Here is a 144,179-nt window from a genome sequence, read left to right on the forward strand (position 1 = left end):
CAGCGGTGAAGTAACGGTCCTACTGGAGACGCAATAACTAACTCCCTTCGTCTGTCCGTGTCTGCCACAGGTGGGTCTCTCTTTGAGCCCGTTTAGAGGTCTCAGCCCTATTAAATGCTTAGTCCCTCCTCATGGGGCGGGCTCTGCTGCCTCCCTCCAACAAGCTCGGTCAATGACAGTCCTGAGTGTCCGCTCTGCCAATACCGGGAAAGTAGATAAGGTGAGTTGCGCACAAGACCTCGGCCTGTGGTATTTTTGGCATAGTCTGCCATTGGGGATTATTTTATGTGCTTTTATATTACAGTATTTGAACTATTCAACCAACACTCACTTTTGGACATTGTTTTCAAGTAAAACTTATATGATGACAAATCAAGTATAAAAACGTTTTATAAGACCTGCACTAATGTCCCCATCTGAAGGAAACGTTTTGATAAGTTGAAGCCTGCTACATTTTTCATAGAGGACTTGTTTATACAAACGGGCAATTACGCTGTAATAAATACACATTTGCGAGTCTTTATGAGCGTTAGCTATAACCTACTGTAGGATAATGTTCCGGTTGGGAGGATTTTATGGCTGTATCTGATCAGATAGCATTTCCATCACAACACGTGGCATTTGTTTGCATCTGGCAAGATCAACCCAATGTGTAAACATTTATATGGTTCCTGGACCATGGCATTTCTAACTTTATGCATTCAAATATATGTGAATGGTCCTCTTAGGCAAAATTTAGAGGCATTGTAATAGTCTACTGAATAGACAAAGGCAAATGATGGACAATACACAAAAGGTGCTATCTAGAGTGTTCTTCGGCTGTCCCCATAGGAGAAACCATTTGAATAATTATTTTTGGTTCCAGGTATAACCCGTTTGTGTTCCATGTAGAACCAACCCTCTGTGGAAAGGGTTCTACATGGACCTCAAAAGGGTTCTACCTGGAACCATAAGGGCTCTACCTGGAACCAAAAATAATTATTCAAAAAGGGTTCCCCTATGGGGACAGCTGAAGAACCGTGTTGGAACGCTTTTTTTCTGAGTGTACCTAACCTTTTCTATAATTGAATCAAATTAGCCTGAGGTGTTCTTGCTCTGCGGGTTTTATTGATCTGAAGACGTTGGGCATTTGACAGCACAAAAACTGTCTCAAGGGGTAACATATTCATTAATACGCACATATTTGATCTCAACACTAAACTTTCAGATGCGTCAAGTGCTTGCCTCTTATCTTCAGATATTTGAGGAGTGCCAAGGAAAACACACATCACACCTGCAGGCTAGCCTATGCAGTATCTCCAATAGATAAACGACAACCAGAGACGTCTTGCTTAATTCATGAAAGTCACTCCGTGATAGGTATATCTGTCTGACAATGCCATTTTAATCGTTCCTTAGAGTTAGGTGATTATTACAGGTGAATTAATTGAATCAATTTAATTGAATTGTATGGATTTTATTGTTTGTGACGGTGTTAAAACAAAATAATCTCCAATCAAAATCACCAATTGGGCCATTTATGTGCAGGCCTAGGCTAGCCTGCATAAAAATCATATCCAGTCGACCAGTTTTTTTTTTTTAACTCTCAAATTCAACATAAAGCTTGGGTTGTGTCTTATAAGGGGTTGCACGCTGGTCTCATAGACTAGACGTCAGCGGGGTTTATGTGGCTTAGGCTTTACAGTGATTCAAATCGCGGGCACCATCCGAGAGAGAACAAGAGACGGCATGCCATGCCACGGTGCACTTGACTGGCGGGCCTTGGGGTAATTACACACGCTTAGATATTCAAACAAATAAAGCAATATTGCACAACACTCTTCAGTGTTTTCCCTTAGTCAGTGACGGCCGGTATTATCACCGCGCGCATGTAAAGCAGCAATGAGATTCAGTCCCTTGGGTAACCTGGCAGAGGTCATGGTTGGTATGAGTACAACATTGCTAGACTGCTGGCGTCTCTTTGGGATTCTCTCTGTTGCCATCGATTTTCAGTCGTCTTCTCATCAGACTGTTGCATAATGGTGTTTTCTCTCCATGTGATAGCCTACAGGACTTGTTCTCGGATGTATGTTCCACTTCTATTTTCATCGGTGGTCTTAATGCAAGCATTGGTCCAGTCATAAATTGCATATTCTTTGTGATGAGTCAGCCTGGTCTCATGGACTAGAAGTAACATATTAAACATAAATACGAAATACAGAAATTAGTATGATAGTGTAACGACCCTGGGTTTATGAGCGCGGAAATCGACTCTGCCGCACGAGCGTGCTTTTGCGGCACACGCGCTGGAATTCGGGGTTCGAGACCTGCTCCCTGCCCTGTTTCATTACAATATGTTACATTTGGTATGGTTACATAAGACAGAAGGTTACTTCAAGTGGAACTGACAGCATTTTAACCACTTTGCAGATATGACACAAACAACAAAATTTTGACAATTTTGTCATAATATCAGTCAAAAATATAAAATTCCCAGTTTATGCTTCAAAACCAACTTGATAAGAGGTTTTAAAAATAGATTATATTTGACTCAAAATTCCATGACAAAAAATATTACTCTCAGGTTGTAAATCCCAGCTGGCCTGGATCATTGCTTGCTGCCGCCACCCATTCGGTTTCAATGACTCAATATTTTGAACAAAAACAGACCACTGTCTGTAACTAAGGCTGGAAATGTCAATACAATCAAACTAGCAAGGGGCAATGATCACAAGTCAGTCATAACGTGGCTAAAAGGCTTGCGCACGTGTCAAACAAGGCATGCGTGTTGAATAGGACACACAAGCGAGTATAAATGAGTCAACAGTTGAGTCAACGGCTTTATGAAATTACAGCCTGATGCGCTCGCATCGCTGAATTCAACTTCAATTGCGCTGCTTCCGTGTGGCCCGTTTACAGTGTGCAGCGGAGGGGAAGTGTATAGACACATGCCAAATTCCTAGCGACTAGGCTACTAAAATGTTGCAGTCTTGCTTCGGTTTTTAAAGCTTGACAATGAATAACCAAAAACAAACCCTGCAACAAAACACCATGCAAAGGAGAAACATGTAGGCCTATCAGAGCAACGTTTGGGCAGTAGCCTACGCTGGCTAATCAGCTACCGTACATTTTGAGTGCATCATACAGCAATGATGCGTTCAACTGCACCGGTGATCCATGCAGTGCAAAAAAATGAAATGGTCACACCATATTATGCACATCTGCAAGCATAGCAGCAAGGCTGGATAAATATCATTTATTTCTTCTGTTTTATTATGTTAAATTAAATTAAGTGGACATTATAAAGGGACATCTTTTTTTCTAATAAAACAACGGTCACTTTGGGTCGCAGTAGCGCGTAAAAAAATGACCTGAGAATTCTTGGTTTTTCAATACTGAGTTTTCCCCCTCTTTCATTGGCTACAACTAGAGATGCAGGTGTTATTCGGTTAGTTAGCAAGAAAAGTTAATCACTTTGCCAGCTATGCTGAACTTGAATGACTGTTATCCAGAGTTAGCACATATCTTAGTTGTCAATCAAATGCATTCAACTGAGGGAGAGAGCCTACCTTTTTATGGTTGTTTGATCAATACAATTGTGAAGTTCCAAAATGTAAGATGACTCCCATGGTATTTACATATTCACAGAAATCCATTCAGGTGTATTTTGTGTCTTTTGGCGAATGCGTTTTAATGATCTAAAGTTGTGCTACTGCCGGTAAACACACAGTCCAGTTCAAAGATAATGAGGACTGTCTGGCAGTAGAACACAGGCCCACTGTAGCTCTGACTGGCGATGGCGCCAGTCCTGGACAAGACAGATGTTTTTATTAGATTTTATTTACTGCACTGTTAATTCATTGTCCAAACACACGGCCGCTTTCCCACTATATATTGCTATAGAATTTGTTGGATCTTTTTGAACAGCTTTTAATTTCCTTAAAACCGGTCAAACTGATTGGTAATTTGGAAACCTTCCCTAGTCCGTAAACGTCCTCAATTACTGATGTCAACTATACTGAAAAGAAGGAAATAAATATATATATATATATATATATATATATATATATATATATATGCAACATGTAACAGTTTCCTACATTTTACTGAGTTATATTTCATATAAGGAAATCAGTCAATTTAAATAAATTCATTAGGCTCTAATTTATGGATTTCACATGACTGGGAAAGTGCGCAGCCATTGGTGGCACTGGGAGGATAGGGCCACCCACTGGGGAGCCAGCCAGGCCCAGCCAATCAGAATGATTTTTTTCCCCATAAAAGGGCATTATTACAGACAGAAATAGTCCTCAGCACCCCCCTCAGACGATCCCGCAGGTGAAGAAGCCAGATGTGGAGGTCCTGGGCTGAGGTTGTTACTGCAAAATTCTCCAAAAGGATATTGGAGGCGGCTTATGATAGAGAAATTAAAATTGAATTCTCAGACAACAGCTCTGGTGGGCATTCCTGCAGTCAGCATTCCATTTGCGTGCTCCCTCAAAACATGAGACATCAGTGGTATTGTGTTGTGTGACCAAACTGGACATTGTAGAGTGGCCTTTTATTGTCCTCATCGCAAGGTGCACATGTGTAAGCAATGATCATTCTGTTTAATCAGCTTCTTGATATGCCACACCTGTCAGGTGGATGGGATTATCTTGGCAAAGGAGAAATGCTCACTAACAGGAATGTAAACAAATTTGGGTACAAAATTAGAGAAAAATAAGCTTTTTGTGCATGTGTAACATTTCTGGAATATTTTATTTCAACTCATGACACATGGGACCAACACTTTACATGTTGTGTTTATATTTTTGTACAGTATAGATTATTGACGATGCATTGGTCCGTCTATAAATGTATGACATTCTTGTGAGCAAGGCTTTGTTTAGTATTCTAGACAATCATCTAGCACTGACAGAAGAGAAGCTGCATGCATCTAATTATAGACAGGTTTACTAACACACAGCCTTCAAATTGTTGAAAAAGATAAGCAGAAAAATATGTAAATGAGGCTTTAAACGTTTTTTTTCTTCCCCTGCACCACCTGTCTTTCCGCCGTCCCTGAGTAATGTACGCAGGTAGCCTACGTGAAAACACAATCACTAGTTGTGTTTATGCCACATTAAAAAGGTAGACTAATACATTTAAAAAAGTTAAATGACAAACCTTTACTATTAGGCCCATGGAGATCCTATTAAATGAACAGAGATTCACGTGGGTTCCCGTGTGGCTCAGTTGGTCGAGCATGGCACTTGTAATGCCAGGGTTGTGGTTTTGAATCCCAAGGGGGACCAATATTAAAATGTATGCACTCACTACTGTTAAGTCACTCTGAATAAGTGTGTCTGTTAAATGACTCAAATATAATTTTTTGTTTTTACATGATTAGGCCCATAAAAAAAGTGTGTGCAGACATCCAGTAGGAGGTCCCTGTACTGGGAATAAATTAACTCTACTTTCACCCATGTCCATACAAATGTAAAATATCATACTAATTTCAGTGTCCCGGATTTACATTTACTAGGTTACTTCTACCCCAGAGTCCAGGTTGGATGTGTCCCTTTCCATAAACAAGAGAGGCCTCTAATATATCCATATATGATGTCTCAAACTGATTGAGCAAACCTTCCCAGAACAATGGCGATTTTCAAATACGCTTGCCCGTTTTAAAATAAATTGGCTATGTTGAGTTGAAGAACAGAATGTACAATGAAAGCACAGACCTCAAAATGACCCAATCTCAAATTATTTGTGTAGCCAACTATAAAGTTAGTTAAAAACTATAAAGTTAGTAAAAAGATTGTAAACTGCTGTAAACTCTCAGATTACAAAACATTTCACGTAACTCATGACTAATTATCAAGGAAGTCATTACTCAGAAATGGGGTCAATAAAATGTACCACTATGTCATTGTGTTTTCCCAAGGAGTGGTCAATAGTTTCTTTTACATTTGTCATACTGAGATACCATAATGCACTGACTATTTGAAGAATACCCATTAGTTTGGCATCCAAGCCTTAAAGCTGACTGGTATGCATGAAACAACAAAACTCAACCCCTCAATACTTAGTTGAGGATAAGAATGACCTAGAGTATTTATTTTTTATTTAACTAGGCAAGTCAGTTAAGAACAAATTCTTATTTACAACGGCCTAGGAACAGCGGGTTAACTGCCTTGTTCAGGGGCAGAACAACAGATTTTTTTTTATCTTGTCAGCTCGGGGATTCAATCTAGCAACCTTTTGGTTATTGGCCCAACACTCTAACCAACTCGGCTACCCGAGTAGCCTGGTTTCCAGATCTGTTTGTGCTTTTGCCAACTCCTCGGCCGTATGGTGTGAAAACAATCTTCAGGAGTTATCTAAAGCACAACGAGGTCTGGCAACCAGACTAGAGCTAGACACAGATCTATCTATACTATAGGGGAACGTCTCACTGTTCTATATTTGGGAGGTGTGCTGCCCAAATTGCGGCCTTCCCGAGTTCCGACTAAGTGCTTGTGATAAAACAGTTATTTTTCGAAAGTTATTGATTCTCTGTAGCGAAGTTATGCTCTCTCGTGTAGTATTTGGACTTATTTTTATGTTGGTTCATTCAGGAGTAGTATCATTTTGGGGAAAATTGTAATATAATTCCGGCTAAATTATTTGGATTTATCAGGGGGTGCTGCAGCAACTCTACTTCACGCGGCCATGTTTGCCATATAGTACTTGTTTTCGGATGCACAGTATCACACGGCATGGATGACGGACATCCACAAATGAATACATACCATACGAAATGTAACATATCATACTAAATGAAGTATATCGGATTTACATCTATTCCTGGATGAGACCCCTTCCCTGAACAAGTCGGGCCTGTAATATAGAATACATCCATGCGTGATGTCTCAAACTGATTGCACAAAGCTTCCAATGGCAATTTTCTTTTGATGTTCTCTTTGGAGTTTCAAATTCGCGTGCCGATTTTAGAATCAATTGGCTGCGTTGAGTTGAAGAACAGAATGTACAATGAAAGTCCTCGAAATGAGCCAATACAAAAATGTTGTGTAGCCAAGCAACTGTAAAGGTAAATAAAAAAGATGGTCAATATAGCTGGCAGGACTGTTATTATTTGCTCTACGTGTGCTATTGAGATGATAAAGGATCGGTGTGGTCCATCAGGCAAATATAGTTGATGACCACAGGATAGCTATTTGAAGGTGGTCAGCTAACCATACTGTATCCAAGTCTTTCCACAGTAAATGACTGATAGTGTTACCATTTTGTTACACTTTCAGTAAGTGTAATGTGGAAAGACCCATCTGTGCTTACGCATCGTTTGGCTAGACAATAAGTTGGAAAAACAAATGTTCTGCCTGGCACCCAGGCTACAATACTGAAGAATCCATGATGCAAAACAAAAGCTGCCAACTTTTTCAGACATCTGCCATAATTAATATAGAACTGTCACAAAACAGACCAAAAATATATATATATTTGTTTTAAATGAGATAAATTGACTACTTAATGACACCCTCTTGATAGCTCATAACAAAGCACAAGGAACTGCTCTCTCAGTTTACAGCATTTACCATAACTCATGACTAATTACCAAGTCAGACTCCGAAATGGAGTCAATCAAATGTACTATTACGTCAGTGTGTTTTCCCAAGGAGTGCTAAATTGTTTTTTAAATTTGCGATACTGAGATACCATAATGTACTGACTATTTGAATAATACACATTAGTTTTGCGTCCAAGTCTTAAAGCCAACTGGTATGCATTAAACAACAAAACTCAACCCCTCAATACTTAGTTGAGGATAAGAATGAGCTAGAGTAGTCTGGTTTCCAGGTCGGTTTGTGCTTTTGCCAACTCCTCGGCCGTAGGGTGTGAAAACCATAATCAGGAGTTGTCTAAAGCACAACGAGATCTGGCCACCAGACGAGAGCTAGACACACCCACATGCATCCATAGGTGAACGTCTCATTGAAAAGATCCAAGATTTAGCAGGTCTGACCATCATGTATCTGGGATGTCTGTCAGTCAGTTTTAGGATGACAAATGGGGTCCAACCAGAGTCGAAGGTCTCAATCTACATTTGGGCAAAATGTCCTTGAATCTCACGTACTGTACCACCCCCAAACCAACACCAGTTCCAGTCCTGGCTGAGGAGCCTTCAGCCAGACAAGCTCAGCTCTGGCCTTGGTCAGTATGAACGGAGATCAACTCCCTCTCTCATTATTGTTTACTACTCAATATCTCCTATACATGTAGCCTTTCTCCAACACATCCCAGATGTTGAGGGATGTGTAGGAGAACTCTGCTGAGTTATCTAGTGCTTTGATGAGGAGAGAAACAAGTTGATGAAGCCTAAAAGAGAGAAAGAAAACTGGCAAAAACAGTGTTTAGAGGCCAAGGTTAAGTCCGTGCTTGGCCTCTTGATGACCAGCCAAGAACACCTCCTTGACATTTCTCTCGGCACAAGCTGGGAGTCAACCCCATTGATTTGAGCTTTAATACAAACATGTGTGTAAACTATATTTTCCCTTGTTGCTGCACCCCTATTGGGCATATGGTTGTCTTCCTGTACGTTTCCATTATGACATGAAATGGGTAACGCGACTGCTTCCACATATCAGTGGGAGTATGATAGGATGACAAAGCCCAGTGACTAAACCACGTATCATGTCTGATGTATTATACACTATTCATCCAAACGCGCTCACCTGATACAACTAACACAGACATACAGTAACATTGGGGAAATGAATTGACTAACCTGGATTCCTGGCCATAAATCAATGTCAATGAACAAGGCACTCCTTCATGTAGATATAAAGCAGATACCTTTTATCAAAATTGGCTACATATTCTTTCACGAGGGTGTAACGAAAGACAAACACATAGGCCAATGCAGCCTGGCAACATCAATAGATATGAAATTGATTACATTACTGCTAAACGCTGGTTTTGGCTAGTAATTCAATAGACAGAAGTAGGTCATTCACTCAGGTCATAAAAATTCATAAAAACACTCTACATCTGTAGGCTAATCAAAATGTCAATTATCAAATACATCACCACTACAATGGCAACATTAACAGAAATCAACACAAACTCCTACATGTAATGCATAGAAATCAACACAAACTCTTACATGTAAATGCATAGAAATGGAATACATGGCAATGTCTGATTTTAACCTGGGGAAGCACTTTAATTCCTCAAACAGTGCCCGAAGAGGAACTGACAAAGGTGTCAACTCACCAGTGCATAACCATGGGAGAGTGCAGAACTTTTGAAAGTAGGCTTCCTTGTGGGAACCTCTACTAACAACGCCAACATGATTGTTATTTTGTGTAGAGGACGATGCACAGTGTGGGTTGACTCATAACTAGCTATTTAGGGTCATGAAATATTGTGTGGATGAAGGGCGGGTGGGTGGCGGGTTCAATAAAGTAATATAAATCCCTAAATGTATAGCCTAATTATTGTGTGATTTATATCTATAGGCTACATTTGTTTTTATTGTATTATTTTTAGGCTGTCATAAAAATTAAAAAAAAGACTCTGCATGGTCAATCTGACATATGCAGTGGCCGTACAGCATTTACTGTGATGCAGCCTATGCAGAAGTCAGAGCATTAAGAGCCAATTTAAGCTTGATCTGAAAATGTGGTCGGAGACTCCGTATGGAGGGAGGGATGCAATTGCAGATCCTCCAGAGACATACAGAGGTCAAGATGAGCTCTGTACCGCATCACTGCGCCTCCCAAATTATGCAACAGCGCAGAGGGCTCTGTATAACTCCACGTTGACATGATTGGCTGACAGTAGGAGGGGGTGGGAGGTCCTGTAAAAACCTTCACAACAGCTCTGCGCTGCTCTGTGAAGTGCAAGAAGTAGGAATGCCCTGCCAATGCAGATGTTGGATTGACCATGCAGCGCCTTTAAACGAAGAGTTTGTGTTTATACAGGACCTCCTGCCCCGACCTACCATCAACCAATCATGCCAATGCAGAGCTATACGGAGCCCTCCCCATTGTTACAAAATTTGGGGGTGCATGGCAATGTGGTATGGAGCTCGCGTTGGCCTCAGAAAGCCTCCGGATGCTCCGCATCTGCGTGATACCCTCTGTATGGAGCTTCCGGAATGCATTTCCAGAGCAAGCATAAATTGGTATTAACTTCACATGAGCCAAATAGCCTACACGCCAATCGCCAAATGTTCTAGGAATGGCAGAAAAAAATTAAGGTTCATCCACTGAGGCAAAAAGGACAATGAGATGAATTCAATAACAGAAAAGCTGCGAAACGGAGAGTTGAAAAGAAAGAGAAAGGAGGGCCAGGAAAGTAATGTTTGAGAAAGATTTGGTGAAGTGGTAAAAGATGATAGCAGTACTGGCTAGCTAGAACAAAGTGTTAATAAGATAAATTCATTTAAAAAGATTAAAAGCAATACAAATAAGTTATTAGATTCAGATTAGTTGAAATCTGGACACCGACTGTAGGTCTACATAACCTTACTATTAACTCAGAATTAAGCACTTATTGCAGTAAAATGATACACCAAATGTACATTTTCTTTTTATTAGGAATCAAGGTAAGACCCAGATGCAGACTGTCGAAGTAACAATGTTTATTGTAGCAACCAGGCAGGCAAAGACAGGCAGGAGTCGAAAATCCAGGTTAAGGCTAAGGTACGGGATGGCAGGTGGATTCAGGGTCAGGGACGGGCAGAGTAGTCAGGCAGGCGTGTACAGGGTCAGGACAGTCAACGGTCAAAACCAGTAGGAAGAGGAAAGAGGCTGGGAAACGATAGGAGCTTTCAGGAAAACCGCTGGTTAACTTGAACGAAAAACTTGAACTGGCAACAAACAGACAGAGAACACAGGTATGAATACACAGGGGATAATAGGGAAGAGCGGCGACACCTGGAGGGTGGTGGAGACAAGCACAAAGACAAGTGAAACAGATCAGGGCGGGTCAATTTTGACTTGGGAACCGGAGTGGATAAATATTTAATTTCCTTCAGCATTTTGAGAGAATGCGAATGCAGTTAGTACCTCTACAGATGTCCCTATCTTGATCAGTATCATAAAAGCTGATAGTATTTGGTCAAACTGATGCAATTTGGAAATTTCACAGAAAATATTTCTATTTTATTTTTTGGGGGAGCATTTTCTCCCCTGTGCCTAAATGTCTTTGCTTCATGAAAGAAGCAGAGATGACAGAGAGAACCTTATCGAAGTCGACTAGGTTGAAGCATTCATTCTATCGATTTATGACATTCTGGTGAGCAAGGGTTTATTTCGTTTTCATGGGCAACTTCCACTGAGTGAACAAAACATTAAGCCCTTTCCATGACGGACTGATCAGGTGAAAGCTATGATCCCTTATTGATGTCACTTGTTAAATCCACTTCAAATCAGTGTAGATGAAGGGGAGGAGACAGGTTAAAGAAGGCAAGACAAAAGATTTAAGTGCCTTTGAATGGGGTATGGTAGTAAGTGCCAGGCGCAGTGGTTTGTGTCAAACAGTTTCCTGTTTGTATCAAGAATGATCCACCACCTGAAGGATGCCCTGCCAATTTGACACAACTGTGGGAAGCATTGGAGACATGGGTCAGTATCCCTGTGGAACACTTTCAACACATTGAGTCCACACCCCGACAAATTGAGGCTGTTCTGAGGGCAAAAGGGAAAAAGCGTTCTTAGTGTTTTGTACACTCAGTGTATAATGACAAGAGAAGCTGCATGTATCCAATTATAGACAGTTGACTAAGAAATCGATAGAACCTTGTATTCCCCAAGCTATATCTGCAAAAAGGTGGATTCTGAGAATTGGCTTTAATGTTCTGAACCGTGATCGGTTTGAATGGCATCAGCAATTTTCTTGTATTCTTTTGAACTTAACATGAATTGGGGTATTGAGTACTATATTTGGAGCACGTTGCACTGTGAATGAGGAAATATATGACTGTTTCTCCCTCGAGTTGTGTGAGAAACCACACGCTTGCTCCGTAAATGCACGTGAGAACTATGCACATTTATCCAAACAACATGGGAGAAATCGGACTCTTGCGCTGACATGTCAGGACTGTTCTCTTGGTACTTAACCATGTCTCTGGACTTCACACATCTACTGAAATATGGTGTTAAAGACTGGTGACTATGGATTGTCGTTCAAATGCAATCTATAAATTCAAAAATCGTAACCCTCGATCTAGACTGGCCAATATCTAGTTGCTTCTACTGTCTGGAAATGTGCAATCTAACCCAGGTCCTGACATTCTTACCCCTGTCGAATTAAGTAGTCAGAGAGGCCTAAAGTTTCTGCATTTGAATGTAAAAAGTCTTCTGCCGAAGCTTGATTTTGTGAATATATGGATAAAAACTGCCGACCCGGATGTATTTATGCTTTCTAAAATCTGTCTCGAAAAATCTATTACAGACAAAAATATTGGCAGAAATAGTTAATGTTTTTTGTACAGATCGTAAATCTAAAGGTGGTGGTGTTTCTGTATACGTAGATGACAAATTCTCGGCAGGCGTTCTGACTTGTTACTAAACCTAAGCTATTTGAATTATCTGTCTTTGAACCTAAACCTTGGCTCATCTTATTGTTGTATCTTGTTATCGACCATCTGCTACTGCTGGCTCTCTGGATTGTATTTTCAAATTGTTATCACAGAATGTCAATTCTGAGTTTGTCCTGATGGGTGATCTAAATCAGGACTGGTTAACATCTAGCTCTGATCAACTCAAAATTCTATGCAATACCTATAATCTCACTCAGATTGTCAACAGTGGAACGAGGTCCAATAAATCCTCTTTGATTGATTTGACCCAATACTCATCGTTTTAATGCTTATGGTATTTTTGCAAATGACATAAGTGATCACTGTGCTATTGCCTGTGTGAGAGATGGTAAAATTCTTAAGCATTCTCCATGTGTCATTACGAAAATAAACTGGAAGCGGTTTGATATTCAAGTTTTTTTATACATGATGTATCTAGCATTGAATTGAATGGAATTAATCCCTGATGTTAAACCAGACTTTTCTTACTTCCACAATGCATTCCAAAATGTATGCAAAAGGCATGCCCCAAATTCAGGATTAAGGGCAGAGAGAACCCTTGCTTTACTGAGGAATTTACTAAAATCATAAGGGAACGAAATGCTATGTGGGCTAAAGCAAGAGGGACTGGTTCGGTGGATGACTGGATGGCTTTTAAACGTCTTCGAAATATGGGTGTGGCTATGACCCGTAAATTGAAAGCAGACCACTACCTGAAAGGTTTGGAGTGCAAAAAGATGCACAGCTTCCCAAACAATTGTTGGTAGACACACAGATTGTCAGTTACAAACTCCATTCTGAAAGCCTTAAATCAGCATTTTCTAGATGAAGGCAGTTTATTTTAAAAAGGTCAAAAGGTATAATTGAGCCCCCTATAAATTTACCTGACACCCCTTTGCCAGGTTCTCCTTTTCATCCTTCTGTTTCAGATGTGTGTAAAGCCTTGAAATAAATTGATAGAAAAAAAATCCCCTGGCGATCTAGACCCCCGCTTCCTACACCTAGCTGCAGACATCATTGCTCCCCCTTAACATGTATTTTTAACCTCACACTTCATGTTAAGGAAATCCAAGTTATGGAAATCTGCTTATGTACAGTGGGGCAAAAAAAGTATTTAGTTAGCCACCAATTGTGCAAGTTCTCCAACTTAAAAAGATGAGAGAGGCCTGTAATTTTCATCATAGGTACACTTCAACTATGAAAGACAAAACGAGGGAAAAAAAATCCAGAAAATCACATTGTAGGATCTTTAATGAATTTATTTGCAAATGATGGTGGAAAATAAGTATTTGGTCACCTACAAACAAGCAAGATTTCTGGCTCTCACAGACCTGTAACTTCTTCTTTAAGAGGCTCCTCTGTCCTCCACTCGTTACCTGTATTAATGGCACCTGTTTGAACTTGTTATCAGTATAAAAGACACCTGTCCACAACCTTAAACAGTCACACTCCAAACTCCACTATGGCCAAGACCAAAGAGCTGTCAAAGGACACCAGAAACAAAATAGTAGAACTGCACCAGGCTGGGAAGACTGAATCTGCAATAGGTAAGCAGCTTGGTTTGAAGAAATCAACTGTGGGAGCAATTATTAGGAAATGGAAGACATACAAGACCACTGATAATCTCCCTCGATCTAGGACTCCATGCAAGATCTCACCCCATGGGGTCAAAATGATCACAAGAATGGTAAGCAAAAATCCCAGAACCACACGGGGGGACCTAGTGAATGACCTGCAGAGAGCTGGGACCAAAGTAACAAAGTCTACCATCAGTAACACACTACGCCGCCAGGAACTCAAATCCTGCAGTGCCAGACATGTCCCCCTGCTTAAGCCAGTACATGTCCAGGCCCGTCTGAAGTTTGCTAGAGAGCATTTGGATGATCCAGAAGATTGGGAGAATGTCATATGGTCAGATGAAACCAAAATAGAACTTCTTGGTAAAAACCCAACTCGTTGTGTTTGGAGGACAAAGAATGCTGAGTTGCATCCAAAGAACACCATACCTACTGTGAAGCATGGGGGTGGAAACATCATGCTTTGGGGCTGTTTTTCTGCAAAGGGACCAGGACGACTGATCCGTGTAAAGGAAAGAATGAATGGGGCCATGTATCGTGAGATTTTGAGTGAAAACCTCCTTCCATCAGCAAGGGCATTGAAGATAAAACGTGGCTGGGTCTTTCAGCATGACAATGATCCCAAACACACCGCCCGGGCAACGAAGGAGTGGCTTCGTAAGAAGCATTTCAAGGTCCTGGGGTGGCCTAGCCAGTCTCCAGATCTCAACCCCATAGAAAATCTTTGGAGGGAGTTGAAAGTCTGTGTTGCCCAGCAACAGCCCCAAAACATAACTGCTATAGAGGAGATCTGCATGGAGGAATGGGCCAAAATACCAGCAACAGTGTGTGAAAACCTTGTGAAGTCTTACAGAAAACATTTGACCTCTGTCATTGCCAACAAAGGGTATATAACAAAGTATTGAGATAAACTTTTGTTATTGACCAAATACTTATTTTCCACCATCATTTGCAAATAAATTCATTAAAAATCCGACAATGTGATTTTCTGGATTTTTTTCTTTTCATTTTGTCTGTCACAGTTGAAGTGTACCTATGATGAAAATTACAGCCCTCTCTCATCTTTTTAAGTGGGAGAACTTGCACAATTGGTGGCTGACCAAATACTTTTTTGCCCCACTGTACTGCCTCTCTTGAAAGGTCCTTCGCTACTTGACTATTGACACACATCAAAATTGTCTCTACTGTCTAAGGTATTGAAGTCCTTAGTTTGTAGGCAGCTGAAGGCCTACCTCCAAGAAAACATCTTAAATGGAATGCAATCAGGTTTTAGGTCTGGCCACCACTGTTTCAGCAACATTGAAGGTTTTAAATTACATCCACTGTGCTCTTGACAAGAAGTTACATTGTGTGTCTGTCTTCATTGAGTTGTCGAAGGCATTTGACACCGTGAAACATGCTGTGTTAGTGCAAAGCCTAAAATGTAGAATTACTGGGCATGCTCTAGATTGGTTTATAAATTACCTGTCAAATCGTACACAATGTGTAATGGCGGATGGTTAGAAATCTGAGTCCATAGAGTTGTGCTTAGGTGTTCCGCAAGGTTCTATTTTGGGCCCACTGTTGTTCATTTTGTATTTCAACAACATTGGGGAAAATATTGAAACGGCGCATGTTCATTTTATAACATAATACCACAGAATATGTATGATTTAAAGCTGGTTCTGAATTCAGGTAAAACAAAATGCATGGTATTTTCAAATGCCAGACATGTCATTGCGACATTGGCTGGACATACTACAGAGCAAGTCAAAGTGTACAAATATTTGGGTGTGTGGGTTGATAAGCTGAGCTTCACTGTGTATGTAGAGAACTTGATAAGGAAGCTCATTTTTATTACCGGCATAAGGCTGTTTTTTCTCTGGAGACCAGGAAGGAGCTGGTATGATGTACATTACTGGCGTTTTTAGATTTTAGTGATGTTATATACACTGCTCAAAAAAAATAAAGGGAACACTTAAACAACACAATGTAACTCCAAGTCAATCACACTTCTGTGAAATCAAACTGTCCACTTAGGAAGCAACACTGATTGACAATAAATTTCACATGCTGTTGCGCAAATGGAATAGACAACAGGTGGAAATTATAGGCAATTAGCAAGACACCCCCAATAAAGGAGTGGTTCTGCAGGTGGGGACCACAGACCACTTCTCAGTTCCTATGCTTCCTGGCTGATGTTTTGGTCACTTTTTGAATGCTGGCGGTGCTTTCACTCTAGTGGTAGCATGAGACGGAGTCTACAACCCACACAAGTGGCTCAGGTAGTACAGCTCATCCAGGATGGCACATCAATGCGAGCTGTGGCAAGAAGGTTTGCTCTGTCTGTCAGCGTAGTGTCCAGAGCATGGAGGCGCTACCAGGAGACAGACCAGTACACCAGGAGATGTGGAGGAGGCCGTAGGAGGGCAACAACCCAGCAGCAGGACCGCTACCTCCGCCTTTGTGTAAGGAGGAGCACTGCCAGAGCCCTGCAAAATGACCTCCAGCATTTTACATTTACATTTAACATTTACATTACATTTAAGTCATTTAGCAGACGCTCTTATCCAGAGCGACTTACAAATTGGTGCTTTCACCTTATGACATCCAGTGGAACAGCCACTTTACAATAGTGCATCTAGGTCTTTTAAGGGGGGGGGTGAGAAGGATTACTTTATCCTATCCTAGGTATTCCTTAAAGAGGTGGGGTTTCAGGTGTCTCCGGAAGGTGGTGATTGACTCCGCTGTCCTGGCGTCGTGAGGGAGTTTGTTCCACCATTGGGGGGCCAGAGCAGCGAACAGTTTTGACTGGGCTGAGCGGGAACTGTACTTCCTCAGTGGTAGGGAGGCGAGCAGGCCAGAGGTGGATGAACGCAGTGCCCTTGTTTGGGTGTAGGGCCTGATCAAAGCCTGGAGGTACTGAGGTGCCGTTCCCCTCACAGCTCCGTAGGCAAGCACCATGGTCTTGTAGCGGATGCGAGCTTCAACTGGAAGCCAGTGGAGAGAGCGGAGGAGCGGGGTGACGTGAGAGAACTTGGGAAGGTTGAACACCAGACGGGCTGCGGCGTTCTGGATGAGTTGTAGGGGTTTAATGGCACAGGCAGGGAGCCCAGCCAACAGCGAGTTGCAGTAATCCAGACGGGAGATGACAAGTGCCTGGATTAGGACCTGCGCCGCTTCCTGTGTGAGGCAGGGTCGTACTCTGCGGATGTTGTAGAGCATGAACCTACAGGAACGGGCCACCGCCTTGATGTTATTTGAGAACGACAGGGTGTTGTCCAGGATCACGCCAAGGTTCTTAGCGCTCTGGGACGAGGACACAATGGAGTTGTCAACCGTGATGGCGAGATCATGGAACGGGCAGTCCTTCCCGGGAGGAAGAGCAGCTCCGTCTTGCCGAGGTTCAGCTTGAGGTGATGATCCGTCATCCACACTGATATGTCTGCCAGACATGCAGAGATGCGATTCGCCACCTGGTCGTCAGAAGGGGGAAAGGAGAAGATTAATTGTGTGTCGTCTGCATAGCAATGATAGGAGAGACCATGTGAGGTTATGACAGAGCCAAGTGACTTGGTGTATAGCGAGAATAGGAGAGGGCCTAGAACAGAGCCCTGGGGGACACCAGTGGTGAGAGCACGTGGTGAAGAGACGGATTCTCGCCACGCCACCTGGTAGGAGCGACCTGTCAGGTAGGACGCAATCCAAGCGTGGGCCGCGCCGGAGATGCCCAACTCGGAGAGGGTGGAGAGGAGGATCTGATGGTTCACAGTATCGAAGGCAGCCGATAGGTCTAGAAGGATGAGAGCAGAGGAGAGAGAGTTAGCTTTAGCAGTGCGGAGCGCCTCCGTGATACAGAGAAGAGCAGTCTCAGTTGAATGACTAGTCTTGAAACCTGACTGATTTGGATCAAGAAGGTCATTCTGAGAGAGATAGCGGGAGAGCTGGCCAAGGACGGCACGTTCAAGAGTTTTGGAGAGAAAAGAAAGAAGGGATACTGGTCTGTAGTTGTTGACATCGGAGGGATCGAGTGTAGGTTTTTTCAGAAGGGGTGCAACTCTCGCTCTCTTGAAGACGGGAGGGACGTAGCCAGCGGTCAGGGATGAGTTGATGAGCGAGGTGAGGTAAGGGAGAAGGTCACCGGAGATGGTCTGGAGAAGAGAGGAGGGGATAGGGTCAAGCGGGCAGGTTGTTGGGCGGCCGGCCGTCACAAGACGCGAGATGTCATCTGGAGAGAGAGGGGAGAAAGAGGTCAGAGCACAGGGTAGGGCAGTGTGAGCAGAACCAGCGGTGTCGTTTGACTTAGCAAACGAGGATCGGATGTCGTCGACCTTCTTTTCAAAATGGTTGACGAAGTCATCTGCAGAGGAGGAGGGAGGGGGAGGGGGAGGAGGATTCAAGAGGGAGGAGAAGGTGGCAAAGAGCTTCCTAGGGTTAGAGGCAGATGCTTGGAATTTAGAGTGGTAGAAAGTGGCTTTAGCAGCAGAGACAGAGGAGGAAAATGTAGAGAGGAGGGAGTGAAAGGATGCCAGGTCCGCAGGGAGGCGAGTTTTCCTCCATTTCCGCTCGGCTGCCCGGAGCCCCAAATGTGCATGTGTCTGCTCAAACGGTCAGAAACAGACTCCATGAGGGTGGTATGAGGGCCCGACGTCCACAGGTGGGGGTTGTGCTTACAGCCCAACACCGTGCAGGATGTTTGGCATTTGCCAGAGAACACCAATATTGGCAAATTCGCCACTGGCGCCCTGTGCTCTTCACAGATGAAAGCAGGTTCACACTGAGCACGTGACAGACGTGACAGTCTGGAGACGCTGTGAAGAATGTTCTGCTGCCTGCAACATCCTCCAGCATGACCGGTTTGGCGGTGGGTCAGTCATGGTGTGGGGTGGCATTTCTTTGGGGGGCCGCACAGCCCTCCATGTGCTCGCCAGAGGTAGCCTGACTGCCATTAGGTAGGTACCGAGATGAGATCCTCAGACCCCTTGTGAGACCATATGCTGGTGCGGTTGGCCCTGGGTTCCTCTTAATGCAAGACAATGCTACACCTCATGTGGCTGGAGTGTGTCAGCAGTTCCTGCAAGAGGAAGGCATTGATGCTATGGACTGGCCTGCCCGTTCCCCAGACCTGAATCCAATTGAGCACATCTGGGACATCATGTCTCGCTCCATCCACCAACGCCACGTTGCACCACAGACTGTCCAGGAGTTGGCGGATGCTTTAGTCCAGGTCTGGGAGGAGATCCCTCAGGAGACCATCCGCCACCTCATCAGGAGCATGCCCAGGCGTTGTAGGGAGGTCATACAGGCACGTGGAGGCCACACACACTACTGAGCCTCATTTTAACTTGTTTTAAGGACATCACATCAAAGTTGGATCAGCCTGTAGTGTGGATTTCCACTTTAATTTTGAGCGGGACTCCAAATCCAGACCTCCATGGGTTGATAAATTTGATTTCCATTGATAATTTGTGTGATTTTGTTGTCAGCACATTCAACTATGTAAAGAAAAAAGTATTTAATAAGAATATTTCATTCATTCAGATCTAGGATGTGTTATTTTAGTGTTCCCTTTATTTTTTTGAGCAGTAACATTATATATATATATATATATATATATGCAGGCCTCACCCACTACAGAGAGCACTTGATTCAGAATATCATGTGGCCCTCAGGTTCATTATGAATTTATGTCTTAACATAATTGTGATCTCTACAGTGCTGTTTGCTGGTCGTCACTGGACTTGTGTAGGTTTCAACACGGGTATATACTGATTTAAAATGTTAATGTTATTTTTTAATCAGGTCAGTAAATACATATGAATTACAGTCCCATTCTCATTTGCTTTGAACAGTACCAAGAATTAGAACAAGTCATGGTAGAAATAGTTTTAGTTACTCAGCTCAGTGGTCCTGGAATTCTCTCTTGAACATTTAAAAACTTTGATCTAGTCTCATTGGTGGAGTTTAAACACTTGATCGATGTAAATATCATAGAATAGTGCAATTGTCTTTAGGACAGCTGTTTTTTAGTCAAGACGTGTTTAACGTAATATATAATTGTACTGTATGTGTGTCTATAGTTTTGTTTAATGTTGTTAGGTTATGTAAGTTGTTCTGAAATTTTGTTCCCCCTGCTGTTATTGGACCAGGTATTTTGTGAAAAAGAGATGTTCTCAATGAGAAAAACCTGTATAAATAAAGTTTAAATTTAAAAATATATATATTAGGTAGAGACCATTGCACAGAACAAGGCTGTCAATAACTCATTTAACAAAGATGCTGATAGAACCTTCTAGTCCCAAGTAAAAAAAAAAAATAGCCTACCAAAATGTCAGAAATAAACTTGGCAAAAAATTAAACGTCCTCTCACTGTCAACTGCGTTTATTTTCAGCAAACTTAACATGTGTAAATATTTGTATGACCATAACAAGATTCAACAACTGAGATGTAAATTGAACAAGTTCCACAGACATGTGACTAACATAAATTGAATGTGTCCCTGAACAAAAAGCGGCGGGGGGAGTTCAAAAGTAACCGTATCTGGTTAAGCGCTGCAGTGCATCTCCTCATGGACTGCACCAGATTTGCCAGTTCTTGCTGTGAGATGTACCCCACTCTTCCACAAAGGCACCTGCAATTTCCCAGACATTTCTGGGGGGAATAGCCCTAGCATTCACACTCTGATCCAACAGGTGAGATCCGGGCTCTTCGCTGGCAATGGCAGAACACTGACATTCCTGTCTTGCAGGAAATCACACACAGAACAAGCAGTATGGCTAGTGGCATTGTCATGCTGGAGGGTCATGTCAGGATGAGCCCGCACTGCGTTGAGATTGCTTGCAATGACAAGCTCAGTCCGATAATGTGGTGACTCACCGCCCCAGACCATGATGGACCCTCCACCTCCAAATCAATCCCGCTCCAGAGTACAGACCTCGGTGTAACGCTCATTCCTTCGACGATAAAACATGAATCCGAACATCACCCCTGGTGAGACAAAACCGCGACTCGTCAGTGAAGAGAACTTTTGCCAGTCCTGTCTGGTCCAGTAACGGTGGGTTTGTGCCCAGAAATCTCAATTAAAATTACTCAAACATACAAGTATTTTATACCATTTTAAAGATAATCTTGTTAATCCCACCAGTGTCCGATTTCAAATAGGCTTTACAGTGAAAGCACCACAAATGATTGTTAGGTCAGAGCCAAGCCACAGAAAAATACATTTTTCCAGCCAAAGAGGAGTCACAAAAAGCAGAAATAGAGATAATTAATCACTAACCTTTGATGATCTTAATCAGATGAGTCATAGGACTTCATGTTACACAATACATGTATGTTTTGTTCGGTAAAGTTCATATTTATATCAACAAATCTCAGTATACGTTGGCGCGTTACGTTCAGTAGTTCCAAAAACATCCGGTGACTTTGCAGAGAGCCACATCAATTTACAGAAATACTAATTATAAATGTTGAAAATATAAGTGTTATACAAGGAAATATTGATATACTTCTCCTTAATGCAACCGCTGTCAGATTTCAAAAAAGCTTTACGGAAAAAGCAAACCATGCAATAATCTGAATACAACGCTCAGACAAACAAATACATGTATCCGCCATGCTGGAGTCAGATGTCAGAAATAACAAATATTCACTTACCTTTGATGGTCTTGATCAGAATGCACTCCCAGGAATCCCATCTATAGGATGTTAACATAAATCTTCAACAATATTCCTACAGGAGAATTCCTTTGTCTTCAGAAAAGCAAAGGAACGGGAGATACCTCATGTGAAATGCGTGTGACCAGCGCGTGACTGCTGCCAGACCTCTGACTCAATCCCCTCTCATTCGGCCCCACTTCACAGTAGAAGCCTCAAACAAGTTTCTAAAGACGGTTGACATTAGTGGAAGCCGTAGGAAGTGCAAAATGATCAATATCCCACTGTATCTTCGATAGGGACGGAGTTAAAAATCGACCAACCTCAGATTTCCCAATTCCTGGTTGGATTTTTCTCTCAGGTTTTTGCCTGCTATACGAGTTCTGTTTTACTCACAGACATCATTCAAACAGTTTTAGAAACTTGAGTGTTTTCGATCCAAATAATATGCATATACTAGCAACTGGGACTGAGGAGCAGGCAGTTTACTCTGGGCACCTTATTCATCCAAGCTACTCAATACTGCCCCCCAGCCATAAGAAGTTAATATCGACCGTTCCACAGGTGCATGTTCATTAATTGTTTATGGTTAATTGAACAAGCATGGGAAACAAGTGTTTAAACCCTTTCCAATGAAGATCTGTGAAGTTATTTGGATTTTTACAAATTATCTTTGATAAACAGGGTCTTGAAAAAGGGCCTTTTTTTTGTTGTTGTCGAGTTTACATCTACATTAGGCAACAAACCAAAAAAATCCCGCACCCCCTCTCAAAAAAATAATTCCACCGTCTGACTGTAGCCTACAATATATTTTCTATATATGCAGGTTAGGGTCAGGGCATCAGATTTTAGCAATGGGTTATTAGCAGTTGCGGGCGGGTGAACAAACAGTTGACCCACACCTCATGGACTTCATGTAAAACACCATTAGAACAAACCACTTGTTTAAGTGTCAAACCAAAATCGTGATAACAGCATTTATTGTTTTTCCCTAATCAATTATAAATTCATTGGACAGGTACAGCCCTGCAAATCATTACAAGAATCTGGAACAAAATAAGAGGGAAGATAACCTCAGCTACAAATTTGGTGTGCTGACAAAAAATAATGAAAAAAAGAGCTGTACAAAAAAAGTTATGCGAATAATAATAATCCGGGGCAAGATTTAGATGTAGTGTTTTGTAAATTATTTTGTAAACAATAGGCATACAATATAGGAAGTAACAAATGTTACCTTGGAGACAATGAGTTGAACTGTAGACTGCAACACTGGCTGGCATGATTAGGCATTTACAGAACCCTAAAGCAATAATATACCCTCCTTGTCCAATAAATGTCATTAACACAATGTTTTAAAATAGCCACATACGACAGCATCTCTGCTCCATACATCCAACCTTTTGTCCTGTCCCTGCTTGTGTGTTTAGAGATAACAAGGTATAGAAAAAGGTCAATGTCCTTATTGTTCACCTCTCAGCCACCTATTCAATGAAAACAGAGCATGGTTGTAGTGGTCAGTCATTGTTCCCTATGATATTGCAACGTTACAGAATCATGAAACATGGCTGAATGACTGCAAGACAAAAAAGGGGCATAAGGAAATAAAAGGATAAATACAAATAGAATATATATATATTAAAAAAGAAAGAAAAAGTGTGACAGCATTTCTAGCACAAAAGGCCAGTTGATGCTATGGAAGAAAATGCAATTGTTTGATTTACAAAAGTACATCAAATAAATTAAAGATTCATTTTAGGACCGCAAGAATTTACATAAAACAATGCATTAGACACATGCACAGAGAAATGTACATTCCATTTAGACAATGTGTACATCCACAATGGCACCCTATTCTTCTATGGGCCCTGGTCAAAAGTAGTGCACTTTATAGAGTGCCATTTGGGACGCACTGAATTTATTTGTAGACAACATTTTCCAGGACTAGGCACCCCCATTCCCCATAAAATACCATTATGGTAGTGCCAGCACACCAGAAATGTCTAATGCTTTGGGTTTGTTATAGGTATATGGGTTATATTTAATCACATGATCACTTCCTTACATGGTTTCCAGGCTGTCTCAGTAACAGGGAAAGAAATATTCAGCCACTTTTATACACTTAACTTTAAATTTAAATAGTAAAGCAAAGATGCTAAACAGAGTGGTGAATTACTTAACACGTTCACTCTCAATTTCACCGTTAATACATTTCCTTAAAACACCCCCTCCCCTACACATGATAACATCCAGGAGATAATGCTAATAAAATAAAAACTCCCCAGGCCCAAACCACCCCCCCTCCCATAAGAGACCATGTCATCCAAACTTAGGGCATCCCAACCAAAGCCCCCCCTTCCCCTAACAACCCATTGCTCAAGATGCATTCAACCCCACATCTGCATATGGTAGTAACCCAAACCAAATAAACATCTCTTTAGAAAGCAAGTCAGTTTGTTTCAAAATGTCTTCCATGATCTTATGGGGTAGTTTAGTTTATTCAATGAATTAAATGGCTCAAAGTGCTAATCAGACTCTTTTAAGGAAAGAAAAGAATTGAAGAGGAAGAAGAGGGGAGAAATATGAGGAAGGCCATTCCACAGCTGTCCAACAGCAACCTCTATTGGCCAAGGAATAGAGTCACTATGTTCTCCTCAAACTAACAAGGACAACAATTTATACCCCCCCACCCCAATTCCTCTACCTCACCTGGCAGTTCCCCAGAATGATTATAGCTGTTATTATACATGTATATATTGTTATAAATATATATGGCCCTTATTGAAAGAAAACATGAGTTTCACATTAACAAGAAAGTACCATAATCTCTATATAGCTAAGTGGAAAGTGTTCTCAGTGTAAGTGAGCTGGCAGCAGCCTCCATTATTTGTTGCACTCATCAACCAAGGTATAAAACACAAGAAATAACCACACAAAGCATCCTCTTTGTAGTTGCAAATTTACACCTCTAAAATGAGTGCTCACTGCACTATACAATTTCCTCCGTTTACACTTTTTCCTGAGTAATACTTATCCTTGTAACAGACAATATCATTATTTATTTTTTGCTATTTCAGTTCTGGGCTATTTCCTGCCACCATCATTGTTATTCTCATTATTATGCTAGCTACAATTGTAAAGTTGATTGCTAAAACCCTTAAGCTCATGGGAGAAAAAAACAAGTTCATTGCTACTCTGTTTGCTTTTCAAAAAAAGGTACTTTTCATTCTAACGATTAACGAGCAGACCAAAAATGACACAAGAAAAACAGACTAAATACATAGATATTTACTTAAAAAATATATCTTAAAAAATTGCATTTGAATAGTCCTTGAAGACCAGTCCTGGGGAAAGGGTTGAGGCATACACATAGCGGCAGTGTAATAATAATAATAATTAAAACTTCACTTAATAAAAATAAGAATAAAATAGGAGCACTAATTCTTTTTTAGAAAATAAAATAAAAAAATGGACAAAACATGAAACTCCAACAGAATGCTGTCCCCTCCCAGGCCCTTATCTGTAGCTTTGGCTTGTTGGGGTTTTGGAACCTGTACTTACTGCCTCATTGACGTCGGCTAACAAACTAGTATACCCTGAGAATTCGGAGACTGGTGTCCTTATCCTGTGGTCCACCTCCCCGCAAGAGTCAGCGCCGTACGACAAGGTGCCGCGGCCGGCCGACTTGAACTGGGATCCAAAGGCCTGGGCAAAGTTCTCGATCGTGTAGGAGCCCTTGGAGGGGTCCAGAGAAGCCAGGTTCTGCGAGTCCTTCTGGCTGCCCAGGTCAGACGGGTTGATCTGGTAGGAGGAGGGGGAAGAGGAGGAGTGTTGCTTCTCCATCTGGTCGGTGAGCTCCTGAGAAGGGGTAAGCTGCTGGTGGGTGGCAGGCTCCAGGCTGTTTAGGTGGAAGCTGTGCTGCGGAGAGGAGTCTGACAGCATTGCAAAGTGGGACTTTGGCACGGAGGAGGGCAGGGTGGGAGAGGCCACCGGCTGGCCAAAGCCACACTCCAGAGGGGACGTAGTGTACATGTGCTTGTCTGTAAAGAGTGGGTTGCGTTGGTGGGTGCTGGTGAAGGGCCCTGTAGCTGGGGGCCCGGGGCCCAGGGGGAAGCCTGTGTTGTGGCTGGTGCGTTCCAGGGCCTGCAGCAAGAAGCGGGAGTACTCGTGCATAATGACCGTCTTGTCTCCAGACGGGCTGGGAGAGTCTGCATCGTGGCTCAGGTCAGAGCCATCTGTCGAGACAGGGTGCAGCACCACGTGCTGGTCACTGAGGTCAAAGTGCACGTCGTGGTGTGAGCTGTCTGGTTTCTGGGTGTAGTGGTCCAGCAGGCTCTGCAGTACCTCGTCAGGGATCCCCGACCTGTCGTGCTTGTCCACGCCCATGGGGGAGGAGTCTAGCAGACTCAGGGGCGAGTTGCTGTCCATCACACCTGAGACCACCCCCTGGATAACCGACTGCTGGGACGACAGGTGACCAACGTTGACCTCATAATCGTTGGTGCTGCTCCCTGCCACCCCGGCCCCTGATGCTGCACTGTTGGCCGCGTTAAGGTAGCGTCTCTTCTTGAGGAACTGCATGGCATCATCATAGTTGCTGCTGGTGGGACCCGATTTGGCCTCAGAGCCCTGCATGAGGCCCATCCCGACCATCCCCACACCCTCACCCTGCTCCATAGTGCCCTGCTTGGCCTGCCCCAAGCCCCCCTGGTCCAGGGCCTTACGGTTGGCCTTCTTGAAGGCCATCTTAGGGGCTCGGCCTTGATGCTCGTGGTGCATACTGGGCCCTGGCGGAGTGGACGAGGACACAGTGTGATTCTCCACGCTGTAGTCATGGAGACTGTAGCCTCCCGACGGCGCCCCGTGGATGTGTGCTCCGCCCAGCCCTCCTGCTTCAGCCGGTCCCGCCGCTTTCTTCCTCTTGCGCTCCCCTCCCTCAGAGTTTTTGGACTTGCCCCTCTTCCGGACCGAGGCCCCAGTGTTTCCCTGAGTGATTCCGTAGCTGCCCTGCCCCATGTCCTCACAGCCCAGGTCCAACATCCCGGGCTCCAGGCCCTTCTTTATGGCTTCTCCACAGGTTCGCTTGTGCTTGAGTAGTCGGTCTGTCCTAGAAAAAAACTGCAGGGCAGAGAGAGACCATAAGTAGGGTACAGATTGTAAACAGCAGAATGGGATAGACACAAAGACATTTCCATCCCGAGAAATATAACTTGTCAGGTCATGCCTCATGCCATAATGGAAGTGGGCATATTAGGATGCATTGTCCCAGAGGGGACATTTGTTTCGGCCATTCAAAAGTGCTGCTGCTTCCACAGGTTAAAAGCAGACATGCATCATAACCACTCCCCTCCCAACACACATCAACCTATTTCAGTAGATTTTTCATGTGGAGGTCACTACCTGTTGGCAGGTCTCACATCTGTATGGCTTTTCTCCACTGTGGGTCCTCTTGTGTCTCTCCATGTGGTATTTCTGAATGAAGCGCATGTTACACTGGTCACAGCAAAAAGGCTTCTCTCCTGTCATGGGAAACATCACAGAAGATCTAAAGAAAAATAACCATCTACAAAACATAGGTTTGCTCATTGTGTCATCCAACTATTGGTGCACAAAGGTAATTGACTGTTTGCCTCTCACACGTCATTAGTGTGCTTGACATGTGTGTGTGGGATGTATGACATGCCACTCACCGCTGTGGATCTTCTCGTGCCGCTGTAGTAGGTACTTCTGGATGAAACTCATGTTACACTGGCTGCACCTGAACGGCCTCTCACCTAAGGCAACACCACAGCCACACAGTCATGGTTACTAAGTTAAATCCTCTGTGTCTGCCTAGTCTATTCAAAACTAATACTGCACTGGTTTAATTTCAATGTTTCCTACAGTGACTTTGTGAAAAACTAGGTTTTTCTAACCACATGAACTATTCCAAAAATTTCTGGGGATATTTTTGCTTTTATACTTTAGTGAGAAACTAACCGAGACCACACTGAATGCTAGAAATGAACAGACATTTTGATCAGTGGCCTAGGTACCCCTGTGAATGAGGACCTCCCATAACAATCATCTCGTCTGTCTATTCAATTCAACACAAATACTGAACTTCTTTCATTTGTGAAAGTGAAAAATGTTCCCTCATGATATAATTTTTCATTAAAAAACAATGTGAAAGTGAAAAATGTTCCCTCGTGATATAATTTTTCATTAAAAAAACAAACAGATTAAAAATGAGCCTAATAGATCAGTCAGTAGGGTCCTGGGTACCTGTGTGGATGAGGACATGTCTGCGCAGGTGGTATGAGCTCCTGAAGGATGCGCTGCAGTGCTCACAGATGTGGAGCTTCCCGTTGGGCCACAGGCTGCCTCCATCTGCATCCAGCATCATTGATTGCTTTTGGACAAAAGAAGGTCAATTCAACTAACAAATGCAATTTAATTTATTTAATGCATGATCGTTTCACTGAAGATAGAAACTAAGTTCAGGAAAAAAAGTACTTTGATGTAATGGATCCTAAACTATTGAAAATGAATTATATCTAAATCAAGATAACTTAGGATGCATATCAAACACATACAACTTGAATAGAAAGGACAGTTCACACACCTTAGGCTCTCCACGTTTCCTCCGGGGCTTGCTCTCTTCACCATTTGACCTTCGACCTCTCTTTCCCGAGGACTCCTTTCCTAACCGACTCGGCAGCTGGACGACAAAAGGGAGGCGCAGAGTGAGCGAGAAGACTTAAATGAGCACTTGAGAGAATGGGAAGGGCCTAGTTCAGTCACATAGCCGACATATTGCATGTGTACACAAGACAAAAACAGACTCATGCAGCATTTAGTGAAAGCTCATTTCAGCCATTGCAGAAGACTGCCTTGGGGAAGCGCCAGAAGGTAGAGTAATAAACCACATATTTATGGCTCCCCCTGTGCATCTCTCCAGACAGTTAAGCAGTCCTTCAAATGGGAGAGCTGCTGTTAATTTAGGATGCATATCAAAATGGCCTATATAAAGGGAATAGGGTGTCATTTGAGACACACTTAGAATCCCATAGAAAAGGCCTATGCTTATTAACTAGCAACTCAAGTGTAAATACAGACTCATTAATATTCAGCATGTTCACCCACTATGAAGAGCAATCTTCAAACAAAAGGGTCTGTGGTTTAGGAAAGGGACACTGGGATTTCAATTACACTTCCCAACACCATATGGATACTAAGAACATGGCTGTCTGAAATGGCATCCTATTTCCTATATAGTGCACTAATTTTGACCAACGGCCTATGGGCCCTGGTCAAAAGTCGGACACAGCCTATGAGTGTGGATGGGTGCATGTGAAAGACGACGGAGCTCTCAAATATCAACCAATCATTGTATTAGATCAGGGGAAAGGCTAGCCAAAACAAACCCGGCTCATTTCCGCAACACAACGAGCGCAGGATCAGTGGGCTCAAAATGTCTGCAAGCTCACATGCATGTCATTATCCTGAAAATAATAGCACCATTTGGGTGCTCCGACTGCACTCCAAATGAAACTACTCATAACTTTAGTAGGGAATCGGCTTTTTGAGTGGAGAAAAATGATCGTCTCCTCAGTAATATAATCATACATGTGTATAGATAACGCAGTCAAATAAAAGGTTAAATAAATAAAACATCAAAGTTAATGTAATGTATTCTCTAAGATGTCCTTGGATAAACTAATAAACCATATTTAGTGAGCAGGAAATGATATGTCTAGCTTTTCAATGAGCATGCCAAGTGCTGCCTAGTAAACCTCTGGAGTCTGGCTATTGTTAGGCAGAGAGAGAGAGAGCATGTGTGTGTAAAGACAATGTGTGAGTGCAAGCTCAAACAAGACGACCGTGTCCTTGCCAAGACGTTTCCATTCACACGGAGAGGCCCAATCTCAATCATTTTGAGAGGGACATATTTTGCATTTGATGCCTTATATTTAGGTCACCATTACTAAATCCTCCCTCTCCGCTGCCCCCACCCTTTCACACATTCACTCAATCCATCAGTCTTTGGTGAGATTGGCCATGTTACAAGCCCACACCCCAAAAGACATTGTAATTGTAATGCTGCAGTAAATTAGACATTTCAATAGAGAACATCTTATTTTTTAACATAACAATAGAGGGAAATTTGGTGTGGGTCAAGGCCAGACACCATAGGCTGAAATTATATTTTTGCATTTACCTATCAATTTTGAGATTTGTTGGTATTTTGGGCCATTTAATTTGATTATTTTTCAGAAATGTACATGTCAAACTAAACTCAGCAAAAAAAGAAACATTCCTTTATCAGGATCCTGACTTTCAAAAATCCTATTAACTTCAGATATTCATTGTAAAGGGTTTAAACACTGTTTCCCATGCTTGTTCAATGAACCATAGACAATTAATGAACATGCACCTGTGGAACAGTCGTTAAAACACTAACAGCTTACAGATGGTAGGCAATTAAGGTCACCGTTATGAAAACTTAGGACACTAAAGAGGCCTTGCTACTGACTCTGAAAAACACCCAAAGAAAGATGCCCAGGGTCCCTGCTAATCTGTGTGAATGTGCCTTGGGCATGCTGCAAGGAGGCATGAGGATTGCAGATGTGGCCAGGGCAATAAATTGCAATGTCCGTACAGTGAGACACCTAAGACAGAGCTACAGGGAGACAGGACGGCCACTGATCATCCTTGCAGTGGCAGACCACGTGAAACAACACCTGAACAGGATCGGTTCATCCGAACATCACACCTGCGGGACAGGTACAGGATGGCAACAACAACTGCCCGGGTTACACCAGGAATGCACAATCCCTCCATCAGCACTCAGACTGTCCGCAATAGGCTGAGAGAGGCTGGACTGGGTGCTTGTAGGCCTGTTGTAAGGTAGGTCCTCACCACCAGACATCACCGGCAACAACGTTGCCTATGGGCAAAAACCCACCATCACTGGACCAGACAGGACTGGCAAAAAGTGAGTCGCGGCTTTGTCTCACCAGAAGTGATGGTCGGATTCGCATTTATCGTCGAAGGAATGAGCGTTACACCGAGGCCTGTACTCTGGAGCGGGATCGATTTGGAGGCGGAGGGTCCGTCATGGTCTGGGCCGGTGTGTCACAGCATCATCGGACTGAGCTTGTTGTCATTGCAGGCAATCTCAAAGCTGTGTGTTACAGGGAAGACATCCTCCTCCCTCATGTGGTACCCTTCCTGCAGGCTCATCCTGACATGACCCTCCAGCATGACAATGCCACCAGCCATACTGCTCAATCCGTGCATGATTTCCTGCAAGACAGAAATGTCAGTGTTCTGCCATGGCCAGTGAAGAGCCCGGATCTCAATCCCACAGAGCACGTCTGGGACCTGTTGGATTGGATGGTGAGGGCTAGGGCCATTCCCCCCAGAAATGTCCAGGAACTTGCAGGTGCCTTGGTGGAAGAGTGGGGTAACATCTCACAGCAAGAACTGGCAAATCTGGTACAGTCCATGAGGAGATGCACTGCAGTACGTAATGCAGCTGGTGGCCACACTAGATACTGTTACTTTTGAACCCCCCTTTTGTCTGTTGTTGAATCTTGTTATGTTCATACAAATATTTACACGTTAAGTTTGCTGAAAATAAACGCAGTTGACAGTGAGAGGACATTTCTTTTTTTGCTGAATTTAGATAAATGTAGATTTTCTTTAGTTTATCATACTAGTCATCAACAGAATTAATTTTAACCACTTTAAAATGCACATAATCATTTCAAAGCTCACTACATTGAATTACACAATTTAAAAGTACATTTCATAGAGAATGTTACAAACTGGTCTATTTAGTAACTTACTTTGGAGATGGTGATTGGGTCTAAATAGGCGTTTGACAGCCTAATTTCACTGTACTTTTCTTCAACTGCCATTTACTGAAAGTCAGACCCTTCCCACACGCCAATCAACTAATTTTCCTCAGCTTCAGAAGCATCTGGCTTCACCAAATTCTGTATGGTTATGCTTAGGTACAGACTTGCCCTGAGGAAATTGAGGATATCTTGTCAATTTTTTCTTCTGGGTAAGATCTTGTTGGGAAACATATGCCAAAAAAGCTTTTTACCTACATCTATGTCTTTAGTATTTTACAGATAGAAAGATGAAAAAACTATTTACCCACAATTTGCTCTGGACAAGTCCGGTCATGGAGTGTTAAAATGAAACCAAAATATTTAGGCTGACTTCATCCAGTGTCCAGAAAAATGTATTTGCGTGATATGCAATCATGTGCATATTTAATGATATATTGCCCAATTTGCATATTTAAATAAAATATGTATGAAAATGTGTAATACCAAAAAGTCATTTGTCTACATACAACCGGTAAAGGTTGACGATGATACAAATCAGATTTTTTAAATTTATTTTTTGGTGTGGTGCCTTGCCTTGAATTCTCTGGTTTAAAAGAACATTACAGTCAGGTTTCCCAGACACAGATTAAGTTTAGTCCTGGACTAAAAAGCTATTTCAATGGAGAATCTCTGTTGAGAAGGCTTTTTAATCCACAACTAGGCTTTGTGTGTGTGGGAAACCAGCCCTCTACGTATTGATGTGTCAGAAGGCCTTACGTTGCCTAGGCTAAGGTCATGCACCAGCAGATTCTGGTGGTTTCCCATGGACACCTCCAGGAGCTCTGTGCTCTTCCCCGGGCCTCCAGGGTACAGCGGCTGACGGTAGTCATGTTCTGTCATCTTCTCCTGCTTGATGTCCATGGCATGGACATAGTCCCCCACCCCGCCATACTCCACCAGGCCGCCCACCCCAGCCATGCTGCAGTCTGGAGAGTCCCGCTCCTTCTTCAGGATCATCTCGTGAGGGCCTGGCAGGTCCTGCATAACAGACTGGGTGGCCAGCCGGGTGAAGCTGGTCACTGGGGGCAGGTGACTGAACATGATCATGCCAGGGGAGAAGTTGGAGTCCATGCTCCCATTGGAGCGCAGGAAGTCATTACCTAGTTTGTCTTGAATGATGCTCATGATGAACTTGGTGGTGGGCAGGTTCAACTAAAGGGAGCCAACCGGAACCATCCTGGGAAAGAAAGAGCAGATGCTGAAGTACAATGCAACTTTATTGTCCATACGTTATAGCGAACGGAAATGTGTATTCTGCTCTAAAAATGTGTTTCTCCCCCCAGATAGCACATGTCGCACAGACACAGCTGATGGGAGAGCAGAGTGAAGCTGCAGTGCAGCACTCCTGGATGAGTGGAAAAGAAACATTAACATCTGGGTGGCCTTTCAATCAGTGATATATGATGGTTTGTTTTTGGTTTACATGTGCTGCTGACACCAACTCACATGAAATAAATGAACTGTCCAGACAGACATTGACTGGATGGGCAGCATTCTTACAATGGGCTGTCCCTGAGGAATCAGTTTCATGCCCGCTGATCTCCCCATCAAGTGCTTAGCCAGATTAATAATAAGGGTTTGTGGGTCAACAACACACAGCCACGGTCTGGAGTCTGACTTGTGTGAATTATGGTACCCTAAAAACAGGCTATTTTTTGTAGAAAGTCTTCAGTCAACCTCAGATGTAGCTGAATTAACCTGGGTAAAAGGTATAGACTATAATATGTTAAACCCTGACGTCCTATGAGAGAGCGGAATAAACCTGAAGCGGCGTGTTAATCTGTCATCCTATTTGAGGACTAGACTAATTACCTAAAAAAAAGGCAACAGTCCAGTTAGGTTATACAGGTAAAGGGAAGGTCCATTTCTGTATTTTAATCTGTGACTACAGGTCGTCATCATCATAGGACACCCATCAAACATGGGCTTTAAAGTTAAAGAACCAAGCAAGAGTAGCCAGTACTAGCCACTGAAATACTATCAAGAAACAAAATAAAACTGATAACATGGGTATACTGTAAAACGTTGGCTGTTTAATATACTTGTCTATAGCTAGAGGAAGATTAGGTTGATCTCACAAAATTAACACTTTTCTAAATTACCATCATAACACGACATTTGAGATGACTGAGGTTAGTCATGTCTCAGCTGCTGTGCTATTTTACAAATTTAACGAGGAATGACAGAGGATTCCAAAAGGCAAAATCAAAATGGAGTTTTTGGAATAAGAAGAACAACATCATCCAAACCAGTGCATCACCTCGAGGAAGATATCAGTGTCACTGATAGCTTAACTCGGTGAAATAGCGATAACAAAATATAAGCAGCAATTTCATAATTTAACATTGTCCAGACTACCATTACCTAGCCAGTTTATTGTATCCAATTGAATTACTTTACAATAGTATGTTTTCATTCACAAAACACAGTTAATTTGAATAGCTTCAGATTTCACGTGTAACTTAATCGTGTCTCTGAACTTCATTGTCTCCACCAGCATAGCTAGCCTAGCACGATTGCAATTGCATTGGATGAAACTTGCTAGCATGCTGATACCAAATAAAGCTAACAGCTAGCTAACAGATGCATATGTAACATGCCACAGTAAAATGGTATATATTGTAAGAAAGCGTTAGTTGAAAATTAAAACGAATTCAGTGGTAAAAAAAAAAAAAAGTAATGACGTAGACGGCAAATCGGTTCCCAGTGCTAAACTGTGATTTATTCATGGAGTGTCACTCACTTGGGCTAGAAAGACCGCTAGCTAGCTACTGCTAACGTCTGGCTAGCCACCAAGCAATTAGCCATTTGGCTAACCAGCCTGCCAGGCCCTTTGTGATGCAGGATCATGCAATAATTAGCTAATATGGCCATCAGCAGAGAACAGTAATACTCGGTAAAAATTAAATTAAGACCATAGAATGAATTTAATATTACACCAAACATGTGAGGATCTGCCGTTCTCGCCTGACGTAGTCCTACATCGATTCCAAGGTATGGAATTAATTCTAAAATCATTTTGATTGACAAACTTGCGAGTCGGCGTATGCACGCGCAAGAGATTTTAGACAACACGGTGTGTCGTCATTCGTCAATATATTGTGAGCGCTTCGTTTTCATTTTCCGGTTCTGAAATACATAATACCTGGCTAACTAATTAAACCAGTTGATATAAACTACTTGAACCTCTAACAGGCATTGGATGAGGACTGAAATAAACCATAACTGAGCATACGTGCGACGTACCCATAACAAATGGCCCATGCAACTCAAGCGAACAATTGATGATGCTCGGCTCCAGCAACGGTATGCTATCTAGCTTTGCGCTTTGTTGTCTGTCCCACACTCTTGCCTGAGTTTCACATATTTAAACTCGCCCAAAATATATATTTCATTTTGTCTTACCAGTACATGACCACCAATAGCTCTTTCGGCTGGTTTATTTCACCTTTGGTCGTCCGTTTCAATCTTTAGAGCCCAAACATTGTTCTCCCGCAGTGGCTGTATTCCTTCATTTTGTCTCAGCGCGGTGAATTATGGGTACAGCGGACGGGTCCTGCGAAGAGTCACAGACAGACTCTTGATCCGGGAGCACTGGACCGGGAATTAACACGCAGTGCGGCGACATATGCGTTAACATTTTGAACGACACTGTTGCCTACGTACACCAAATTCAACATAAATATAAGTGTCATTTGCATAACTGAAGGTGCTGTGCCATTTCATTAATTGTATGTTTGTTAGCATAATTGATAGGCCTAATGCCCTTTAACTACCTAAACCAGACTAATAATCAGATTAAATTTAGAATACAAAAATGGAATGTTATGAAAACGCTATTATCAGTTTATAAAAGGGTGTGTGATTGGTTGTAGTTGCATATGTGTAAATCAAATATGCAAGACACTGAAATAATAATGTGCAATGTTCCAGGACACCTATTGATTCTTGTAGAATATTACATGCCTCGGGAATTTAGTACAACTGTCTATCATAAACCAACATCTTAGGTTGCATTACTCCATTCGTTGTTTATCCTATGTTCTACCAAACAAAATGGTAGGGTCAGGCTTTTGAAATTACAGATTGGGAATGTAACATTTAGGGTAGACTATGCATCCACAATATCTAATGAGTTATTTCCTGAAACCTAGGTAAAAAGAAGTCTGACAGTGTGAATAATGGTTTCTTAAAATGATGTTCCAGCCTTGAGGATATTTTGCCTCCCTCATTGTGTACACGTTTCAAAACTGTGACTGTCCCCCTGGGTCCCAATTACTGAAGAAATAGGACACCTCACCAGCTCTTAAAAGTGTACATTGACAGAGCTATGCTATTCAATGATACTGTGCTGCATGAATATTGTGGCATATATAGCACAAAGTAAATACATTCCTGAAATAGCTTCGGACTAATTAGTCACAATGGTCAAGTCTCCTGTGAAGAGAGTGACCCTTAAAAACAAGTCAAATAAAATAAGAAAAGAGAATGAGAGAGGGAACAAGAATAGCCTACTAACAACAAACGTCGAACGAGCCAAGGGAGGAACAATCATTAGAGACATTCTCTGAAGTGATGCAGAATCTCTGAATTGGATATGAATAAGAGCCACATTAATGCACATGTGTGAATGAATGTGTATATATCTAACCACCACTCATCAGACTTTATCCCCCGTTTCCTCTGGTCTCAGCTGCACTCCTAATTGCCTGTGTTAACAACCCAATGAATTCAGAGGAGAGCATAATTGAAATGGAGACGGTATGAGTTAATGCAGAGGGTCAGTGGGTTGCCTTTTCATGTGTGCCCCACTGCCCTCCCCCGTCTTCTTAATATATTCCTGATAACAACCCATAATGCTGACAGTGGCTGTATATGTCAAATCACTTCTCATCTCAAAGCATTTAAATATGCTTTAGGACTTCTCTAATCATCAAATTCAGCAGTGTGACACAATGCTAGGCTGGGGTGCATATGGCTGCTGTGCAGAGATCTATGGGATGATCAGAGAATAGATGGTGAGAATGTACATTTATGGCCATAGATTAAACATTCCTCTCCATTAAACAGAACATTCATCAATTCATGCATAGCAAGACACCTCTTTAACAGTATTAATATACGCTACGACCACATACTGATATTATATTGGGATTAAGACCAGTGGTCTAGTGGAGGATAACCACATGTAAATGCAGTTTACCCACCTTTTTTTATGCTCAACAGTTTACCCAACCTTTGCGGAAGAATGCATTGAAAGATATAGGAAGCTTTACTTTTCAGATTTCACCCACCTAATATTTTAACACTAAATCTCTGAGAGGAGGATGTTACTTGGACACCTATACACCACCACTCACTCACTCACTCACTCACTCACTCACTCACTCACACTCACTCACTCACTCACTCACTCACTCACTCACTCACTCACTCACTCACTCACACACACACACACACACACACACACACACACACACACACACACACAGGACCACAATCTTTGGAAAAAAGGGTTCCAAAAGGGTCCTTTGGCTGTCCCCATATGGGAACCCTTTTTGGCTCCAGGTAGAACCCTCTGTGGAGGAACCCAAAAGGGTTATCAGTGGTGTAAAGTATTTAAGTAAAAATACTTTAAACTATTACATAAGTATTTTTTTGGGTATACCTTACTATTTTGGGTTTCCTTACCTTACTATACCTTACTATTCATGTTTTTGACTACTTTTACTTTGATCTTGTACTCCATACATTTTCCTTTACACCCAAAAGTACTCGTTACATTTTGAATGCTTATCAGGACAGAAATATGGTCCATTTCACGCACTTATCAACAGAACATCCCTGGTCATCCCTACTGCCTCTGATCTGGTGGGCTCACTAAACACACATTTCATTTGTAAAAGATGTCTGAATGTTGGAGTGTTACTCTGGCTATCCTTACATTTAAAAAACAAGAACATTTTGCTGTCTGGTTTGCTTAATATAAGGAATTTGAAATTATTTATACTTTTACTTTTGATATTTTTAGTAATTACATTTACTTTTGATTCTAAAGTATATTTTAAACCAAATACTTTTAGACTTAAACTCAGGTAGAATTTTTTTAATGTTCTAATGAGGTAGCTTTTCTTTTACTCAAGTATGACAATTCTGTACCACAAAGGGTTCTTCAAAGGGTTATTTTATGGGAACAGGCAAATAACCCTTTCAGGTTCTAGCACCTTCTTTTCGAATAGTTTAGTTGCAGGGATTTTATCATTGTATTGTCAGTTCGAGTGTAGATAAAGATCAGCTTTCCATCACTGTCTCCTTCCAGCCCAGCGGTTAAGTTAAGGTTGTGGATGGGACAGAAAGGCATCAGAGGCTTCACCACCACTGCACCCCCAGGTAAACCAATCCTCTCTCTGTGCAGAGGAGACTGAGGAGAGAGCTCGTCTGTACACTGCAAGCTGTTCTTGACTACCAAGGATGAACAGGTCTGTAGGGTGGCCTAGTCCCCCCAAGTGACTCTTTACACTGTATGCAAGGATTTCCTTTGTGTTGTCTTAGATTTCCTTCTTTGTGTTGCTCTTGACATCCCCCCATTCTGTCACACCTCTATGAAGCAGAGGTTCAGTTGTCTTTACATTCTGTAGATCTAATAGCTGATTGGAGGTTAACTTTACAGTAATACTATTGGTCAACAACTCAGATTTTGAATCCAAACAACTCAGATGTTATAAAGGGGTCTTGGATTCATTGTCTCCTTTTCTTTGTTCCTGATCTGCGCTTTTGAGATACACTCTTCTCTCTTTCCTTCCCTAGGACTCTTGGGGGCATGGCCTTTCAGGCAATGACTTCTCTCTCTCTCTCTTTCTCTCTCTCTCTCTCTCGCTCTCTCTCCCCCTCTCTGATCATGCCTAGAATAATGCCTTGTAATGGTTGTTAATGCTTTGTAACTTAATTAAGCTTCATGCATTGTAAAATGTATCATTCATTTTACAATAATATTAAATCTATTTGCCTTTAGAATTACATTCTCAGACCTTTCTTGACCTTTCTATTACTGTAACTCATCAATAGTCTCTTGCACATTGCTAAATCATCTTAATGGAGTCAGATATTCAGTTTAATAGACTTTGTTAACATACAAATAACGTAGTTCTATCACTTATATATACACAGTTGAAGTCGGAAGTTTACATACACCTTAGCTAAATACATTTAAACTCAGTTTTTCACAATTCCTGACTTTTAAAAAAATGTTTAATTATTATTTTATTTTATTTTAGATTTTTCCTTTATTTAACTAGGCAAGTCAGTTAAGAACAAATTCTTATTTTCAATGACGGCTTAGGAACAGTGGCTTAACTGCCTTGTTCAGAGGCAGAACGACAGATTTGTACCTTGTCAGCTCGGGACATTTAATCCTAAAAAAAAATCCCTGTTTTAGGGCAGTTAGGATCACCACTTTATTTTAAGAATGCAAAATGTCAGAATAATAGTAGAGAGAATGATTTATATCAGCTTTTATTTCTTTCATCACATTCCCAGTGGGTCAGAAATCTACATACACTCAATTTTAGTATTTGGTAGCATTGCCTTTCAATTGTTTAACTTGGGTCAAATGTTTCGGGTAGCTTTCCACAATCTTCCCACAATAAGTTGGGTCAATTTTGGCCCATTCCTCCTGACAGAGCTGGTGTAACTGAGTCAGGTTTGTAAGGCCTCCTTGCTCTCACACGCCTTTTCCGTTCTGCACATACATTTGTCTATAGGATTGAGTTCAGGGCTGTCACGACTCCTATCGAAGGTGGCTCCCCTTCCTGTTCGGGTGGCGTTCAGCGATCGTCGTCACCGGCCTACTAGCTGCCACTGATCCCTTTTCCCCCTTTTCTGTTTATTGGTTGCACCTGTGTTTAGTTTAGGCTAATTGGTTGGGCTTTATTTACCAGCCGGCCCGCCTGCTGGTTGTGAGGGATTATTTCAGTGTACATGTGTACACGGCTGTATGTCACGGTTGTCCGTGTGCTTGGATTTTTGCCGGACTGTTTAAGTCCCCCGTGTTTGGAGCATTTGTTTGGGTTGGCATCTGTTCACCGTTGTGGTGCATTAAAAAGTAGCGCAACCCTGAACTCTCTGCTTCCTGCGCCTGACTTCCTCCCCACTATACCCCGGGTGTTACAAGGGCTTTGTGATGGCCACCCCAATACCTTGACTTTGTTGTCCTTAAGGCATTTCCCCACAACTTTGGAAGTATGCTTGGTATTGTCCATTTGGAAGACTCATTTGCGACCAAGCTTTAACTTCCTGACTGATGTCTTGAGATGTTACTTCAATATATCCACATAATTTTCCTCCTTCATGATGCCATCTATTTTGTGAAGTGCACCAGTTCCACCTGCAGCAAAGCACCCCCACAATGTGATGCTGCCACCTCCGTGCTTCACGGTTGAGATGGTGTTCTTTGGCTTGCAGGCATCCCCCTTTTTCCTCCAAACATAACAATGGTCATTATGGCCAAACAGTTCTATTTTTGTTTCATCAGACCAGAGGACATTTCTCCAAAAAGTACGATCTTTGTCCCCATGTGCAGTTGCAAACCGTGGTCTGGCTTTTTTATGGCGGTTTTGGAGCAGTGGCTTTTTTCTTGCTGAGCGGCTTTTCAGGTTATGTTAATATAGGATTCGTTTTACTGTGGATATAGATACTTTTGAACCTGTTTCCCTCCAGCATCTTCACAAGGTCCTTTGCTGTTGTTCTGGGATTGATTTGCACTTTTCACACCAATGTACGTTCATCTCTAGGAGACAGAACGCGTCTCCTTCCTGAGCGGTATGACGGCTGCGTGGTCCCATGGTATTTATACTTGGGTACTATTGTTTGTACAGATGAACGTGGTACCTTCAGGCGTTTGGAATTTGCTCCCAAGGATGAACCAGACTTGTGGAGGTCTAGATCTTGGCTGATTTTTCTGAGATCTTGGCTGATTTCTTTTAATTTTCCCATGATGTCAAGCAAAGAGGCACTGAGTTTGAAGGTAGGCCTTGAAATACATCCACAGGTACACATCCAATCGACTCAAATGATGAGAATTAGCCTATTAGAAACTTCTAAAGCCATGACATAATTTTCTGGAATTTTCCAAGCTGCTTAAAGGCACAGTCAACTTAATGTATGTAAACTTCTGACCCACTGGAATTGTGATACAGTGAATTATAAGTGAAATAATCTGTCTGTAAACAATTGTTGGAAAAATTACTTGTGTCATGCACAAAGTAGATGTCCTAACCAACTTGCCAAAACTATAGTTTGTTAATTAACAAGAAATTTGTGGGGTGGTTGAAAATAGTTTTAATGACTCCAACCTAAGTGTATGTAAACTTCCGACTTCAACTGTAATGTTATATGATAAGTATTATCCCACTATAGGTTCGACTAGGACAGCAGGAAAACAAATCTCACATAATCTAAGTCCCAAATGACACCTTCTGGTCCTTCTGACCAGAGCACTAGTGCACTAAATATGGAATAGGGTGCCATTTTGGGACTCAGACATCATTACCTCAACTGGTATTTAAGGCAACTTGCTGGGTCACTTGACAAACTGCCCATAGATGGTTATCAATTCTCTTTACTCATCTATAATTCAGGGCATTGCATTACTATGTCTTTCCTCAGTCTCCCTTCCTCTGTTCCTTTGTCTCTCCTCCCCCCAGATCCACCCAACACGAGAGACGATCCGCACAAAATAGAATTTCTGAATATCACATTACATTCTTTGTCTATTATTGGAAGCCAAGGAGAGAGGGATGATTGACAGGCCAGGCTGAGTGGCTGGCCTTGATTTGTAAAACTAAGCTCCTCATTGAGGAGTCAAACAACAAGAGTCAAACAACAAGATAGGAAATCTCAACATGGCTGTCAAGACATTTTGAAAGGCTTTGATATTTTTCTCTTGATATTTCAGAAATTATGATTGCGTTGACGATTTAAAAAATAATATGTTCAAGTATTTCATCATTAACCATTTTAGTTGTGTGTCTACATTATTGCGGTAGCTCTTCTTCTACAATATAATATTATATTGGGATTAAGACTAGTGGTCTAGTGGAGGATAACCACATGTAAATGCAGTTTACCCACCTTTTTTATGCTCAACAGTTTACCCACCTTTTTTATGCTCAACAGTTTACCCAACCTTTGCGGAAGAATGCATTGAAAGATATAGGAAGCTTTACTTTTCAGATTTCACCCACCTAATATTTTAACACTAAATCTCTGAGAGGAGGATGTTACTTGGACACCTATACACCATTTCAAATATTCCAAATGCGTCCACTAATTCCATCTCTGTATTGGTGCATTTGGTTCTGCTTGATTCTAATTATATTGTATTGAATTTAGCCTCTCTCCCTCCAGACAGAAGATCTTGGCTGGCAGCCCGGTGGACTGTCTCCTGCTCTCTGGCTGACTACTTCTGGCTAATGTTTCTCTCTCTCTCTCTCTCTCTCTCTCTCTCTCTCTCTCTCTCTCTCTCTCTCTCTCTCTCTCAGGGCTTTATTGGCATGGGAAACATGTGTTAACATTGCCAAAGCAAGTGAGGTAGATAATATATAAAGTGAAATAAACAATACAAATTAACAGTAAACATTACACATACAGAAGTTTCAAAACAATAAAGACATTACAAATGTCATATTATATGTATACAGTGTTTTAACAATGTACAAATGGTTAAAGGACACAAGATAAAATAAATAAGCATAACTATGGGTTGTATTTACAATGGTGTTTGTTCTTCATTGGTTGCCCTTTTCTCGTGGCAACAGGTCACAAATATTGCTGCTGTGATGGCACACTGTGGAATTTCATCCAGTAGATATGGGAGTTTATCAAAATTGGATTTGTTTTCGAATTCTTTGTGGATCTGTAATCTGAGGGAAATATGTCTCTCTAATATGGTCATACATTGGGCAGGAGGTTAGGAAGTGCAGCTCAGTTTCCACCTCATTTTGTGGGCAGTGAGCACATAGCACATCTTCTCTTGAGAGCCATGTCTGCCTACGGCGGCCTTTCTCAATAGCAAGGCTATGCTCACTGAGTCTGTACATAGTCAAAGCTTTCCTTAATTTTGGTTCAGTCACAGTGGTCAGGTATTCTGCCGCTGTGTACTCTCTGTTTAGGGCCAAATAGCATTCTAGTTTGCTCTGTTTTTTTGTTAATTCTTTCCAATGTGTCAAGTAATTATCTTTTTGTTTTCTCATGATTTGGTTGGGTCTAATTGTGCTGCTGTCCTGGGGCTATGTAGGGTGTGTTTGTGAACAGAGCCCCAGGACCAGCTTGCTTAGGGGACTCTTCTCCAGGTTCATCTCTCTGTAGTTGATGGCTTTGTTATGGAAGGTTTGGGAATCGCTTCCTTTTAGGTGGTTATAGAATTTAACGGCTCTTTTCTGGATTTTGATAATTAGTGGGTATCGGCCTAATTCTGCTCTGCATGCATTATTTGGTGTTCTACGTTGTACAACAGAGGATATTTTTGCAGAATTCTGCGTGCTTTGTCTCAATTTGGTGTTTGTCCCATTTTGTGAAGTCTTGGTTGGTGAGCGGACCCCAGACCTCAACCATAAAGGGCAATGGGCTCTATGACTCTCTCTCTCTCTCTCCCATATAAACACATTGAATGACACATTCATAAAAGGCCCAAAAAATTAAAATAAAATAATAAGCAACAAGGTTTTGAAGTGTCTGTCCTATATCTGAGAGATATAAGAAAAAAATTGAATGTTTGGTCACGTTATTTTTGGCACATTTGACCCCCTATGCACTTTTTGTCATTTCTACAGCCCAGTACTGGGTTAACTTCAGATGACTCCCCTGAAGATTGTGTGTGTAGTAGAGCAAAACAACGGACACCTTTGTGTTCGCAAGAGTCTCCTTTTGACATTGGTGACATATGTTTGTAGTTCCAAAATTTTGGTCTGGACAATCTGTTTTGTGAGAAGACCTCTTCGAAATATTGATTTGTAGCTCTCACGGTTTGGGTTTTACAGTCGGTTTCATTACGATTTTCTTGTCCGGATCCTTTCATGTGTAAAAAAAAAAGGCTGCTTTCACAAGCCCCATGTTATGGAATGGGCGCAAACTACACATAAAACACTAAACAAAAATGGTGTTCATGGGAGGACACCACCGAAGAAGCCACGGTTGTCCTAAAACAACATTGTTGCACGTCTGAAGTTTGCAAATGTGCACCTGGATTTATTCTGTGGACACAACTACAGTTGAGTTGTTTGCAAGGAACACACAACACTATGTGTGGAGAAAAAAAGGCACAGCACACCAACACCAAAAACTATGCCAACTGTAAAGTATGGTGGAGGGAGCATCATGGTTTTGGGGTGCTTTGCTGCCTCAGGACCTGGACAGCTTGCTATCGTCGACAGAAAAACGAATTCCCAAGTTTATCAAGACATTTTTCAGGTGATTGTAAGGCTATCTGTCTGCCAATTGAAGCTCAACAGAAGTTGGGTGATGCAACAGGACAACGACCCAAAACACACAAGTAAACCAACAACAGAATGCCTTCAACAGAGGTAAATACACCTTCTGGAGTGGCCCAGTCAGAGTCCTGACCTCAACCCAATTGAGATGCTGCTGTGGCATGACCTCAAGAGAGCGGTTCACACCAGACATCCCAAGAATATTGCTGAACTGAAACAGTTTTGTAAAGAGGAATGGTCCAAAATTCTTCCTGATAGTTGTGCAGGTCTGATCCGCAACTACAGAAAGCGTTTGGTTGAGGTTATTGCTGCCAAAGGAGGGTCAAATCAGTTATTAAATCCAAGGGTTCACATACTTTTCCCACCCTACACTGTGAATGTTTACACGGTGTGTTCAAGAGACATGAAAATGCATAATCGTTTGTGTGTTATTAGTTTAAGCAGACTGTGTTTGTCTATTGTTGTGACTTAGATGAAGATCAGATCAAATTTTATGACCAATTTATGCAGAACTGCAGGGTTCACATACTTTGTCTTGACACTGTATACAATATTCAAAATGACGTCACTCTAGGGGGCTATAAAGGCTGGTTCAGTTCAGTTCAATATTCATGACACACACACGGAGCTGGTGGAAGCAAAACTTCCCATTATATTCATCTGCTATATAATTTCTGATGGATACTTTTAATACAGTTTTCAACAGGCCTATCAATGAAAACAATACATCTGCAAAGAATCCATATAATTGCTTTATTTGATACCTCCCTCACTATAATTTAGAGCAAGAGAGAAAATTACACCAATCAATCTTGTGATACTCTGTTCCAGAGGAAAGTAATAAACATTGAATCTAATAAGGTCCAACTCGTTAATTTTAAACTGTATTTCCTGCCAGTTGCTGATACAGTATATTTGACAATGACTCAATACTCTTATTTCAACATACAGTACCAGTCAAACGTTTGGACACAGCTACTCATTCAAGGGTTTTTCTTTGTTTGACTATTTTCTACAATGTAGAATAATAGTGAAAAGATCGAAACTATGAAATCACACATGGAATCATGTAGTAACCAAAACAGTGGTCAACAAATCAAAATATATTTTAGATTCTTCAAAGAAGCCACCCTTTGCCTTGATTACAGCTTTGCACACTCTTGGCATTCTCTCAACCAGCATCATGAGGTAGTCACCTGGACTTAAATGGCAGCAGTTTTACAGGCGCCCAACCAATTGTGCTATTATGTGGGTTTTTTCACGTTATTTGTAACTTATTTGGTACATAATGTTTCTGCAACCGTATCTTACAGGGAAAATAATAGCTCCTGGATATCAGGACAACGATCACTCACCTCGGATGAAGATTTTTTCTTCAACAAGCAAGACGCACAAGAGATTCTCCAAACACCTGACAGGGCCATCATCCCCGTTATTTGCAAGAGGAGGCGACGCAGGTACAGAGGACAACGAGCCGGATGCCTGGTCAGGACCCGGAAAAGGCGAGTGGGAAAGCTTCCGTTACCGTCAATACTACTCACCAACGTGCAATCATTGAACAATAAACTAGACGAGGTACGATCACGAATATCCTACCAACGGGATATCAAAAACTGTAATACCCTATATTTCACGGAATCGTGGCTGAATGACGACATGGATATTCAGCTAGCGGGATATACGCTGCACCGGCAAGATAGAACAGCACACCCCGGTAAGATGAGGGGGGGGGGGTCCTGTGCATATTTGTAAACAACAGCTGGTGCAGCGTATAAGAAATCTAAGAAAGTCTCTAGATTTTGCTCGCCTGAAGTGAGTATATTGTGATAAATTGCAGGTCACACTACTTGTCTAGAGAGTTTTCAGCTATACTTTTCGTGCCTGTCTATTTACCACCACAGACAGATGCTGGCACTAAGACCGCACTCAGACAGCTGTATAAGGAAATAAGCAAACAGGAAACCACTCACCCAGAGGTGGCACTCCTAGTGGCCGGAGACTTTAATTACAGGAAAACATAAATCAGTTCTTCCAAATTTCCATCAACATGTTAAATGTGCAACCAGAGAGAAAACAATTCTAGATCACCTTTACTCCACACACAGAGACGTGTACAAAGCTCTCCCTTGCCCTCCATTTGGTAAATCTGACCACAACTCTATCATCCTGATTCCTGCTTACAAGCAAAAATTAAAGCAGGAAGCACCAGTGACTCGGTCTATAAAAAAGTGATCAGATGAAGCAGATGCTAAACTACAGGACTGTTTTGCTATCACTGACTGGAACATGTTCCGGGATTCTTCAGATGGCATTGAGGAGTACACCACATCAGTCACTGGCTTTATCAATAAGTGCATCGAGGACGTTGTCCCCAACGTGACTGTACGTACATACCCCAACCAGAAGCCTTGGATTACACGCAACATTCGCACTGAGCTAAAGGGTAGAGCTGCCGCTTTCAAGGTGCGGGACTCTAACCCGGAAGCTGACAAGAAATCCTGCTATGCCTGGGACGAACCATCAAACAGGCAAAGGGTCAATACAGGGCTAAGATTGAATCGTATTACACTGGCTCCAACGCTCGTCAGATGTGGCAGGGCTTGCAAACTATTACAGACTACAAAGGGAAGCTGATAAGAGAGCTGCCCAGTGACACAAGCCTACCAGACGAGCTAAATCCCTTCTATGCTCGCTTCGAGTCAAGCAACACTGAGGCATGCATGAGAGCATCAGCTGTTCCGGACAACTGTGTGATCACGCTCTCCATAGCCGACGTGAGTAAGACCTTTAAACAGGTCAACATTCACAAGGCCACAGGGCCAGACGGATTACCAGGACGTGTGCTCCGGGCATGTGCTGACCAACTGGCGGTTGACTTCACTGACATTTTCAACATGTCCCTGATTGAGTCTGTAATACCAACATGTTTCAAGCAGACCACCATAGTCCCTGTGCCCAAGAACAGAAAGGCACCCTTCCTAAATGACTCCAGACCCGTAGCACTCACGTCCGTAGCCATGAAGTGCTTTGAAAGGTTGGTAATGGCTCACATCAACACCATTATCGCGACCGCCGAACGCCGCCCGAACAAGGAGAGGGACAGGCTTCGGCGGAAGTCGTGACAGTTGATTGTCTAACCTCTGGGGACCCATTCTCATTTCATTTGAACACAACAGCACACCCATTCATTGTCTGTCTGTTAGATTACTGGGAATCTATCTATCACTAAATGACTAATCACAGTGAAACAGCTGGTTATCTCCTTGTGGGTCTGTTAATGGAAGCAACAGACAATTGTACTATTGCAACAGAAAATGTATTTGATCACGACTGCTCTGCTGAACGGACCTACTGTATGTCATCAGCCACGCCACACTAGTCTCTTTCTCTCTCGATAAACACAAGGTACTGCCAGAATAAGTTGCGCCTAGAATTAGCCTAAACACAACTATGACAAACCCCATGTGTGATACAGTGAAGAATTGTATTGATACACACTGATTGTACAAAACATTAAGACCCCTCCCACCCTTTTGCCCCTCAGAACAGCTTTAATTTGTCAAGGCATGGACGCTACAGGCTGTCGAAAGCATTCCACAGGGATGCTGTCTCATGTTGACTCCAATTCTTCCCACAGTTGTGTCAAATTGGCTGAATTTCCTTTGGGTCGTGTACCATTTTTGATATACAGGGGAAATTGTTGAGTGTGAATAACCCAGTAGCGTTGCAGTTCACACAAACTGGTGCGCCTGGCACCTATTATCATACCCAATTCAAAGGCACTTAACTGTCAGCCTTTTGTCTTGCCCATTCACCTTCTGAACGGCACACATACACAATACATGTCTCACGGCGTAGAAATCCTTCTTGAACCCGTCTCCTCCCTTTCATCTACACTGACTGAAGTGGATTTAAGCGGTCATAACTTTCACCTGGATTCACCTGGTCAGTCTACCAGGAATGAGTGTGAGTTTTTGTCACGACCCAGCTCGTGGGAAGTGACAAAGAACTCTTATAGGACCAGGGAACAAATAATAATAATCAATAGTTTTGCTCTTTATTTAGCCATCTTACATATAAAACTTTATTTGTTCATCGAAATTTGTGAATAACTCACCACAGGTTAATGAGAAGGGTGTGCTTGAAAGGATGCACATAACTCTGCAATGTTGGGTTGTATTGGAGAGAGTCTCAGTCTTAAATCATTTCCCACACACAGTCTGTGCCTGTATTTAGTTTTCATGCTAGTGAGGGCCGAGAATCCACTCTCACATAGGTACGTGGTTGCAAAGGGCATTAGTGTCTTAACAGCAAAGTGTCTTAACAGCGCAATTTTCCAAAGCAGGATACTCTGAGCGCAGCTCAATCCAGAAAATTGATTAAATTCCATTTTCACAGAACCGCTTGTTGCAATTTCAATGAGGCTCTCTTGTTCAGATATCGGTAAGCGGACTGGAGGCAGGGCATGAAAGGGGTAACGAATCCAGTTTGTTTGTGTCATCCATTTCTGGAAAGTACCTGTGTAATTGCGCAACCAACTCACTCAGGTGCTTCGTTCATTTACACACAAAAAAAACATACAATGATGGAAAGACCTGTGTGTTGTCCTTCTTAATGCAGAGAGAAAAGAGCTCCAACTTCTTAATCATCTCCTCAATTTTGTCCCACACATTGAACATAGTCGCGGAGAGTCCCTGTAATCCTAGATTCAGATCATTCATGCGAGAAAAAACATCACCCAGATAGGCCAGTCGTGTGAGAAACTCGTCATGCAAGCGGTCAGACTCGTGAAAATTATGGTCAGTAAAGGTCAGTCAATTAAAAAAAAACATGTCAATACTTTACCCCATTGATGACCAGCACACTTCTGTATGTTGTAAAAGCGTTATACATGGTCACTGCCCATATCATTGCATAGTGCAGAAAATACACAAGAGTTCAGGGGCTTTGCCTTAACAAAGTTTTCACTGTAGTGTCCAAAACATATTTCAAGCTCTCAGGCATTCCCTTGGCAGCAAGAGCCTCTCGGTGGATGCTGCAGTGTACCCAGGTGGCGTTGGGAGCAACTGCTTGCACGCACGTTACCATTCCACTATGTCTCCCTGTCATGGCTTTTGCGCCATCAGTACAGATACCAACACATCTTGACCACCAAAGTCCATTTGATGTCACAAAGCTGTCCAGTACTTTAAAAATATCCTCTCCTGTTGTCCTGGTTTCCAGCGGTTTGCAGAAGAGGATGTTTTCCTTTATTGACCCCCCATAAACGTAACGGACATATACCAGGAGCTGTGCCAGGCCTGCCACATCTGTTGACTCATCCAGCTGTAACGCATAGAATTCACTGGCTAGTATGCGAAGCAGTAATTGTTTTAAAACATCTCTTGCCATGTCGCTGATGTGTCGTGAAACAGTGTTGTTTGATGAAGACATTGTCTGTATAGTTTTTTGGGCCTTTCCCCCCAGCATTGTCCCAGCCACATCCGCGGCAGCAGGAAGAATTAAGTCCTCCACAATAGTATGGGGCTTGCCTGTCCTAGCCACTCGGTAGCTCACCATATAAGACTCCACTAGACCCTTCTTATTAATGGTATCTGTTGATCTTATACATGTCTTACTACTTGACAGTCGTCTTAACTCCTGCGGCATATTTTAAAAATTGGCATGTTTTTGTTTCTAAATGTCTGCGTAAGAGTGAGGTTTCATCTAGTTGTGAGATAGTGCTTTTGCACATATAACACACTGTGGCTGTGGAAAGACACTACTCCCAATATAAGTGAACCCCAAATCAATGTAGTGCTCATCATATTTGCGCATCTTAGAATGTCCAACGTCCCTGTCTGTTGTTCGGTGCTTTAAGGGCAGTAGCTCTTCGGCTGCATCAGATTCACATCTGTCAGTGTCCATGCTAGCTGGGCTAACAACAAATGTAGAATTACTGATGGTAGCATTGGATGTGCTCGTGGAAGCAGAACAACTTGTGTCGTCAACAGGTGCAGGTGTAGTACTGCTGGTAGTAGCAGTACTAGTAGCAAAACTACCAGAAGAGCTGGTATGTGTCTCTATGGACGAGGGCCTTACTATTTTTTAACCATTCATCAATTTCCGAGCAATTGGAATGAGTTCGTGGAATTCCCGCAAGAGAGTAACGGTTAATGTGATTGGATATTCATTATTTGACTAGGCTTCCTGTATTTGACATTGTGTTGTTATTTCGCGGAACACTAGATGGTTTAATTTGATTTTTGGCAGTGAAACGAGGCTACTCAGGCGAGAAAAAAACTCACCCAAATGTATAGCCCCTTTGGAAAATATAAATGGACTGTTTGAAAATGTGAAGATTTTTGGGGGGGTATTTCATTTTTTATGAATTAAAATACAACATGTGAATCACATTTGAATCTGGTGTAGCCTGACGGCATTGCGTAACCCAGTTTGTGAATACCTGGTTTATGTCATGGGTGTTTTGTACACTCAGTGTAGATAAAATGACATAACCATGACCGACAGATGGTTATTAAGTTCAATCAATGCAGAATCGGACTAACGGGAATTAACATTATAGCATACCTATGCAGGGGATTCAGCCATCTTCTACAGCTACAATACACTCTTTTCTGCTGGGCTGATTAGCAGCAAGTGCCAAGGTTGAACCTACCCACCGTTTTGAAGATGTCCTCTGGGACAGATCTGAAAACGGCGTGGAGTATGTTTGAATCAATAACAGCCTCTAGACAGGAAACTAGAGGAGAGCTACTCCATTAGCAAGGGGGTCGGATTTGGAGCTGTGTAGAAATAGAATGCACGGAAAGTTGCTGCAAAGCAAATGGGAGTATATTAAAAAAAACTGTTTTTATTTGACTGTTTTAATAGAGGACATCAAAGAAAAGTATAGGCTCACTAAATCCCTGACAGCTGCGCTACTCATACGACTGTACGTGCGTTTTCTGTCCGCAAGGTGGCATTGTCTGACGGTTGAGAGCGGTTAGCGGAGGGCTGCATGGGGTACAACCGTCCCGAGTTTCATTAGGCGACAGTAGCCTTGTCAAGTGGTTGATTTTTGTAATGATCCTATCCGCAGGCCTACCTCTCCTCAAGGAATACTGTTTTTGAATGACATATATATTTTGTATTTATTTTAATATTTAAAAAAATCTGCTGATAAATTATATTGAATAACCCCACCTATCTCTCTTGCACACACACACGCACACACACACACACACACGCAGTCTCTCAGTGTGGGCATGCCTCTTCAGGAGACTGTCCACTCGGAGCACACTCTCACTTGAGCGGAGGGACAGCGAGCGAACAACCATCACCTCCTTATGGCACATCAACCCATCATATATTTTTTTTGTGTGGAAAATGTTCAACTAAAGCCGGTGAGAGTAGGATAAAAGCTTTTTGTAAAGAGTGCACTGTTTGGGGGAGTATACACAGATCCTTGCGCAGCCCGTTATTGGCCATGGAGTCCTTTTACGCACTGCAGATAACAAGTCTTTGTGAAACAAAGAAAACAAAGTAATGGATCAAAACTGCAAGTGATTTTTTTTTCACACTCTGCTAAAGTTATGGCCGCGCTACGGAGGAAATTTGGGGAGGACTATCAGGTAGTGAATACAAACCGTGACAACACCGCTTTTTCAGCACCTGTTAAAAAGAAACGCCAGCGGTTCGTGGAGAAGAACGGTCGTTGCAACGTGCAGCACGGGAATCTCGGCGGGGAGACCAGCCGATACATCTCCGACCTCTTCACCACCTTGGTGGACCTCAAGTGGCGATGGAACTTACTTATCTTTGTTCTGACCTATACAGTAGCATGGCTGGTCATGGCTTCTATGTGGTGGATCATCGCCTACATCAGAGGGGACATAAATCATGGCCACGACTCGTCCTACACCCCCTGCGTTGCCAATGTTTACAACTTCCCCTCTGCTTTCCTATTCTTCATAGAGACCGAGGCCACCATCGGCTACGGCTACCGCTACATAACGGAGAAATGTCCAGAGGGCATTATTCTCTTCTTGTTCCAGTCGCTGCTGGGGTCAATCGTGGACGCCTTTCTGATCGGCTGCATGTTCATTAAAATGTCCCAGCCTAAGAAGCGCGCAGAGACGCTTATGTTTAGCCAGGACTCGGTGATCTCGCAGCGCGACGGGAAACTGTGCCTCATGTTCCGCGTGGGCAACCTGCGAAACAGCCATATGGTGTCCGCGCAGATCAGGTGCAAACTCATAAAGGTAAGGTAAATAAGCATCAGATGCGCTCTGCACCACAGGGGTATTTAGGCAACTAATCATAAAAGGACCCACGGTGATAATTCTCTACTAAAAGCCTTCAGGGATCGTGGAAAATTAAACTCTCGAGCATAAAATGCCAAGATGTTGTGTGCTAATGTCATATTTAATGTGCGTGACTAATTGTCATGTATTATATTCGCATTCATTATTTCACATAAAGTATGTGCTTCTCCGTCACCCTGTCTGCATTTGGGGTATTAAAATGCTGTGGCAAACAATCAATTAAACTTGAAAGTGGCGAACAGACAACACAAGAAAATGTAATAAATGTAATCAAATTGAATAGAATAAACCTATAGGAGTCTAGCTGCACTATGATAGCAGTTGCATATCAGAGATATATATATATATTTTTTTCTAAGCTTAATTATAAGCAGGTCTTAGTCCACAGTGTGTGCCTTGTTAAACAAAAAAGGCTTAAAATTGTGTTAGCATAATCCTTAGTAGTGAGATTGTATTTTGGCTGAGTGGCAGATGTTTCCAAGACAGGGTCTGATAAGAGAGAGAGAGAGAGGGAGAGGGAGAGAGAGAGAGAGGGCTTGAGAGAGAGGGCTTGAGAGAGAGAGCGAGACAGGGGCTGAGGGGCTGAGAGAGAACGACAGAGGGGGGCTGAGATAGAGTGTAGCTGGGAGGAGCAGAGAGCAACAGAGAGGAGTTGAGAGAGAGAGACAGAGAGGGGTTGAGAGAGAGAGAGAGAGAGAGAGAGACAGAGGGGCCGAGAAAGAGAGAGAGAGAGGGGGGCTGAGAGAGAGACAGAGGGGCCCGAGAAAGAGAGAGAGAGGGGGAGCTGAGAGAGAGAGAGTTCTTTGGTGACGCAGCCACGGCGTGTCCAAAATCAGTCACCCTTCAACCACTGACATATAGAAGAGCAGGTGGTTTAACTGCGGGGCACGGTAGTGTATCAGTGAGCTGCTCTGACAGAGACCTGGGCTCTCAGGCTGGGGTTTGACAGTTACAACTCCAGCAATGAAACACAAAGAATCAAATCATCATCAGCCATGGAGCAGTATACATGCTGCTCCCTCCGATCAAGCATGACGTCAGGTCAGAAGTGGCCCTGGACTTAAGACCCTGGAGTATTGGAATATATCATATTCATAGTGCACGTGGATACATTTTTCATCTTCACTCTCATGTTGTCAGGTCTGGTTCACATCACAATGTGATGTTTGAGTAGGACTTTTGTCAGAGACACTCCGATATGAAACCAAAGAGAGGCAAAAACATTGGTTTCTGAGAATACAAACACACACACTCACACATGCACACATACACACACACACACACACACACACAGTGAGGCGCTTTGAGCTTGTTTAAGTATGTGTTCCACCACCGTGAACACATCGGCACAGCACATTGAACATAGTGTGGGTCAACTTAACAACACATACTGTACATCCAGTGTGGCTGAGAGAGAGAGAGAGAGGAAAGGAGAACCCCACCCCTCAGTCATAGCCAGGCAGTCCCCAAAGAGAACAGCCTCCTAGGCACACAGTCAGAACAGCCACAATCGATAGCCACAAGCAGGGTGTTTCTCTGGGATGAACCCCATCCTCTCGCTCAGCCTCCCAGACAGACCATTTACAGCAGCTGGAGGGTTGCATCACACCCTTGACAGGGTGCCCGGTGCTCTAAATGGCTGGTCATTTACTAGAGGGCTAGTCTGTTGATTGATTTATCCTGTGCAATAATTGAATAAGGCTCAAGCACAGACCCAGGCGCCTTCACAATATAAAGCTCCCCTACAGTGGGTGTATTTTGAGAGGAAAAAGGAGGACGGGAGAGAAAGAAAGTACCCACTGGGCACAGACGTCCATTCAGCGTCTGTGCCCAGTGGAGTGACGTGGAAACAACTTTGATTCAACCAGTGTGTGCCTAGTGTGTGCCCAGTGGGTAGGCTACGAGTGGCACTCACAGAGATTGCTTCATGAAATATGTGAAGTGCAGGTAGGCACTTTGAGCACAAGTAAGAACATCACACTCACCTTTTCTCTCTGACTACAAAAGGAGGGGGGGGGATGAAAGAATAAATATCATCCCCCTCCTCTCCTGCTCTCTCTTTCTCTCTTTGAGGTACCATCCATACAACCCACACTGTGCTCTGTGGTCTTTAGTAATTGTTGCTCTGCTGTCAGGCTTCACAGCACAGCCCTGTGCTACTTTCACTTCAAAGACCCTTTGGCCAGCACAGAAAATGTACAAATAAGCCTCCTAGTTTTGGGAAAACACATCTGAAATCAAATTACTCAGAGATGAATCGTGTTAAAACAGTTGTAAAAGTTAACATGATTTATAGTCATGCAAAATAAATCATTACTTCACAGGAATCATGCCATTTTGTAAATGAATGTTTGTATTTTGTCAGTGCAGTACTAGTAGAGGGATGATGGTGGTGCTGTTGAATCATGCCCCTCTTCCACCTGTTCCCCCAATCCCCACTGCTACTCACAAATCTGTCCAGGTTTTTCAATAGTCCTCTCCACCTTCCATTTAGGTATTGACTTGCCATATGTTCATAAATATACACTGTAACATAACCTGGCATGTGTTAGAACCACTTAACACCAATCAAACAAATAGAGCACATATCGGTTGGAGAAAAGCAAAGTCCTGATGAACTCCTGTAGTCATTCTTCAGTTAAGTCCCATCATTCATACATACATACATACTGTATGACTGTACAGAATGTGTGTACATAGGTGTGTGTGTGTGGCAGTGACAGCTGCTCATTCAGAGGCTCATAAAAAATAGAGGAGAGGATGGGCAGGCAGTATTGGCATGACACCTGTTTGGGTTTACAACATGGTGTAGTTAAGGCATCTGCTCCTTGTGACCATGTCTGTCAGTCACAGTCCACATCTCATTCTAGCCAGGACGGCTCACTTCAATCAAACCCACCAATCGCACAGCCAACCACAGAACCCACATCCAAAAAGCAGCGGCGCCAATTCTGCAGGCAGTAACTGTGAATAGAGGCCTATGCAAAGATTTCTTTCATAAGACATTTGCTGGATGATTTGACTGGCACTTTGAGCTGGCTGAGCCGAGCGACAGTCCAGTCCTTGTCGAATTCGGCCTGATTGCTGGTAGCTAGGCTGCTTGTTTGTTGTTTGGGGGGGAAGTGTTGTGTTGGCTAGCTGGGTGTAGCCTCGCGTAATGCAGCCCTGCTGATGTGGCGTGGCTGATTACTAGAGGGGAGCAGACAGCAGAAGGGCCCAGCTCCATCTCACAGGGCACAGAAACAGACTAATCAGAGCCGACAGCCATCCAAACCCAGAGCTGGTGCTGGCAGGGCCAGGCAGACTCAGTAAGCCTCCGAGTGCATCTTGCTGGAACGCTCCTCACTCTCACACCAAAATATAAGAGAGGCGCAGCTGAATGGGGAAAGAGAAGAGAAGAGGCTGTAGTAGAAAATACAGAGAGAGCGAGAGAGAGAGAAAGAGAGAGAGAGAGAATGGGTGACAGGTATACAGATGAAGGATCTTCATTTGAAGTGTATTTGAGGTTTAAATAGGCATTTGAAATTTCCATTTTGATGTTACAGAATTTATTTTCCCTTACAAAGAAATGATCAACCCATACAAAAATGTCCATGAATTATAATCCACATTTTTGTTGTTGCTGCAGCATAATGTTTCTGTTGTAGCAAACTGTTTCAAGGTGGGAGATGTGGTATAGGCTAGACAGGCAGGCAGCTACTAGCACTGGGATTGATTTCTATTTGACTTACGAGCCCCTTAACCAACAACACAGTAAAAAAAATAAAAAAATAAAAACAGTATCAGAATAAGAAACAAAGTAACAAGTAATTAAAGAGCAGCAGTAAAATAACAATAGCAAGACTACATACAATGGGGTACCGGTACAGAGTTAACATGCTGGGGCACCGGTTAGTCGAGGTAATATGTGCATGTAGGTAGAGTTATTAAAGTGACTATTCCCAGATGATAACAACAGAGAGTAAAAGTGGTGAAAAAGAGGGGGAGGGGGGTGCAATGCAAATAGCCTGGGTAGCCATTTGATTAGATGTTCAGGAGTCTTATGGCTTGGAGGTAGAAGCTGTTCAGAAGCCTCTTGGACCAAGACTTGGCGCTCCGGTACCACTTGCCGCGGTAGCAGAGAGAACAGTCTATGATTAGGGTGAGTGGAGTCTTTGACCATTTTTAAGGCCTTCCTCTGACACCGCCTAGTATAGAGGTCCTGGATGGCAGGAAGCTTTGCCCCAGTGGTGTACTGGGCCGTACGCACTACTCACTGTAGTGCCTTGTGGTCGGAGGCTGAGAAATTGCCATACCAGGCAGTGATGCAACCAGTCAGGATGCGCTCGATGTTGCAGCTGTAGAACCTTTTGAGGATCTGAGGGCTCATGCCAAATGTTTTCTCCTGTCTCCAGTTTTCTTCTATTTTCTCCTGTCTCCTGAGGGGGAATAGGTTTCGTCGCGCCCTCTTCACAACTGTCTTGGTGTGCTTGGACCATGTTAGTTTGTTGGTGATGTGGACACCAAGGAACTTGAAGCTCTCAACCTGCTCCACTACAGGCCCGTCGATGAGAATGGGGACGTGCTCGGTCTTCTTTTTCCTGTAGTCCGCAATCATCTCTTTTGTCTTGATCACGTTGAGGGAAAGGTTATTGTCCTGGCACCACACGGCCAGGTCTCTGACCTCCTTCCTATAGGCTGCCTCGTCGTTGTAGTTGATCAGGCCTACCACTGTTGTTTCATCTGCAAACATAATGATGGTGTTGGAGTCGTGCCTGGCCGTGCAGTCATGAGTGAACAGGGGGTACAGGAGGGGACTGAGCACGCACCCCTGAGGGGTCCCTGTGTTCAGGATCAGGTGGCGGATGTGTTGTTACCTACCCTTACCACCTGGGGGCAGCCGTCAGGAAGTCCAGGATCCAGTTGCAGAGGCATGTATTTAGTCCCAGGGTCCTTAGCCTAGTGATGAGCTTTGAGGGCACTATGGTGTTGAACGCTGAGCTGTAGTCAATGAATAACATTCTCACATAGGTGTTACTTTTGTCCAGGTGGGAAAGGGCATTGTGGAGTGCAATAGAGCTTGCATCATCTGTGGATCTGTTGGTGGTGAGTGAGTAATCGCAGTTCTGATGTCCAGAAGTTATTTTTGGTCAGAAGAGACGGTAGCAGCAACATATGTACAAAATAAGTACCAAAATAAATAAGTTACAAATAACGCAAAGAAAATAACAAAAAAACACAATTGGATAGGAGCACTAAAAATGTAGCCTTCTTCTCCAGCGCCATCTATTAATACTTGTTAGCTTCTTCAGGGTTGCTGGGGCTCTGAAGAGTACATATTTATGTGGGTGCGCGCACACACACACACAGACACACACAGACACACACACAGATACACACAACTATATCATCCGATCCAAGGCAGTGGAAGGGTTAAACACTATCACCTGGCCTCTCATCCCACATTGTTATCCGAGGCAATAAAGGAAGCCACGCGTGAAGTGTATGTTTGAGGTGTGTGGCGGAGTATGTTTTATTCCTTATATCACTGCCAGAGACCATGTGACCCTTGAGTGATATAGAAGTGGAACGCGGAACGCAGATGGACACGGTGTGTCGGCGGAGATACACCGGAGACAAAAATAAAGCAAGAGCATTTGACCGTAAATCATGATGTTACTCAACAACTGTCGGTTACAGTACAGTGTATTCACAGAGCCACATTAGACTAGGCTCTTATTCCTGCTGCTCCAATATGAATCCCTCTCAGGTTTTAAATTGAACTTGTGGGTGGGCACTGGCAGCCCTGTCACATTACGCCCTATTTTGGCCATGGCAGTTGGAACCGGAGTCGTTTTCAACCGCTCCTGTGACAGTCTATGAGCATTACACTGCACATTAAAACACTGGTTCAAGACAAGAGACAGAGAGAGCTAACTAAACCTCCAGTTTAGCATGACAGAACAGCCTATTTGAATTTCAGAGTGGATTATATTATTTCCAAGAAAACAGTGATTTCCGTTTCCCCTGCGTCTCCTTGTGTGAAGCGCTTCCAACCAGCCTCTTTAATTTCCCCAGCAGCCAGTGAACTAGAGACCACTCCAGTACCTAATCAACACACGCACCGTCGCCTGCCTGCCGCTTGGCCTGGCCCCTGATTAATGAGAGCTTTGGAGAGACCCAGGCATGGAGTGTGGCGATGACTCGGATGACCAGGCCTCTTTAGGCCCAATAAATGTCATGTAGTGCCTGTCCTCAGCCATGAGTCACTCACTGCAGAAATACGACTCAGAAGACATGGCTCCAAAGAGGAAAATTCTCTGGGTGGACAAAAAAAGGACTGAAAGGCTGTTTGAAATGTTTATAAACGGGTGATTGTTTAGAGTAGTTACTGGAAAAACACACATACGCACACACACACACACACACACACACAAGTTTGTTTTACTATCTTTTTCGGAACCAAACAATTGATTTCCATTCAAAATCCTATTTTCCCGAACTCTTACTCTTAACCTGACACTAAACTTAACCCCTTAACATAACCCTAACTCCTAACCCTAATGCTAAACCTAACCTCTAACCCTAATTGTAAGCCTAATTGTTACCCAAACCCTAAACCTAAACACTATGCCTAAAATAGCCTTGTTCCTTGTGCGGACCGGCAAAATCAAACTAAACTAAATTGTATTTGTCACATGTGCCGAATACAACAGGTACAGTGAAATGCTTACTTACCAGCCCTTAACCAACAATGCAGTTTTAAGAAAATACCTAAAAAAGTGAGAAATAAAAGTAACAAATAATGAAAGAGCAGCAGTAAAATAACAATAGCGATGCTATGTACAGGGGGTGCCGGTACAGAGTCAATGTGCGGGGGCACTGGTTAGTCGAGGTAATTGAGGTAATATGTACATGTAGCTAGTATTATTAAAGTGAATACACATAGATAATAACAGAGAGTAGCAGAAGCGTAGAAGATGCAAATAGTGCAAATAGTCTGGGTAGCCATTTGAATAGATGTTCAGGAATCTTATGGCTTGGGGGTAGAAGCTGTTTATAAGCCTCTTGGTCCTAGACTTGGTGCTCTGGTATCGCTTGCTGCGGTAGCAGAGAGAACAGTCTATGACTAGGGTGGCTGGAGTCATTGACAATTTTCAGGGCCTTCCTCTGACACCGCTTGGTGCTTCCTGCTTTAATTTTTAGCTTGTAAGCAGGAATCAGGAGGACAGAATTATGGTCAGATTTGCCAAATGGAGGGGCGAGGGGAGAGCTTTGTACACGTCTCTGTGTGTGGAGTAAAGGTGGTCTATAGATTTTTTTGCCTCTGGTTGCACGTTTATCATGCTGATAGAAATGAGTTATAACTGATTTAAGTTTCCCTGCATTGGAGTCCCCGGCCACTAGCAGCATCGCCTCTGGATGAGCGTTTTCCTGTTTGCTTATGGCTTTATACAGCTCATTGAGTGCTGTCTTAGTGCCAGTGCCAGAGTCGGTGGTGGTATGTAAGACAGCTACGAAAAATACAGATGAAAACTCTCTAAATCAAATTGTATTGGTCACATACACATGGTTAGCAGATGCTAATGCGAGTGTAGCGAAATGCTTGCGATTCTAGTTCTAGTAACAAGTAATCAAACAATTTCCCAAGAACTAGCTTATACACACAAGTGTAAAGGAATTAATAATAATATGTACACATAAATATATGGATGAGCGATGGCCGTGCGGCATAGGCAAGATGCAGTAGATGGTATAGAGTACAGTATATACATGTGAGAAGAGTAATGTAGGGTATGTAAACATTATATAAAGTGGCATTGTTTAAAGTGACTAGTGATACATTTATTACCTCCATAATAATATATTTTTTTAATTATTAAAGTGGCTAGAAATCTGAGTCAGTATGTTGGCAGCAGCCACTCAATGTTAGTGGTGGCTGTTTAACAGTCTGATGGCCAAGAGATAGAAGCTGTTTTTCAGTCTCTCTGTCTCAGCTTTGATGTACCTGTACTGACCTCGCCTTCTGGATGATAACGGGGTGAACAGGCAGTGGCTCGGGTGGTTGTTGTCCTTGATGATCAATTTGGCCTTCCTGTGACATCGGGTGTTGTAGGTGTCCTGGAGGGCAGGTAGTTTGCCCCCAGTGATGCGTTGTGCAGAACTCACTACCCTCTGGAGAGCCTAACAGTTGTGGGCTGAGCAGTTGCCGTACCAGGCGGTGATAAAGCCCGACAGGAAATTCTCGATTGTGTATCTGTAAAGGTTTGTGAGTGTTTCCGGTGAAATGCCAAATTTCTTCAGCCTCCTGAGGTTGAAGAGGGACCATTTCAGTTTGTCCATGATGTGTACGCAGAGGAACTTAAAACTTTCCACCTTCTCCACTACTGTTTCTTCGATGTGGATAGGGGGTGCTCCCTTTGCTGTTTCCTGAAGTCCACGATCATCTCCTTTGTTTTGTTGACGTTGAGTGTGAGGTTATTTTCCTGACACCACACTCCGAGGGCCCTCACCTCCTCCCTGTAGGCCGTCTCGTCATTGTTGGTAATCAAGCCTACCACTGTAGTGTCATCTGCAAACTTGACGATTGAGTTGGAGGCGTGCATGGCCACACAGTAATGGGTGAACAGGGAGTACAGGAGAGGGCTGAGAATGCACCCTTGTGGGGCTCCAGTGTTGAGGATCAGCGGGGTGGAGATGTAGTTTCCTACACTCACCACCTGGGGCGGGGTCGAGACCCATGGTCTTGAGCTTAATGACGAGTTTGGAGGGTACTATGGTGTTGAATGCTGAGCTCTAGTCAATGAACAGCCTTCTTATATAGGTATTCCCCTTGTCCAGATGGGTTAGGGCAGTGTGCAGTGTGATTGCGATTGTGTCGTCTGTGGACCTATTGTGGTGGTAAGCAACTTGGAGTGGGTATAGGGTGTCAGGAAGGGTGGAGGTGATATGATCCTTGAATAGTCTCTCAAAGCACTTCATGATGACGGAAGTGAGTGCTACGGGGCTATGGTGATAGTCGTTTAGCTCAGTTACCTTAGCTTTCTTGGGAACAGGAACAATGGTGGCTCTCTTGAAGCATGTGGTAACAGCAGACTGGGATAGGGATTGATTGAATATGTCCCTAAACACACCAGCCAGCTGGTCTGCGCATGCTCTGGGGACGTGGCTAGGGATGCCATCTGGGCTGGCAGCCTTGCGAGGGTTAACACGTTTAAATGTTTTCCTCACGTTGGCTGCGGAAGGAGTGCCCACAGGTTTTGGTAGAGGGCCATGTCAGTGGCACAGTATTTTCCACAAAGTGAGCAAAGAAGTTGTTTAGTTTGTCTGGGAGCAAGACGTCGGTGTCCGCGACAGGGCTGGTTTTCTTTTTGTAATCCATGATTGACTGTAGACCCTGCCACATACGTCTCGTATGTGAGCCGTTGAATTGGTACTCATCTTTGTCTCTATACTGACGCTTAGCCTGTTTGATTGCCCTGCGGAGGGAATAGCTACACTGTTTGTATTCGGTCATGTTTCCGGTCGCCTTGCCATGATTTAAAGCAGTGGTTCGCGCTTTCAGTTATGCGCGAATGCTGCCATCAATCCACGGTTTCTGGTTGGGGAAGGTTTTAATAGTCACAATATCACCGATGCACTTGCTAATAAACTCGCTCACAGAGTCTGCGTATACATCAATGTTATTGTCTGATGCTACCCGGAACATATCCCAGTCCACGTGATCGAAGCAATCTTGAAGCTTGGAATCCGATTGGTCAGACCAGGGTTGGATAGACCTGAGCACGGGCGTTTCCTTTTTTAGTTTCTGTCTATAGGCTGGGAGCAACAAAATGGAGTCGTGGTGAGATTTGCCAAAAGGATGGCAAGGGAGGGCTTTGTATGCGTCGCGGAAGTTAGAGTAACAATGATCCAGAATGCTTCCAGCCCGGGTCGCGCATTTGATATGCTGATAAAATTTAGGGAGCCTTGTTTTCAGATTAGCTTTGTTTAAATCCCCAGCTACAATAAATGCAGCCTCAGGATATATGGTTTCCAGTTTACATGGAGTGCAATGAGGTTCTTTCATGGCCTTCGAAGTGTCTGCTTGGGGGTATAGATGGCTGTATATAATCGAAGAGAATTCCCTTGGTAGATAATGCGGTCGGCATTTGATTGTAAGGAATTCTAGGTCAGGTAAACAAAAGGACTTGAGGAATTCTAGGTCAGGTGAAGAAAAGGACTTGAGGACTCTAGTGTGGTCTACAGCTTATCATGAGATACACTACCTCAGGCGAGCAAAACCTCAAGACTTCCTTAGATATCGTGAACCAGCTGTTGTTTACAAATATACATAGACCGCCATCCCTTATCTTATCTTATACTGCTGATAGAGTGTATAACCCGGCAGCTGTATGTTATTAATGTCATCGTTCAGCCACGACTCAGTGAAACATAAGATATTAGTTTTTAATGTCCCGCTGGTAGGATATACGTGCTTTTAGTTCATCCCATTTATTTTTTGTACATTGGCAAACATAACCACTCGTCGCCTGATCCTGACAAGGCACCCCGATCACCTTCCTCGAAATCTCTGTCTTTTTCTCCTACGAATGACGGGGATGAGGGCCTGTTCACATGTCTGGAGTAAATCCCTCTCGTCTGACTCATTAAAGAAAGATGATTTATTCAATTCAAGGTGAGTAATCGCTGTTCTGATGTCCAGAAGCTCTTTTCGGTCATAAGAGACGGTAGCAGCAACATTATGTACAAAACAAGTTACAAACAATGCGAAAAAACAAACAAAATAGCACAGTTGGTTAAGAGAGATAAAACGGCAGCCATCCTCTCCGGCACCATTACTACACAAATGTGCCCAATTTTCCTTGTTTTACTATCCTTGAGAGGACTTCTGGTCCCCACAAGGATAGTAAAACAAAAAACAGACACACACACAGAAAACAAAAAACACACAAGTTAGCGTCTTTTTCATCATGAATCTTGTTCTGGAGGCTAGCTGCCACAAGCACAAAGTCATAACATCATATTTTAAACCTAACCGTAAATCTAACATTAACCACATTGTTTACCCTTATTCCTAACCTTAAATTATGACCAAAAAGCAAATGTTTGTTTTCATTAACTTTTACAATATAGCCAATTTTGTCTTTGCAGCTATCCTATCTAAGGGGAAATAGCTGTTCTGCCTACAGGACAAGACTCAAGGCAAGAAATGTTAACCTGCCAGACACATACCCATCCCAGTTAGCACATTTGGTTCCTCAGAAGTTGTAGGAACAAACATTTTTGGTTTCCCATTGGTTCTAGGAATAAAGCCATACGATTCCTGACCGGCACATTTTTAAAAATGTTCTGAGCATGGGAGTGAAAATGTTGCCATTTATGGGAACGGACTTTTTTTGGTTGCAGGGAGGTTCTGAGAATGGTTTACTATGGTTCCCTGAAGGTTTTCCTCTGAGGTTTTATAGCGCTGTTCATTACATAAATAATCTCAAAGTGCTTATTAACGCTCTGAGAATGGAAATTCTAGGTTATTGGGAGGTTTTTAAATAACTTCCTTAAAACTTTCACTGAATGTTTCAATAAGACTTGTAATAAGACTGCTAGTTTATTTTTGTTTAACTATTTTAAACTCAAAGCACAGATAGGACACATGTAAATTATTTTCCTTGGGCATTAATCATGCAAACATGTTTTTTATTGTGACTCAGAATGGGTGAGATTCAAACCTATAATCTCATTTTTTCAATCCATGGAATTAGTCCACTGCACCACCAGGATGGCGCTAGCATGCCATGTTCTTTTACTCATAAAAGCTGTTCTTTTTAGTCTATTCAAACAGAGCACATTTCAAAGGAAACAAGCACTCATTGAGATCAGGTGTGGCCAATTAGCAGGCACGGCCAACACACCTGTAAACACTTAACAAGGTAGAGGATATAAGAGAGTTTTGTTGATGCTGAGAACGGAATGTATATGTTTTTAAATAACATTCTTAGAACATTCTCTGAATGTTACTAAAGTTTTCTTGTGGTTTTTATGGGAATTTTCCTTAATATTCTCGGAACAATTTGAGAACATGACTTTAAATAGAACCACGAGAAAACATGTAGGAAACTGAAGTACTGAAATTCCCACAAAAAAAAGTTTTTCCTTAACGTTATCTGAACTATTTGAGTACATTTCCAATGTTAAACCAGTTGAAGAACATTGCTATAACATTTAAAAATTGAAATGAAATGTAACCATGTTTGAACTTTTTAGGAAACATTCTATTAAAGTAATGAAATGCCAAGAAAATAATGTTTTTTGGTCAAGTTCTATAAATGTGCCGAGAATGTTCCAAGCCAAACAACTATCGTGCACCATTCCCAGAAAGTTGTGGGAAAGTTGTATGCAAAATAACCATACACTGTAGGACAACCAGGCCCTCACCAAGCTCTAAGAAACATCTGGTTCTCAGAACGTTATGTATCATACCAGCAGTTTGGTGCTGCCTTCCCAAAAACATCTAGAATTGACAAGTTAAAATGTCCTGTCTGTCTGGTTATGTCAGTGGGAAGGTTAGCGTGTTTGTTTGAACAGAGACAGAGATGTAGAGAGAAAGACTGTGCACCAACAGCTATCTCTGATTCTTCCGCTTCACAAAGAGAGTGGAGGAGAGTGCCACAGGCACAGGAAGATTTGCTTGTCAGCGTTTGCGATACAGTCATCCGTCTTTTTAATCTTAACCGACACAGACAGCAAGTAAAAAGCAGTAGTGCCCAGAACCAATTTGGTGCTAAACCACACACAGAAGAACAATAGCCAGCACATGTCCAGTATTCACTGGGCTGTAAACACCTGATAGTAGACATGAACAATATCCCCTCTGAACACAGAGAGAGATGAGTTTATCATAACACAAACCCCACCGTGCCGCTCATTGAGATTCAGTGTGTGGTAAGACAGTGGTGATATTTCCTGGCATCCCAGAGGATATTAACTGATGCATCATTCCCTGTTTGGCACCTCAGAGGACTAGACCACAGGCCAATGTCATGGGGAGGTCAGTATCAGACCAGACTTGGCATTTATGTCATTTAGCAGACGGTCTTACACAGAGCAACTTTACAGGAGAAATTAGGGTTAAGTGGCTTGCTAAAGGGCACATCAACTTATTTTTTTATCTAATCGGCTCTGGGTTTCGAGCCAACGACCTCTTGGTTACTGGTCCAACGCCCTTAATCGCTAGGCTACCTTTACACACAGGATTGAGAAGCCTCCTCTATCTATATGGATGTATGATCTTTGTGGATCCTTGTATCTGTACAGGGTGAACTCTGAATTACTCTTATGCAAAGGGAATTTACTTACATTGGTCTCATCCCACACACAAGCTCTTTGATGCTGTGACATCCTGTGGAGATTGGGATTTAGTGGTCAGATTACATGGTTAACTTGGTATCGTTTCATTGGCCAATGGTGCTTGGTTTTGGGTTGAGAAGGTTACATCTTCAGATGTTATAAATGGAATTAAATGCATTTCTTCTCTCTCTTATCCTCTATCCCGTCCATGGAGGAAAGATTGTATGATCAATTCTCATTCCCTAGATTTTTAGGTATCTGGCCTAATGGGCATCTCTTTGTTCATGCAGTACCAGTCAAAAGTTTGTACACACCTACTCATTCAAGGGTTTTTCTTTATTTTTACTATTATTCTGCATTGTAGAATAATAATTGATTGTATGTTTGTTTATTCCATGTGTTGTTGTATGTGTCGAACTGCTTTGCTTTATCTTGGCCAGGTTGCAATTGCAAATGAGAACTTGTTCTCAACTAGCCTACCTGGTTAAATAAAGGTGAAATTAAAAAATGTTTAAAAAAAATTCTGGCCATGAAACCCCCTCATGTGAAATGGCATACTACGGACAATGCTAACATGCAACTCACCTGAGTAAAGCATTCGATTGGGGGTGGGGGGTCCTGTAGATTCCAAGGAATTATTACATGGGCCACTAATATTTAATCTAGGACAGCATGTCCTAACCAGGTATGTTCTGTTGAATCTAACTATGTTATATATAAACAGCATACTAAACAGTGTACTCACTGCAAACAAACATGGTAGTGAAAATTTGTTGGGATCTGGGGAGGGATCCCCCCAGGCATTTCAACCAAGGTATAGGATGGGTCATCTAGCATCGAAGTGTTGGAACCTTGGAATTGGGAATCTTCCTTTCTTTATGCGTCTTAAACTAGACACAGAGCAAATGTTTCAGACTTGAATAGCACTTGTCTGTAGCCTCCCTGGTGTTGCCCAAATCCCGTCCTCTCCTCATCAACCAGACAGGTCAAGCTACAGAGCTCAGCCATTTTTCCTATTCATTGAAACTCTAATTCGTTAAGCGTTCCTTGTTTTAGAACATGAATAGTACGTTTTAACCAACAACGTGATCATTGGACAGACCGCAGTGTTTTTTTGGTGCGTTTGTTTTGGTTGCGCATAGGACAGGATTCAACTTTAGTCAATTACAAGGTATAGACATTCTCTCAATGTATGGTGTGAGCATGTCATTGTAGAGCAAATTATTCAGCAAACCCTCTTTTATAAATATCCTGACTTGTTTGAGAAACGGCTGCAGACTCTACCCCAACGCTTTAAACTCAAAATGCAGTTGCCTGGAGCTCAGATGCTCAGACTAACTGTCATTCTAACATAGCCGGGAGACTGCTACAATGTAGTCTCAAACATATGTTTAGAATATTTAACCCTTTTAATCTGGTATGGTAGTCAGTTGTGTTAGATTTCTGAGGGGGATTTCTATTCATATGCGTATTGTGCATCTGGCCAAGTCCATCTGATATGTTATGAGTTTGTCCCACCCCTCCGATACCCAGTGGCTGGCTGGGTGGCTGTTTGTTAATAGGCTACACAGGATGGTCTAAGGTATTGATAGGAGTTTCCAATGTTTACATTTGTCTGCGTGTTACAATGATGATTGACTCTTTCCCCTTACACAGTAAATATGACATGTCCGACTGATTAGATTTCAGATTTGAACTTTTTATGATTCAACCTGTGAATGTTGATTCTTTTTCTATCATTTTAGCTAATCACTGACACAATGGAAAGCTGATTACTTAGATACATTTCTCAGCTTCGGCTCGACGTCCCTTTTATGTGCACGATAAAAGGGAATCGCGTTCGGCTGGTTGGTTTTCCATAACATACTCAGCTCTCAATGTGAAACAGTGGATTTTATTGCATTTTTAATGGCAGATTATGATTATCCCACTTTTGAACGGACTCTGATAGAAGACCTTGGCCCAGGCAACTCTTTCACTTTGTTCCATATAGGCATACGTTTGTCTACATTATACAGTTGAAGTTTACATACACTCAATTAGTATTTGGTAGCATTGCCTTTAAATTGTTTAAATTGGGTCAAACGTTTTGGGTAGCCTTCCACAAGCTTCCCACAATAAGTTGGGTGAATTTTGGCCCATTACTCCTGACAGAGCTCATGTAACTGAGTCAGGTTTGTAGGCCTCCTTGCTCGCACACACTTTTTCAGTTCTGCCCACAAATGTTTTATAGGATTGAGGTCAGGGCTTTGTGATGGCCACTCCAATACCTTGACTTTGTTGTCCTTTAAGCCATTTTTTCCCCAACTTTGGAAGTATGCTTGGGGTCATTGTCCATTTGGAAGACCTATTTGCGACCAAGCTTTAACTTCCTGACTGATGTCTTGAGATTTTGCTTCAATATATCCACATAATTTTCCTTCCTCATGATGCCATATATTTTGTGAAGTGCACCAGTCACTCCTGCAGCAAAGCACCCCCACACCATGATGCTGCCACCCTTTTGCTTCATGGTTGGGATTGTGTTCTTCAGCTTGCAGCCCTCCCCCTTTTTCCTCCAAACATAACGATGGTCATTATGACCAAACAGTTCTATTTTTGTTTCATCAGACCAGAGGACATTTCTGCAAAAAGTATGATCTTTGTCCCCATGTGCAGTTGCAAACCATAGTCTGGCTTTTTTATGGTTGTTTTGGAGCAGTGGCTTCTTCCTTGCTGAGCGGCCTTCCAGGTTATGTCGATATAGGACTCGTTTTTACTGTGGATATAAACACTTTGTACATGTTTCCTCCAGCATCTTCACAAGGTCCTTTGCTGCTGTTCTGTGATTGATTTGCACTTTTCTCACCAAAGTACGTTAATCTCTAGGAGACAGAATGCATCTCCGTCCTGAGCGGTATGAAGGCTGCTTGGTCCCATGGTGTTTATACTTGGTACTATTGTTTGTACAGATGAACGTGGTACCTTCTGGCGTTTGGAAATTTCTCCCAAGGATGAACCAGACTTGTGGAGGTCTAAAAAAATGTTTTATGAGGTCTTAGCTGAATTCTTTTGATTTTCCCAGTATGTCAAGTGAAGAGGCACTGAGTTTGAAAGTAGGCCTTGAAATACATCCACAGGTACACCTCCAATTGACTCAAATTATGTCAATTAGCCTATCAGAATCTTCTAAAGCCATGACATAATTTTCTGGAATTTTCCAAGCTGTTGAAAGGCACAGTCAACTTAGTATATGTAAACTTCTGACCCACTGGAATTGTGATACAGTGAATTATAAGTGAAATAATCTGTCCATAAACAATTGTTTGTTTGTGTCATGCACACAGTAGATGTCCTAACCGACTTGCCAAAACTATAATTTGTTCACAAGAAATCTGTGGAGTGGTTGAACAACGAGTTTTAATGACTCCAACCTAAGTGTATGTAAACTTCTGACTTCAACTGTATGTTCCATGTCTTACTGTTTCTGTCCTGTCTGGAGAATAACCCAATGTTTTGCTCAACAATTATACTGACAGGCTTACTAACACACAGCTAACTTGTCTTGTTTTAGGTTATCCCGAAACAATTTGAATCTTGTGTGGTGACCACATTACATTTAACTGTTCTCACTTTGTTGTCACACACAATGCAAGACAAAATGGCTTATGTTGGTTTGCAAGGGATCAGATTAATGTTAATGTTGACGCATGGTCAAATCTTCCTGTTGACCACACCCACCTCTATGGATGTGTGTGTTTTCAAGAGGGGGCTCAGATTGGGTTTACAAATCAAATGATTCATATTTGATTTGCACAAGCAGTGGGTGAGCTTTGGATCTCACTCCCAAGTTGTATTTTGAATTTTGATAGGTGACTTGCTAAAGATAGCATAGTTTTAAAATTAATATTTGAATGTGATTTTGTGAGGTTGGAAGTACATTTTGTTACATACGACAGCTCTGTCTCCAGAGACAGAACACGGAGTTAGTCACATACCAATTATTACATGTTTAAAGATGCAGGTAAATCTCTACTTCCTGATTGGGAGAAAAAAAACATTTCAACACATTTACTTTGAAGACCCTCTCCTCTGGTGGTTGAGAAACCAGTTCGAAATTGCTTTTATGACCTGTCGGCAGAGAACATTGAGATAATTCAGCAACCAAATACATTTGTTTTTTAAATTTGAATATTGATTGATGCTAAATCTTACTAGACAACGGCTTGTGTTAATACCTTTGTTGTTATCCAACTGTTTTACAGAACATTTTATTGCTTTTTGTTTTTGACATGCTTCTTTATTGATCTTGGGGTGATTTGTTTTCATGAATATGGTTTTCATATTTTTAAGGCAAACTTCCTCCCAGAGGGGAGAGTTTTTAATTGATTTTAAAACCCCTTTTTCTCCCCAATTTCATGATATCCAATTGCGATCCAATTACTTGTCTCATCGCTGCAATTCCCCAACGGGCTCGGGAGAGGCAAAGGTCGAGTCATGCGTCCTCCGAAACATGACCCACCAAACTCCGCTTCTTAACACCCGCCCACTTAACCCACAAGCCAGCTTCACCAATATGTTGGAGGAAACACCATTCAACTGACAACTGAAGTCAGTATGCAGGCGCCCAGCCCGCCACAAGGAGTCTCTAGAGCGCGATGAGCCAAGTAAAGCCCCCCCTGCCAAACCCTCCCCTAACCCAGACGACACTGGGCCAATTATGCGCCGCCCTATGGGACTCCCAGTTACGGCCGTTTTGTGTCACAGCATGGGATAGAACCCGGGTCGGTAGTGACGCCTCAAGACTGCAGCGCCACTCGGGAGGCCTGGGGAAGAGGCTTTTTCAATTGATTGTTCTGTCTTTCTCAAAGAAAAGTACAATTTGACACTTGTAATAGTGTAACTTTAATTACAGTGCATTTGGAAAGTATTCAGACCCCTTGACCTTTTCCACATTTTGTTAAATAAATACTTTCCCCCTTCATCAATCTACACACAATACCCCATAATGACAAAGCAAAAACAGGTTTTTAGAAATGTTGCAAATGTATAAAAAATAAAACACTGAGAGTCACGTCTAGATCGGGTTCAAGTCCGGGCTCTGGCTTGGCCACTCAAGGACATTCAGAGACTTGTCCTGAAGCCACTCCTGTGTTGTCTTGGCTGTGTGCTTAGGGTCGTTGCCCTGTTGGAAGGTAAAGCTTAGCCCAAATTTGAGGTCCTGAGCACTCTAGAGAAGGTTCTCATCAAGGATCTCTCTGTACTTCGCTCCATTCATCTTTCCCTCGATCCTGACTAGTCTCCCTGTCCCTGCCGCTAAAAAACATCCCCACAGCATGATGCTGCCACCACCATGCTCCACCGTAGGGATGGTGCCAGGTTTCCTCCAGACGTGACACTTGGCATTCAGGCCAAAAAGTTCAATCTTGGTTTCATCAGATCAGAGAATCTTGTTTCTCATGGTCTGAGAGTCCTTTAGGTGCCCTTTGGCAAACTCCAAGTGGGCTGTCATGTGCCTTTTACTGAGGAGTGGCTTCCATCTGGCCAATCTAGCATAAAGGCCTGATTGTTGGAATGCTGCAGAGATGGATGTCCTTCTGGAAGTGTCTCCCATCTTCATAGAGGAACTCTGGAGCTCTGTTAGAGTAACCATCTGTCTCTTGGTCACCTCCCTGATCAAGGCCCTTCTCCCCCGATTGCTCGGTTTGGCTGGGCGGCCAGCTCTATGAAAAGGCTTGGTGGTTCCAAACTTCTTCCATTTAAGAATGATGGAGGCCACTGTTCTTGGGGAATTCTAAAAAACAATTTTTGCTTTGTCATTGTGGGTTATTGTTGGGAGATTCATGAGGAAAAACGTTATTTAATGCATTTTAAAATAAGGCTGTAACATAACAAAATGGGGAAAAGGTCAAGGGGTCTGAATACTTTCCGAATGCACTGTATGCATGTAATGGCCTTTCATTTCTGCTTTTATCCATCTAATTCATTCTTGATAAACTTTAAGGATACGATTGACCAGACCAACCAATCTGACAACATGCAAAGCCAAACAGTGACTAGTAACTCTTGATTGTATTAATGCTTCACAAATGTTGAGAACTGATTGGGGCTCCCGAGTGGCACAGCGGTCTAAGGCACTGCATCTCAGTGCTAGAGGCGTCACTTCAGATCCTGGTTTGATTCCAGGCTGTCACAACCGGCCGTGATTGTGAGTCCCATAGGCTGGCGCACAATTGGTCCAGCGTCGTCCGGGTTAGGGTTTGGCCAGGGGGAAGGCTGTCATTGTAAATAAGAATTTGTTCTTAACTGACTAGCCTAGTTAAATAAAGGTTAAATAAAAAGATAATAACTGATGTAATCTTTCTACCGTTAACAAAAAATTATGTTTTATTGAACTTAGTTTAAGGAATTTGTACTTAGGGACATTGGCATGTCAAAAGGACATTGACAATGCTCCCATGTAAGAAACTCCTGATGTCATGAACCCAAGGACTAGAAGTGAGGTATACATAATATACTGTACATACACGTCAAATATTACTGCCCATTACAGGTTCTATGGTTTGGTCTGGAAGTACTGGAAATGCTCTCGAGATTCATATAGCAGGGGTTGGAGGCAGGATAAAAGGATCCTAAAACAGCAACAGCAGTGTGTGTGTGTGTGTGTGTGTGTGTGTGTGTGTGTGTGTGTGTGTGTGTGTGTGTGTGTGCGGTAGAAAAGAGTTAGAGGTGAGGTGTGTGTAGGCGGTGAGGCTGACACATCATCCCAATTATCAGGAAGGCTGAGATAAGAAACAGAGATGAGAAAACTGCAGTAAGAATCATTCCCTCCGTTTGGAGACTTACTGTACAGAGAGAGAAAGAAAGTAAAAAAAAAAAAGAAAAACATAAAATAATATTAAGATTGTGTTCTTCAATGTGAATAACAACACTCCAAAACAGTGGGAATAGAAACAATTCTGCAACTCTCCACACTCAGTTGTCCTTCAATTTGAACCACAAAACCTCAATTTCTGACAAAAAGCATGTCTCAAATGGCCAATCAGCCGTTGCTACATCCATTTGTGGACATAAATGAATTATATATTCCCCTTGATTCTTGAAGAATATAACTTATGAGCTTACTTTAACTGCCGTACCCCATCAGAACCTAAAATATAAGCTTGTTTTACTCCAATGTTTGCCAACCAAATAAATGTAAACAAACACTGTATAGCCTCAAAAATGGGTTAAAACTATCATCTTAATATCATGGATGGCCAGTCCCTGCATCAATGGCTCTGTCTATGAATTTGGAAGTGAATCCAGCCCAATCCCTCAGTTTTTACAGAAACAGTGGTGGGGAGCCGGCTTTGTTATTGTTTCTGCTGATTGGCCCATTCACGTTCATTATCCCTCTTATTTTCCTCACGGAAAATCCCAGCAGGTGCATTGTGCACAGACTTACAGCGAGATACAGAGAGTGGTGTAAGGAAAAGAGAGGGGAGCGGAGGGAGACACAGAGAGAGAACTATTAGAGAGGGCTTCAGAACGAGTGAGAGAGAACGAAAGAGACAGAGAGAGTTAAAGAGAAGAGCCCAGTTCAGCTTAGCTCAGACAGCTGAGAGCCCAGCTGGGCAATGAAATGCTTCCGCACCAGTTAGCAAGCCATAGGTTGGGTCTGTCTAAACAGGGTTTTCTCACCACCTCCTCATCTAATCCTCGACAGGCCCACTGCAAATGAATATGAAGGGCTAGGCTTGCTACCGACCCGGGTTCTATCTCAGGCTGTGTCACAATCAGCCATGACTGGGAGTCCCATAGGGCGGTGCACAACTGGCCAAGCGTCGTCTGGGTTAGGGGAGGGTTTGGCCGGGAGATTTTACTTGTCTCATCGTGCTCTAGCGACTCCTTGTGGCGGGCTGGGCGCCTGCAGGCTGAGGATGGTTGTCAGTTAAACAGTGTTTCCTCTGACACATTGGTGCAGCTGGCCTGCGGGTTAAGTGGGCGGGTGTTAAGAAGCGGAGTTTGGCGGGTCATGTTTCGGAGGATGCATGACTCGACCTTCAGCCTTGAATATTCAGAGGAAGGAATGCCGTCGGGCGCTCCCACGTGGTACGGGGAAGGAGAGAAAGACAGAGTGTGCATTTATGTGTGTGTGTGTCTCACCTTGGAGAGTGGTGAAACTAGCAGAGTTTGGTGGTTGTTTCCTTGCACAGATGTGTAGTGCTTCCCTGGGTTGTAGATAAGGCGAGGGGAATGGGATGGTGTGCTGGGCGATAAGAGAAAATAGGTACATTTTGCTGAAGGCCATGGCACCTGAAACATGAAGGTTCTATCATATATAGCGATATATATGAAGGTTCTATCATATATATCGATATATGGACCCCCATGTCCTGAAATGTTCCTATATTACTTTTGCCTGCCTACTTTGTTCTGGTTTATGTGCTGTCCACTCACCCACCTCCGGAAGGGAAGAAAATAGGAAATTAACAACAAGACAAACAGCATGTGGTGGTGTAGAGAAGATTGATAGGCTCCAGGCTTCTCTGCTCCAGTCACACTGTTATCTACAATCATCTTGCTAGCACTGCAAAGTGACTCCAACAGAAGCCATGGTAGAGTGGAAAAATGCAAGTCTACAGTTCAAAGTAATTTAAAAAAAAATCTTTCTCTCTCTCTCTCTCCCTCCCCCTATTTCTCCTTTCTCTCCTCCCCCTCCCTCTCTCGCCCTCCATCTCTCCCAGTCTCGTCAGACCCCGGAGGGAGAGTTCCTACCCCTGGACCAGTGTGAGCTGGATGTGGGTTTTGGGACGGGTGCGGACCAGCTCTTCCTAGTGTCACCTCTCACCATCTGCCACGAGATCAATCCTAAGAGTCCTTTCTTTGACCTGTCCCAGCGCTCCCTCATGAACGAGCAGTTTGAGATTGTTGTCATCCTGGAGGGCATTGTTGAGACCACAGGTGAAGAACCACGACCCTCTCTCCTCCTGTTAACCCTTTACTCTCTTCTTCCTACCCTTCTTTCCTGGTTATTAATGGATTATTCTTTCACTACCCTTTCTCCTCCTTTTAACCCCTTACTCTCTTCTTCCTAAAGAGGCTGCTCCTTTTGAAAGGCCCAATGCAGCCATTTAATTTCTGGGTAACAATGAAGTACCTTACTGAAATAGATTTCCATTCAAATTGGCATAAATATTTTTGGGGCAAAACTGTTTCACAAAAGCAAGTTTCACGATGGAAAGCCAAAACTCCCGCCCATTCAAACCTGCGGATTAGAAGGTCCTGTGTAGATTGTATTTTAACCCTCCTGCTGTGTTCCGGTCGAATTGGACCGATTTACAAGTTTTCTCTCTGAAAAATGTAGTTCATTTAATCTGATTGTCATAAGGTTCCATGACTTTGTCCACACAGGGCATCTGAACACACTAAATACTTTTGGATGATTTCCATAAAATGCTATTTAACTTATGTACCTGTGGTGTTCCTGGTCAAAAATGAGCAGTCATTAGAAATGAATGGGTGAGACTACAATTAGTGTATAATATTGAGTTCAGACACATGCCCATTCATCAGATGGACACACTTCCTCTCCCAGACCCCCACACGCATGTAGGTTTGAGCACACACACGCACACCTCACTCCCTTTCTTGGCTTCCATGGCAACCCCCACGGGAACCACACCTGTTGGCCTTCTCACAAACAATCGCAACATTGTTTCAATAATATATACCTCTGGTATATGAATCTTTTTTGAGGCCTTGTTCACAATTCTTTCTGTGGCAGCACAATGACCAAACGATATACTGTATGTGAGGCTCTTGATCATATCTTTGATCATGACACTGGTGAAGAGGAGAGAGAGTCTGTTAAACTACACAAAGTAGTCTGTGATAAATAGCACAATATATTTGATCTGAGTATTTGTTATAGTCAAAATAATTGATACATTACGCTTTTTTTTAAACTCAAAAACAAGTTGTACGAGCTCAGGTTAATGAGGCCTACAGGCCATAAATAGCAAATAGAAGTTCCAAACTTGTAATGTTCACAAGAACTTAAGTTGATAAAAAGATCTAACACAACATTAGGTGATAATATATGTATTATTATGGATTTATAATCAGCTATAATGGCGGTCATTTTGGACCGGGAACACAGAATTAATTAACATGAAACGAACACAACAGGAGGGTTAACCAGCAACTATCAGGAAATAACACTGATAAAAAAAATGTCACGTATTTACAGTGGTAGTTTCATCAGCTGTTGTACAATATGATACAAAACACAGGAGAAAAAAAAGAATTTTGACGACACTGGGCCTTTAATTAGTCCTTTTCTTCCTTCACCCCGACTGTAATCTCTTTCCATTCGGTGGGTTGCTATTTCCCTATCTCCACCCTTTAGCTTGCAATTCTGTTATTCCTCTCTCTCTCCTCCATTATCTGAACTCGAATTAAACTGTATTCTCATGTGCTCATCAGTCTTACTTCTTCATGTCAACCTGCCACATATCCCCATGCAATATCTCCATCCAGATTCTGGAGATAGTCAGACTAACACATCTCTCTGAATCTCCAAAGCCCTGTAAGAATGTAGCAGATATCAGGAGGCGTTCAGTGGTAAACAGAGCGAGCAGTGGAGATGTGGATGTTGGGTATTGAGGACAGCACCAGGGAATGGCTTCCTTGATTTAATTATGAAGGATGTTTTTTTACATGCGGGATGGTTTTCATCCCTACCCCATGTATAATAGATGCGAATGTCACTTAGATAAATAAGATGGGGGTTCCGCTGAAGCTTTACTATATTTCTCACTGGGCAGAATGCAGGGTTAATTCTGGGATCATTCTGAAACAGTAAGAGACGTTGAACACAACAGCTGTACTGAACTACAGGCAGGCTGCAGGTGTGCTGGGTCGCCTACGGCAACAAAAGTGTTTTTCTGTCTTCTACATCGAACAATACGATGCCTCATCCTAATACTCATACATAAATAACAAAGTCTGTCTTCTCTGGCATAATTTATTTATTTCTCTGCTCCCTTTTCTTTTTCCTTTCATCTCTCCTCTGTTCTTCTCCCCTCCTCCCTTCTCATTGTCCTGGGCTTAGAGGAGGAGGGTGGGATGAGCAGGCAGGGAGCACGGTCTGTGCTCTGTTGATAATGTCATTAAGGCAGGCTGCAGCCAACCGTTTAGCCCCTTTTAGCCCCTTCTCTCTCTCTCTCTCTCATTCTCACTCTCTCTCTCTCTCTCTCTCTCTCTCTCTCTCTCTCTCTCTCTCTCTCTCTCTCTCTCTCTCTCTCATTCTCTCATTCTCACTCTCATTCTCACTCTCACTCTCATTCATTCTCTCTCTCTCTCTCTCTCTCTCTCTCTCTCTCTCATTCTCTCTCTCATTCTCTCTCTCTCATTCTCTCTCTCATTCTCTCTCTCGCATTCTCTCTCTCTCTCTCTCTCTCTCATTCTCTCTCTCTCATTCTCTCTCTCTCTCTCATTCTCTCTCTCTCTCTCTCTCTCTCTCTCTCTCTCTCTCTCTCTCTCTCTCTCTCTCTCTCTCTCTCTCTCTCTCTCTCTCTCTCTCTCTCTCTCTCTCTCTCAGCAGGACTGTGGTTCTCTGAGCGGAGGAGCAAAGCAGCGGGCAGATGAGTGGGGGGTCTGTTCTGTATGAATGAGTTGGCCTTGGTCACCTGTGTGGTTCCGTGCACAGTGTACAACCCTTACTCCCCAGAGAAATAAATCCATATAATCCACTGAGAGACAGACAGCGCATTGTCCTGCCATTTGAGAAACCTTCTGTCAACAACGGACAGCCTTTGCATCCTTCTGGTGTTTGACTGGATGGTTATGAGGTCTCTCTACTACCACTACGATTGTGCATCAGCTCCTGTTCCAATAGAGATGTATGTTACGTAGGCCTAATTGTCACAGCTTTCTGACAGGTGTGTGTGTGTGTGTGTGTGTGTGTGTGTGTGTGTGTGTGTGTGTGTGTGTGTGTGTGTGTGTGTGTGTTAGATGAAGAGAGCCAGTAGTAGGATTAAAAAGAGGCTAGGAGAAGAAGAGGCATTGTATTATGGAAATGCTCCACTTGAGGAGTGCCAGTGGAGGCTTTTACATAAAGCTCTCTCCAGGGACACATCTCTCTCTCTGTCCACCAGCTGTTTTCTCACTTACTCAGCCGCTTTGATTTTCATTCAAGACCCACAAAACTGACTGTCAGTGTAACTCAGGACACTTCGATGATGATGGGGCGAACTGGCAGGAACGCTGGGCCCTGACGCCACATCATTTCCTGTTGCACCGCCATCAATGGGAAAATTAGAGCGAATTATCACCAAATTCTATATGCAGGAATATAATATTTTTTAAATCCATTTCAGCTTTGGGTTGAGGATAGTCAAAGGTTTGGGTATAAGCTTAGGCTTAGGTTGTGATAACCCCTTGGTAGTGATATTACTGTGTCTGTCACGATCTTGGAAATGAGTGGACTAAGGCGCAGCGGATGTTGAGTTCCACATATTTAATTCAAAGAGAAACTTAACCAAAACAAAATATATCAATAAACAAACAACTAAACGTGACTACGTGATGCACAAACACAAAACAATATCCCACAAATGCAGGTAGGGAAAAAGCCTACCTAAATATGATCCCCAATCAGAGGCAACGATTACCAGCTGCTTCTAATTGGGAACCACACAAACCACCAACCTAGAAACCTAGAAACTAGATAACCCCCCTTGTCACGCTCTGACCTAAACACCATAGAGAACCGAGGGCTCTCTATGGTCAGGGCGTGACAGTGTCAGTCAAATGTCAGGGAAAGGATCAGTTTCTCTTTCTGCAGTCAGCCAGCTCTGTTTAATAGAGTAATACAGGGCTCATAAGTGCTTATTGATGAAGTGAGGGCCCTCGATACAGATATAATTGTCAAGGAAATCATTTTACAAGAGCTGAGGTCAAATACAAACCTGACCTGTCAAATCAAATAAAAAAATTGAATACAATTGTATTTGTCACATGCTTTGTAGATAACAGGTGTAGACAGTGAAATGCTTACTTATGGGTCCTTTTCCAACAATGCAGAGTTAAAGATAAGATCAAAATAATACACAGTGGATAACGGGGAAAAAAGAGTAGAAATGACATGGCAATATATAGGGAGTAGAAAATAACATGGCTATATACAGGGAGAAATGTTTTCTAATGTATTAATATCACATTTACATAAGTATTCAGACACTTTACTCAGCACTTTGTTGAAGCAAGCTTGGCACACCTGAATTTGGGGAGTTTCTCCTATTTCTTTCTTTCATAACATTCCCAGTGGGTCAGAAGTTTACATACACTCAATTAGTATTTGGTAGCATTGCCTTTCAATTGTTTAACTTGGGCCAAATGTTTCGGGTAGCCCTCCACAAGCTTCCCACATTAAGTTGGGTGAATTTTGGCCCATTCCTCCTGACAGAGTCAGGTTTGTAGGCCTCCTTGCTTGCACACGCTTTTTCAGTTCTTCCTACATATTTTCTATAGGATTGAGGTCAGGGCTTTGTGATGGCCACTCCAATATCACAACTTTAGAAGTATGCTTGGGGTCATTGTCCAATTGGAAGACCCATTTGCGACCAAGCTTTAACTTCCTGACTGATGTCTTGAGATTTTGCTTCAATATATCCACATAATTTTCTTCCCTTATGATGCCATCTATTTTGTGAAGTGCACCAGCCCCTCCTGCAGCAAAGCACCCCCACAACATGATGCTGCCACCCCCATGCTTCACAGTTGGGAGGGTGTTCTTTGGCTTACAGGCCTCCCCCGTTTTCCTCCAAACATAACGATTGTCATTATGGCCAAACAGTTCTATTTTTATTTCATCAGACCAGAGGACATTTCTCCAAAAAGTACGATCTTCGTCCCCATGTGCAGTTGCAAATCGTGGTCTGGCTTTTTTATGGCGGTTTTGGAGCAGTGGCATATTCCTTGCTGAGCGGCCTTTCAGGTTATGTTGATATAGGACTTTTTTTACTGTGGATATAGATACTTTTGTACATGTTTCCTCAAGCATCTTCACAAGGTCCTTTGCTGTTGTTCTGTGATTGATTTGCACTTTTCGCATCAAAGTACATTCATCTCTAGGAGACAGAACGCATCTCATTCCTGAGCGGTATGAAGGCTGCTTGGTCCCATGGTGTTTATACTTGCGTACTATTGTTTGTACAGATGAACGTGGTACCTTCAGGTGTTTGGAAATTGCTCCCAAGAATGAACCAGACTTGTGGAGGTCTACAATTTAATTTCTGAGGTCTTGGCTGATTTTTTTGATTTTCCCATGATGTCAAGCAAAGAGGCACTGAGTTTGAAGGTAGGCCTTGAAATACATCCACAGATACACCTTCAATTGACTCAAATAATGTCAATTAGCCTATCAGAAGCTTCTAAAGCCATGACATAATTTTTGGGAATTTGCCAAGCTGTTTAAAGGCATAGTCAACTTAGTGTAATAATCTGTCTGTAAACAATTGTAGGAAAATTACTTGTGTCATGCACACAGTAGATGTCCTAACCGACTTGCCACAACTATAGTTTGTTTACAAGAAATTTGTGGAGTGGTTGAAAAATTAGTTTTAATGACTCTAACCTTAATGTATGTAAACTTCAACTGTAGGTCCTTTTGTCAAAGTGGGAAAGGGCAGTGTGGAGGTTAATAGAGATTGGGATTTAATAGGGATATGTTGGGACAGTATGTGAATTGGAGTGGGTTCAGGGTGTCTGGGATGATGACCAGCCTTTCAAAGCATTTCATGGCTACAGATGTGAGTGCTATGGGGCGATAGTCATTTCTAAAGTTTACCTGGGTATTTTTGGGCACAGGGACTATGGTTATCTACTTGAAACATGTAGCTATTCCAGACTGAGTCAGGGAGAGGTTGAAAATGTCAGTGAAGACACTTGCCAGCTGGTCAGCGCATTCTCGGAGTATGCCTCCTGGTAATCCATCTGGCCCTGTGAATGTTAACCTCTTTAAAGGTCTTTCTCACATCGGCTAAGGAGAGTTTGATCACACAGTCCTCCAGAACAGCTGGTTCTCTCACGCATGGTTCAGTGTTGCTTGCCTCGAAGCGAGCATAGAAGACATTTAGCGCATCTGGTAGGCTCGTGTCACTGGGCAGCTTGTGGCTGAGTTTCCCTTCATAATCTGTGATAGTTTGCAAGCCCTGTCACATCCGACAAGCGTCAGAGCCGATGTAATAGGATGCGATTTTAGTCTTGTATTGACAATTTCCCTGTTGAATGGTTCGTCGGAGGGCGTAATGGGATTTTGTTATTAGAGTCTGGGTTAATGTCCTGCTCCTTGAATGCGGAAGCTCTATCCTTTAGTTCAGTGCGGATGTTGCCTGTAATCCATGGCTTCTGGTTGGGATATGTACGTACGGTCACTTTTGGGACGATGTCGCCAATACAATTATTAATAAGGCACCCAGAGAAGGCTGTGCTCAGGATGATGCTCCGGTCATTATCTGACTCCTAGAGACCTTTTTAAATATGACCAGGATGTAATGTAACCAACCACTGGTATAGGGACCTTTTCATATAGGACATCATGCAAACAGAAATACCAGACTAACCTTTCCTCGGCTACAGGTGCTACATGTTTTCTTTTTATTGTTGCATGGATGCTGCAATTTCTGCTCTAATGTTACTGCTCTTTACTTAGGATTATCATGTTTTGTTTATGGTAGATTAGATTCAACTAATTGATATGAGTAAGGCTATTAGTACCATTGATAGGAGTGATGTTAGGTGAGGACCCAAGGCTCCTGCAGCATCAAGGTATGGATCTGGTAAAGGTGATGTTAGGACATTCCTTATTAGCCTGAGCAGAAATAAACAACAGGTAATTATCATTAAATGCCTTACAACACTGATCAAAGGGATGAGTCACCTTTGGCCTCTAGTGATTGCCATGGATACAAAAGAACAGCTGTAGGAGTCTCTGATCAACCTCTACGCAGACGACACCATTCTGTATACTTCCGGCCCTTCTTTGGACACTGTGTTAACAACCCTCCAGGCAAGCTTCAATGCCATACAACTCTCCTTCCGTGGCCTCCAATTGCTCTTAAATACAAGTAAAACTAAATGCATGCTCTTCAAACGATCGCTACCAGCACCTACCCGCCTGTCCAACATCACTACTCTGGACGGCTCTGACTTAGAATACGTGGACAACTACAAATACTTAGGTGTCTGGTTAGACTGTAAACTCTCCTTCCAGACCCATATCAAACATCTCCAATCCAAAGTTAAATCTAGAATTGGCTTCCTATTTCGCAACAAAGCATCCTTCACTCATGCTGCCAAACATACCTGTTACGGAGTCTAGTTGATAGGTAATCGACTAGCCGGACTGTTCCCCGGACTCCAGTTGTAGGGATTTGTACAATGCACAAACAAGGCTATTGAACCTGACATTGGTGTCTGTCGTTATTCCTTTATCTAACATATCATACTGAAACAATACCCTTGTAAAACTGACCATCCTACCAATCCTCGACTTTGGCGATGTCATTTACAAAATAGCCTCCAATACCCTACTCAACAAATTGGATGCAGTCTATCACAGTGCAATCCGTTTTGTCACCAAAGCCCCATATACTACCCACCATTGCGACCTGTACGCTCTCGTTGGCTGGCCCTCGCTTCATACTCGTCGCCAAACCCACTGGCTCCATGTCATCTACAAGACCCTGCTAGGTAAAGTCCCCCCTTATCTCAGCTCGCTGGTCACCATAGCATCTCCCACCTGTAGCACACGCTCCAGCAGGTATATCTCTCTAGTCACCCCCAAAACCAATTCTTTCTTTCTTTCCGCCTCTCCTTCCAATTCTCTGCTGCCAATGACTGGAACGAACTACAAAAATATCTGAAACTGGAAACACTTATCTCCCTCACTAGCTTTAAGCACCAACTGTCAGAGCAGCTCACAGATTACTGCACCTGTACATAGCCCACCTATAATTTAGCCCAAACAACTACCTCTTTCCCAACTGTATTTAATTAATTTATTTATTTTGCTCCTTTGCACCCCATTATTTTTATTTCTACTTTGCACATTCTTCCATTGCAAAACTACCATTCCAGTGTTTTACTTGCTATATTGTATTTACTTTGCCACCATGGCCTTTTTTGCCTTTACCTCCCTTCTCACCTCATTTGCTCACATTGTATATAGACTTGTTTATACTGTATTATTGACTGTATGTTTGTTTTACTCCATGTGTAACTCTGTCGTTGTATCTGTCGAACTGCTTTGCTTTATCTTGGCCAGGTCGCAATTGTAAATGAGAACTTGTTCTCAACTTGCCTACCTGGTTAAATAAAGGTGAAATAAATAAATAAAATAAATAGGATGAGATTTCATTGAGACAGAGCTAGATCTAAAAATAGAAAAGAGAAGTATCTAGCTATGACTCTAAGCCTAGAAAGACTTGCAGCCAATATGTCCTTTAGTCAGCTGTTTCCATCTGGCTTATTTGAGCCAATGGCCCCACACTCTGCAGAGGCAGAGGGAGGTGAACAGTGAATGAAATATCTCTGCTGTTCTGTCTCAGGGACAGCCTCAGCCAAACCTATTAGTGGAAATGGTTCGATGAGTAACAGCGCCGTGGCCATTTCTACACGCCGTCAGAGGAACGGCAAAGGTCTTCCGGCTAGATTTACGGGCGCATCAGTATTTAAATCTCCCCTTTATGGCCGGAGTGAGGGAGGTCTGTGCCAAAGCAGGTCTGTGTCAGGAAAATTGCTCTTTTCTCATGCTGTCAGACAACAATTCAAAGACGGAATTGTTTCCACACATGATGAGAGCGGAAGAGAAAGAACAAGTGGGATGGAAGCAGAGGATTAGATAAGCCGGGGCGATTGTTTGCTGCTTCATTTTTATTTCTTTTACGTCTTATTGTTTGATGGTAACTGAACTCCACAGTATTTTCAGCATATTTATCAGAAATGACCGTTATTACAGGGCTGATTTTTGACTTTTTAATTCTCTCTGTCTTTCTACCGCTCTCTCAGGTATGACGTGTCAGGCGCGGACGTCGTACACGGAGGATGAGGTGTTGTGGGGCCACCGCTTCCTGCCCGTCATGTCTCTGGAGGAGGGATTCTTCAGGGTGGACTACTCCCAGTTCCACAGCACTTTCGAGGTCAACACCCCACCGTACAGTGTCAAGGAGCACGATGAGAAGTCCTCCCTGCCTTCACCCCTCTCCACCCCCACGCTGGGCGAGAGCCACGGTGCCGCCCGACGTGCCCGGGTCTTCTCTGTGGACTGCATTAACACTACGGACCGGGAAGAGCGGGCGGGGCAGTCCAGGCTGCCCAGTAAGCTTCAGAGGATGAGCTCGTCTGGGAAGGAGGACCTACAGAGGAAGGTTCTGATGCTGAGCTCCCAGCACTCTGAGAAGGCCTGCAGTACTGGAGACCTGCCTCTCAAGTTGCAGCGTCTCAGCTCCTCCCCCGACCCAGAGGCTGCAGATCGGCTGCAGCTCAAGGCCTTGAAGGTGGGCTTTGAACCCATGACCCAGTCCACTGGAGACCTGCAGCTGCCCCCCACCCCAGCCCCCGTCTCCGCACGCATCCACACCCCTCTGCCCTCAGGAGGGGGCCGACCAGAGGACAACCTGCCGGCCAAATTACGCAGGATGAATGCTGACCGCTGAGGTCATCATGACCAGACTTTGCATGCATCCCAATGGAACCCTATTCCCTATATAGTGCACCACAATAGACCAGGGCCCAGGGGGCTCTGGTCAAAAGTAATGCACTATGTAGGGAAGAGGGTGTCATTTGGGACGCATCCCCAGAGTCTAACTTCTTTTTGACCACACATCAAACTATGGAGACAGAAAATGAAATGTGACTGAATATACTGAAAGACAATGATATGGAAGGGGAAAAAACTATGATGGACGGTGTGTCCCTTACTCTGTTTTTTCAAACACAATCTTTACTGGAATTACTGTGATTTATGGGTGTTTTATAGCAAGTGTTCATACTGGTCAAACACATACACGTTCTTCATCTTTCCCTCATCACACACACACTCTAAAGAATTGTGCATGTATACAATCGATCCATCTGAATGCACTACATAGTCTTAGTTTTAAACAAATAAAATATATTTAAGATGATAATATGTGGTGTACCTGCAACTTCCTTTGTCTATATTCTAGTTTCCATCAAAGGGAGCATCTACTTAGCTAAGAATGCAGTTCAAATGCAATCACACTATTTTGTTATTATTCATAATTTGGGCAGTATGTTATAGTAATCTGTTACTCATTAGTTTACATAATACCTTTGGTTTTTACATTCAACGGGCTGTTGATGGCCTAATCTTAGCTCCTGGTGAGGAACACTTTCCATAACAGTTCCATTACTCCTTTGAACAGAATGAGTGGATAATGGACTCTGCTGATACCAGAGAGAAAACACAGTCTTCGTCCCAAATGGCACCCTATTCCCTCGATAGTGGAGTGCACTATTTTCTTACCAGGGCCCGTAAGGAACAGGCTCTCATTTGAGACCCCGACAGAGGCTTGTCCTTGGTGGTGATTGGCTGGTGTTTGGGAGTGGAGGATGGGGAGTGAAACAATGGAGGAAGTGTCCACCCCCTTCAGATGGGCAGAGACAAGCAGCATGGCTAAACAGACAAACAGACATACAGACACACAAACACACACACTCTTTCAATTGACTTGTAGCCCATTGTAGCTGAAATGGATTATGATTATTATATAGAATAGGACACACATTAGTCACAAGACTTTTCTCTCACAATGAAGTCTCCCATGATAAGGTCCAACGGCAGACTTTAAGGACAGAAGCTTTGAAATGGACACAGCCTTTTACTCACCCAAACAAATGGAGAGGAAAATGTGGAGAGGGAGAGAGCAATGGAGGACTGAGAGAAACGAAAGAGTGGAGAGGGTCACCTGAGCTCAGGGACAGAGAGCGAAGTAGGCTTTGGGATGATTTGTCCATGGTTGCATCCCAAATGGACCATAGGGCTCTGTTTAAAAACATTGGAATGTGGAATGGGGTGCTACTTGGCATGCAGCCAATACAGGCCTCAGTGGGATTTAGCACTCCTATGAGTAGAGGGTTCAGAACCAACGGATGTATGATAGTTACTCCCACCCACCCACCAAGCTCTAATTTCTCCACCAATGCCACAAAGGGAGGAGAATCGATCTGGGGAATTGGATTTTCCCTACTTGAGGTGCACGCCGACCTGCGTGGAGCGATCTCTAGCCTCTGGTAATGAATTCCTCACTGCGTTCGCCCACTCAGAGTTTAGGATAGAGCCTAACCGGATCCAAACACTCCAACCTTTTCATTTAGCAGCATAAAGAGTCCGTAAGTGTGTGTGTGTGTGTGTGTGTGTATTAAACACTACACTCCTTCCACTGGCTCAGCAGAGGATAAGTCACCCAATCACACGACAACAATGAATATAAATAGCCTCATTACAATAAGAGGAAAGGGATGAGTGACCGGGACTGAGCTCAATCTTCACCTCTTCAGAAGATGATTACAATACACTAATATCATGGTCACAGACCGTATGCTCTTAACAAAGATACTGTGTGAACGAATAGATGCACCACACAAGAGCGTATTACTGTCATATACAGATGTAGTCTCTTCATTTGTTGCAGGAGAACTTTCCTGCAATGAAGAAAACATTTAACTTGTAGTGTATTTGAGATTTAAAAGGTTTCTGAAATAATTCTCACTTTGAAGTTTCAGACTGAATTTTCCATTATGAAAACATGATCAACCCCTACAAAAATGTTGATTAATTATAATCCACATAATACTGTGATTGACATTTCCTGTTGATGCAGGATTATTATCCTGCTGTAGACAACTGGCTCAAATTAAGATCCTTCATCTGTACATCACTTAGTCAATGTCACTATTAGAGACTGATGTAAACGCTCTGGCTGAAGATACATGGTTAACATGACAATGAGTGACGTGGAGTTGGCAGTGATAGCGTGAGCAGACTGGAAATCAGGCTAGAAGATACGCTGGACCTATGGACATTACTCCTTCTTATCGGTTCTCAAAAGACCGATTTAAAGGTCCGTTGGGAACTCGCTACATCCTAAAAATAAGGATATTGAAGACCTTTCCTGTGCTCCATCATTTCCTGCTCCATATTTTGATGTCTTATTCAGGAGTGTCAGAGGTTATTTAGGTAAAGATCTGTCTCAGAGATAACATCTCCACTGGGTAAAAATACCAGGAGCATGAATAATTGGTTTGCGTACCAAATGGCACCCTATTCCCTATGGTCCCTGGTCAAAAGTAGTGTAGTACACTACTTTTGACCAGGACCCATAGGGAATAGGGTGCCATTTGGGACACTTATTTGGCATGGTGAAGTACAGCACAGTGAGATTAAAGAACAGTCTCCCTTTAGAGTGTCTGTTCTGTTCTGCCCCCGAGTCTGTTTGTCTGGCTCACTGTCGATATCACCGTCTTCCTCCCACAGCTTCAGTCCTTGGCTTTGATCATGGAGAGAATACAGTGCCTAGTGAAAGTCTACACACCCCTTGAACAGTCTTCACATTTTGCTGCCTTAAAATGTATTCTAAAAAGAGATGACATTTTATTTATTTCCTACTGATTTCCACAACCTACTCCACATTTCCAGGGAAAGAAAAATTCTAGAAAATGTTCCAAAATACTAAGAAATATAAAATGATGATGTATTGGATGCGAATATCTTCACACCCCAGAGTTAATACTTGGTGGAAGCAAGAATCTCAAATATAGAATATTTTGTTCAACACTTTTTACATTGTATAATGTACATTGTATAATTTATTGATGGTCACTAATTAGCCACATAGAGATATCCAACATCGAACTACCTTTACCACGGTCAGTGTGCGTTCCGAGAGAGAATTTACGAACTAACACCCACGTGTTAGTGGGAATTACTTGAAATCAAACCCAACCCTCAAATTTGCCATGGAAAGCAGAGACATCATCGATCCCCTAAATCTCAGACATTCTCATATTGTAAAATGCTGACTTTATGACCAAAGTTATCCTATTTTCACTTTTCAGTCAATTTTGGGACTAGAATAGAATTGACTTCTACCAATGCCACAAAGGCTGTTTTCATCCAGGTTTTTGGTTTTCTGGTTCAGTTCCTTTTTAAACAATTGCTTGCTGAAGTGTACAGCCTGTCAGTGTGAGTCTGAATGAATCAGGAGTGTAAAGAAGTGGGAGGAAGGGAGAGATGTCACTCATAAACATCACACTAGTGGAGGTTCCTCAGAGGAGGAAGGGGAGGACCATCCTCCTCGGTGTAAAAAAAGTTCTGATAAAACTATACTTAAGATACAACTATACTAAATATATTAATGTCACCAAATCATTGATTAAAAACACACTGTTTTGCTATGAAGGCCTGCAGTAGCCTCAGCTTGCAATCTGTAGGGTAGCACCATGGTGTAGCCAGAGTACAGCTAGCTTCTGTCTTCCTCTGGGTACATTGACTTCAATACAAAACCTAGGAGGCTCGTGGTTCTCCCCCTTCCATAGACTTCCAGAGGACATACGCCAAATTATCAGAGTTCACCCATTCAGAGAATGAATCTAGTACTGAAAGCATAAGCTACAGCTCTCTAGCACTGCAGTGCATAACATGTGGTGAGTAGTTGACTCAAAGAGAGAGAAAGACAATAGTTGAAACTTTTTTAACAAAATCATTTAATCCAAAATTAAGGAGAAGAAGGAGTGAGATAGCAATAGTTGGTTGTAATTTTTTAAAACTTTCATTTTCACTTAGCTAATGAATGTAGCTCGGTAGTTTCGCCTACTCAAACACTTGGCTCAAACTGAGAGGGATGCAATGTTAGTTAGCTGGCTATGGCTATCCAACGCTGGAACTCTCCCATGTCAAGGCTTTATTCATTTATTGCCACCTGGGCCAACTGCTAAACTGCTTGCTGATTGTACACTGTACTACATGATTGTAGCGGGTTTACTAACGCATTAGCTCTACTAGCTATGTTGGCATGACAACGATATAGGCCGTGTGTAGCGGTTAGTGGTCATGATATGAAGGTTTGGTCACAGACAGCTGATGTGTTGTGCACTGAAGTCCACCAGCGAAGGGAAAATGTAGATAGTTGCAAGAAGGAATTATATATACAATGATGAAAGTGATCCTGCTGTTTTTATGTGGCTGCTTTGAAAGAGAACCGTGTTTGTGTTTTATGAGGGGTGTATTAATTCCTCCGATTCTGTTGAAAACGTTTCTTAAACTGAAGCAAACGTAAAGGAACAGGGATAAAGATACCTGAATTTGTCCAATAGAAACTCACATTTGCAACTGTTGGACTAATGATTACACGCTAGATCAGCTAGATGCAGGCAAGACTGTGCAAGGCGGTATTGAATGTGTCAGTCTGTCACCTTGATTACTCAAAATTCTCTCGCCCCGTTCACATACGTTGTAAACTCTCATTCATAGGCTAGGTTGTAGTAACCTCATGATGGATACACAAAAATTTGAGTATCATGTAGTAGCCTAAACCTGTCAACGTTACATTGAGCTGGGTCAATGGAATATGAATGGCAGTCATCCAATATGCTGTAATAGAAATAAGATGTATCATCCTCCCACATAAATGGCACCGACCTCCAGTACTTCACACACACCATATGGGGGGAGGAAGGAAGAGAGCTCTCTCTCTCTCTCTCTCTCTCTCTCTCTCTCTCTCTCTCTCTCTCTCTCTCTCTCTCTCTCACACACACACACACAAACAGGCACACACACAGGCACACACACACACACAAACAGGCACACACACAGGCACACACACAGGCACACATAGGGCCAATTATGTCAACCTTCACCACAACAATTCTAGCTGCAACATTCCTCAAGCGGACACAAACGAAACGACAGCTTCCCTCCAACAACACGACAGTCACCAAGGCAATCTGTGATGGAGGCTTATCCCTAATTTTGCAGTCAGTTTTAGAATGGGTTGCCAGTAATAAACTGGCCCTGAACATCTCTAAAACTAAGAGCATCATATTTGGTACAAATAATTCCTTAAGTTCTAGACTTCAGCTGAATCCGGCAATGAATGTGTGGCTGTTGAACACGTTGAGGTGACTAAATTACTTGGTATTACCTTCGATTGCAAACTGTCATGGTCAAACATATTGACTGAATGGTTGTAAAGATACACTTTCTTTCCCTTACTCCTCTAAATTGGAGCTTGAACTTGACTGAACCTCCCATACAACTCTGATTAGTGCTAGATGAAGAACCTAAAGCTAAAACAAACCCAATGGAAACAGCCAAGAAATTATCAGTAAAAAACCCATATAAAGCAGATCAATGCAAATCTACTCTTACAGAGAAAGTAGTACTGCATTACTGGTCTCATTGATTAGACGTAACATAGTCAATGAAAATCTGGGAGACTCTAATTAGTTTGATATGTTACGTTTGGTATGGTTACATAAGACAGAAGTTTACTTAAGGCAAAAATGAAAGGAGGGTGGTTGATCGAGGTGAATGGGTAGCTGTTTAACGCTAACGTCTAGAAACGCTAACGTCTAGAAACCCAAAGGTTGCGTGTTTGAGTCTTACCACAGACAACTTTGGCATTTGAGCTAATTAGCAACTTTTCAACTACTCTACTTATTACTTTTAGCTACTTTGCAACTACTTAGCATGTTAGCTATCCCTTCCCCTAACCCTAACTTTAACCCTTTAACCTAACTCCTAACCCTAACCTTAACCCTAACCTTAACCCCTAGCCTAGCTAATGCTAGCCACTTAGCTAACGTTAGTGTTTGCCACCTAGCCAACGTTAGCCACAACAGATCGTAGTTCGTAACATATAATTCATATTGCAAAATCGTAACAAAATGATACTTATTACAATTTGTTAAATTACATGTGAATTGTAATTCGTAACATATCATACGAAATGGATGATGGACGTCCACAAATTATATAATACAATTACATACCATACCAAACATGACATATACCACTAACGTGAGTGTCCCGGATTTACTCCTGAGTCCAGACTGATATATCTGGTCAAAAGTAGTGCACTATATAGGGAATAGGGTGCCATTTGGGATGCAATCTGTGTATATCACACAGGTTTCTGGGGATGTACAGATCCACTCAGTGTAACCAGACCACAGATCGAACTGGCCAATCAATACCTGTCTTACTGACGCACCTCAAACCCTGACCGGCACGAAACACCACCGGAGAAGGGTAGGGGTGTATGTGATTCTGGCAGAATTTTTATGTGAGTCAGGTAGAGTTGACCATGGCCTCAGATCACCTCACAAAATCCTACAGACCAATAAAACTACTATCTCAAAACACAGCAGCTTTATACCTGTTATCTATTGGAGAGATCTCTGGGCATATTCTTTTTTTTTCCTGAGTTACATAACATCCTGCAGAGCATCCTCGACCAATGCTGTGGACGGACTCTGTGGCCAATGAAATGACAGGAAATTCAACAAGTTTGCAGGTAGCCCCACTTGTAATTTCCACACGGACGTGTGGCTGACTGGGGATGTGTTAAGGAAAAGGAAAACAACACCAGGGATAGAACAGAGATGTCTTGACTCACACTCACACAATCCTTCCTGCCTCACACACACTCACGCACACAATCCTTCCTGCCTCACACACACACATGAATACATGCATGCGCACACACACATTTGTTTTACTATCCTTGTTGGGACCCAACAATTGATTCCCAATCAAAATCCTATTTTCTGTAACCTTTAACCCTAAGCCTAACTCTAACCCTTAACCTAACCCCAAAACTAAACCTGAACCTAACCCTACCTCCTAACCCTAACCCCTAACCCTTAACCCTAATTCTAACCTAACCCTAATTGTCTCCCTAACCCTAAACCTAACCCCTAAGCCTAAAATGGTGTTTTTCCTTGTGGGAACAGTGACATTTTCCTTGACAACTTGAAAGGGAAATGTTTGGTCCCAACAATGATAGTAAAACCAAACACACACTATCCTTGTGGGGACCAAACAATTCCCATTCAAGTTGTCATAATTATTGTGTAAGTCTATGGAAGCGGATGAGAGCCACAAGCCTCCTAGGTTTGGTTTTCAAGTCAATGTACCCAGAGGTGGAGAGAAAGTAGATTTTTAAAGATTGAAATTCACTGAGGAGGATAGTCCTACCTTCCTGCTCTGAGAAGCCTTCACTGCCCTAAACATAACCCTTAAGCATAAAATTGCCTTTTTCCTTGTGGGGACTGGCGAAATGTCCCCACTTGTCCAAATGGTCCTTATTTTACAATCCCCGTGAGGACTTCAGAACCCCACAAGGATAGTGAAACCAAACACACACACACACATACATGCGCGCACACACAAACAGAGAGAGAATCTCTCCTGCCTCACAAACACATACATTCAAACATGCTCACAATGAACGAGAGAACAAAATGTGCTGTTATCCCAAACACTGGTATTAGCAGCAGGATTTCCAACAGCACACAGAGAGACATGTGTTACACCTCAGCTGTCTTACTGGACGGTACCTGGACCGTCATCAGAATACCAACCCTTACAAAAAAAAACAATTGTTGAACAATGTGATTTAAAAAAAAATTATAATCTAGATATTCCACATAATGACATTTTCACACGAGTCAGACGTGGTTTTTGGAAACATGTGTGAAGTTTCACATGTAAAATAAAATCCCCACATGACATTTTTTTCACGTGACATTTTTCACAATTTCCAGCTGCTTCTGGTCTGCCATCCAGGGACCAACCCTACTTGTAGTGGGATGCAGGGTGCTGTGTTTCGGGATTGCGTGTGCCCACACTTGCTGCTGGAATCCATATAATGCATCATGGACTGACCATCCATGATATCACAATTATAGTTTTAACCCTGTGTTTAGACATTACAGTGTTTGTTTACATTTAGTTTGCCTACAAACATTGGAGTAAATGTGGAGTTTTCTATCATGTGAAACTGCCAATTAGATTTGCAGTGAAAAACAATCCGGTGTGATTTAGTTTTAGGCCTAGATTCAGTCAGATGAGGCGTTAACTGAAGATAGCATCAAGCAGCATAGCAGATGTTTTGCAGGTGTTGGACGTGGATCTGTGTTGGAGCCTTCATATCAGTGAGCAGCTTCTCTTGCCATTGTTGTCACGAAGCCACATCCACCGTACTCGCGTTAGAAGTTCAGAACGAGAAAGTGTGGGCTGTGTAGAAATAGTTATGCTCAAATTGAAAAATCATTCATTAAAATAATAATCCTAATCGAGGTCTCACATTCCAGGGTTCGAACTTGTAAACAAGGCTGCATAGAATTTCTGTTAGTGACAATGTCCGCTTCAGGTATAATGCCGTGGATTTGACAGCTATAACGCAGTTCCACCTCCGACACCGTCAAAACAACTGCTATGTAGATGTCGGCTAAAGCGGATCTCATTGAATAGAGCCCTTAACATGTGAACTCGATACGATTCTCACATATTAACCTTTTTTAACATGTGAAACCGCAAATTTCACATGTGAAACTGCAATTCACATGTGAGGTGGAAACATGTTATTCTCCTCACGTGAAAATATGATTTCAAATGTGAAATTTCAGCTTAACATGTGAAAACAGCCATTTCTCATGTAAAAAAAGCAATTTTGTATGTGAAAATATTATTTTCACATGTGAAATTGCAAATCTTACATGTTTTTTTGTTGTTGTAAGGGAATAACATTTTAAAATTCTCTAACTCTTCCTGCCATTGGGATATTGCCTGGGTATAAACTATGCAACACAACAACAAGCACCCTCTGCACGTACATGGGCTTATCCAGGCCCCAGTAATTAGGCACAGTGAGACAACTGCATTGATTTGATGTGAGCTTTGCTATTCAGTCTCTGGAACAGGTGAAAGGAGTAAAGCTAGGGAAGAGAAGAGGAAGGTAGAGGATTTGAGTGGGAGCATCTCCATAAGGGCAATATAATAACGCCGAAACCATGTTGTTTTAGAGAGAAGATCAGTGGTGTAAAGTATTCAGTAAAAATACTTGAAAGTTGTTTTTTTGGGGGGTATCTGCACTTTACTTTACTATTTTTGACAACTTTTATTTTTACTTTAAGAGAACTATGTATTTTTTTTACTCCATACATTTTCACTGACACCCAAATGTACTCTTTACGTGTTGACTGCTTAGCAGGACAGGAAAATTGCCTAATTCATACACTTATCAAGATAACCTCCCTGGTCATCCCTACTGCCTCTGATCTGGCGGACTCACTAAACACATGCTTTGTTTGTAAATTATGTCTGAGTGTTGGAGCATGCCCCTGGCTATCCGTAAAATAAAAAACAAGCAAGAAAATGATTTGCTTTATATAAGGAATTCGAAATGCCTTCTACTTTTGATACTTAAGTATATTTGAGCAATTACATTCACTTTTGATACTTAAATACATTTGAAACCAAATACTTGTAGACTTTTACTCAAGTTGTATTTTACTGGATGACTCTCTTTTACTTGAGTCAATTTCTATTAAGGTATCTTTGCTTTTACTCAAGTATGACAATTGGGTACTTTTTCCACCACTGGAGAAGATGGAGTTAAGTCAGGGCCATACTGTGACAGTAATTGAGCAGATACTAGCAGATACTGTTTGACAACCAATGATAACAATCTGCAGATATATATTTGCCCAGGCTACTACAAGTGGATTGTGGTTAAGGCACTGTGAGACATACTGTGCAGGCTAACAAAGTCCTCGTCATGGACTTTGGAGCCACTAAAAGGGAGAAATCTGTATTTATAGGTCTATATTTATGGGTGTCAAATTTGAATATCCAGAGGATTAGAGAAACCATGCTAATAAATTAAGCTGCGGGCGCTAGCTGCATAAGTCTGCCATGAAACACAATTAGGCTCAACACAATGAAAGCAAAAACAGAGCAGTTAAGAACTCCCCCATTTATTTACACACATTAACACATGCAGGTGCAAGCACATTCATTTTCGGAACAGACATGCAAGCACACGCAAACACACACAATTTAACGTTGATCTTGTTTAACCCTGCCCCACTAGACTGAGTGAGACAATGATTCATGTTCATGAACGGCACCTCAGTACCTCCAGGCTCTGATCAGGCCCTACACCCAAACAAGGGCACTGCGTTCATCCACCTCTGGCCTGCTCGCCTCCCTACCACTGAGGAAGTACAGTTCCCGCGCAGCCCAGTCAAAACTGTTCGCTGCTCTGGCCCCCCAATGGTGGAACAAACTCCCTCACGACGCCAGGACAGCGGAGTCAATCACCACGTTCCGGAGACACCTGAAACCCCACCTCTTTCAGGAATACCTAGGATAGGATAAAGTAATCCTTCTCACCCCCCCCCCCCTTAAAAGATTTAGATGCACTATTGTAAAGTGGCTGTTCCAATGGATGTCTTAAGGTGAACGCACCAATTTGTAAGTCGCTCTGGATAAGAGCGTCTGCTAAATGACTTAAATGTAAATGTAATGTTAGTGTGCGTGCATGTATGTGTGTGCACGCACTGGTGTGTGAATATACAAATCCTGTGTGTGTTCTTTGTGTTTTTGTGTGTGTGTGTGTGTGTGTGTGTGTGTGTGTGTGTGTGTGTGTGTGTGTGTGTGTGTGTTCATGTGTGTGAATATACACTGTACATGTGTGTGTGCATTTGTGTGTAAGTGTGTGTTAAAAGGCCTTACAGTGCCAGCCAAGTCTAATTCGATTCACTAACACACCATTACCATTGAGCCCTTCCCTGTGGTTAAGAGATAAATAAAACCCTGGTGCCTCCAACCTGTAAACATGAGTAATGGCTACTCTCCATGGTCCATTTATCTATTTACTCCCACTCTCTTCCTTCCTCCTTATTTATGTCTGTTTCATAGCCCTCCCTTGCTTTGTGGCCTCCTGCTCCAGTGCTATATTGTGCCTGATAAGCACTTTTTCCCCGGCCACATCGTTTGTCTGACAGTACCTCTTCGGTGAAATTATACTTTTTACACACCCAAACACATACACGTGGCAGGCAAAGTACACACACACACACACACACACACACAAATACATGCACACACACATCTAATAGAGTGAGAATGTATGGATTACCATCGCTCTTTCACATCACAACTGGCCTTCAGCAGCAAACTTTTTTAAGCTTTATCTCAAATGTATTTGTTAGTCTGTGAGAGAGCTGATGCATATTTGTAGAGAAAGAGGACGATACATAGAGAGAGAGAGACAAAGGGAGAACAAAGGATGAGGGGTGTTCAGGAGATAAAGACAGGGAAAAGGAGGGAGGGCCCTCTTCATTGCAGAGTGCCATAAGGTCAAACAGAACAAAATGACCTTTTATCATCCTGTCTTCTCTTCAAAAGCTTAATTGGGTTTCCAGGGGAACCTGTAAACTACATCCTTTCCCCCCCTTCACTGCCCTGCTCTGCCCATCCAAATGCTCAATCAGGTTCCTCTGTTTAACATGAAGGGCATCATGGGAATTAATCACTATTCACGTCACACACGAATAGCCATGCCAGCTCAGTTACTGTATGTACTGTATTATTCTACCACTTGCTTGTGTGCTGTGGTGAGAGCTCATTTCACGTGTGGTCAATTAACAGGATTGTATTCTCTCCTAGAGGATATGAGGATATATGGGGCTCCCGAGTGACGCAGAGGTCTAAGTCACTGCATCTCAGTGCTAGAGGCGTCACCACATACCCTGGTTCAATTCCAGGGTGTATCACAACCGGCCGTGATTGGGAGTCCCGTAGGGCGGCGCACAATTGGCCCAGCAATCATCCGGGTTAGGGTTTGGCCGGGGTAGGCCATCATTGTAAATAAGAATTTGTTCTTAACTGACTTGCTTAATTAAATAAATAAAATAAATATATTACTCAGATGGGAAGAGTATTATTGTATTGTTTTTGACAATCAATGTCTGTTAATCTTCTTCCCCTCAGACCACACAGTGCTCCAAACAGATTGTGTATAAGGGGATATGCAACTTTACCTCACATACAGTAGATATGGACACCATTAAGGTGACATGCTCTCCCTTCTTCATTTTGTAATATCTTAAGAGTGGGAAAACAAAGTCATCAAAATGCAGCCCAATCCACACCAAACAGTGGAGGCTCCTCATGGTTCTCATGGTTCTCACCCCCTTCCATAGACTTACACAGTAATTATAACAACTTCCAGAGGACGTCCTCCAACCTATAAGAGGCCTTGCAGCATGTAGTCCACCCAATCAAAGGATCAGAGAATGCATAAACTACAGCTAGCTAGCACTGAAGTGCATAACATGTGGTGAGTAGTTGACACAAAGAGTGGGAAAAACAGTAGTTGAACAGTTTTGAACAAATTCCTTTCTTCCAAAATGAAGGAGAAGCAAGATAGAGAGTTTCCCTTACTTAGCTAGCAAATGCAGTTAGCTAGTTTAGCCTACCTAAACACCCTGCTCAAACAGAAGGATGCTATGTTAGCTAGCTGGCTATGACTATCCAGCTGGCTCGACTCTTCCAAGTCAAGGTAAGCTTTTGGATTTACAAATGTATTGTAAGTGCTTAGCTAGCAAATGTAAGTGCTAAACTGCTTACTGACTGTACACTGTAACGCTACTGCATGATTGTAGCGGGTTGACTAACGTGTTAGTTGTATTAGCTATGTTGACTATGACATTACTTTAGCTAATATGGTGACAACGATGTAGGCTGTGTGTAGCGGTTATGATATGGGTTGGCTTGCAAAGTAATTTTTTGTCTGGTCACATACAGCTGATGTGTTGTGCATTGAAGTACACAAGTGAAGGGAAAAAGTGAGAGGAGGAGAGCACATAGATGCGAGAAGGAATAAAACGTGGCTGCTATGAAAGTGAACTGTGTTTATGCTTGATCGGGAGTGTATTCATTCCGTCGATTCTGTTGAAAAACATTTCTTAAACGAAAGCAAGCGGAACAAAACAGGGATAAACATACCTGAATTTGTCTAATAGAAACTTTTGTTTGCAACTGTTGGACTAATGATTACACCCTATATCAGCTATATGCAAGCAAGAGTGTGCAATGCTGTATTGAATGTGTCACTGTCTGTCTATGTGTCTATCTGTAACCTCAAATTTGTCTCTCGATCTGTGTGCACCTACATTGTAAACTTTCAGTCATTGGCTAGGTTGTAGCAACCTCATGATGGGTATAGGGGAAATGTTTGTATCATGTAGTAGCCTACTATCACTGTTACATTGCACTTGGTGAATGGAATATGAATAACTGTCATCCAATATCCTGTAATTGAAATAAGGCCATGCTCATGAAAAATAATAATCGTCCTCCTCACGGCACTGACTGCCACTGACACCAACCACACCCAGTTACAGTAGCACCATGTCTGTTAGCCCTACAGCAGTCTCTGTTTAGCCCTACTGGTAACACAGAGATAAACCTGTATCAATCAGCATAGCAAGGCTTTATGAGAGGATGTGATAACTAACACCAGCCAGCAGGCCATGGTGCTGATAACAGCACTCTTCTCACTCTCACCACCACTCTGTTCCTAACGCTCAATCAATCTGTCCTCCTCAAACATCCCCCGTCATCGCACTCTCCTCCCTGCTTGAGCCATTTGTCATCCTTTTCATTTTACCCAAATATTAATCTTACTTAAGGGAGAACTGTTCCCATCCTCTTCCTTCTGTTCTCTCTCTTGTCATGCAGCAAGGAGCAGAGAGACCTGTTCTCTGTGTGTATAACACACACACACAGCTCCTAATCTCCAACGCAGCTTTTATTTTTAAAAACGTCCAAACACTCCAGCCACTCTCACAGGGGAGAGGAGCCTCAGTCTCTGGTCGACTGTTTAAACATCTGCCAATACTGTCTGGCTGCCAGCTCATGTCTTCAAACAGCCCCATCCCATTCAGACATTTACCAAAAGTGGATTAAATCACAGACACCTCGATTGCATTCCAAATGGTACCCTATTCCCTATATAGTGCACTACTTTGAAACTGGTCAAAAGTAGTGCACTACAAATGGACAAGGGTGTCATTTGGGATGGAGCCGTGTGAAAAGGACTGCTTAGCAGGTGGGTTTCAGGGTTTGCTAAAGGGGATGCTGGGTAAACATACTACCCAGCTAGCACATGTGGTCCTTGAAAGTGTTCTGTGAACAAAGCCATAAGTTTCCTAATCGGTAAAACGTAATGTTTTTTAAATGTTCTAAGAATGGAAGTGAAAATTTAGCCTGTCCTTGGAAAGTACATTTTTAAGTTGCAGGGTGGTTCTGAAAAACTTTTACTATGGTTCCCTGAAGGTTTTCCTGGGAGGTTTTATTAATGTTCCGAGAACAGAAATGATAGGTTATTTGAAGGTAGTTAAATAGAGGAGAACATGTTTCAATAAGACTTTTATTAACACTGCTAGCAATAGTTTGGGTTAACTGTTTTGAACTCCAAGCACAGATAGGACACATGCAAATGAATTTGCTGAGGCATTAATCATGCAAACATATCACTTGTTTTATTGTGGCATGGCATCAGTGAGATTTGAACCTATAATCTTCTGTTTTCTATCCATGGAACTAGTCCACTGCGGCACCATGATGGAGCTAACATGCCATGTATTTTTAACTCATACAAAGCTGTTCATTTTAGTCTATTCAAAAAGACCCCATTTCATTAATATCAGGTGTGGCCAATTAGTGGGGGTAACTCACCTGAACACACTCAACAAGATAGAGGATAGAGAGTTTTGTTTATGCTGAGAACGAAACATATATATTTTTAAATAACATTCTTATAAAGTTCTTTGAACGTTGCTAATGTTTTCTTGTGGTTTTTATGGAAAGTTCTCTTAATGGCCTGAGAACATGAGTTTAAATAGAATCTCAAGGAAACCTGTAGGAAACGTTATGCTGAAATACTGAAATTCCCACAGATAAAACGTATTTTCCTTAACGTTCTCTGAACAATTTTATAACATTACTTTGCACCATTCCCAGAACATTGGGGGAAGGTTTTATGCAAAATAAGCATAGGACAACCACACTCTCAGCAAGCTCTAAGAAACACGTTCTCAGAACATTATGTGCTAGCTGGGTAGTGTGTCTCAGCAGGGAACAATTGGAAAGCTTGGCTTGCCATTGAACAACCAGTATTGATTAGCTTTCTGTTCAATAGCTGAGTCATACAGGACAGTGTTGCTGCTCAAACACCACAGCTAGGTCTGTGTTGACTCCAAACAGATAAGATATGAAACATACAGCAGACCAGGTCTGACCCATTGTGCGATGTGGGTCTATGTGATCTGAGATGGTAGTGCCAGACTGGTAGATCAGGCTTTGAATCCCTACAGCCAGAACACACAAGTAGAAGGAGAGCGAGAGAGTGAGCGAGAAAGAGAGAGAAATGCGTCTTAACTTTTCTTCTACACAAATCTGCCCACCCAGAACAAACAGAAGCTGTAGTTGTCTCTGGTAATACTGGGATTTTTTCTCTCTCTCTCTCTCTCTCTCTCTCTCGCTCTCTCTCTCTCTCTCTCTCTCTCTCTCTCTCTCTCTCTCTCTCTCTCTCTCTCTCTCTCTCGATCTCTCTCTAATCAAAGGGATTTATTGGCAAGGGAGATAGATAATAAACAACAGGAAATCCACTAAATGAGCAGCAAATGTTTGTAACTAAATAGCTAAGATGTACACAACAATAGCCTTATCTTTGTGACCTCTACGGTGATACAAACCTCTATGTATGTGCCCTTTTTGTCTTACATTCTCACTTTTACATCTCATACTTTTTATCCATGTGTCTTCTGTGTCCCTCACTCCCTATCACAATTACTATACTCCATCGGTGTATGTTAGCCTCCTTCTCTCTATCTCCATTTCTATCTCTCTTTTTCTCACGTAGGTTATGGATGAGAAACTGAATATTCTCAGAGAGCGCAGCATGGGGTCCACAGATGCTATCACCCTGATATGTTTTCTCATATTACCAGAAAACCATGAAAGATGCTGTGAATGAGACTGGGAATTGGAAAATTACACTGGACACACTGACATTATATTAATTATATGACACTCATAATCAATGGCCAATGGCCAATGGTCAAGGGTCAATCCCTATTCATATATTACCCACTCCTATGTTCTATTTAAAATAGTGTCATCCATTTTCACCTCACAAAGAAACTCTCTAATCTCAAATCAAATCACATTTATTTATATAGCCCTTCGTACATCAGCTGATATCTCAAAGTGCTGCACAGAAACCCAGCCAAACAGCAAGCAATGCAGGTGTAGAAGCACGGTGGCTAGGAAAAACTCCCTAGAAAGGCCAAAACCTAGGAAGAAACCTAGAGAGGAACCAGGATATGTGGGGCGGCTGTGCCGGGTGGAGATTATAACAGAACATGGCCAAGATGTTCAAATGTTCATAAATGACCAGCATGGTCAAATAATAATAATCACAGGCAGAACAGTTGAAACTGGAGCAGCAGCATGGCCAGGTGGACTGGGGACAGCAAGGAGTCATCATGTCAGATAGTCCTGAGGCATGGTCCTAGGGCTCAGGTCCTCCGAGAGAGAGAGTGAAAGAGAGAATTAGAGAGAGCATACTTAAATTCACACCGGATAGGACAGGAGAAGTACTCCAGATATAACAAACTGACACTAGCCCCCCGACACATAAACTACTGCAGCATAAATACTGAAGACACTAATAGTTGACACTAATAGCAAATGCCTGACCCTAAAGTATTTGAATATCCCCTGTACAAAGGTACATCTTATCACATCACAACCACCGTCCGGAAGCTGAAGTGCTGTTTTACAGTGTTCCGGAACAGAGAATTAAAGACTCACCTTAACTTTCATACCTCATTGTTTCAGGATCAGACAAGCAAAATAGTACAGGGGCCATACTGTACCTCTGTGCTAACATCACTACCTGATTAATTCTGTCTACAGAATTGTCTCTGGTGGCACAGCTGGCGCTGCAGTACAGCGCCCTTAACCACTGCGCCACCCGGGATGCCCCTCCCTCTTTACTTTGACTGATGCTGCGGAACAGCAGCTTGCTGATAATTCCATTGTAAAGCACGCTGAGACGACATCCACACGTCAGACAGGCACAGTCTCTTGATTATTCATTTCTCTCCCTCTGATGTGGCGGCCTGCTTTCTTTTACCCGTGGGGGGGAACAGAGAAACAAACCTGTCCTGGGTTACAATGAGCCCAGAGAGGATGCACTGAGATAAACTCAGTTTAGACTGCCGTTCACATCTATAATACCCCACAGACTGAAAAAAAAGCCTTATCAAAGCACATCACATCCCTCAAGCTGTTCACTGTGAGGTTTCCTCTAGAGAAATCTCATTATTTTAGCTAGGAAAAATGACACTTCTCAGGCCATATAGAAGTTAGTACAAGTTGTTCTGCATACTTGCAGTGACGTCCTTTTCCCCTTCTGAGCGGACAGGAAGTGATACTGCAATAGGATTATTCTACCTCGTAACAATTTTTTATTCTAAAGGTTTGGAATTTCTCATACTCATACTCTACACCATCAGAGGGAAGTATAATCTAGCACTCCCTAATGCCAAATAGGGTTTTGTCTGCCTAATCCCCAAAGGGAAAAAAGTATGTTTTAGAACATGTGCAAAAGACCTGAGATGTACTGATCTATTCCCCACCACATGGCACAACACCAAAGAATAGAATTGGACTTTGATTTGGCAATAAACAGACTTTCAAACAAGCGTGCAATGGGCCAGTTGAAATTCTCCTTGAGGGATGATAAAAGCTGTATCTGAAACCGAAGGTTACCAACACGACTTTTAACTTCCGAGGGAAAGGTGTTGTAACAGAATATGGGAGAACCACGGTGTCTTTTTTTGAACTAGAGAACTTGACAAGATGCTTTGTTCGGATGCCGAGGTAGCATAGTGCCACACTCATTTCTTCTAGACTCGCTCCTTTTTTGAAGAGGCTTGAAAAAAAGATTGTGGGCTCATTGTCCCTTCAGGCAGTCAGACTTCAATATTACAGTACAGAGATTTCAGGGGAAATGGGGCTTTCGGGAATAGGGGATAGGGGTTGCATCCCAAATGACACCCTATAACCCATATAGTGCACTACTTCTGACCAGGGCCCATAGGGAATCGGGAGCCATTTAGGACACAGCCAGGGTCCTAATGCACTGAGAGCTCAGGTTGTCACGACTCAACCACAGACTGTTTCCTTTACACTCGCCTGCTGAACAAAGAAAAAACAGCTATTACAGTGATAGACCCATCACTTATACGTCAAATACATGTAAGTGCTCTAAATATTGAATGAAGATGCATTAGCAAATAAAGCATTTGTTGTTTTCATTCAGCTTCATATTTGTTGGATGCTAATTCATATTCTGAAAGGGAGTTAAACAGGAATTCATTTAGGTACATTGTGTGCCTAGAGGGTGCCCAAATGGCACCCTATTCTCTATGTAGTGCATTACTTTTGACGAGGGCCCTTAGGGAATAAGGTGCCATCTGGGACACGCCAGAGAGGGACAGGTTTAGTCAGATCCATTTAACACGGTGAGGGCAACACCGACTCCAATAACTAGCTCTGTCTCACTCTCTATGCATAAACACACTCGATATTCACCACACTGGCAAGGAACAGATTATGGTAAACAACATTTATTTATTTATCTCTTTTACAGAGGAATGCAATTTAGCGATCCCGAAGCCCTCCTTTTGGGGATATTAGCCAAATGCAACTGCTGTATTACTGACAGCACCTCTCGTCAGAGGCAAGAGAGAGAGAGAGAGGCTCTTATAAAATGGTGGTGGCAGGTCTGTGCAGACAGAGACAGAGACAGAGTCCCAGCACCATTAGGGATGTCAAACACAATCTAACTCTACTCTGTGGTGACTCTACAGACGGATACACCCACTGGTGTCTTTGAGTTTGTCTCCCAACCAGGGAGACATCAGGGTTGATAGGAATCAGAATATTTGCTGCTACTGCAGCAGTGAGTGCAGTGAAGGGTAAAATACTATCAAGTTCCAAAAGTATTACTAGTCTCTCTGTTTATGGATGTTTAGAGATGGCCCAAGCATGAATTGTTATTAAAAGTTTATGCAGGAGTTGGACAACTACGGTATGGATCATCATATTTTAGTAAACAAACCTAGGTATGGTATTTTAAGGTCATACCTGAGAATAAATAGTCAATAACTCACATTTACACTACATGTGTAAGAGATGCGTGACTGTCTGCAGGGAAGTCAGGCGCAGGAGAGCAGAACTGGGTAACAACCGGAGCAGTTTAATATGCAAAAACCAACGGCACCCAGAAACATCAAAATATGGGTACAAAATTACCCGTAGCGAACCAGTCAGAGTGCATAAACACTTTACAACAAACAATTTCACACACAGACATGGGCTGAACAGAGGGTTAAATACACGACAAGTGATGAGGGAATGTAAACCAGGTGTGTGGGAAAACAAGACAAAACAAATGGAAAATGAAAGGTGGATCGGCGATGGCTAGAAGACCGTTGACGTCGATCGCCGCCCGAACAAGGAGAGGAACCGACTTCAGCGGATGTCGTGACAACATGTCAACAGCAGTGGAGGCTCCTCAGCGGAGGAAGGGGAGGACCATCCTCCTCAGTGAATATCATAAAGAAAATAGTGATAAAACTATACAAAATATATTCACATGTTACCATATAATTGATTAAAACACACTGTTTGGTAATGTATGTGGACACCCTTTCGAATTAGTGGATTTGGCTATTTCAGACACACCTGTTGCTGACACACAGACATGCAATCTCCATAGACAAGCATTGGCAGTAGAATGGCCTTACTGAAGAGCTCAACTGTAAGTGCTGTTATTGTGAAGTGGAAACGTCTCGGAGCAACAGTGGCTCCGAGAGAGAATTCTTTGCAATTTAAAAGCTAATTTCCTGCAATTCTACATAACTTGCAATGACGTATGCCATGCTAACGATATCTGAGTGAAAGTGACTAACAAAATCAATGGGGGCCCCCTGGAGATCAGGACCCCTGGGCACAAAATAACCGGCTAGACTAACTTACCAATCTAAAATCTTGTTAACTGACATGGCTAAAGATTAAGTAAAATAAAATAAAAGCAAGTTGAGACTCTTTACTCTTTGACTGAGTAAAAATTTTTTTTAAAGTGACCGCTTATGCCTGGAACCAGTTACGTTAAACAATGAGAGTGTGGATGTAAATAAAGCAGCTGGTTCATCTATCATGACCAGTCATTTTCTAACTGACTGGATGCTAATAGACCTGGTCATTGGTGCTGTCTGCTTCTGATGTCCCTCTGAGGGAGACAGATAGACAGACACACACACAGACTCACTGATACATATACGCACGCACACACACACACACACACACACACACACACACACACACACACACACACACACACACACACACACACACACACACACACACACACACACACACACACACACACACACACACACACACACACACACACACACACACAACCTGGAGCACACACTGACCCCAGTGCTAATCTCAGCCATGCAGGGCACCTCTGTCCTCTGTCATCTCCAACCTCCCTTCCAGTGCATAGAGAGATCATATCATAAGGCAAAGAGAGAGGGCGGGTGAGTACAGTGAGTCAGACTTGCAGAAGAATGTGCCCTGAGTCATAGCCTACAGCCCCAGGCACTCCAGATCCCCACAGTCACCACGGCCACATGGCTCTCTGTGCCTGTGTGTGTAGATATCTGCAGGGCTGTGGGTGTCTGATAACATGTGAACTTGAGTGTGCATGTACAGCATGTGTGAGTTTATTGTGCGGTTAGTTCTCCAGGACACCTACTCAGCTCCTTGATAAGTGCTAGCTAGCACACCATCCTCTGCTTGGCTGAACCACACACTCTCACAGATTGATCAAGCGTCAACACTCCCCTAGTGATGGCAGGGAGATATACGCCAGGGCACATAAATGCAGTCACTTTCCTCTCACTCTTTGAGGAGCAGTGAGATAGCGGAGCACATGGCGAGCAGGCCTGCCCTAGCGTGAGATTGGTGCCTTCGGTGTGTTCTGGATATGGGTGACCAGCTGTTGGTATGCTTGTGACCACCATCAAAGTGCTTGATTATTTCATACAGTGCATTACATATATTATGAGGCCTTACTTTGAGGGCGTTGTTCCCTAATACAATGGCCATCAGGCCTAATACAGTGGCCACATCAGGCCTGCAAGTCACATGATGTTGGCTTGCAAAAGTGATGTTTAATTCCTAATGGAATCCAGTCAGAGCGGGGATATCGAATAATTGGACATTTTATACACCCACAATCTGCATTCTGTATGGCTGCCAGAGTAAGAAAGATGAATTAACCAGATGAATGTAACCTTCTAAACTGGAACAAACACTTCAGCAATGGGTGAAATAAGTCTAACTAACAGGTTGGATTAGTTTAGAAAAACATATGTAATTTATCTGTGTGTAGGAAAGATTGTTACACTTTATTTAGATAGCCTGTAGAGCATCTACAAATGGACTATCAGTAACATGTCAACTGCATGTCTGTTGACTTTTAACAAGAACACGTGTGTCGTCCATCTACAGATGTTCAACAAACGATCTGTAGACTATCAGCATCATCTCAACAGCATATTAGGAACACTTTAACAGCATATTTGTTGTCATTCTAGTAACGATCTACAGATATGCTTTGGGACTAACCAAATAAAGTGACACACAAGTTGAGCTTTGATGGACAGTTGACAGACTATCTCCTTCACATTCAAATATGTATCAACAGATGATCATGTTCAGCGCATTCACTCACACTCCAGTAATCCTCCATAGATGATCTAAATCAAGTTAAAGACGGTTAAATTAAGTGAATGTACAATAATCAATCAAAAAAACAAAATGTGAAACTGCTGTTGAGACGACTGTAATGACATTTTGACACTGGAGCAAATGGAGAAATAATGAATCTAATAATGACTCTAATAAGGGGTGGCAGGTAGCCTAGTGGTTAGAGCATTGGGCCAGTAACCGATCGTTTGCTAGATCGAATCCCTGAGCTGACAAGGTAAACATATGTTGTTCTGCCCCTGAACAAGGCAGTCGACCCACTGTTCCTAGGCTGTCATTGTAAATAAGAATTTGTTCTTGACTGACTTGCCTAGTTAAATAAAAAAAATAAAAATCAGTGTACATGCAAAAAACCAAAATATTGAAACAAACATTTGAAAAAATCTAACTGCAGCAGTGCATGCTGGGAAATATATATGTGTGTATATATATAATGAGCATGATGGCGCCGGAGGGTAGGGTTGCCGTCTTATCGGCTCTCAATCAATCATGCTATTTCTTTGAATTTTTTTCATGTTGTTCATAACTTGTATTGCACATAATGTTGCTGCTACAGTCTCTTATGACCGAAAAGAGCTTCTGGACATCAGAACTGGGATTACTCACCTCAAATTAGACGAGGAGTGCTTCTTCAATAAGTCGGATGCGAGGGACATATTGCAGACACACGACCAGGCCCCGATCCCAGTGATTCGCTGGAGAAGGAAACTGAGATTTCGAGGCAAAAGATGCGAGAATCAGGCGACAAGTGGCTAATCTGCCCTTGCCTTCCATTCTGCTAGCTATCGTTCAATCGCTGGAAAATAAATGGGATGAACTGAATGCAAGTTCTTGAGGTTCAGTTGGTTAAAATCTTCCTATGAGTCAGAAAAACATGACGAGGGACATTTCAAAATGCAGATTGTGGGCAATTTAGCAAGTTTAAAATTAAAAAACTAAATCTGATTTATTGAGTTTTCCATGTGGTCTGCATAAAAGGGGATTAATATAACAGGCTTTTAACATGTAATATTGGTGTACGATTCCTACTTAAAAGGGACACAAAATGTCCTCTAGAGTCTAGACACACACAACATGGCAGCCAAGGCCAAAAAAAGGAAATGTGACAGTGTATATGAAAAATCATAGAAAAATACTTTCCATATCAGATAATTAAACTTCACAACAGGAACATTTCCATAATGTTCTAAGGACTAAGTGTTGTCATTTGTAACACAGAATAAATTACTTTATATAATCCATGATCTTTTTATGTCTCATATTGATGAGTGTTTTGGACATTTGTCTGAAAATAATGAGCATATTAAACTGAAGGTAGTCTATTGACTTCCAAATCTCCACGCCTGTATATTACCTTGTACAAATTGTTCAATTGCAAAGAAATAACTAGAAAGATAATGTACTTTTGAGCTGACCATTTTACCCACAGAGAACTATTCTAAGAGCAAAATTTAAGCCCAGCTAAGGTTAGGGCTTTTAGCTTTCCAATTCACTCTTCAGACTGGTGAGACAGAAAGTTAATGGAAATACAAGCCAGCAGACTTCCACACGACAATCCCAGGTGTGTGGTGTGTGGGTGCATTTGTGTGTCCATCTGTGCCTGTGTGTGTGTGTGTCCAAGGTGCCATCATTGGGAGGATGAAGCGCACAAGGTGTTTGTCCACGCCAATGCAACACCAACATGCCCAGCACACCCTGGAACCTCAGGGGCTTCACTCGTCTGTGAAGGAGGTGACACTGTTCTGTAGGAGGTGACACTGAGCCGGAGGAACTGACACTGTCATTGTGCCTGGCTACAGAGGTGCCACAGTTTTGGGCTTTCAGTCCACAGGCTGGATTGGGCTGAGCTGAGCAGGACTGGGATGGATTGGACTCAGCTGAGCTGGGCTGGGTTTGGATGGGTTAGACTGGCCTGGGCTGGGCTGGATTGGGCTGGTTAGGGCCGGATTGGGCTGGACTGGGCTGAATTGGACTGAGCTGGGCTGGGCTGGGCTGGTTTGGGCTAGACTGGCCTGGGCTGGTCAGGGTTGGGTTGGATTGGGCTGGATTGGATTGGATTGGGCCTGGCTAGGCTGGCCTGGGCTGGGAAGGCCCGGATTAGACTACTTAGGCTGGTTAAGAATGGTCTGGCTGCAGCTGCCTACAAAGTCTGCACTGTCCTTAATTAGCAGTTAAAGGTCACTTTCGCACATTTCAGTCAGGCAAACTGTGGGTCACCCTGAGAGACCATGGTCCATGATATTAAGACAGTGCCAAGTTGGCTTGGGAACACTAAGGAGCTGCTCATTAGAACAATAACAGTTAATATTCAAAGCCATGCATGGCAATATTCAACCCATCTGACCAGTGGAAAACTCCACGTCTCCAAGGGATTATGGGGAAGAGATAATGCAAAGCGTGTAAAATGTCACCATGTTTTCTTCCTCCTATTTTTTCGTTTTTTTGGGCTTGCCTGTTTTGCATGTTATTTTGGCATTAATACGTGTCACATATCAGTTTGCAAACCATGTAAAAAATCTATATATCATTGAGTGTAATAAAGCCGCATACAAACATGGTCTCTTTTTTTGTTTTCTTGAGGCAGCTCTAAAATGCAGGTGTTTCAGCCTAGTTCCGTGCTTTCTGTGGTGGTGGGGCAAGCCAGCAGAAAATACGGACCGATTGGCTCTGTGTTCTGTCACCCATGGGGACATTATGTCACCGCCAAGTCTAAGGGTAGATCTAGAAAATTCTAGCCTTTTGAGTGCTGCCATAGAGTTATATTCGAAGTGCCTATCCAAGAAGGCTCAAGGTCATTGGCCACAGATAAAAGTACGTGATATCACGTTATATGTACAGTAGCTTTGATCATGTTAACATCATACTTTCAAAATCTTAGTAGCAGTCATCATCATGAATCAAGTTGACAATCTACTGGCAAATCCTTTTTAATCCTTGTCATATGAAGATACATAATAAATCAAACGTATTGGTGCTCATCAGCCATTGGACATAAACATTACACTTCAAGTTGAAAATGGCAAATTCAACAAATTCAAAGCAATCACTGGACTGCTATTAAGTGGAGTGGCTGTGTGGTCCCAAATCTCGGATTAAGGCGCTCTTTTCCAAGTTCAAAATGATAAAACATTCAACATTGGCCATGCTGTCAGTGAAGAATGATTTGTGCCGTGCTCAAAACAACTGTTAACTCGGGAACTGTGAAAACCTGACTTCAGTGAGTTCAAGGCAACTGGGAAATTGGGAATAAACAAGTTCCGTCTGGGAAAATATGTTTTGAACGGTCATCCAACTCGGAATTGTAAATCCGGCCTCTTTCTAGAGCTACGACCTGAAGATAAATGACGTCATCATGATTCAACCGTGTTTTTTCCATGTTCCCAGCTGTTTTGAAAGCACCATAAATCTAGAGAATGCCAGACATTGATGACAAAATTTGCCCACGAAGGACTGCAACGCCACCTTCCTATTCAAGTGAGCACAGCACGACAAGGTGAGTCCAAAAATGTATTGTACTTTGCTTCATAAATTATGTAATATGCCAGGGAGATATGTATACTGTAGCTAAGAAAGTAATACTAAGTGTAAACTTCTGTTCAAAAGTTTGGGGTCATTTAGAAAATGTCAGTTTTTGAAAGAAAACCACATTTTTTGGTCCATGAAATAACATAAAATTGATCCGAAATACAGTGTAGACATTGTTAATGTTGTAAATGACCATTGTAGCTGGAAACTGCCGATTTTTTAAATGGAATATCTCCATAGGCATGCAGAAGTCCATTATCAGCAACCATCACTCCTGTGTTCCAATGGCACGTTCTGTTATCCAATCAAAGTTTTTCATTTAAAAGGCTAATTGTTCATTAGAAAACCCTTTTGCAATTATGTTAGCACAGCTGAAAACTGTTGCCCTGGTTAAGAAGCAATAAAACTGGCCTTCTTTAGACTAGTTGTGTATCTGGAGCATCAGCATTTGTGGATTCAATTACAGACTCAAAATGTGCAGAAACAAAGAAATCTCTTCTGAAACTCGTTAGTCTATTCTTCTGAGAAATGAAGGCTATTCCATGCGAGACATTGTCAAGAAACTGAAGATCTCGTCCAAGGCTGTCTACTACTCCCTTCACAGAACAGCGCAAACTGGCCCTAACCAGAGAAGACCACCATAGTCCCTGGCTACTCCAACCTCGGCCAACAGCTCCGCCCCCCCCGCAGCTACTCGCCCAAGCCTCTCCAGGTTCTCCTTTACCCAAATCCAGATAGCAGATGTTCTGAAAGAGCTGCAAAACCTGGACCCGTACAAACCAGCTGGGCTTGACAATCTGGACCCTTTATTTCTGAAACTATTCACCGCCATTGTCGCAACCCCTATTACCAGCCTGTTCAACCTCTCTTTCATATCGTCTGAGATCCCCAAGGACTGGAAAGGACTTCAAAGGGGGAGACACCCTGGACCCAAACTGTTACAGACCTATATCCATCCTGCCCTGCCTATCTAAGGTCTTCGAAAGCCAAGTCAACAAACAGGTCACTGACCATCTCAAATCCCACCGTACCTTCTCCGCTGTGCAATCTGGTTTCCGAGCCGGTCACGGGTGCACCTCAGCCACGCTCAAGGTACTAAACGATATCATAACCGCCATCGATAAAAGACAGTACTGTGCAGCCGTCTTCATCGACCTTGCCAAGGCTTTCGACTCGGTCAATCACCATATTCTTATCGGCAGACTCAGTAGCCTCGGTTTTTCGGATGACTGCCTTGCCTGGTTCACCAATTACTTTGCAGACAGAGTTCAGTGTGTCAAATCGGAGGGCATGCTGTCCGGTCCTCTGGAAGTCTCTATGGGGGTGCCACAGGGTTCAATCCTCAGGCCAACTCTTTTTTCTGTATATATCAATGATGTTGCTCTTGCTGCGGGCGATTCCCTGATCCACCTCTACGCAGACGACACCATTCTATATACTTCCGGCCCGTCCTTGGACACTGTGCTATCTAACCTCCAAACGAGCTTCAATGCCATACAACACTCCTTCCGTGGCCTCCAACTGCTCTTAAACGCTAGTAAAACCAAATGCATGCTTTTCAACCGTTCGCTGCCTGCACCCGCACGCCTGACCAGCATCACCACCCTGCATGGTTCCAACCTTGAATATGTGGACATCTATAAGTACCTAGGTGTCTGGCTAGACTGTAAACTCTCCTTCCAGACTCATATCAAACATCTCCAATCGAAAATCAAATCAAGAGTCGGCTTTCTATTCCGCAACAAAGCCTCCTTCACTCACGCCGCCAAACTTACCCTAGTAAAACTGACTATCCTACCGATCCTCGACTTCGGCGATGTCATCTACAAAATTGCTTCCAACACTCTACTCAGCAAACTGGATGCAGTTTATCACAGTGCCATCCGTTTTGTCACTAAAGCACCTTATACCACCCACCACTGCGACTTGTACGCTCTAGTCGGCTGGCCCTCGCTACATATTCGTCGCCAGACCCACTGGCTCAGGTCATCTACAAGTCCATGCTAGGTAAAGCTCCGCCTTATCTCAGTTCACTGGTCACGATGGCAACACCCATCCGTAGCACGCGCTCCAGCAGGTGTATCTCACTGATCATCCCTAAAGCCAACACCTCATTTGGCCGCCTTTCGTTCCAGTTCTCTGCTGCCTGTGACTGGAACGAATTGCAAAAATCGCTGAAGTTGGAGACTTTTATCTCCCTCACCAACTTCAAACATCTGCTATCTGAGCAGCTAACCGATCGCTGCAGCTGTACATAGTCTATCGGCAAATAGCCCACCCATTTTTACCTACCTCATCCCCATACTGTTTTTATTTATTTACTTTTCTGCTCTTTTGCACACCAATATCTCTACCTGTACATGACCATCTGATCATTTATCACTCCAGTGTTAATCTGCAAAATTGTAATTATTCCCCTACCTCATGCCTTTTGCACACAATGTATATAGACTCCCCTTTTTTTCTTCCTATTGTGTTATTGACTTGTTAATTGTTTACTCCATGTGTAACTCTGTGTTGTCTGTTCACACTGCTATGCTTTATCTTGGCCAGGTCGCAGTTGCAAATGAGAACTTGTTCTCAACTAGCCTACCTGGTTAAATAAAGGTGAAATAAAATAAAATAAAAAAGAAAGAGGAGTGGGAAGCCCCGGTGCACAACTGAGCATGAGGACTAGTCATTAGAGTGTCTAGTTTAAGAAACAGATGCCTCACAAGTCCTCAACTGATAGCTTCATTAAATAGTATCCGCAAAACACCAGTCACAACGTCAACAGTGAAAAGGCGACTCCGGGATGCTGGCCTTCTAGGCAGAATTCCTCCGTGCAGTGTCTGTTTTCTTTTGCCCATCTTAATCTTTTCTTTTCATTGGCCAGTCTGAGATACGGATTTTTCTTTGCAACTCTGCCTAGAAGGTGAGCATCCCGATGTCGCCACTTCACTGTTGACGTTGAGACAGGTGTTTTGCGGGTACTATTTCATGACAGTACCAGTCAAATGTTTGGACACACCTACTCATTCAAATAAGCAAAGAGAAACAACAGTCCATCATTACTTTAAGACATGAAGGTCAGTCAATGCGGAACATTTCAAGAACTTTCAAAGTTTCTTCAAGTACAGTATCAAAACCCATAAAGAACTATGATGAAACTGTCTCTCATGAGGACCGCCACAGTAAATAAAGATCCAGAGTTACTTCTGCTGCAGAGGATAAGTTCATTAGAGTTACCAGCCTCAGAAATTACAGCACAAATAAATGCTTCACAGAGTTCAAGTAACAGACACAGCTCAACATCAACTGTTTAGAGGAGATTGCGTGAATCAGGCTTTCGTGGTCGAATTGCTGCAAAGAAACCACTACCAAAGGACACCAATAAGAAGAGGAGACTTGCTTTGGCCAAGAAACACGAGCAATGGACATTAGACCAGTGGAAATTTGTCCTTTGGTCTGATGAGTCCAAATTTGAACATTTGGTCTTTGTGAGACGCTGAGTATGTGAACAGATGATCTCTGCATGTGTGGTTCCCACTGTGAAGCATGGTGACACTGTTTGCGATTTATTTTGAATTCATGGCAGGGTCCGTGGTTTGTGGGGCCATTTAAAGTTCTGAGGAGGGTGAACGAGGTATGTTACAGATTACAACTTCCCTCTTATTATCGTATTAACCCCTCGTTCCATGTGTCTCTCCTCAGGCCGGCGGTGGCTGGTCTGCTCCAGGAATTTGAGTTGCGGGAGGTCCCTCTGCCCACTTTGGACATCGAGGGGGCCCCGGCGTACATCGTTCGTTCCATCCTGGATTTAAGTTGGGGGCCTTCGGTACCTCATGGAGTGGGAGGGGTACGGACCGGAGGAGAGGTGCTAGGTTCCGGTTGCAGATATTTTGTCAATGAATAGCATTCTCACATAGGTGTTCATAGGTGTTCCTTTTGTCCAGGTGTAAAAGGGCAGTGTGGAGTGCAATAGAGATTGCTTCATCTGTGGATCTGTTGGGGGGTATGCAAATTTGAGTGGGTCTAGGGTTTCTGGGATAATGGTGTTGATGTGAGCCATGACTAGCCTTTCAAAACACTTCATGGCTACAGACATGAGTACTACAGATCAGTAGTCACTTAGGCAGGTTACCTTAGTGTTCTTGGGCACAGGGACTATGGTGGTCTTCTTGAAACAGGTCGGTATTACAGACTCAGACAGGGAGAGGTTGAAAATGTCAGTGAAGACACTTGCCAGTTGGTCAGTGCATGTTCATAGTACACGTTCTGGCAATCCGTCTCGCCCTGCGGCCTTGTGAATGTTGACTTGTTTAAAGGTCTTACTCATATCGGCTGCGGAGAGCGTGATCACACAGTCATCCAGAACAGCTGGTGCTCTCATGCACGTTTCAGTGTTACATACCTCGAAGCGAGTATTGGATTAATTTAGCTCATCTGGTAGGCTTGTGTCACTGGACAGCTCTCGGCTGTGCTTCCCTTTCTAGTCTGTAATAGTTTGCAAGCCCTGCCACATCCAACAAGTTTCGGAGCCAGTTCAGTATGATTCGATCTTAGTCCTGTATTGGCGCTTTACCTGTTTGATGGTTCGTCGGAGGGCATAGCGGGATTTCTTAAAAGCTTCCGGGTTAGAGTCCCACTCCTTGAAAGCGGGAGCTCTACCCTTTAGCTCAGTGCGGATGTTGCCTGTAATCCATGGCTTCTGGTTGGGGTATGTACGTACAGTCACTGTGGGGACGACGTCATCGTTGTGACTGATGTGGTGTAGTCCTGCAGCTTAGCATTTGCTTCATCTGACCACTTTTTTATTGACCGAGTCCCTGGTGCTTCCTGCTTTAATTTTTGTTTGTAAGCAGGAATCAAGAGGATAGAATTATGGTCAGATTTGTCAAATGGAGGGCAAGGGAGAGCTTTGTACACATCTCTGTGTGTGGAGTAAAGGTGGTCTGGAGTTTTTACCCTCTGGTTGCACATTTAAGATGCTGATAGAAATTTGGTAAAAAGGATTTAAGTTTCCCTGCATTAAAGTCCCTGGCCACATGTAGCGCCGCCTCTGGATGAACATTTTCCTGTTTGCTTATGGTGGTATACAGTTCATTGCGTGCGGTGTCAGTGCCAGCATCGGGCTGTGATGGTATGTAGACAGCTACGAAAAATACAGATAAACTCTCTAAGTAGACAGTGTGGTCTACAGCTTATCATGAGATACTCTACCTCAGGTGAGCAAAATCTCGAGACTTCCTTAGATATCGTGCACCAGCTGTTGTTTACAAATATACATAGACTGCCACCCTTTGTCTTACCAGAGGCTTCTGTTATATTCAGATGCAGTGTATAACCCGCCAGCTGATGTTATTCATGCCGTCATTCAGCCACGACTCTGTGAAACAACATCAAATATTACAGTTTTTAATATTCCGTTGGTAGGATATAAGTGCTGTTAGCACATCCAATTTTTTTTTACAGTGATTGTACGTTGGCCAGTAGTACGGATGGCAAGGGCAGATTAGCCACTCGTCGGCAGATTATCACAAGGAACCCCGATCTCTTTCAACTATATGTTTTCTGTCTCTTTCAACCGCGAATGACGGGGAGGAGGGCCTGTTCAGGTGTCTGGAGTAAATCCCTCTCGTCCGACTCATCACAATGGCGAGCTTTAGAATGTTAATTGTTTAAAATTACAAATAATATTAAAATGTTGAATGAAGGCACACTTTTCCAGACCAGTCTGCACATTTTAAAGTTTGAATGGAGTTTCTAGCTTAAACAATGTAAAAGTTGTATTGTTTTAAATTCAGGACTTTTACTTCACAAGTCCCACCTAATTTTGGAACTGAGTCTGGGCTTACTGTTAGTTTGGTTGTGCATCAGCAGTTTTTGCTATGTCAGTTACTGACAGTCACTCAATTAGCCCATGCCAGCTAAAATAGTTTTGATTGGTAAGTTAGTGTTGTGGCCAACTCTCTAAAGTTGAAGTAATCATGGTCTAATTACTCTCCGGTTGACCCACATTTATTTTGTTAGTCACTCTCACTCAGATATCACATTAAAAACTGTAAACATTTCTCTCCGTCCCATGGGGAAATATGTAGAATTGCATGAAATGTGTTATATAATTGCAATGTCTTCTGTCCACCCCATGGCAAAATGTGTAGAATTGCAGCAAACTTGCTTTAAACTGCAAAATTTTCAAAGCTGCAACATTTTCTATGCGCCCCATGGCAAATGTGTAGAAGGAGGGAAATTAACTGTAAAGGTGGGGAGGCCGCTAAAATGTTTTGGTTGCAAGGTGGGGGACAATGTCACATAGAGATCTCTATTCATCTCTATGTAACAACAGGAAAGAATGAGGAAGTGGATGGAATCTTGTTTCAATTAAAATAATTTATAAAATATTGATTACTATGTATAGCTTTGTAAGACCATAAATGACCAACCACCTAGCTTTGGGGTAGTTAGAAGGTCTTTTCCCCTGCTTTTGAGAGGAGCTGGATAGCAACTGCACTAAGCTAACGATGTGCTTGCTACCTTCAACTTCCTTTCAACTGCAAGCAGAAACATAAAAAATGGTATCCATGAGTTCATATGGGTAAGTAGGACAAAAGGCTTAATTCCCCAAATCCCCAAGTATCCCTGTAATACATGTACTGATATCCAAAATGGCTTTGTGGTGGCTACAAAACAGTGCCCCCCGTTCAGTCATCCAGGATTTATACACATCATTGTTCAGACCACTGTGTGGGGGTATAGCTACGCTGTCAAAGTATGGCCTTATGATATATGCAATGTATTGTCATTAAGAGTTTAATTTCAACAATAAAATATTCAATTAGGCACTCACTTGGTGATGGCTCTAAGAGCTGGCTCTTGTAAGTGTAAGTTGGGAGCTGGCTCGCATATCAGAGGGGCGAATCAATTTATAAAAAAATTAAATAAATAATGATATGATTAAACAAAAAATGTAAATGAATATAATTAACTCATTCAAAGAATGAAAAAATAAATAAAATAATATATATAGGCCTAAATGCCAAGCACACACACATTCGTTCTGACTATCTGCTCAGAATAACAGCCTCACCTGTTGTTCCTGTCAATCAGACACGCAGTGTCAACCAATTAACCAAAGATGCGTGAGGGAGGGCCGAGCCAACTCACTCACAGTCACACACTTAGCAGCCGAGGAGAGAGAGAGGAAGGACACCTATGAAAACAACAGCTGAAAAATGAGTCGGAAGCACAGTAGCATTTTAATGCATTTTAATAATGTAGACAATGTTAGAGCACAGTGTAGAATTTTCCAAAACAAAATCTCATATAAAGCGGTTCTACACACAACCATATGTGCACTGTGCACCCAACTGTGAAGCTAGCTGTAGCGGAGCTTCGAGAAACTAGCGGCCTGCTAGTGATAGTGGTGGAGTCAGCACCTCCACACGTGGAGATGTATCCACTCAGTCAAGTAGGCCTGCTAGTGATAGTGGTAGAGCCAGCACTGCCACACGTGGAGATGTATCCACTCAGTCAAGTAGGCCTACTCCGCGACCCACAGCAACGCAGTCTTCTACGGACCAGTTTATGCCAAAGTCTATGTCTGTAACAAAACAAGGCCAAATTGATATTGCATAGGCTAAAATGATTGCCACGGATTTCCAGCCATTTTCAACCGTGGAGGACAGAAGTTTTAGAAATTATAGCAATAGTCTAAATCCAATGTACACAATTCCAAGCAGGAAAACCCTTTCAAAATCACTTATTCCACAACTGTATGAGATCACACAGGCTTCAATGAGGGAAAGAGTCCAAAAAGCTACTGCAGTTTGCCTTACCACTGACTGCTGGTCATCAAGGGTAACCACTTCTTACATGTCGGTTACATATCACTTCATTGAAGATTATTCAATGTGTAGCTGTCTTCTGGACTGCTTTGAGTTCAGCAACAGACACACCTCAGAGAACTTGGCTGAGGAACTGTTGAGAGTGACCAGAGAATGGCAAGTAGATGGAAAAGTGGTCTGTCGTGTCAGCGGCAATGCAGCTAACATAACCAATGCCATGAACATTTTTAAATGGACCCATCATCCATGTCTTGCCCACACAATCAATCTGATTGTAAGAGTTGCTCTGAAGGTGATGAAGCCCAGCGTGGACAAAGTGAAAGCAGCTGTGGAATTTACAAAATAGCCTAATTTACAAAATAGTCTCCAACACTCTACTCAGCAAATTGGATACAGTGCCATCCGTTTTGTTACCAAAGCCCCATATACTACCCACCACTGCTACCTTTATGCTCTCGTTTACTGGTCCTCGCTACATATTCATCGCCAAACGCACTGGCTCCAGATCATCTAAAAGTCTTTGCTAGGTATAGCTCTCTGGTCACCATAGCAACACCATAGCAACACCAACCCGTAGCACGCGCTCCAGCAGGTATATTTCACTGGTCATCCCCAAAGCCAACACCTACTTTGGCCGCCTTTCCTTTCAGTTCTCTGCTGCCAATGACTGGAACGAATTGCAAAAATCACTGAAGTTAGAGACATATCTCCCTCACTAACTTTAGGCGTCAGCTGTCACAGCAGCTTACAGATCGTTGCAGCTGTACACAGCCCATCTGTAAAAAGCCCATTCAACCAACTACCTACCTCATCCCAATACTTGTTTTTGTTTTTCTGCTCTTTTGCACACCAGTATTTCTACTTGCACATCCTCATCTGCACATATATCACTCCAGTGTAAATTGCTACATTTTAATGACTTCGCCACTATTGGCCTATTTATTGCCTTACCTCCTTACTTCATTTGCACACACTGTATACAGATTTTTCTATTGTGTTATTGACAGTACGTTTGTTTATCCAATGTGTAACTCTATGTTGTTGTTTTTGTCGCACTGCTTTGCTTTATCTTGGCCAGGTCGCAGTTGTAAATTAGAACTTGTTCTCAACTGGCCTACCTGGTTAAATAAATGTGAAATTCAAAAATCAAGTTACAAAAATGAATAAATACTTACAGGGGGGCACAAAAAACTAAAGTCTACACAACGTCAGATGGGGATGACTGAGCTGAGGCCTAAACAAGACTGCATTACAAGGTGAAATTCAAAATTGTATATGTTGAAATGGTTTCTTGAGTCAAAGGATGCCATCATCTCTACCCTGGCCATTGTCAATGCACCTGTTGATGCTCTGACCCAAGAGGAATGGGAGGTGGTGGAGGAGGTGTGCAGAGTCCTGGAACCCTTTGAGCAGGTCACTGTGGAGATCAGTGGAGAGAGGTAGAGCAAGCAGTTATTACTACATCATTATTTAATCAAGTATTATATGTATATGAGCAGTAGATGAGAATGTAGTATCAGTAGACAAAACATGAACCTGAACTAATAAGTTACGGTTCTATCTTTTCAGCTATTTGACAGCTATGTGTCAAAAATGATACTCCTGTGTAAGGGTCTGCAGCGAATCACAGCCAGCCACCAGAGAGAAGCAAATGTAACCACAGGACATGTGACAGAGTTGATGGACACCCTATGTTCATCAAAGGACAGAAAGTTCCACAGAATGGAATATAATCACGTACTATCAGAAACCGCTGCACTTGACCCCAGGTTTAAGAAGTTAGTGTAACGGCGTTCTTCGTTTGTCGAAAGAGAGGACCGAAATGCAGCGTTGTGGTTACTCGTGTTCTTTAATGAAAGATATAGCGATACATGAAATAACTTATAAATACAAAACAACAAACGGAACGTGAAACCTAATACAGCCTATCTGGTGAACACTACACAGAGACAGGAACAATCACCCACGAAATACACAGTGAAACCCAGGCTACCTAAATACGGTTCCCAATCAGAGACAACGAGAATCACCTGACTCTGATTGAGAACCGCCTCAGGCAGCCAAGCCTATACAACACCCCTACTCAGCCGCAATCCCAAATACTACAAACCCCAATACGAAAAATACAATATATAAACCCATGTCACAACCTGGCCTGACCAAATAATAAAGAAAACACAAAATACTAAGACCAAGGCGTGACAGTTAGCCTTCAGTGATGCCAGAGCGATTGATAAGGCTCTTCAAAGAATAACCTCAGCAGCAGGGAGGGACAGCCCCAGCAGTCAGCTGGCTCAGGAACCAGGGCAACAGGAAGAAGAGGGATCAGATGGAGCAGAAGCACCAGCAGTAATGCCACAAATGTCTGCTGTTTGGATGCGGTTTGACAAGAGAGCAACTGGGGATGCAGCACGAAGGAATCCCTCAGCAGATGCCATAATGGAGGTCCGATCCTATTTGGAGGAGCCCCTCCTCCAAAGATCTGTAGATCCTCTGAGCTGGTGGAAGAACAAGGCCTCTGTCTACCCACGGCTTACTAAAGTCATGACAGGGAGACTCTGCATAGTGGCCACATCCGTTCCCTCTGAGAGGGTCTTCTCGAAAAGGGGACAAATACTTACTGAGAGAAAAAAACGCATCAGCCCCTCAAGCTATGGTCAGCATAGCTGTGTGCTGCTGGTTATAACATGGCAACAAAGAAGAGAGAAAAGAGGGACCAGTTTAATGTTTTAAGTGGGATGCTGCAGTTTGCAGAGTGTTATTTATTTTTCTTTGATATGGTGCAATATTCTATTTTTATGCTGTTCAGATTGTATTCTATTTGAATAGTTAGATTTATATGCACTTTGTTTATATACATTCAAAAGTTATACTTTAAATGCAAATGTTTAATAGCATTCTTTTTCATAACAAACCGATGCACTTTTAAATACATTCTGGTTAAGGTAGAGTATGATTTCATTGAATTGTTTTAACACCAATCATACCCAAACTATCACAAACTGTTTGACTTGAAAAAACACCAAAGATATTTTTTTGGAGCCAAAAGAGCTCTTTTCGGTGAGGTGAGCCGAATGAGCCGAATGAGCCGGCTCACTGAAAAGAGCGCTAAATGCCCATCACTACATTGAATGCGACAACCATGTCTCTGTCACTAGCAACCACAGTCATGGGTGGTATTGGTAACTCTAAGATTTACTTGAAATAGGCTTATAAAGCTTTACACCCTGCAGTGTTAAAACAACTCTCCCCAAAAAAATGCAGAGGTATGTTTTTGCAACTGAAAAGGAACAAACGGCTTTGTCACCGTGGTGGCACCCTAAAAAGACAAATCTGTACCTTTTTCAAAGGTATGCTTTGTACATGTACTATGTTGTCCCCTAAGGTACACTATTTGCTCTTTTAAGGTATGAACTGCAAGGCTACAATTATGTGTCCATAACTAAAGGTACAAAGGATGTAGCTTACAGGGTACCACGACAGTGACAAACGTTTGTACCCCTTTAAGAACAAATCTAAACCTTTATTTCTGAAAGTGAACGGAGTGAGAGGGGATCAACCTCTGGCAGCCACGCTGGATTAGTCTACAACACCACACTTTAATGAATCCATTAATGTGACATCCATATCCACCCTCCACCTTCTTTCTCTCTCCGTCCCCCTCTCTCTTATTTCCCCTTTCTCTTTTCTCCCCTCTCTTTGGTCCCTCTCTCTCTGTTCTCTCTCTCTCTCTCTCTCTCTCTTTCTCTTTCACTTTCTCTCTCAATCTGCACCCTTTCTTTTCTTCCCCTCTCTCCCCACTCTCTGTCTCCCTTCAGAACTAGCTATCTCTGACTCTCAGGGAGACATCAGAAATGAAGCCATGGAGAATACCATGACCTGGCCTGGCCTAGCCTGGCATAGAATCCCTGGGCACCGTGTCACAGTCCAAGCAGGAAGGGATCATGGCCGCAAAATCAATTTCCTCCACTGCCTGACTGCCTAGTGCCGAACTCCCCCGAACCAAAATGAATTAAATTCCGCCAGTCATGACCCCTCAATTAAAAAAAGACTCACAAAGTATATTGCTCTGTGAATTTTTTCCATCCATTTCAAAAAGAAGATTAGCCACGGAAATGACTTTTCTCTGAGGAATAATGGAAATGTATTAAAAATCGCAAAAAAAAGAGGCTGACCATTTCCCCTTTTGCCCTGCTCTCAGTCTGGCAGCTGAAGCTCTTGACAGATAGGTACAATGGATGTAGTTGCTGCTGTGATCCTCCATTCTGTGCAATGAATTAACCACAATACTCCTTGTAAAGGTGGTGCTCCAAACTTACTGTTACTTACTGTTATTAAATTGTTATAACATATGTAGATGTAACATGGGACAAAGTATTTAACAGCAATATTACACAATGATAAAATTCTAAACCCTTTATTTCCGAGGATGAAAAATGTCAATTTCAGAAGACGGAGAGTAGGAAAATCAGACTGTGCCCCTAGTTTCCTCCGGGGAAGACAGTAGTAATATAGAAAAGCCGAGCAGAGAGAGAAAAGTTCAAATGAAAGGCTGTCAGTGGCCTGTGATTCCTCCATCTCCTCAGCATACCCCAGACTACTCTGTGACCCCTGACCACTCCCCAGAGAACCAGTGAGAGAAAGCCTAGTGAGAGGTAATGAGAGAGTACAGACGCTAGCCTCTGAGCTATTACACTGTCACACAACTCACTGGCAGACGGAGAGGAGGAAAATAAGGTTGAAATGAAGGCGAGGGGAGTGAAAAGGGGGGGGGGGTGTAAAGAGGACATGAGGAAAGAGGGGGAGATGAGATAGTGGCAGGTGGGAACGGGTAGAGGGAGAGAAAGGAGGAATAATTTTGAAAAACTGTGCTGATTACTGTTAGGGATGGACATTTGAAATGATTTCACTATTGGAATAATATCCCGATTAGTCAAAAAAAAATTAGGTGTATATATATATATATTTTTTAAATGCTCTACTCTCTTGGCCGATCAGAATGATGCAAAATACCAGAGAAGCCGACAGTGTGCAGTTGTTTTAAAGTTGCTTTTCCAGTAGCTTTTGACTGACAGTAAACTAGGCTAACAGTGAAAGAGAACTGAATACATTTTTAAAAAGTTTTCTGGTGAGTGTTTTGTATTGATCTGTGTCAGGTCTTGTGGACACACCGTTGGTGTGCTCCTGTAGGCTAATCACTATTTTATGTGGGGAAAGTAGAATTCTTTTATCAGTGCTGACCTGAGGGCTGTAAAACACAACCTGAAACCTATAAGAGAGAACATGAGCTTGAAGATAAGACAATCGCTTTGTGCGCAGTCAAGAACTGTAGGCTACATTTACAGTGTACAACTGTAAACAATGTCAAAGCCACGTGACATCTTTAGCAGTAGGGCAATGCACCATAGGCTACATAAACACTCTACACTCTAAAGTTTGTTGTTTTAGTAAATGAAGCATTTCAAATGTCATGGTGTGTATCCTTGTGTGGAACAATGTGACATGGACAATTACATTTGGACAAAGACTTTTAATTGAATCTAAAAAAAAGATACAGAAATGAATAAAGTGTTTAAATACTACGTCCGTTCGGATATCCGAATATTAATATATTGCATTGATCTAATCGAAGGCATTAAAGACAGTCTTCGTACATTCAGAGACAATTCTAAAGGTGATTTTGATTAAAAAAAAACATTAAGCTTACTTACAGATGATTTGATGGGTCAAAAAGGAAATCTACAAATCGGATATCAACTACCTGTTCCCGAAACAGAAAACTGACAGGAAGTTTTGGGGAATCGCATGTTTCATCTACAGTGGGAAAAAGCAGCCCCCCTTAGAAGCAACTCGGATTTACAGACGTTAATGGAAAGAGATACGGGACAGACAACTTATGGAACTCAACAGTCGTTTTCAGAACGGTTCATATAGGATAACGAAGGCCGCAGCCGCCTGCCTGCCCTGATCAGAATAATTTGGTCAAATGACAGCAATACATCCACCCAGCATCCATTATGGCATTTCTGTGGAGGACGCAGAACTAATTGTTTTTGTAAATCAGTTTAAACAAAAGGTACAAGAGGGTCGGGTCCAATCCATCACTCATCGAGGTGCTTGACACCTGTCCCAAATACATTTTTTCAGAACATGAACAGGCTCCTTCGAGCCATCACCACTCTGCCTATCACCAGCTGCACCGGAAAAAGTATATTTTCGACTGTCAATCATTCAGGCTCACAGGCCGCCTGAAAAATTTCTTCCCTGCTCTCCTTTGAAAGAGAACTGACCGAGTCATTGGATTATGATGATATCTTTTCAAATGTTCAACACTGTTGTCTTGTGCTGTGAGTCTGACAACAATGGTGGGTCTATGTTATTGTTTTCCTTTTGCTTTCACTGAACTGTATATTCTACTGCATTACTGTAGTGTACATTGTTGTAGCCTACTGTTATTATTTACATTACATTTATTTGGAATAAGAGCATGTAGGCCTAATCTAATGCAAATAAATCTGATTTGTTTTCCATATTGCTGTGCAGTCTTTAGAAGAGTAAATTCCAAATGTGCTATTCTGTTCAATTTAAATAAATAAAACATTCGCCCCATAATGTTTTTTAAGACCTGCCTAAGATAAATTATCAAAAACATTGTGTCATGGTGTATTAAATGGATTTATTACAGATTTATTAAGCATTGAGGCAATTACGTCGCTGTGCTATGGATATGCACCATGCCCCTGCCTATTTAATTTGTTAATTTAGCAAACAAGCCAGTTTACAATCCAGTGCTTTAATCACAGTCAACACACCAATTACTGAACAAAAATATAAATGCAACATGCAACAATTCCAATGATTTTACTGAGTTAAAGATCACATAAGGAAATCAGTCAATTTAAATAAATTCATTAGGTCCTAATCTATGGATTTCACATGACTGAGCAGGGGGGGAAGCGATGGGTGGGCCTGGGAGGGCATAGGCCCATCCACTTGGGAGCCAGGCCCAGTCAATCAGAATGAGTTTTTCCCCACAAAAGGGCAGACAGAAATACTCAGTTTCATCAGCTGTCTGGGTGGCTGGTCTCAGATGATCACGCAGGTGAAGAAGTAGAATATGGAGGTCCATGGCTGGAATGGTTACACGTGGTCTGCGGTTGTGAGGCCAGTTGGATGTACTGGCAAATTATCTAAAACTACATTGGAGGCAGCTTATAGTAGAAAAATGAACATACCATTATTTGGCAACAGCTCTGGTGGACATTCCTGCAGTCAGCATGCTAATTGTACGCTCCCTCAAAACTTGAGACATCTGTGACATTGTGTTGTGTGGCAAAACAAAATCACATTTTAGAGAGGCCTTTTATTGTCCCCAGCACAAGGTGCACCTGTGTAATGATCATGCTGTTTTATCAACTTCTTGATATGCCACAACTAGCAGGAAACATATAATATTCCTATTTAAAATAAAAGTGACTCCAAAATGTCACAATACATTATTTAGAATACATTTTTATTAGGAACAAAATACTTTGAAACACGAACAAAACATTCAGCAAATGCATCCAACAAAGGTGTAGAGTCACAAGCTTGATGTAGTCATTGCGTGCTATAAATATGGGACCAAATACTAAACTTTTTAATATTTTAATACACATAAGTGAATTTGCCCCAATATTTTTGGCCTTCTAAAATGGGGGGACTATGTACAAAAAGTGCTGTAATTTCTGAACGGTTCCCCCGATATGGATGAAAATACCATCAAATTAAAGCTGACAGTCTGTACTTTAACCTCACAGTAATTGTATCATTTAAAATCCAAAGTGCTGGAGTACAGAGCCAAAATATGTCACTGTCCCAATACTTTGGGCTTACTGTATATCATGTGAAAATATATTTTTATAAAACTGCTTGTGAAAATATAATTAAAAGTTACCTTTCATTCTTCTCCATCTATTTTACATTGTTATGAATGTACAACAGATGAAAGGAGTTGTGTTTTTCCACAATAGGCCTTTTTCTGTTCGGCCGAGCACCTTCCGAGCAGCAAGCTGGTGTGTGAGGGGTCCGAAGTATCAAACCTCACAAAATACGACCAATCAAGCACAGTGAGTATCCACTTATTTTTGTAAGATGGTTCTCTTCTGAATTGTGCATCTGTGAAAGTAGCCTCTCACTAAATAGCTACTCTTCTTCACTGGTTCATGTGAGGGTTTGAGTCCCACATTGACCATATAATATTAAATATACAGTGGAAGTCGGAAGTTTACATACAACTTAGCCAAAGACATTTAAACTCAGTTTTTAACAATTCCTGACATTTAATCCTAGTAAAAGTCCCCTGTCTTAGGTCAGTTAGGATCACCATTTTATTTTAAGAATGTGAAATATCAGAATAATTGTCACGCCCTGACCTTAGTATTCTTTGTTTTCTTTATTATTTTGGTTAGGTCAGGGTGTGACATGGGTGATGTATGTGTTTTTGCACCTGTCTAGGGGTTTTGTATGTCTATGGGTGTTTACTAGTCTATGTGTTATGTATGTCTATGGTTGCCTAGATTAGAGGCAGCTGTTTATCGTTGTCTCTGATTGGGAACCATATTTAGGACTGTGGACCGTCGTTGGATGTTCCGGACTGTGAAACGTCGCCGGAAGCTCAGGACTGGGAACTGTTGCCGGAAGCTCTAGACTGGGAACTGTCGCCAGAAGTTCTGGAATGTGGAGGCGCACTGGAGGCCTGATGCATGGTGTCGGCACTGGTGGTACCGGGCTGATGACACACACCTCAGGGCGAGTGCGGAGGAGAGGAACAGGACGGACCTGACTGGGGACACGCACTTGAGCTGGCACAGGACGCACTGGGTTTTGAAGGTACACTGGAGACCTGGTGTGTATAGCCGGCATCAATTGTTCCGGAACTTTAACACACATTTCAGGACGAGTATGGAGAGCTGACTCAGGTGGCACCAAACTGACAACACGTTCCTTTATTCCAAATTCGTGCGTCCTCCACCAACTCAACAACTCCCCCATTTCTCTCTCCTCCGAATCCCCCTTTGTCTCCCAGACTGGCTCTGGTTTACTCCTCGGCTCCGCCGACTGCGCCATGTGCCCCTCCCCCCAAAATTATTGGGGTTTCTGTGGCCTACCTCGTTGGTATAACTCCTCGTAAGGTCGCCGTTCCGCTTTCGCTGCCTCTACTTCCTCCTTCGGACGGCGATACTCCCCAGCCTGTGTCCAGGGTCCTGCTCCATCCAGGATCTCCTCCCAAGTCCAATCCTCCTGAACATGCTGCTTGGTCCATTTTTGGTGGGATCTTCTGTCACGATCATCGTATGAGTGAGACCAAGGTGCAGCGTGAATAGAGTTCCACATATTTATTAATAAATTGAAACTCACTAAAACAAAACAAAAAACAACCAAACGAAACGTGAAGCTACTAGTGTGCACACAGGCACCTAACTGTAGACAAGATCCCACACCAGAAAGTGGGAAAGGGCTGCCTAAATATGATCCCCAATCAGAGACAATGATAAACAGCTGTCTCTGATTGGGAACCATATCAGGCCAACACAGACATACAAAACCCCTAGACATACAAACCCTAAACATACAAAAAACCCTAGACATACAAAAAACTATAGTACCCACCCTAGTCACACCCTGACCTAACCAAAATATATAGAAAACAGAGATATCTAAGGTTAGGGTGTGACACTTAGTGTATGTAAACGTCTGACCCACTGGAATTGTGATACAGTGAATTGTAAATGAAATAATCTGTCTGTAAACAATTGTTTGGAAAATGACTTGTGTCATGCACAAAGTAGATGTCCTAACCGACTTGCCAAAACTATAGTTTGTTAACAAAAAATGTGTGGAGTGGTTGAAAAACAAGTTTTTTAATGACTCCAACCTAAGTGTATGTAAACTTCCGACTTGCACTGTACATTGTAAACTTTCATTCATAGGCTAGATTGTAGGAACCTCATGATGGGTATAGGGACAATTTCTGTATCGTGTAGTAGCCTAAACCTATTGATGTTACATTGAGCTGGGTGAATGGAATATGAATGACATGCTGTAATACAAACAAGGCCATGCTCATGAAAAAATAATCGTCCTCCCTCATCTTAAAAGGCACTGACCACCACTGTATTAGGCCTATAGTATAATGCTAAACTAATGTATCATAAATAATGTAGCATATGAAATGAATTAACAAGGAACTTTTGAAGGGGGAGAGAGAGAGCGCCACAGCCTCTAGGTCATCAGGCTGCTGATTATTCCACACACCTGTCACCATCGTCTGGCGCACCTGCGCTTCATGACACTCACCAGGGCTCCATCACCTCCTTGATTATCTTCCCTATATCTGTCACTCCCCTTGGTTCTTTCCTCAGGTGTTAATGACTCTGTTTTCATGTCAGGGCGTTGTTTGTGTTTCATGTTCATTGTTTCTCATATTTATTGAAACACTCACTCCCTGAACTTGCTTCCCAACAAATTGAGGCCACCATTAGTCATGGTTATAACCTATTCAGCCTGCTACTTCCACCAAACACCCCACAGCATGTGAACCTCTGTGGAGGACTTGAACTACAGGGACAAAGTCAACCAGGACCATTGATACACTCTACAAGTGGCACTGGGCAGTTCAAGGTTGTAAATGCCAGCCCAGACTGTCACGATGAAGACGATTTTAGGGAGTCGACTGAAGGGCCCAAGATCCTGCAAAGTATAATCTGCTATTTATCCAGCTGTTCAATGCCTATAGATTTTTAAAATAATAATGTCTGAATTGTCAAAGTGGAAAGTACAAACTTCAGAAGATTTTTAAACCTCAAATGAGCTAAAAGCTTTTCATTTCCTGATGAAAATGTAAGATCTTACATCTGTAAGGCTTACTTGTCAGTCCTTGCATCCATAGCTCCATCGAAACCAATGAAAGAGTGTCCCTTTAACATCCCTCAATCTGTAATTCTAGGTCGACCTCTAGATGAGGAGGAGCCCCTGGAGGTTGACTATGTGGAGGAACAGGAGGAAAGGTCTGTGGTTCAGTTCATTGTCACTGTCCAGAATCGATTCCCCCACTACAGAATCCATGACAGAGTCGAAATAGTCAACCAAATAACAGCTATCAGGACTATCTGCATTGACCCTTTTTGCTCTAACACATCACATACGCTGCTGCTACTTTTTTTATGATCTATTCTGTAGCCTAGTCACTTTACCCCTACCTATATGTACATATCTACCTATCTACCCCTGCACATCGACTCTGTACCGGTATTACGTGTGTTTATGGCTATTAGTAATTCCCTGGACATACTTCATTTGTGTAAATCCAAAGTATTTATTCAAAATGTTTTACTAAAACATAGGAAGTGAATCTACTAATAATATTAAGTGTCTTCTTGCTTTCATAAAAAAAAAAGTAGATTCAACACTTAATGTTTTACAGTGTAGCCCAGGGCAACATCCTGGGAATTTGAAAGCCTCAAACATTCCAATAGTTTTTCTGCTTAGTGAACTGTAATGCACCTCAGTATCCCCCCTCCATCTGTGAGTGAGGGGGGAAGCATGCACAGTATTATTTAAAATATAAATACATACAGTATAATAAATATGATCATGTCAATTAGAAAGAAGTAGTTATAATACATATGATAATATATAGCCAAGTCATACTTACTCATTGTGTATGTATTCCTAATGTAACGGTCGTCGTCGTCTGATGAGGAAGAATCGGACCAAAGCGCAGCGTGGTAAGTGTTCATGACTTTTATTAAACTGAACACTGAAACAAAATATCAAAGTGCAAAACGAAACCGAAACAGTCCTGTCAGTGCAGAACACTAAACAGAAAACAACTACCCACAAAACATAGGTGGGAAAAAGCTACCTAAGTATGGTTCCCAATCAGCGAGAACGATTGTCAGCTCTCCCTGATTGAGAACCATACCTGACCAAAACAAAGAAAAACAAAACATAGAAAAAAGAACATAGAATGCCCACCCCAAATCACACCCTGACCATATATATATTACTGTTTTTCAGGACAGTGCAAAAATGTGAAGATTCCACACAAACATGTATGTGGCTATACAAGGATGGGGCCAGTGAATGGGTATTTCCTACAGTGGTTCTGTGTTTGGGATCTGGGCAGAGCTGCCTGGAAGGAAGGCAGGCAGGCGCTGCTGCTGTGTGAATGTGTAATCCCCTCCTCGACCTTACAACATCTCTTCTTGTTTGAACAGCCCTGCCTCCCAGCCACTGGTAAATGTTGCCATTAGCATTTTGGCATTTCAACAGTTTGTGCCTTTGTGTTCCCGTGTGCGTCACAATGTGTGCATACTGTGGCATCATGTGCATTAGTGTTGCAGTGATTGTGTGGTATTTTGTTACTATTCACTAACCCAAAATCACAGGAATAATCACCAATAATTCAGAACAGAACAGTGAGAAGCCACACTCTGCACTTTGATTCAGAACTACTATGTACTTGGTTTCAGAACTACTCTGCACTTGGTTTCAGAACTACTCTGCACTTGGTTTCAGAACTACTACACTCACTAGAAATTCTCCACATGAAGCCAGCCTTTCTGAGGGTCAAAAGATCACTTTTCACTGATCTTATTACAGACACTGGCATTTCATTACCTCAGGAGCCATCATAAAGGACCATTGTCTCCCTATCTGATGGAGTCTACTGCATCTACAGTCTCCCAGTCCAGCTGTAAATTATAATCCAATTCAGAAACCTAGTGAGGGACAGAGAGAGAGCATGAGAGAGAGAGAGAGGGGAGGGGGGGAAGCTTTGACTATATACAGACTCAGTGAGCATGGCCTTACTATTGAGAGATGGCAGACTAGGCTTTCAAGAGAAGATGGGCAGCACACTGCCCACAAAATTAGGAGGACATTGAGCTGCACTTCCTAACCTCCTGCCAAATGTATGACCATATTAGAGACTCATATTTCTCTCAGATTACATAGATCCACAAAACAATTGAAAACAAATTCAATTTTGATAGACTCCCATATCTACATTTACATACATTTACATTTAAGTCATTTAGCAGACGCTCTTATCCAGAGCGACTTACAAATTGGTGCTTTCACCTTATGACATCCAGTGGAACAGCCACTTTACAATAGTGCATCTAGGTCTTTTAAGGGGGGTGAGAAGGATTACTTTATCCTATCCTAGGTATTCCTTAAAGAGGTGGGGTTTCAGGTGTCTCCGGAAGGTGGTGATTGACTCCGCTGTCCTGGCGTCGTGAGGGAGTTTGTTCCACCCTTGGGGGGCCAGAGCAGCGAACAGTTTTGACTGGGCTGAGCGGGAACTGTACTTCCTCAGTGGTAGGGAGGCGAGCAGGCCAGAGGTGGATGAACGCAGTGCCCTTGTTTGGGTGTAGGGCCTGATCAGAGCCTGGAGGTACTGAGGTGCCGTTCCCCTCACAGCTCCGTAGGCAAGCACCATGGTCTTGTAGCGGATGCGAGCTTCAACTGGAAGCCAGTGGAGAGAGCGGAGGAGCGGGGTGACGTGAGAGAACTTGGGAAGGTTGAACACCAGACGGGCTGCGGCGTTCTGGATGAGTTGTAGGGGTTTAATGGCACAGGCAGGGAGCCCAGCCAACAGCGAGTTGCAGTAATCCAGACGGGAGATGACAAGTGCCTGGATTAGGACCTGCGCCGCTTCCTGTGTGAGGCAGGGTCGTACTCTGCGGATGTTGTAGAGCATGAACCTACAGGAACGGGCCACCGCCTTGATGTTATTTGAGAACGACAGGGTGTTGTCCAGGATCACGCCAAGGTTCTTAGCGCTCTGGGACGAGGACACAATGGAGTTGTCAACCGTGATGGCGAGATCATGGAACGGGCAGTCCTTCCCCGGGAGGAAGAGCAGCTCCGTCTTGCCGAGGTTCAGCTTGAGGTGATGGTCCGTCATCCACACTGATATGTCTGCCAGACATGCAGAGATGCGATTCGCCACCTGGTCGTCAGAAGGGGGAAAGGAGAAGATTAATTGTGTGTCGTCTGCATAGCAATGATAGGAGAGACCATGTGAGGTTATGACAGAGCCAAGTGACTTGGTGTATAGCGAGAATAGGAGAGGGCCTAGAACAGAGCCCTGGGGGACACCAGTGGTGAGAGCACGTGGTGAGGAGACGGATTCTCGCCACTCCACCTGGTAGGAGCGACCTGTCAGGTAGGACGCAATCCAAGCGTGGGCCGCGCCGGAGATGCCCAACTCGGAGAGGGTGGAGAGGAGGAGCTGATGGTTCACAGTATCGAAGGCAGCCGATAGGTCTAGAAGGATGAGAGCAGAGGAGAGAGAGTTAGCTTTAGCAGTGCGGAGCGCCTCCGTGATACAGAGAAGAGCAGTCTCAGTTGAATGACTAGTCTTGAAACCTGACTGATTTGGATCAAGAAGGTCATTCTGAGAGAGATAGCGGGAGAGCTGGCCAAGGACGGCACGTTCAAGAGTTTTGGAGAGAAAAGAAAGAAGGGATACTGGTCTGTAGTTGTTGACATCGGAGGGATCGAGTGTAGGTTTTTTCAGAAGGGGTGCAACTCTCGCTCTCTTGAAGACGGGAGGGACGTAGCCAGCGGTCAGGGATGAGTTGATGAGCGAGGTGAGGTAAGGGAGAAGGTCACCGGAGATGGTCTGAGAAGAGAGGAGGGGATAGGGTCAAGCGGGCAGGTTGTTGGGCGGCCGGCCGTCACAAGACGCGAGATGTCATCTGGAGAGAGAGGGGAGAAAGAGGTCAGAGCACAGGGTAGGGCAGTGTGAGCAGAACCAGCGGTGTCGTTTGACTTAGCAAACGAGGATCGGATGTCGTCGACCTTCTTTTCAAAATGGTTGACGAAGTCATCTGCAGAGAGGGAGGAGGGGGAGGGGGAGGAGGATTCAAGAGGGAGGAGAAGGTGGCAAAGAGCTTCCTAGGGTTAGAGGCAGATGCTTGGAATTTAGAGTGGTAGAAAGTGGCTTTAGCAGCAGAGACAGAGGAGGAAAATGTAGAGAGGAGGGAGTGAAAGGATGCCAGGTCCGCAGGAGGCGAGTTTTCCTCCATTTCCGCTCGGCTGCCCGGAGCCCTGTTCTGTGAGCTCGCAATGAGTCGTCGAGCCACGGAGCGGGAGGGGAGGACCGAGCCGGCCTGGAGGATAGGGGACATAGAGAGTCAAAGGATGCAGAAAGGGAGGAGAGGAGGGTTGAGGAGGCAGAATCAGGAGATAGGTTGGAGAAGGTTTGAGCAGAGGGAAGAGATGATAGGATGGAAGAGGAGAGAGTAGCGGGGGGAGAGAGAGCGAAGGTTGGGACGGCGCGATACCATCCGAGTAGGGGCAGTGTGGGAAGTGTTGGATGAGAGCGAGAGGGAAAAGGATACAAGGTAGTGGTCGGAGACTTGGAGGGGAGTTGCAATGAGGTTAGTGGAGGAACAGCATCTAGTAAAGATGAGGTCAAGCGTATTGCCTGCCTTGTGAGTAGGGGGGGAAGGTGAAAGGGTGAGGTCAAAAGAGGAGAGGAGTGGAAAGAAGGAGGCAAAGAGGAATGAGTCAAAGGTAGACGTGGGGAGGTTAAAGTCGCCCAGAACTGTGAGAGGTGAGCCGTCCTCAGGAAAGGAGCTTATCAAGGCATCAAGCTCATTGATGAACTCTCCGAGGGAACCTGGAGGGCGATAAATGATAAGGATGTTAAGCTTGAAAGGGCTGGTAACTGTGACAGCATGGAATTCAAAGGAGGCGATAGACAGATGGGTAAGGGGAGAAAGAGAGAATGACCACTTGGGAGAGATGAGGATCCCGGTGCCACCACCCCGCTGACCAGAAGCTCTCGGGTGTGCGAGAGCACGTGGGCGGACGAAGAGAGAGCAGTAGGAGTAGCGGTGTTGTCTGTGGTGATCCATGTTTCCGTCAGAGCCAAGAAGTCGAGGGACTGGAGGGAGGCATAGGCTGAGATGAACTCTGCCTTGTTGGCCGCAGATCGGCAGTTCCAGAGGCTACCGGAGACCTGGAACTCCACGTGGGTCGTGCGCGCTGGGACCACCAGATTAGGTGGCCGCGGCCATGCGGTGTGGAGCGTTTGTATGGTCTGTGCAGAGAGGAGAGAACAGGGATAGACAGACACATAGTTGACAGGCTAGAGAAGAGGCTACGCTAATGCAGAGGAGATTGGAATGACAAGTGGACTACACGTCTCGAATGTTCAGAAAGTTAAGCTTACGTAGCAAGAATCTAATTGACTAAAATGATTAAAATGATACAGTACTGCTGAGGTAGGCTAGCTGCGTTGTTGACACTACCCTAATCAAGTCGTTCCGTTGAGTGTGAAGTTTCTACAATGCTGCTTTTCGGGGCTAGCTGGCTAGCTAGCAGTGTTGGTTACGTTACGTTGCGTTAGGAGAACGACAATAGCTGGCTAGCTAACCTAGAAAATCGCTCTAGACTACACAATTATCTTTGAAACAAAGACGGCTATGTAGCTAGCTATGTAGCTAGCTACGATCAAACAAATCACACCGTTGGGACTGTAATGAAATGAAATGAAAATATGATACTACCTGTGGAGCGAAGCGGAATGCGACCGGAATACGAAAGTTCTATTCAGTAGACGTTGGCTGGCTATTGGCTAGCTAGGAGTGTCTCCTACGTTAAGGACGACAAAATAGCTGGCTAGCTAACCTCGGTAAATTAAGATAATCACTCTAAGACTACACACTCTAACTACACAATTATCTTGGATACGAAGACAGCAAAGACAACTATGTAGCTAGCTAATACTACACTAATCAAGTCGTTCAGTTGAGTGTGATAGTTACTACAGTGCTACGGTAGACGGTGAACGTGTTGGGGAGATAGGAGACGACGAAATACGATAATTACGCAATTATCTTTGATACAACGACGACTATGTAGCTAGCTAAGAAGAAATTGCTAAGATTAGACAAATCAGACCGTTGTACTACAATGAAATGTAATGAAATGTAATGAAAAAGTTATACAACCTGCAGACCGAAGCGCGGATGCGACCGGCTCGCTCCAACCCGGAAGTAGAGCTTCCGGTGAAATAGCAGTGTGCCATCAGAGCAGCAATATGTGTAACCTGTTGCCACAGGAACAGGGCAACCAGTGAAGAACAAACACCAATGTAAATACCACCCATATTTATATTTATTTTCCCTTTTCTACTTGAACTATTTGAACATGGTTATAACACTGTACACAGCCATAATATAAAAATTGTAATGTCTATATTACGTTGGAACTTTTGTGAGTGTAACGTTAAACTGTACATTTCTTATTGTTTATTTCAATTTGTTGATCTATTTCACTTGCTTTGGTCATGTAAACATGTTTCCCATGACAATAAATCCCATTGAATTGAATTTATTTGAATTGAGAGGAGGAGATCAGGGTAATAACCTGTTATCCACATACATGACAAATCATACACTGTAAAACATTATTCTGGGATGAATTGAAATTGACAACAAAAAAAAACATATACTTAATAACCATCAGTTTAAGTTGTTTCAATGATTTATTAATTTAAAAAAATATATATTTTATGAGGTGATAATATCAATAATAATAATAATAATATTTCTTCAAATTAATCCATTTAAGTTCTTGCAAGGATTGTGGATAACTCAACATTTTTTTTACTTTTATGTTCGAAGAAAGAAAACTATATTTCACAGCAGCTTGCTGTGCCATGAGGTGTAATGGATCATGATGAACGGATATCAAAATTGTCCGGCAAATGCACTTTCAATGATCATACCACCCATTCTTACCAACCACCGTCACCATTCTTAACGACAGAGGCAAATTCAACATTATGCGTTGCTTGCAGTTCTATCTCCAGGTAGGCTACAGCTGGTGGAGCATTGTTCAAACAATACCTGCCAAAGCGGGTTAAAATGGCAAATGATCAAATACCCTATTATGTTGCGTACTGAATATGTGTGTGACATCAATTCATATTTAATCGTATTATCAGTGAATCCCATTTTTTTCTATGGCTATTAGTAATTCCCTGGACATTCTTCATTTGTGTAAATCCAAACTTTTTACTCAAAATGTTTTACTAAAACATAGGAAGTGAATCTACTAATAATATTAAGTGTCTTCTTGTTTCTTTCATTTTTTAAAAGTAGATTCAACACTTAATATTTTACAGTGTAGCTTGTATGTCTCCATAATCTATGGAGAATGAGGCAGGCAACATCCTGGGAATTTGAAAGCCTCAAACATTCCAATAGTTTTTCTGCTTAGTCAACCGTAATGCACTTCTGTATCCCCCTCCATCTATGAGTGAGGGGGGAAGCATGCACAGTATCATATTAAAATATAAATACATACAGTATAATAAATATGATCATGTCAATTAGAAAGAGGTAGTTATAATACATATGATAATAAATACACTCTATATACAAAGGTATGTGGACACCCCTTCAAATTAGTGGATTCGTCTATTTCAGCCACAACCAGGTGAATCACGATTCATCATCTGGGAGTCCGACTGACAAATCTGGGTTTGGTGGATGCCAGAAGAACACTGTGCATAGTGCCAACTGTTAAGTTTGGTGGAGAATGGTTTGGGGCTATTTTTCAGGGTTCAGGCTATGCCCCATAGTTCCAGTGAAGGGAAGTCTTAACGCTACAGCGTACAATGACATTCTAGACGATTCTGTGCTTCCAACTTTGTGGCAACAGTTTGGGGAAGGCCCTTTCCTGTTTCAGCATGACAATGCCCCAGTGCATGAGGTGAGGTCCATACAGAAATGGTTTGTTGAGATCTATGTGGAAGAACGTAACTGGCAGCTCAGAGCCTTGACCTCAATCCCTGTCGAACACCTTCCGGATGAATTGGAATGCCAGCATTAATACCCAACCTCACTAATGCTCTTGTGGCTGAATGGAAACAAGTCCCCGCAGCGATGTCCCGACATCTAGTGGAACGCCATCCCAGGAGAGTGGAGGCTGTTATAGCAAAGGAGGTACCAACTCCATATTAATGGCCATGAGTTTGGAATGAGATGTTGGACAAGCAGGTGTCCACATACTTTTGGTCTTGTAGTATATGATAAGAGTAAATAATACAGGAGTGGAGAAATGTATTAGTGTTCCGTTTAATTTAAAAACCACCAATGAATGTTTAGTCACAGGGCTCTATAGAAGCATGTGTGCTGCTGCCTCTGTGAGTGGGTGTGTGACCCCTAGCCCTCTTTACGTGTGTGGGAAGCTGGTGAACAGAGGAGAATACCTTAGTAATTAACTAGATTACATAGAACCCTGTTATAATTACACAGAACCCTGTCAAGATGATTAGATCAGCTTGATTATCTGGTGAACAATAACCCTACTTTTGTGATTTTTGAACACGCAACACAATACAGGCCAGAGATTGTTTTTATATCACTGTAGCCTAACAATTACACACAACACAATTTTCTGAATACCTCAGCAATTGCAACCGATTGGAAGATAAATTAAGCTCTTGTATGGAATACTTTCAAACCACCACTGTAGTCAACTTCCACATATACTGTTGAAGTCGGAAGTTTACATACACCTTAGCCAAATACTGTCACGGCTATTGAAGGATGAGGACCAAGGTGCAGCGTGGTGAGTAAAAATTTTACTTTATTTAAGAAATGACGTTGACAAAACAATAAACAATACAAACCGTGAAGCTTAAGGCTATATGTGCCATCAAACAAAGTTAACTTCGCATAACCACAGGTGACGAAAAGGGTACCTAAGTATGGTTCCCAAACAGAGACAACGATAGACAGCTGTCCCTGATTGAGAACCATACCTGGCCAAAACATAGAAATAGAAAATCAGAGAAACACAAAACATAGAATGCCCATCCCAACTCACTCCCTGACCAAACCAAAATAGAGACAAGAAGTTGCTTCAATATATCCACATAATTCTCCTACCTCATGATGCTATCTATTTTGTGAAGTGCACCAGTCCCTCCTGCAGCAAAGCACCCCCACAACATGATGCTGCCACCCCTGTGCTTCACGTTTGGGATGGTGTTCTTCGGCTTGCAAGCCTCCCCCTTTTTCCTCCAAACATAACGATGGTCATTGTGGCCAAACCATTCTATTTTTGATTCATCAGACCAGAGGACATTTCTCCAAAAAGTACAATCTTTGTCCCCATGTGCAGTTCCAAACCGTAGTCTGGCTTTTTTATGGCAGTTTTGGAGCAGTGAATTCTTCCTTGCTGAGCTGCCTTATGTCGATATAGGACTTGTTTTACTGTGTATATTGATACTTTTGTACTTGTTTCCTCCAGCATCTTCACAAGGTCCTTTGATGTTGTTCTGGGATTGATTTAAACTTTTCGCACCAAAGTACGTTCTAGGAGACAGAACGCGTCTCCTTCCTGAGTGGTATGACGGCTGCATGGTCCCATGGTGTTTATACTTGCGTACTATTGTTTGTACAGATGAATGTGGTACCTTCAGGCATTTTGGAAATTTCTCCCAAGGATGAACCAGACTTGTGAAGGTCTTGGCTGATTTCTTTTTATTTTCCCATGATGTCAAGCAAAGAGGCACTGAGTTTAAAGGTAGGCCTTGAAATAAATCCACAGGTACACCTCCAATTGACTCAAATTACGTCAATTAGAAGCTTCTATAGGCATGACATCATTTTATGGAATTTTCCAAGTCAATTTAGTGTATGTGAACTTCTGACCCACTGGAATTGTGATATAGTGAATTATAAGTGAAATAATCTGTCTGTAAACAATTGTTGGGAAAATTACTTGTGTCATGCACAAACCGACTTGCCAAAACTATAGTTAGTCAACAAGAAATTTGTGGAGTTTTTGAAAAATGAGTTTTAATGACTCCAACCTAAGTGTATGTAAACTTCCGACTTCAACTGTACCTGTTTCAACATCAGAACTCAACAGTTTTTTTGCTGGCAAAGGCATTCTGTAGAATAGATTGTGTGTAAGCGAATAACATAGTGCTCTGCTTTGACTCTGCTTGTTTTGGATAATTTGTGTGAAATCCTGTCTGAACTTTAGAATCTGTTCCTCAGGATGTGATCCAAATGGCACTCTGTTGCCTATGTAGTGTACTACTTTTGACCAGGGCCCTTGTCAAATGTAGTGCACTATATAGGGAATAGGGTGCCATTTGGGGCATAGCCTGGGGAGTCTGTCATGTACGAGTCCCAACGCTGTTTATCTGGAAGCTGCTGGCCACCCGACCGTACGACAGCCAATCTCCACACAGAGCTTTTGAAGTGTGAAACTCCACTATCTGCCATGTTCAATTACTGTACGGCTCAAACAAATGCCTCTGTGCTTCACTGGGCCGAGAGAGAGAGAGAGAGAGAGTGAGAGAGAGAGAAATCTCTGATATCCTACAGTATATGACGTCCAGATGATTTTGAACTTGCTTCACAAATAGTGTGACGATTTGATAATTTCAACCAATGTATAAGGGTCTTTCTTTCAACTAGGGTATCAGTGAGGATTTCCTACACTCGACAACTTGTTATAGCTGTTGGTAAGTCATTGATAATAACCTGCCAAGTTTTTCACGTCATTACATTAAGATATAAGGGGGGGGGGGCTATATGCAATAAAATTCACAAGTTTATTTAAAGCCTATGTTTAACCCTTTATCATGGTTGGTGTTTTGACGGATTTGTCCAAAATCGTGTGACATGAAACAACTTTTCTGTCCTTGCATTTATGGCAGTGTAAGTTGTCGTTATATCATATATTAAGCATTAATCAGTTAAATTAGACATTGAACTTGAACCCTGTAATAATCCTGGATCAAGCTGTTTGACAGTTCTTTTTAATAGAGATCTCAGAAATGCAGTGTAACTACGTCACATTTCTTGTCTCCTTCTGTTACAAGGTGAAAACAGTTTTCAAGTGTAACGGCATTCTTCCTCCTCTTCTGAGGAGGAGTAGCGAGAAGGATCGGAGGACCAATGTGCAGCGTGGTAAGTGTCCATAACGTTTATTTCAAGACATAAACTGAACACTACAAAACAATAAACGTGAAACGAACGAAACTGAAACAGTACCGTGTGGCAACAAATACACACACGGAAAACAAACACCCACAACTCAAAAGTGAAACCCAGGCTACCTAAGTATGATTCTCAATCAGAGACAACTAACAACACCTGCCTCTGATTGAGAACCATACTGGGCTGAACTCAAAACCCCAACATAGAAAAACACACATAGACTGCCCACCCCAACTCACACCCTGACCATACAAAATAAAGACAAAACAAAGGAAATAAAGGTCAGAACGTGACAATACCCCACCCCAAAGGTGCGGACTCCGGCCTTAAAACCTGAACCTATAGGGGAGGGTCTGGGTGGGCGTCTGTCCATGGTGGCATCGCCTGGCTGACTGACGGCTCTGGCGGCTCCTGGCTGACTGACGGCTCTGGCGGCTCCTGGCTGACTGGCGGCTCTGGCGGCTCAGGACAGACGGGAGACTCTGGCAGCGTTGGAGAGGAGGAAGGCTCTAGCAGCACTGGACAGGCGGGAACACCTGTAGCCAGAAGACGGAGAGACAGCCTGGTGCGGGGGGCTGCCACCGGACAGTGCAGGCGCACTGGAGCTCTTGGGCACCGAGCCTGCCCAACCTTACCTGGTTGAATGCTTCCCGTAGCCAGGCCAGTGCGGCGAGGTGGAATAGCCCGCACTGGGCTGTGCTGGCGAACCGGGGACACCATGCGTAAGGCTGGTGCCATGTATGCCGGCCCGAGGAGACACACTGGAGACCAGATGCGTAGAGCCGGCTTCATGGCACCTGGCTCGATGCCCACTCTAGCAAGGCCGATACGAGGAGCTGGAACGTACCGCACGGGGCTATGCACACGCACTGGGGAAACTGTGCGCTCCACCCATAACACGGTGCCTGCCCAGTCCCTCTCTCTCTCCGGTAAGCCCCAAAAAATGTCAAAGACTCACCCAAGTCATAAACTCTTCTCTCTGCTACGGCACGGCAAGCGGTACCGGAGCGCCAAGTCTAGGACCAAAAGGCTCTTTAATAGCTTCTACCCCCAAGCCATAAGACTGCTGAACAATTAATCAAATGGCCGCTGGACTATTTACGTTGACCCCGCCCCCCCATTTGTTTTTACACTGATGCTACCGTTTATTATCTATGCATAGCCACTTTACCCCTACCAACATGTACAAATTACCTTGACTAACCTGTACCTCCTCACATTGACTCGGTACCGGTACCCCCTGTATATAGCCTCGTTTGTACTTTAGTTTATTTGGTAAATATTTTCTGAACTCTTTCTTGAACTGCATTGTTGGTTAAGGGCTTGTAAAGTAAGCATTTCACAGTAAGGTCCACTACACCTGTTTGATTTGATTTCACTGGGATGAACATGGAAACTAATGTTAGGCTATTTTCTGGCACTTGAAACAAGGACAAATATTATATTATTATTAGTATTATTATAAAGCAGGCCGATGTCCATTCAGGGCTAGATGGGAGTTCAGGGGTAATGATAGCCTGCAGCCCAGGTCATTTGTGGCGAAGGAAGGCAGAGAGAGTAGAGGAGAGGACAGGAGAGGAAAGGGCTGCACGGTGGCACCACTGATGAATGGATGTGAGGGAAAACAGCACAATGAGAGATAAAAAAAATACCCTGCATCCTAAACCCGGAGACCAGCCAGTAAGTAAGTGAGGTTTTAATGGCAGTATTTACCCAAAATAACTTTCCTTGACGGGGGGATCTAAAGAACGAGCGGGTGGCCATCGCCTCTGACTACAGAACATGGGCCGTTATTTTCTGTTCATTTTCCGACGGTTCTACACGTTGAATCGCCCACATTCGTTATGGTGTGTTTGTCCATAAGAGATGTATGGTTGCTAGCGTGCCAGGGTCCTATCAATGCATCTGTTGATGTTGTTTAACCATGTCAGTCAAGAAACTACGCCATTTGTACTCATTTAGGACATACACTGTGCAAATAAAGAATGAATCCACTACAGTTCTCTTCTGCCACCGTGACCTGGACTATACTGATGGACTAAATGGAATGCCTGCTCTCAGCAGGGTGTGTGTGTGTCTCGGGGATGGTTTTAAAAACTTTTTTAAATCTCTCAAACCATTTCAGCCAACCACTACTGTTTTGCTCAAGCGAGGTTCCACTGGGTTGCTGACTCTCTGTGGGGGAAAATGTACAAATAACTGGTTGCTTATGGCTCCCGAGTGGCGCAGCGGTCTAAGGCACTGCATCTCAGTGCTAGATGTGTCACCCTGGTTCAATTCCAGGCTTTATCACAACCGGCCGTGATTGGGAGTCCCATAGGGCGCGTCGTCCGAGTTAGGGTTTGGCCGGAGTAGGCCGTCATTGTAAATAAGAATTTGTTCTTAACTGACTTGCCTAGTTAAATAAATACAAATAACATACTCCATCACACACATGCACACACTCCCCCAGCCCTGTGGAACAGAGCAGGAAGACTTCTATTACATCTATTTTATTTACCCTGGCAGATCTCCATCACAGCCTTCCCCCCATCACTGCCAACAACGTCAGCCATCTGTTTGATTTCCTATACTACCACCGCACAGTGGGGACACACTGTGTCACACAAACACACAGCCATCAATTCCGGCCTTGTCTCGATGAATGAGAAGAAGTATAGATGGGAGCAGGGAAGGCCATTCAGATGGATAGGAACATGGCCACTAAGTGCGTTGCGCTGCTCTGGTACTGACACAAATGATAGAGACAGAAAACAACCCCTGACAGAGAGCAAAACTAATGACCAGGATGTGGATGTGGAGAGGAACACAACAGCTCTCCTCCACCATTATAATCCTCTAATCACACACTACTGGACGCCACCAGCAGGACCTCACGTACACACACACACACACACACACACAGTCTGATTAGACTGTGTCCCTCCGCCCACTGTGACACACTGATGAGTCACCTCTAAAACAGAGAGGGAAGGAGGGAGAAATGTGGTGATACGGAGAGGGTGTGACAGAGAAGGCAGCGGAGAGAGGGAGGGTGGATAGAGAAAATGAAAAGGGGAGTGTGACAGTGTTTAAGTGAGTGAGAATGAAAGACAGAGGTACAGAGAGAAAGTGAGAATGAAAGAGGGCGATACAGAGGGCACCAGAGGAGACAATCAGAGCCCTTGTCTGAAGGTGCGAAAAACAGGCTCTGACACTGCTGGGGACAAGATTAACTGATTCCCCTGTTCTGTCACACCACCACCATCAGTACAGGACAATTAAAACATCTGTCACCCTGACTGGCCAGAGGATGAGTCCCAAATGGCTCCCTATTCCCTATATAGTGCACTACTTTTGACTTTTTGATCAAGAGCAGTGCACTATATAGGGAATATGGTGCCATTTGGGATGAACTCCCTGCCCCCCTCACTGACCAGAAAGAGTGTGATGGGAAAGAGCTCCGGCCACAGTCAATAGGAGAGGGTGTCTGTATAACCCATACGATATGAGTCGTGTAATATTCACACTGAACTGGGTGCCTGCCCACTGCATATGAGGTTCAGAAAGGTCAATATTTCTGTTACTGTCTGGAACACACTCATAATGACCTAAGTGTGCATTTTGGGACTTCAAATGGTGGTTTCTCCTCTGATTCAGAGAACGAGTGGCGTGTGGGATGGGGTCTTATGGTCGTTATCAGAGGAATCCAGAGTGGGGTTGTGCGGAAGTCTCACACACACACACACACACACACACACACACACACACACACACACACACACACACACACACACACACACACACACACACACACACACACACACACACACACACACACACACACACACACACACACACACACACACACACACACACACACACACAGGAAATGCCTAATGGCAGTGTTAACTCAGCGCAGCTTTTTGATAATTCCAAGCAAGTGCTGCTGTGATTTAATCAAGCTGTTTATCGACGTGAGGCACTTCCTCACATGCCCGCTCTCCCGACACACTCATTAGATAAGAGCTGTATAACAAGGGGCGGGGGGGGGGGGGGGGAGATTATTTAAGATA

General features: G+C 42.9%; 3 protein-coding genes across 3 annotated transcripts in view; 1 reads left to right on the forward strand and 2 right to left on the reverse strand.

The window, feature by feature from the left end:
* The window catches only part of LOC115110864 (mucin-2-like), a 31,290-nt gene extending 31,215 nt beyond the window's left edge, over window positions 1-75 (reverse strand). The window contains exon 1 of the mRNA XM_065006725.1: window positions 1-75. This exon is cut by the window's left edge and continues 105 nt beyond it. The gene's annotated coding sequence lies outside the window, so the exon portion shown is untranslated.
* A 22,651-nt stretch (window positions 76-22,726) lies between these two features.
* Window positions 22,727-35,223, reverse strand: LOC115110201 (zinc finger protein 281-like). Its single transcript, XM_029635647.2, has 7 exons — window positions 35,050-35,223; window positions 32,362-32,821; window positions 28,365-28,460; window positions 28,025-28,151; window positions 27,451-27,534; window positions 27,161-27,279; window positions 22,727-26,878 (listed from the first exon to the last, which is right to left on the reverse strand). Exons 2-7 carry the CDS (start codon window positions 32,767-32,769, stop codon window positions 25,277-25,279), a joined length of 2,436 nt encoding a protein of 811 aa, XP_029491507.1. The 5' UTR covers window positions 32,770-32,821; window positions 35,050-35,223; the 3' UTR covers window positions 22,727-25,276.
* Window positions 35,224-51,354: 16,131 nt separating this feature from the next.
* On the forward strand, window positions 51,355-84,918 carry LOC115110208 (G protein-activated inward rectifier potassium channel 1-like). Its single transcript, XM_029635658.2, has 3 exons — window positions 51,355-52,372; window positions 74,470-74,686; window positions 83,798-84,918. The coding sequence occupies exons 1-3, from the start codon at window positions 51,704-51,706 to the stop codon at window positions 84,442-84,444; spliced, it is 1,533 nt and encodes a 510-aa protein (XP_029491518.1). The 5' UTR covers window positions 51,355-51,703; the 3' UTR covers window positions 84,445-84,918.
* The last annotated feature ends 59,261 nt before the right edge of the window (window positions 84,919-144,179 follow it).

This window comes from Oncorhynchus nerka, linkage group LG21 (genome assembly GCF_034236695.1).
Source record: "Oncorhynchus nerka isolate Pitt River linkage group LG21, Oner_Uvic_2.0, whole genome shotgun sequence".
Classification (NCBI taxonomy): domain Eukaryota; kingdom Metazoa; phylum Chordata; class Actinopteri; order Salmoniformes; family Salmonidae; genus Oncorhynchus; species Oncorhynchus nerka.

What these genes read in the sequence shown, in the direction of transcription:
- LOC115110201 (XM_029635647.2), bottom strand. Translation starts at nt 32,769, where the DNA reads ATGAGCATCATTCAAGACAAACTAGGTAATGACTTCCTGCGCTCCAAT. An exon ending in ATGACCTTAGCCTAGGCAAC is followed by an intron (nt 28,461 to 32,361) that starts GTAAGGCCTTCT and finishes TTTGTCGTCCAG; the next exon opens with CTGCCGAGTCGGTTAGGAAA. An exon ending in GATGTGAGACCTGCCAACAG is followed by an intron (nt 26,879 to 27,160) that starts GTAGTGACCTCC and finishes TCTGCCCTGCAG; the next exon opens with TTTTTTTCTAGGACAGACCG.
- LOC115110208 (XM_029635658.2), top strand. Translation starts at nt 51,704, where the DNA reads ATGGCCGCGCTACGGAGGAAATTTGGGGAGGACTATCAGGTAGTGAAT. An exon ending in TCAGGTGCAAACTCATAAAG is followed by an intron (nt 52,373 to 74,469) that starts GTAAGGTAAATA and finishes CATCTCTCCCAG; the next exon opens with TCTCGTCAGACCCCGGAGGG. An exon ending in GGGCATTGTTGAGACCACAG is followed by an intron (nt 74,687 to 83,797) that starts GTGAAGAACCAC and finishes CCGCTCTCTCAG; the next exon opens with GTATGACGTGTCAGGCGCGG.